Source organism: Salvelinus fontinalis, chromosome 38, assembly GCF_029448725.1.
Source record: "Salvelinus fontinalis isolate EN_2023a chromosome 38, ASM2944872v1, whole genome shotgun sequence".
Lineage (NCBI taxonomy): Eukaryota > Metazoa > Chordata > Actinopteri > Salmoniformes > Salmonidae > Salvelinus > Salvelinus fontinalis.
Window position 1 is genome coordinate 30741558 of NC_074702.1, and position 144179 is coordinate 30885736.

At 42.6% G+C, this 144179-nt stretch overlaps 3 protein-coding genes across 3 annotated transcripts in view; 1 reads left to right on the forward strand and 2 right to left on the reverse strand.

Moving 5' to 3' along the window:
• LOC129837204 (eukaryotic translation initiation factor 3 subunit E) overlaps nucleotides 1–22962 on the reverse strand; it is a 42917-nt gene extending 19955 nt beyond the window's left edge. The window contains exons 1-8 of the mRNA XM_055903180.1: nucleotides 22844–22962; nucleotides 17306–17423; nucleotides 16899–17016; nucleotides 12062–12104; nucleotides 10438–10542; nucleotides 3318–3443; nucleotides 2603–2727; nucleotides 39–165 (exon numbers count right to left, since the gene is read on the reverse strand). Coding sequence (XP_055759155.1) covers nucleotides 39–165; nucleotides 2603–2727; nucleotides 3318–3443; nucleotides 10438–10542; nucleotides 12062–12104; nucleotides 16899–17016; nucleotides 17306–17423; nucleotides 22844–22933 — 852 coding nt within the window. The 5' untranslated portion in view covers nucleotides 22934–22962. The remainder of the gene's footprint in view (nucleotides 1–38; nucleotides 166–2602; nucleotides 2728–3317; nucleotides 3444–10437; nucleotides 10543–12061; nucleotides 12105–16898; nucleotides 17017–17305; nucleotides 17424–22843) is intronic.
• An 11682-nt stretch (nucleotides 22963–34644) lies between these two features.
• On the forward strand, nucleotides 34645–93696 carry LOC129837205 (ER membrane protein complex subunit 2). The gene is made up of 11 exons (XM_055903181.1): nucleotides 34645–34753; nucleotides 38582–38695; nucleotides 54805–54869; nucleotides 58348–58433; nucleotides 65939–65996; nucleotides 75232–75317; nucleotides 75683–75742; nucleotides 78726–78807; nucleotides 79081–79191; nucleotides 82273–82377; nucleotides 93143–93696. Exons 1-11 carry the CDS (start codon nucleotides 34714–34716, stop codon nucleotides 93227–93229), a joined length of 894 nt encoding a protein of 297 aa, XP_055759156.1. The 5' UTR covers nucleotides 34645–34713; the 3' UTR covers nucleotides 93230–93696.
• A 50410-nt stretch (nucleotides 93697–144106) lies between these two features.
• The window catches only part of LOC129837725 (transmembrane protein 74-like), a 3191-nt gene continuing 3118 nt past the window's right edge, over nucleotides 144107–144179 (reverse strand). The window contains exon 2 of the mRNA XM_055904115.1: nucleotides 144107–144179. This exon is cut by the window's right edge and continues 2265 nt beyond it. The gene's annotated coding sequence lies outside the window, so the exon portion shown is untranslated.

Below are 144179 nucleotides of genomic sequence, written 5' to 3' on the forward strand. Positions count from 1 at the left end.
GAGAAATTGGGGTAAGGAATGTGTTCAGATTCTTTTACCTGCTGTATGACCTTGACCAGATCTTTCAGGACCTGCCGCCGCTTGCGAACGTCTTTGTTTGTGATGACAGCTGTGGTCAGGTAACGCAGAATGTGTGGGCACATGGTCTGAATGGCGTTGAGGTACCTGAAATGACAAAAACAAAGGTCACGACAAGAACAAATTATCAGGGGTCTTAAAAGTACTGGAGGAACTACATGACAAAAAAGCAATGGCCCATGATGCGAGTTAATATTTATGGAGGTGAAGGCTATACAAAGTTGATAAACCTAAGCATACACCAACACACAGTTTAAGGGCATAAAGGTCTATTTATGTACGCAAGTAACTTAGCAATTAGGCTCATGGCATTTAGGACGTCTGACCTTATCGACCAAACAGATATGTCCGTAATAGTGCATTCTCCGCATGACATAGGTTTAAGCACTCCCTTTCATTACCCCTGTATAATCGGACTGAAGGAAAAGAAACCCTGGCCTCTGCAGTAGACACAGATCACTGAGCAGGGGATCTGCCCAGTAGCTGAAACCCTATCCTTCAGGGCCTTGTTTTTCAGCCACAGGTCAACTTGCTAAGGGCTGAGCACGAGAGCGGGCCTTGTTAGAAGCCGATTAGAACCCTAGACAACATTCTTACTCTGCAGACAGTGTTTCAAGTCCTTTCCCAACAAGCATCAGTGAAAGAAAAAAAAAACTTCCCCCCCCCCATTCCTTGTCAAAAGAAGTGTTAACTGTATAACTTCTCTTCATCCTTATCTGAACAGCTATCATTGACCCCCCCCCACCCCCACAATCGTCCTCCGCCGACCAAATTACATTTCAAAAGAGGAAGTGGGGTTTCCCTGCCACTTCCGACCCCTTCAGCTCTCAGATTTAGACGGAGGTACACATGTTGTTCAGAGCGAGGAGGGAGCGCCGCAGACAACGGTTTAATTAGTTGTAACAATTAAAGGGACAAGGGGGCCTTTGGCACTTGTGATGTTGCCGTCTGAAATCAGCAGCGAGCAGGCGGGCTAGTCAGTGAGCGATCATCAACCTTTCCTCTCCCTTTGCAGTTGTCGGACTCAGTGGCAGACCACAACAAGCCATGCTCTGTTCCTGATTAACTTACACCTACTCTCTCTCCAGGGGGTCTCCAATAGCAAGCAACCCTGCGTGAGAGTCATGCAGTCATATCTGGGAATAGCTGTGAGGAAAAAAAGATAATGTAACCTTCACCCTACCCCACTTACGGGACCTAATCATTTTGGCATTTGAGGGAACAACAACGTCGCTATACTGGTTGCAGAGGACGCTTCACAAGAATTGAACCAAGAATGACTTTCAAAATCAAAACGATTTAGACCCTGTGTGTGTGTGTGTGTGTGTGTGTGCGCGCGCGTGAGTGAGTAAAGAGGAGAGGATGGAGATGAGGGGTAGAGGGAGAGAAGTTACAATTTCATTGTCCTTCTGAGACTGATTGAATAATGTAAAGCAAGTGAAACTCTGAACCAGCTGCGAGGGCTTGGATAGCATTACTAAAGTATTCATTCCCCCCTTTGCACCTACATCGTAGATCATTGCATGACAATATTCTCACCACGAGCGCCCTTGAACTCAGATGTTTTCAATAACACAAACTAGGAAGGCCTGGTGCAACCTTTGCTGACTGTGGGGTTAACAGAGGTCAAACATTAAACTAAGGCCTAGCCACTGGTCACCAACATTGGCCAAAGGACGTAATGGTCAAGGGGTGAGGGAATGAGGCCAAGCCTCACTGTGGAATAAGTGGTTTCTTGACTGGGTAACTGCGACGCACATACAACTCCCTCAGGTTTGTCCAAAACAGATGCTGTCTGTGAGCTTTTCATGCATAATTATTGGGCAGCCTTTCCTTCATCATCTGAATTAGTTTCTAATTTAAGTAAAACTCAAGAGAACCAGACAACCCTATCTGCTATGGTGGCATGTCATACTTTCAGATGACTACAAAAATTGGTTCAATTACTCCAACCGGCAATCAGAATGGGGGGTGTATTATGTGTACATTTTATGCAGTGCATAGTTTTGGATCTGCACTACACATGGATTAACTTGCTGCTTCGAGAGTAAATAGACCACACAAAAACAAAACGGACTGAAACCACTTTAAAAAATACCCAGAGTAGGTTTTTGAAGATGCCCCCTTCCCAAAGTTATTAAGAGTAAATGGCTTATTTTTCTAAATCAAGTAAGTCTAATAAAAACAAGTCTACTTTCACACATCAAGCAGGGCCTGACCCAGGCGGCTGCCAGCGGAACCACTTTTGGTCTCTCCTGGGCCAGCAGCAAACCCTGGGGCCCAAGGTTCAGCCCTCTACTGAGCCTCTTCTGTAGGGATCATTTCCTTCCACCCCCCACGCCACATTTTAACAATCACCTCTTGGGTCACTCAAGGGTTTAGTGTGGATCAGTGAAGACACTGTGCCTTGGACTGTAGCGATGGCAGCTTCTACAGGCCAATATGTTGAGGGTTAGTCATCAGGTCTAAATACGCCAACAGTGATTTAATAAAGAACTCCAGTGTGTCAGAAGAAAATACTTACTGCGGTTGATACAGGAAGAGCTCAATGATGTTGTCTCTGCCTTTGGGGTGGTTAAAGAAGACAAAAAGGGACCAGTGGATCAGCCAGGTCCTCTGCTGAAGAGACTGGAGGGGGGAGCTCACCGACTGGACAGGAGAGAGATGTCATTATTTACTATTTCTGATTGAGGTGACAACACAGTATACTGTAAGACAATTAAAAAGTACTTTAAGGGGCGGCAGGTTGCCTAGTGGTTAGAGCGTTGGGCCAGTAACTGAAATGTTGCTAGATCGAATCCTCGAGTTGACAAGGTAAAAATCTGTCGTTCTGCCCCTGAACAAGGCAGTCAGTTAAGAACAAATTCTTATTTACAATGACTGCCTAGGAACAGTGTAAGAATTTGTTCTTAACATTTTATTTAACTAGGCAAGTCAGTTAAGTTAAAAAAAAATATATATAAAAAAAATAAGAACTTAAGGTCTCTGTTCCTTTCCAAAGTTCTCCTTCCAAGCCAGAGCCCGCACCCCTGCGCCCTTCCCAGCTATCCATCCAATCAAAAAATTACAAATCTAACTAGATCCACATAACTGCTCCTCTGGAGTCAAGACTGAAGGGGGGGGGGGGTGCATCAAGCCGCAACAGCGCTTTGCTCAAACCCAAAGCGGTCAATAAGGGAGTCGAATCTATGTAAGGGAATCCAAGTGCAGTGTCAAATTCTGAGAAGTGGGGCATTTACGTTGTTATCGATTGTCTCCCTCAGGCGGGTGAGGTCTTCCATCGCAGCCTCCCAGTTCTGCATCAGGATCTCAGAGGCCAGCTTCCCCCACAGGGAGTTCAGGGCGTTCCTGTCTGTGGCCGGGACCTGGGAAAAAACATGTCATACTTGTTAGAACCTGAAGCACACAGCATCACCTCACACTGCAGCATAACTCAACCCACCTGCAAAATGACCAGGCACTGGCAGATCTAATCCTGATAAATGCCTCCGCCTACAAACAGTGTGCTCGCACACAGGCATAGTCAGTGAAGGAGTGGCTGTTGCCACCGCCGCTTGGCTTTGGCAGGCAAAACTGTTCGGTGGAGTTACTTTTATTTATACTGGATAAACTGATTAAATTATGTCATCTTGAGGGAATGGGGCTTGACAGAAAGAGAAATGGATCATGAAAGAATGTTTAGCTTTTTATAAAACCTAATTTGCTGCACTTCGTGATACGGCAACCGCTGCATTGCAGATGTTCCGCGATCCTTTCAGACTACCACCGTAACTAGGAGCACATTTGAAGCACATGTGAGCTTCTCTGTACAATGTGCTAGAGCTAAAACGTTTGGTTACTGTTATTTACTTAATGCTGCAACTCTTAGAAATTATTGCAGGGTGGCACACGGCCTTGGGAAGACAAAACACACATTACTAAGGATGCATTTCAGCTTCGGTCTTCCTTTCTAGAGTTAACGGAATGGGTCACTTAATTTAGCTATGCCTAGTTCAAGCTACGACCTTGATGTTGTTATGTTTCTGGGGCAGGGTCAGCAGGTCAAAGTTCAGCTTGTCTGACATCGCCATACCACAATTCTATCTAAAAAATAAATGGTTGAAGGTACCTTGAGTTCACAACTCCGGTTCCAGAATACACTCCTTTGAAATAACTTTTAGTCCTCATTTGGATAATTAACTTAGCAGTAAAATAGTTGCAATTGGAAAGAACACTGAAGATATACCCGCATATGAGAGTAGATGGAGGGAAGGAGGGTAGGGCACATCTAGCATCGTTGAGGGAAACAACCATCGCTGTTCCTCTGACTCTACATTGACCTTCGGTCACTCCCCTCTTGCTGAAAAGTGTCTGGTCTTCTGCCCCTCTCTGAAGGGATTTAACGAAGTGCGCATGCAGCTACTACTTCTGGTGGTGGTTTTGCACAACGTCAGAGCATTGATCAACAAGGCTACAAGGAGAGGAGGCATGCAGTAGAGGCAGTGTTCTCAAAATGCCTGTCACTTAGAGTTCACCAACAACGGATGTCCTGCTCCAGCCACAGAAACCTAGATGCACTATGACCAGCAACAGCCTGGGTTTCTCAACACCATCTGGGAGGTGTTCATAATTTTCTCTGAGCCAGGGTAATCCGTCTAGTCTAGATTAATGACTGTTTGGATGCTTGATTTGATTGAAAAAGGGGCATCAAAGACAAAATCTGTTAATGCCCTTAGGAAATGTCCCTGATTGGCTTTCAAGCTTTTCAAAACCAGGTAAATTGCTTTTCCGAAGTCTATGCCTGATACATTGCCAGTAGGACACTTAATTTCGGGTTTGCTGTACAAACTGCATGTCTTTGAGAGGAATGTTTCAATAACTTCTACAGCTTTTCAGGCATGTTAAAATATAATTGTGATAATCTACCATTAACACAGAAGGAAAACATCCTGTTGAATCATGCTAGCTATAAAGTCTTAGTACAACTCTTCCATTATCGCAAGCTAAATGCATTGATATGAAATTATGCTAACAAGAAACAGTTGATGGGACAGACATCAAAAGGTCAGGAGATAAGGAGGTAACTAGGCAAGCAAGTTTAGAACAATGACGGCCTACACCGGCCAAACCTGGAACAATTGCGCACCTCCCTATGGCTGCTTAATCAAAGCTTGGCCTCCACCCTATGGCTCATGGGAACCTCTGGCCCACAGTAGCTTATGATAACACCAAATGCAGTCAGTGACAAGAGCAAACCTGGAAGTGAGGGCGGTTGTCTGCTGTAAGGCCAAGGAAACCTAGACGCAATCCACCACACCCCTTCTTTCGGGCAGCCAGAGGAGTGGACTGAGACAAATGATCCATGGGTGGAGAAGGAAACCACAGAAATAAAAATATCAAATTTCAGCTGGGATCTCTTAGCGATTGAGAAAAGCAGATTCAACCTATAGATCTATCTCATATACAATGGATAGGTGCAGTGAGTGTTGTTTTACAAGGTCAGCCATAGCAGTACGGCACCCCTGGAGCAAACTATGGTGCCTTGCTCAATGGTACAGCTTTTCACCTTGTCAGCTCGCGTATTTGAACGAGCGACCTTCCGGTTACTGGCCCATCGCTCTAACCGCTAGGTTACCTGCTAGGCTACATGAAGAATATTAGGCTACACATTAACTTTTAACTTCTGGCTGGGGGGGCAGTATTGAGTAGCTTGGATGAATAAGGTGCCCAGAGTAAACTGCCTGCTACTCGGGCCCAGAAGCTAAGATATGCATATTATTAGTAGATTTGGATAGAAAACACTGACGTTTCTAAAACTGTTTGAGTGATGTCTGAGTATAACAGAACTCATATGGCAGGCAAAAACCTGACAAAGAAATCCAACAAGTGGATAATCTGAGGTTTGTAGTTTTTCAACTCTTTGCCTATCCAAGATAGTGTAAATTTGGTCCGATTGCACTTCCTAAAGCTTCCACTAGATGTCAACAGTCTTTAGGACCTTGTTTGAGGCTTCTGTGAAGGGGGAGAGAATGAGAGCCGTTTCAACCAGAGTGCCATGTGCTCACTCAGGCGCGCCCCCGTGAGAGGTAGCTGCGTTCCTTTTAGTTTCTAAAGACAAAGGAATTCTCCGGTTGAAACATTGAAGACTTATGTTAAAAACATCCTAAAGATTGATTCTATACATCGTTTGACATGTTTCTACGAACTGTAATGGAACTTTTTGACTTTGTCTGGACCTAGTGCTCACGTCGCATGAATTTGGATTTGTGAACTAAACGCGAACAAAAAGGAGGTATTTGGACATAAATGGACTATATCGAACAAAACAAACATTTATTGTGGAACTGGGATTCCTGGGAGTGCATTCTGATGGAGATCAAAGGTAAGTGAATATTTATAATGCTATTTCTGACTTCTGTTGACTCCACAACATGGCGGGTATCTGAATGGCTTGTTTTTGTGTCTGAGCGCCGTACTCAGATTATTGCACGGTGTGCTTTTTCCCTAAAGTTTTTTTGAAATCTGACAGCGGTTGCATTATGGAGAAGTGGATCTATAATAATTCCATGCATAACACTTGTATCTTTTATTAATGTTTATTATGAGTATTTCTGTAAATTGATGTGGCTCTCTGCAAAATCCCCAGATGTTTTGGAACTTCTGAACATAACGTGCCAATGCAAACAGATTTTCGGATATAAATATGAACTTTATCAAACAAAACATACATGTATTGTGTAACATGAAGTCCTATGAGTGTCATCTGATGAAGATCAAAGGTTAGTGATTCATTTTATCCATTTCTGCTTTTTGTGACTCCTCTCTTTGGCTGGAAAAAAGGCTGTGTTTTTCTGTGACTAGGTGCTGACCTAACATAATCGTTTGGTGTGCTTTCGTCATAAATCCTTTTTTAAATCGGACACTGTGGTGGGATAAACAACTTTATCTTTAAAATGGTGTAAAAAGCCGTAATAAGTTAAATGAACTGCTACATAAAGATAACTGGTGGAAAATATTTATGGTAGAAAAAATTAAGTGGTAATGTCAGCGGCAAGATAGTCTTCTAGAGTAAAACACACAAAGGCGGCCATGCATCCACTCACAACAGTGGAGTTCTTTGATCATAAAAACAACAACTTGGGATTGCTTTAAATATTAAAAAAAAAAATAATAATTAAGAGACCTCATAAGAAAGATTAGCATTATAACTTAGAAAAGCCAACCACGCTGCCAATTTAAAGGTCGTAGTTTCATCTCTAAAGAGGTGCGTTTGTTGTTTTTTCTGTGTTGGAAGTCCCTGTCTGCTAGGTTTAGCAGACCTCCATGTCATTATGGCAGCTTTCTACACACTGCCTGGCATTCACTAGTAGCCACGCAACAATAGTTTCACTACATGGGTTTTTCCAGCAGTTACTGAGTTTCCATTGGTTGGCGAAACGGGGCACATTCACTGACTGACCAGCAACAATAAATTTACTGTGCTGGAGAGCCGTCGGGACACTCAATCTTTATTCGCAACATCCAATACCTGCATTAACTGATGATATGAATAAGTTGCTCTTTTCGCGCTACGCCACACTGTAACAGAACCCGAGGCCTGGATTTTACAAGCCTCGCTTCCTCTGTTTAATTGACTGGCTTTCCCACGTTCGATGACTTATGGAGCCTCACCTCTACCTTACGGGGGCAGTATGAGAAAATGGGAGGTCCACAACAATAGGGGGGGGGGAGAAATACGGGGGCTGGTATTAAGTATAAAGACCGACATTTAGGCATTTGTAAAAAAAAAAAAAAAAAAAAAGGAATGTGAGCTTTGGATTGTCAAGAGTAGGCAGCAGCTATCTGGTAAAACTGCCTGCCCTGGCTGGAGGAGGGGGGGAACATAACTGAGCAATTTGGGTTTATTTAGACTGAGCTAAAAACCATAAACAACTGTGCGGAGAGGGAGCGCATCAATTGCATGCTTTTGATGTGGGTTTTGCTCATGTTCGATCAAGAGCCACCGTCATCTGGTCTTCAATGTCTCTCGCTAGCATACTTAAATGGGAGTGCATCACATAGAATCAATCAAATGAAGAGCCCAACTGCTTTGGGTTAAGAGGCTGTTTACAGAGAATAGGGCTCGTTGCTAAGTCTCTGCAAAGCCTGTTTTTCAGGAGAGGCCACCAGCATCACCAATGTGCATGACTAGTCACAGACATCTTCACAACAGAGGGAGCGTATCAAATGTCAATTCAAATGGGATCAAATTGGCTGTAATGCTTGTCATTCTGATGAACATGTAAAACTTTGATTTTATTATTTCGAGACTGGCTTTGGCACAAGTCTGCTATACCGCAGAGCTCAAAAGAGGACAGATGCTAACAAAACTAAAACAATTGAATAAGACTTGGAAAACACTGGTTGTGCTTGTTTGGTGGGAGGAATTACAGGACACTGATAGTGGAGAGGAAATAGTAAACAGTGGCTTTTGAGTAACAATGGCGAAATCTACCACCAAAAACATAGGCGCGTTTGTTAATCACATTTGCAAACAACTTTCCCAAAAAGAAACAGACTTCTGAAAGGAGGCACACAATAGTAGAGGTGGTGCATGGTCAGTGTGACCATAGAAAAATAAACACACCTCAAACCAAAACCACTTACACTGAGTCTGGTGCTACAGTAGAAATTAACCTCATTGGCCAACAGATTATTTTTGTTTGGAAATTAGGTTTGACGCCGAGGCTCTCTGAAGACTGAACTCTTTAAAGTCAACGATAGCACAAAAAGGTCAGCCAAGCATTCAGACCCACCTTACAAGCCACTGGTCCTGGAGAGTGACTTACAAAAAGGCAGCATTGAAGATCTGGTGGCACCCTCCACTGAGGTCACAGGCTGTCCATTCCCAGGACTTATCTAGTGTTACACCACTCTATTGTGACACAAAACACTTTTCTAGCCTCCCCTCTCAGTCAGGTTACCACCCCTCTAGGCCTAAGAGGTTTCCAACTCTATACACAGCAGTGCACACAGTCCAACTGCACCTTGGCCATTCTCTGTGTAGTTCATCTTTCACTGATTTCTGAGGGCAGCGGGAGAGAAGCCACAAACACAAGAGCAATGATCCCTTTGTTTATAGAGGAAATAAGAAGTACGCATGTGTAACGAGAATACTGCCAGTACTTTCAGTGAACTGTAATTACCCCCCCGCCCCAACCCTCTTTGGTATTATCTGATTTCCAAAGTATTTCACTGCTGCTGAAAATGATTTAATCCAAGCCCTCCTCCATGACTCTCGAATGTTAGCCGTACAGGCCGAGAAACAGAATGGAATAATTTGCAACATTCAAAACTAGGGATGTTAAATGGTTAACCGAAAATATATGTGACCGGTCAAGCTCAGTCTGTGAAATTGCATAATTTAGTGGAATTAAAATGGCAACAAAATTTAAAACGTACATCCCTAATTTGATTAATTCAAACAAGATAGGACTAAATGAACGGACTTTGCAAATGTATAGCCTAAGTGGTTGGCTAGTTCTTTGTTTAGTAAACCTGTTCTCTCAGTGACAGTTGATTCTTTATTTGAGTGCGTATGACTTTCTCAAAGACCACCAGAACATGTTACGTAACTCATAAGCACTCTGATGCCTGACAAGGAGCTATCTGGCTTCAAATCAATAAGTCGTCCACCGCAGCACCCCCCCCACGAGATGACTAAAGACAGATTATGAAGTCTGCTTGGCACAGTAAAAAAAAACATTTTTATTTAATCCTACCCTTGTCCTTCAATATCAGCTCATCCTAATACTGAAGATGTGTGGAGAATTGAATGGAGAGAATGACGGCAGCTTTTCACATGCAATTACTGAGGGTGTTCCTTCCTCTTGTGCTAGCCCTTTGAAAAATTAAAGAACCCTGGCCAAACAACCGAGCAGTGAAGTAGGAAAATCCATTTTTCATAACAAAACGCATTGAGCCAAAAAAGTATACATCAACGAAAAGTGTCTAATTCTAAAAGAAATTATGTTAAGTGGATGTATACTGCTCATAATTGATGGTGTTTGGCACTGTGCACTGCTGGAAAAATCACATAACGACAGAGATTAATGCACAAAATGGGAGTCGTTCCGGAGAAACTAATACTTCTTAAAGAAGCTTCAATCATTGTCTGTTTGCCCTTAAAGAGCTTGCTAATATAAAGCACTGCCCAATAGTGTCAACTTTTGAGTGGTCCAGTTTTCATTCTGAAAACTACTGATGAAGTTGCAAGGGTACAAATCCATAATAATCTAAAAAAGTATCTAGATCTATTAACTTGCTGTGAACATCTAGTATCCAAGGTTGCCAGTTTGATATTTGATAAGAGTACACTGAAATGAGGGCTACTTGACTTACCAGGACACGGAAGAAGTAGAGGTACTCGGCTGCCCCTGAGTAGTTTCCACACTCGTACTGGAACTTGGCATATCTGTACAGAGTGTCCAGGTACTCCTGACGGAACTGGAAGAGAAAAAGGCTGATCAATGGTTTCGCTCGATAACTATTCAGAGCATCGACACAAGCAATTATTTATTTGATGACAATATTGTCAGCTTTCTCACAAGCCTCATGTAAGATTATGGTCCTAGATGAGAGCCATGGTGTTATATCCAGTCAATGCCAGACCACGCCAGAGTGGCTGGAGTAAGGAGGGCAATTCTAGAATAATCTTCGATTTCAGAGCCCATTCTGTTTGATTACCATCACTGATCAATGGGGTCAGCAGTTTGTATTTATTATGGATCCCCATTAGCTTCTGCCTAGACCAGTTACAGAAGTGGGAGTTGCCGGTCCGAATCCCTGCTCAGATGGGAAAATATGGTGAGGAGTGCGCGGTCAACCAGAGGTTTGCTGGTATGATCCTAGATACCGTTGCCTGCTGTAGTGCCCTTGAGCAATTTAAGTATGGAATTGTATGAACAAGTAGCTCCATGTCAACATCCCATACGGAATGCAACATTACCACATGTAGGTCAACTTACTTTGACATGTACGTTGTCACCTGTGGCTATTCGGGAAAAGCCTTCAACAACCGACCTGAGCCCTATACTACGAACAAGGTATGAGGAGTCAACTTTGGTCTGACTTCAACTTGGGATAACTGGCGTGTTCCAATTCAAGACAATATCCAGCAACTTCGCACAGCCATTGAATTAGAGTGGGACAACACTCCCCTACCCAAGGTATCTGTGACCAACAGATGCATATCTGTATTCCCAGTCAATGAAATCCATAGATTAGGACCTTTTTTATTCAATGTACTTATTTCCTTATATGAACTAACTCAGTAAAATATTTTAAAATGTTGCATTTATTTATGTTCAGTACACACAACTGTAGTAATGATAAATGACCGTTGGGTGGTGGGGGCAGGGGAACAGTATGTTGGGAAATGTCCATAGGGGGCGCAGAAGGGGGGGAAATTAGTGAATGAAACAGTAAAAACAATAACTGTCCGTTTTGGGGGTGGAATCTCTCTGAATGGAGCCCTAAACTGTACACTCCTGCTAAATCACAGCACGCTGACGTCAGTTTGGGAACCGAGTCCAGTCTCACAGATGCAGTGTGGCTTTGACAGGCAGTGGTTGCTAGCCACTGCGATGCGGAGGGAGACCGCCCTTTCCCACAGCCGAGTGGCCTACGGGCTGTGGAGGTGCACTGAGGACAGGGTGCAGGTCAGCGGGATGCCAGGGGAGGGGGGTGTATAAAGTGTCACGCCAAATATAGACTCCCAGGGATTCTTGCGGCCAGACCCATGTGTCCCGAGCTGTTCCATCTATTCTTAACAATTCACCACAGACTGTAAAATGTCCACAGAATTTTCTGCAAGCCGTAAAACCCCCAAAAATGAGTTACGGTTTTGGGAAGTCATTACATGTCTCCCTTCTTAGGCCCCCCGTTCCCTAAACAGCGGGTTCACACAGGAGTCATGGGAAATGGAGCTTAGAAGTGAGACGTCAGCAAAGCGGTCCAAACTTACGCTGTGTTTCTCCGCCAGATAGTTAAAAAGGGCCTGTCCATCCCTGAAAGAGAGAAAGAGAGTCACAGTTAGTGGCCTTGTTTCGTTAAAGTAACTAGTTGGTGGATGCAGGTTAAGTGTTGAGCCCCACTCGGGTGTAATTTTTCAATTTCTCGAACTCTAGAGCTGCTACAGTCCTGGCAAATCAAGGGACTTTACATTTTCAAAACAGTTTGAGCTGCTCCCTTGTACTTCAAGAGTCTGACAGGCAGCAAAAGCACTTTTATTGTGTGTGAACATTCACAGGCTGTTTACAACATTCATCTTCAACACTTACGCCATTAAACTGTCAAGATACAACATTTAGAGGGGGGGGAATCAATCTCACTTTACAATTGCAGCTTTGGAATTGCAGCCTTAGATTAGTCGCTTGCCAAATAAATATTTTTTATGTCATAAAATGAAAACGGCATCCATGTCAACAGAGGCATAAAAAAAAAATACTCTACATGACCATAAGTATGTGGACGCCTGCTCGACGAACATCTCAATCCAAAGTCAAGAGCATATATGGAGTTTGTCCCCCCTTTGCTGCAATAACAGCCTCGACTCTTCTGGGAAGGCTTTCCACTAGACGTTGGAACATTGCTGCGGGGACTTGCTTCCATTCAGCCACGAGCATTAGTGAGGTCGGGCACTGATGTTGGGCGAATAGGCCAAGTTCGCAGTTGGCTTTCCAATTCATCCGAAAGGTTTGTGTAGGCTAGTCAAATTCTTCACACCAATCGACAAGTCCAACTGACTTGTTGGAAAGGTGGCATCCTATGATGGTGCCACGTTGAAAGTCAGAGCTCTTTAGTAAGGCCATTCTACTGCCAATGTTTGTCTATGGAGATTGCATGGGTGTGTGTGTTCAATATTATACACCTGTAAGCAACAGGTATGGCTGAACTAACCAAATCGTCATTTGAAGGGGTGCACAACATAGGTTTAGACATTTTTGCAAATATGTAAACAAGGTATTTGTTTTAATTTGAATACATTTGCAAACATGTCTAAACCTGTTTTCGCTGCGTCATTATGAGGCATCTTAGAATTAGGCTGTAATGAAACAAAACGTGGAAAAAGTCATGGGGTCTGAATACTTATGTAAATAAGATATTTTTGTTTTAATTTGAATACAAGTATTCAGAACCTTTACTATGAAACTCAGAATTGAGCTCAGGTGTATTCTGTTTCCATTGATCATCCTTGAGCTGTTTCTACAACTTGATTGAAGTCCACATGTGGTAAAAATCAATTGATTATACATGATTTGAAAAAGCACACACCTGTCTATACAAAGGTCAAACAGTTGACAGTGCAAGTCAGAGCATAAACCATGCCATGAGGTTGTAGGAATTGTCCGTAATGCTCAGACAGGATTAAAACAAGGTTAAAAAAGAAAAAGAAAAAAAAAGGTCTGCTACATTGAAGATCCCCAAGAAGAATGGCCTCCATTCATGAAAGAAAGGACTCTTCCTAGAGCTGGCTGCCCAGTCAAACTGAGCAATCGGGGTAGAAGGGCCTTGGTCAGGGAGGTGACCAAGATCCCAATGGTCACTGACAGAGCGCCAGAGTTCCTCTGTGGAGATGGGAGAATCTTCCAGGACAACCATCTCTGCAGCACTCCACCAATCACGCCTTTATGGTAGAGTGCCCAGATGGAAGCCACTCCTGAGTAAAAAGGCACATGACAGCTCGCTTGGAGTTTGCCAAAAGGCACCTAAAGACTGACCGAGAAACAAGATTCTCTGGTCTGATGAAACCAAGATTGAACTCTTTGGCCTGAATGACAAGCATCATGTCTGGAGGAAACTTGGCACCATCCCTACGGTAAGGCACGGTGGTGGAAGCATCATGCTGTGGGGATGTTTTTCAGCGGCAGGGACTGGGAGACTAGTCAGGATCGAGACAAAGATGAATAGACTGGGGTGAAGGTTCACCTTCCAACAGGACAACAACCCTTAGCCAAGGCAACACAGGAGTTGCTTCGGGATAAGTCGAGAGAGACCTGAAAATAGCTGTGGGGCGACACTTCCTACCCAACCTGACAGAGCTTGAGAGGATCTGCAGAGAAGAATGGGGGAAACCCCCAAAAAGTTGTGTCAAGCTTGTAACGTCATACCCAAGAAGACCTGAGGCTGTAAATCACTGCCCAAGGTGATTCAACAAAGTAAAGGGTGTGAATACATATGTAAATGGGATGTGTTTTTTTGCAAAAAATTCTAAATACCTGTTTTTGCTTTGTCATTATGGGGGTAGTGTGGATTCAGGTAAAAAATACAATGAATTTTAGAATAAGGCTGCAACGTAACAAAATGTGGAATAAGTCAAGTGGTCTGAATACTTTCCGATTGCACTGTATAGTGCATGTTTTACTGAAAGTGTTGGTGCTTGCGGTTTAATGGCGTGTAAAGCTAAATAACAGCCTCCAATTGGTCAGTCCATTCTGAATTTGTGACAAATCCTTGCCTCTTCTATTCTGTGCTAAAAATAAATATTCCTAACATAGTCTGGGACAGTTGTGGGATGCGATGGATCCCAAATGAATACAACCACTAGCACCCCAAAAACCTTTTTATTTTTACGCAAGGCTGACACAAAAGATGAGAATGTTTAGCCTAGAATGCTAATACTAGAATGCTAATAAAGGATTAGGCCATGTTGTCACATTAAAAAGCGCAGCAATGCGCACACGGCAGTAGGCGATAAGCGCTAATGTTCCATTAACAACATTACCAAGTGACCGTAACTGCGATTACGCATGTAATGCTTTTATTTATTTTTGAAGTTAATTTTTAAAATGGTGAAAATGATCTTCCTCAACCTTGAAACTCACTTGCTGCATATGTATGCCAGTTAGGCTCTAAACCTGTTGTAAAGCATATTAATGTGCTTAATTTTAAGTTATTTGGCCACTTTAGTAATGATAAAAACCTCAACAAAACATAGGCCTACATGAGGCTACATGAGGTGTGCGACTAGGATTTGAACAAAGTCCAACAAAAGAAAGCATGCATTGTTTCATGCCTTACCCAGGGCATCATTCGCAAGTGATTGGTGAAAATATTAACCCATGATACTATTCTTGATTTAATGGTGTATTTACATATAAATTACGTGCCCAGTTAAATAAAGGTTCATTAAAAAATAAGGTGTGAAATTTGTTTTGACTTAGAATGGATGATAATCACGCACCTGTCTCGAAACAGGCAGGATAAAAATGTTCAAAAATATCTCATCTATGCCATTAAATAGCGAATGGAGGACGCCTTTCCCGTGGTTCACTTTCATCCCAGCCAGGCAGGCTATACTCCGGTTGTAAATCGAATAAATGTGCTTAATAATAGGAAAGTTGTGTAGCCTATAGAAAGCTGATGGGAATCTTCTTTATTTTAATTGAGCCCATCACCGTCCTCACGCAATTCCATAGCCTAAAGAAATGTTGCCCAACATGAGCTCTCATTTAGTGTTTGATTAGATTTGCATTGATGTGAGAGTGATTAGAGGGGCAATAGAATGCTGAGTGCCAGGCAATTAGCAAGTTTGGTAGGCTACTAATGACCATCAGCAGAATCAGCACTTGGAGAAGCGTAACTACCTTGACTAAGCAGTCAGGTGGAAATTGACTGCCTTCATGACCACCGGTGTGGTGGTTATATGGTCACCGTAACAGCCAGTCTTCACCAAGACCTGCCCCAGGTTCTCCCATCCACAACTGCCTTTCAAGCCACAGTCTCCACAGGAACAACGGCAAGATAATCCACATATCCAAATGTAAAGGTCGACATTGCGCCTTGAATACCCCTCCAAAAAGGTAGACAGCATTGCATTACTACCACCACCACCTTCTGCACCAAAAATTGCAAAGAAGCTATGGAAGTTGACAAACTCAAGATCCATAGAATTGTTTAAATTTACTCATCCTATGAACATGGATCAGAAACACTGCAAAAATAATCCAGAAAGTGAACGACAATTTTAAGCATTTATTGGCTAGGCCTAGGCTATATTGAATTTGATATTTGCGCAGTATGGTAAAATTGACGTGGCTTGTCCTTTTGGTTTTGTGAAGAGTTTTTTGGTGACCCGGGACATGTCTTGTACTGTTTTACAAATCCAATTGGTATCAAAACGAATCCCCGCATAAGATAAACATGATCCTGCCCATGAAGAGAGATTAATCAAACAGAAATCTGAATAGAAAATAGCAGCACAACAGACTGCACTCCAAAAAGTTAAGTCACATTCACAAGGCTTCAAAACTCCCATTACAATGGCATAATGGTCAGTATAAAATGCCTGCTTTGATAAACGTGTTTTAAACCCAAACCTTTAACAAAGAATTCTAGATTGGCAAGTGGATGTGTCCTTTGATGAACTGAACTCAATCTTGCCAAGAAGCCAAGTAAAGAATGAGGACTTGAGTTTAACCAAACTATTTTAAAATCACGGCAAAGTCAGCACAGACCAAATGTCCTTAACGTTCACCGCAGCATTGTGCATCGGTCTCCTCGTGTGCGTTTGCTGAGTCTTAGTCTGCAAGATGTAACCCTAAAGCCACTCTAGGGAAATAATTGTATCCAAAATGTAGGCATAGCAATTTATTTTATTACCATCTCAATTAAATGCCACTTGAACTTCATTCCTGAAGCCTGCATAGTTAGAGAATCTTAAGACAGAAAAAAACCTACTCTGGTACGTCAAGAATTGCAAAACAAAAATATGGCACTGTTAATGACGGACTATCTATAAAATGCAAATGACAACTCCTAAACCATCCATCAGTCAAGTGGTGGAGGAGGTTCTAACTCACCTGGTTGACTGCATCTGTTTGGTGGTCTCTGGGTCCTCAAACATCTTCACAATAGGCTCTGTCTCACCCTGCAGCTGCTTCAGCTGAGCCACCACAGTGATCCTCTTCTCCTTTAGGGCTTCACATGGACATAGAGAAACCATTAGAGGCTTTGACCAAGGCAATACCCAGGAAAATACCATTACATGAAACATTAAAGAAGACAGTTGATACTAGATTTTGGGACAGTTAGTATTGTATTAGTCATGACTGTAAAATGTGAGGGGAATGGTGTGCAATCAGTTCTGCCGCCATCTTGTGATTGTTCCATCAATAAGTGTAAACAATACTGAACCACCCATTTCACTGTACAGGTTTCTTTAACAAACATTTTAGGAGGTAGACCAAGCAGTGTGCAGTCTACTTACTGGCGGGTATCTCTTTCTCAGGGAAGAGATTTTTGTGAACATCCATGGCGAAGTCCACCATGTTGGTCTCGCTAAGGAGATCCAATTTTCCATGAAGCAGTTCTTTCTCATTGTAGATCTGAAAGTGTAAATGGTTAAAAGGGTGGGAAATTGGGTTATTTTGGAATATACAGTTTCAAATCCTTAACTTTGACGACCCAGTTTAAGAGAACTACGGACAACGAGATAGGTATGAAGTTCAGCTTCTAACCTGACTAATGAAGTTAGAAAACATGTTTAGCTGTAATAGAGGCCTGGTTGTTAACGTCGCCCAGCAGAGGGTAATGCCGCCCTCATTTTGACAATTCCTGCCCTAGAGCGTAAATGCTTGTTATGGTTACACCGCCGAAGAATGATGCAAGCTACGTGTACATATTCACGAATTGGAGCTGGAAAAGAACACGTGGTGATTTCCATGTGGAATGGAAAAACATTAACAAATACAGAACTGACAACTGCTAGTGTAGCTAGCTAGCATGCTAACCTTAGCTAGACATCTTGCTAATCTTATCAGGCTAGCTAACGTTCTGTTGCTAGTCTAATTTTTTTTATTTAAAAAAATAAATATTGTATTCAAAAGAATAGCCAGCTGGCTACGCTGAAAACCTCATCACAGATGGAAACCAGTATCTTCGACTTCACCATCAATTGTTATTCTCTTCGCATCTTCCACAAGACACTTATTTTATTTTTTCTTTACATTACACCGCACATGGTGCGACTTTGGGTAGGTTGGTTGCGGTACAGCAATGCAAAGTCATCACATGGTTCTCACAGGGAAAGTGAAATGAAAGGCAACAATGACTTCGCAAATGACACTAAACACCAAAACAAATGTAACAGCACAACAAAACAGATACAAGTTCCTTGAATTATATTTTGCAGGTGCCTGTTCATTATAGGATAGACACTTGTAGTTTAGCTGCACCAATCAAAGTGGTGAAGCAATACTTTAGTGGTAAAAACCATTCATCTTGGGAGCAGGGTTGTAAAATTCAATCATATCACACATTTATAAAATTGTCATATACATTTTGGGGGAATACAAACCAGCATAAATTACCCAACAAGTTTGCACCCCTTATTTTAATTTGCTCCATCTCTTATGCAGCCAAGTGTATGCTACTTCAAAAAGCATTTTGCTCAGTTGCAACTTGCAAAGAGTAAGAACTTTGCAGGTGTTTCTGATTAATAAAAACAATGCCATGCTGGTGGGTGGTAACATTCAAATAAATCCAAGGACCCGAAAAGAAAAAGGACTGAATTTTTAGCACGTCATATCATAGGGGTAACACAGAAAAAAAATCCTAAATCACCCCACTTCGGATTTCCCACTTCAAGCTCAAATACACCATCATACTTTGACTAAAAACGATAACTTAAGAGCCGTCCACACCAAGGACCAGATTTATATAATTCTTTGTTATGTTTCAAATTAACAGGAGAGTTTACACAATAACGACAAAAAGAGCAGAGAATGATAACGAGAGCTATCGTTTGGATCACTTTCAGAGCGATTTTTTCACTGTCCCTCCAACGATAAAACAATGACAACCAATCAAAAAAGTGTTCTATTGAAGTGTTCTTGGTTCTAGCTGTGCGAGGCTGCCCGGAGAGGAGATATAACTGAGCATGTGCCAGCATATTTTTCTGGCCACATTAATTGCAGTAAAACTTGGGAGAACGATGAGCCACGGCAAACAGAAGGCCATATTTGCCGATGGCAATCCCATCTTAACGCCGATACATCCTGACAAAATACACATTTTGACTGTCCTGCTAGTATGCCTTTCTGGACCTTGTAAACGCAAGCCCCCCCCCCCCAAGAATTTCACTGTACCCTGCAATTACATGTGCAAGCCTGTGCACGTGACTAATAAACTCATCTAATAGTAGGCAAATGAATGAGGAGTTGCATTCGTTTCTATCTTAAGCTACACATCTCGTCTGTCTTCACGGTCCTCTTTGCACAACTACGCACCTGGCCTCTCAGCTACAGCTAATCCCTTAGCTCTTGGAGTCCCAGGAAAAGCTAGACAACAAGCTATTGTAGTATACTTAATTTGATCATTTTATTTACTACTAGCTTATCTAGGAGTGATTCCAGCTTGCACTTGCTTGCTGAATGTAGAATAGGGGAGTTTGAAAGGAGAAAGAGAGAGTGTGAGTGATGGCCTGCTGATGTACCTTTCTGGACCTTTAAATTCCAACTTTGGGATTTTGGCTGGTGAAAACTATTGTTGTCTGTGTCCAGTATGAAGGAACCATGCTAGATACCCATAGACTTCAAGTCATTGCACTAACGCTAGTTTGCAATTGCGCTAGCAACTTCCTCCAATCAAAAAATGATATCCACGAGTTTATCTGACTCTGGGGAAGTAGGTAAAGGACAGGTAAAGGACAAAATCCTGAAGTATTCCTTTAAACCGCAGAGAACAAACCCATAAATGATCCAAAAGGTTGCATAATCAGGCCTAGGCTGTACGCAGTTATTTTGTCATGAAGTATTCAAAACAGTATGTTTGAGTGGTTATTCAAATTAGCCTACATCATTGCAGTTTACAGCCCTAGACAATTGTGAATTCACTTGATAATAATACATCCCACTGTGTTGTAGCCTAGGTAGAATAATTGTATTTTCTTTAAAAAAAAAATCTTTTTTTTTTTTAAAGTAGGCCTAAGCCTGGTTGAATGCACAGATCTGCCATTTCCTAGTCGGGTTAACTTTATTTCCCTTGCACTTTGACAGGTAAATATTTATACAGCTATTTACTTAGCTAATTGGTGGAACAAACTCCCTCACGACGCCAGGACAGCGGAGTCAATCACCACCTTCCGGAGACACCTGAAACCCCACCTCTTCAAGGAATACCTAGGATAGGATAAAGTAATCCTTCTAACCCCCCCCCCCCCTTAAAAGATTTAGATGCACTATTGTAAAGTGGCTGTTCCACTGGATGTCATAAGGTGAATGCACCAATTTGTAAGTCGCTCTGGATAAGAGCGTCTGCTAAATGACTTAAATGTAATGTAAATGTCTAAAGAGTGGACTAATATCTAGCTTCTTACTTCAGCTATACATCTCTCCCAGCTGTTTCCATGCGCAGTAGGCTATTCAAGCCTCGCCACCATTCCCCTTCACATGAAATCCCAGGAAAAGCTATTTCATATATTCTTTTTTAAATTTTTATTATTGTTTATACTAGGCTAATAGCCTTTTCCTTGAGTGAAGGAGGCTTGCTATTGCTAAATGTAAAACAGTCCTAGGCCAAATGAACTGTCTGACATGTCAGACATGAGCACAGCAAAAAAGATTGAGATAAACAAATTGATAATCATTAGAAAAAGGGAATTCACTTGCAAACCACAAGTGGCTAAACAGCATTTGTTTTTGAATTACTAAATTTATAATATGAATTTCTTTATTACACGTACATTTAAGTATTATGTGCAGTTGTCACTACGGACAATGAACACACCCTGAAGCACTGGATGGTCTTGTGTTAACACCTTATTAAAAGGCCTACAGCATGCAGTAGGATCTGTTGAATTAGTGGCAGGTGTCCTGCAGAATGATAAACAATCTGCTGGTAGGCTGGATGACATTTTTAACAATGCATTTTTCTGAGAAAAACTAGTTCACTGCATCCGCTGTGGAGCTCCGTTTCATAAAATTACCAAACATCATAGCTGCTAGCCGTAGTTTTGAAGTAATCATGGGGAAAAAACAGGCCTTATTTTAGGGTATTTTTCACCCTACCAGCTACTATTAGTTCTATTAAGCACCGTGGCACCAACTCGCCTTCCGAACGTTCTATTCCCAGCCTATTGTTCTACGTCACAATGCCTGCTTTGCTATTGTTGGCAATGAGACCTGCACACGTCCCTGTAGTTTAAATGTAAACATAAAAAAATTGCTCATGGAACTCTGAGGTCGTCCCATTGTTTCCTGAAGGGAAATAGGTATGTCTGTTTATTTAGCCAAATATCTCGCAACGTGTATATTTTGATTTTACAAATTGTACACCATTTTAAACATGAGAATCTCTCCTTTCTAATTATGTAAGGCTGGGCATTGTACTCTGCCATCATCGATCGCTAGAACAGAAATAGCCATTTCTTTCTTACTTCCTCGTTATGTGTTGTGATTGTTTTCTCTACCTTCTTGCCCTTTGTGCTGTTGTCTGTGCCCAATAATGTTTGTACCATGTTGTGTTGTCATGTGTTGCTATGTCGTCATCTCAGGTCTCTCTATGGTGGTGTTGTCTCTTGTCGTGATGTGTTTAGTCCTATAATTATATATTTTTTATTTTGAATCGCAGACCCTGCAGGAAGCATTTTGCCTTTGGTAGGCCATCATTGTAAATAAGATTGTTCTTAACGGACTTGCCTAATTAAATAAAAGGTTAAATAAAATAGAAAATGCAGACATAAGCACACTTGGCACCATCCAGGTGCTGATGTTTACTTTCTACACAAGTTCTTTTTCAGTTTAGTCTTAAGAACAGACTGTAGTAGTAAAATAAAAAGGGATACAGTTTTTGGTGACATTTAGGCAAAGGCAAAATGGAATTCTAAGCGTCACTCGAGTCAAAAACGTTCGATTCCATTTATTTGCTATTTGCTATGGACTCACGCTGGTGTTCCAGTTTAGCCAACGTTATTTTGCCTTTTTTCAGCCTTGGGTGAATTTTGACTCGTTCTATTTTCCAGCCTACCGCTGGTGTGGATGCTCGCCAAGGTTTTGAGTTGTGCATAATTTTTTAGTTATGGTCCTTGGTGTAGATGGCCCTTGATTAACTTCAATCGTTGTGCAACGTCACGGGTAAGCGCTGGGCATCGTGAATTTATGTTATTGCCTTGTGGTAACGTTACTTGAAATGAATATCTAGTGTTTATAGTTAACTAGTCATCAACCTTTCTAGGTAGCTAACTAACAACAATAACATTTAACGTTACCTAGTTGACAAGGACACACTATTGTTAAATACACCGAGACGAGGATCTCGCTAGCATATAGGAGTCATGCTACCAATATCTGCAGATAGCAATGTTCAAAAATAAAAGCTCAACGCACGTAGCAAATGTTTGTTCACTAGGCTAGCCTGATAAGTAACGTTAGCATAATTAAATTAGCAGCAGCCGCCAGTGCCGGTAAACGTTAGTTAGCTAACTACTGTTACCCTAGGTTTAAAAAATAAAGTTAGCTAACGTTAGCAAGTGTGCTGAAGTTAAGGTTATACAATACGTTAATATACATCAAACTGACACCAACATATCGTTTACTAAATAACCAATATAACTAGCTAACAGACGAAGCATGTGCTAGCTAGCAAGCTAGTTCAGCTGTCTGTGCTGTTGGCCCTGAAACAGCGCGAGGCCCAAAATTCATGCGCGACTCTTTCACGCACGTGGCGTTTGCATTATTTACATGGGTTATTTACACAATTCTACCGAAAAAAGATTGTAGGTACAACTTAACATAACACACGCATTTACCTCTTTGACAGAAAGGAATTCCAGCAAAGGAAAGACGAGATGTCGGTCCAAAAAATGGGCAATTTTGGTGGTAAGGTCGTACTCCGCCATTTTCACCGCGAGAGAGGAGGAAGTAGACGCGAGAACGTGTTACGTAATTTGACCAATCAACGTCACTTTCAGCATCAGTACCTGCACGGATTGGCCATATTGATTATAAACTATTATTACTATTATTTTAATGAGCATAACGACGATAATGACCATGTATAATTATACTGTACATTATTTTAACTGGCTGTTCCAAAAAAGCGAATTGGAGGCACATTGTAGCATTCAAGATTAATTGTAGCGTTCAAGATTCATATTCAAGACGTTCTTTTTTTCTCAGACAGTTTTGTAGACAAGATACAACAAATGAGTGGATTGAGTAGCCTTCAACTAATAAACCAAATGTACAACACTGATAAAGTACCTTGCGGGTAAGTGCAAATACTGTCTAACAATTTTCCAGTCCTAATTTATTTTATTTATTTTTAATTGTTCTTGATAATGGCATGTGCATGAAGACATTTTCTTCTAATTAGACTTTGCAATTAGAATATTATTAAGTTATCCCCTTGGCAACCAATTAGTTAATATTGTTGAACTTGTGTTGTGAGTGTACAACTCCTTCTCTTGTGACTTGCAGGCCTGTCTGATGAAGATATTTTATAATGTGGTGTGCTCAAATGGAAATGTGTATTCAGCTTTTCTCCTGCATAGGCCCACTCAAAAGGAAGCATGACTATGTAGTAAACCTTTCAAGACTACCATCATGTCACTGTAGTGTTGATACAATGAAACATGTCATTTATGAAGAGGGAGGTCTTTGCCAAGTGAACTTGTTGAAATTGAAAACATTGAGCCTCCCCAGAACCCACCAATATGTCTCCAACAGAGAAGTGTCTAATAGAGTTCACCAAGCTCAAAGACTGACTCTTCACAATGAAATAAAGCACATGTGAAAACACAGAGATTTAAATAAACGTAGACATGATTAAATAATAATAAGGCTGATTAAATAATAATAATAAGGCTAATTAAACATTTTGGTTTTCTGCCTGTCTACACAGTTATTAGGGTCTTGACTACCCAGCAAAAGCAAACCCTTTTTTCCTCACTTCAGCAGATGCCTCATAAAAATGCCCATGTGTTGGCCATACCCAGCAGTGAAGAGCCAATATCAGATACTAAATGGTCCGTCTCTAATAGGTTCCACTACTACCTTGTTTGCTTGACAACCACATGGCACTGTCCTATAGCCCCAAACAATTGCCCCCTTGTTACTAGGAAGCTCTCTCTCTCTCTCTCTCTCTCTCTCTCTCTCTCTCTCTCTCTCTCTGCCCTCCGACTGCAGCTAGAAATTAGTCATAAACAGACACCACTCACCATGGCCGATGCTGTTTTACTGGGTGCTTCAGACACAGTCAGCCCTGACTTAAAATCAGTGATCTTTAAAACTTGAAGAAGAAGAAAAAGGTCAGTAAAACACCAGCACTGCTCCTTTGTGTCCTCTGCCCAAGAGTTTTGAGTAAGGTCTTTTTGAGTAAAATATATTTCAGATCTTTTAATTGTATTGTTAATTTGATTGTTTTTGCACAAATGTAACAAATGTCCCTGTAACTTGATCTCTAGATGCTCGCTAGTTTGTTATTTTGTTCAGGGAGCGATTTAAACCTTTCATTTCCTCACAATCATCAATAACTGACACACTGATCATTTTGCATTATTTTGGCCAATGGTAAACTATATTTACCCAGCCAGTTCTGAAGTGGATAAAATATTTGCCAAAGAATAGACCCATCTTTCAAAAAGACAAACATGCCTCCATTTGGAATTCACACTTCCATTTGGCTCACATACTTGTAGGCCTAGCAGTGACTTCACTCTAAAAATAGTTTTTTTTGTTTTATGATATAGCCTAATCTTTTTTATCATTTGGATCACCACTGACTGAACATCACTCCTTTTGTGAAAATGGTGCCAAATATGCTTAGTGCTTTGACAAATTCTGCATATTGTCACGCCCTGACCGTAGAGAGCTGTTTCTATTTTCTGTCTCTATTTTGGTTTGGTCAGGGTGTGATTTGGGTGGGCATTCAATGTTCATTTTCTATGTTTTGTATTTCTTTGTGTTTGGCCGGGTGTGGTTCTCAATCAGAGGCAGTTGTCTATCGTTGTCTCTGATTGAGAACCATACTTAGGTAGCTTTTTCCCACCTGGTTTTTGTGGGTAGTTATTTTCTGTTTAGTACCTGACAGGACTGTTTCGGTTATGCTCGTTGTTATTTTGTTGTTAGTGTTCAGTTTCAATAAAAAGCATGAACACTTACCACGCTGCGCTTTGGTCCACACCTTCAACAGACGACCGTTACACATATTCACTTATTTGCCAGTTTTACTACTTGGGATGGGTTAGGGTTAGGGTTAGGGTCCATGAAATGCCTGTGAAACAATTATTCATGGTTTATTATGAAGAAATTACCAGCTATTACTAAGTGGTTTGGTTTTACTCAGAAGAAGTGCACCGTTTAGTCTTTTATATTTTTTATGTTAAGGTTTGTTTTCCTCAGTCTTTTTAATCGTAAGATATAGGGATATATTTTTGCAAAGTGAAAGTGTCAATGTTATGACAACCAAGCCTGATACGACTGGTACTTCTCTTCCAACTTTGATTGCAGATTTTGTATTTGACTTATTTTATTGAACATACCCAACAAAACACACCATGGTACAGAAATGTACAAATTCATCTGGAGAAGGCAAAACCTAACATTTGCAAACAACAGCCAATAAATATGTTTCAACCACAGGTTAAATAGCGCAAGCTACATTATAATTGACAAAGAATCTTGTGTTTTTGAAAGAGTGATTCAAACACTAAAGAGTTTTGTTTTCTCTTATTTCAACCAGCCAGTGTTTTTAATGAAGGTGCCATGGGGAGTATGTTGGGAAAAGTCAGGCAAGGGAATACTCTCTTAAGATTGAATCAGTTTTCTGTCGAAGGTTAACATTTTTCATTTCAGAAGCTATTCACATTTCCCCCTAGTAGAACACTAAGGGGATACTGTGCTGGATTTGAATAATGTGGCATGCACATTTCATTTGATAAAAGTCATCACACAAACTACACAATTTCCCCCAAATTAACATCCATCAGGTTTCAGAGTCACTCAAAAAGCTGTGATCACCTTCCCTTGCTGGATCCTTTCAGCGGGTTATTTCCTTACTCTGAAAAGCAGAATTAGGCCTATGTTTTACAGTGAATCATACCCAATTGTGGCTTGGTGGACGTTTTAGGAAACTGTGAGAGCTAAGGTGATTAACACATCGAGGTTCCAACTAGAGGGAAACACTTACACAGCAAAAGGGGACCTGCCCGCGTTAGTCATTTGAGGCTACTGAACCTGAGCCTTTCTTGGACCTGAACACTGCTCTGAGGTCTATAGACTTCAGGGCAGACCACATTTTGAATGTTATTCTTTTATGGGGCTACTGTACTTTACTAATGCGCTGAGTGAGCTCATAGCTCACAGCCCATGCTCATGTGTGCACAGTTGACATCCAAAGATATATGCCCTCACTGGCGGGCCGGCTGCGACAAAGGTTTAAAGTGCTGTACTACCCAAAACTAAGGTGGTCTAGCCTATCATATTGGAATCTTCTTGAATGTTGTGTTTACTCACTGTGTATGGAAATGGGTGGCAACGTAACTGCGGAAGGCAGAACTATTTTCAATAGTAGCCCTAGTAGTACCGGATGTTGGTATTTGTTTTTACTACTTCTGTGTGGAAACTTTGTGATGCAGACTCCTCAGAATGTACTTGTGAATGCAGAATGCACGCCTACGCACCCTGACCCTTTTTTGACACTGAGAGGTGTTACCATAGATTCTTAAAAAAAATTAAAACCTTTTATTTCACCTTTATTTAGGTAGGCCAGTTGAGAACAAGTTCTCATTTACAACTGCGACCTGGTCAAGATAAAGCAGAGCAGTGCGACAAAAACAACAACACAACGTTACACATAAACAAACTTACAATCAATAACACAATAAACAAATCTATGTACAGTGTGTGCAGATGTAGAAGAGTAGGAAGGTAAGGCTATAACTAGGCCCTAGAGGTGAAAATAATTACAATATAGCATTAATAGTGGAGTGATAGATGTGTAGATGATGATGTGCAAGTAGAGATACTGGGGTGCAAAAGAGCAAGAGGGTAAGTAATAATATGGGGGTGAGGTAGTTGGGTGGGCTATTTACAGATTGGCTGTGTACAGGTACAGTGATCAGTAAGACTCCAGTTTCAGAGATTTTTGCAATTTGTTCCAGTCATTGGCAGCAGAGAACTGGAAGGAAAGGCGGACAAAGGAAGTGTTGGCTTTGGGGATGACCAGTGCAATATACCTGCTGGAGCGCTTCCTACGGGTGTGTGTTGCTATGGTGACCAGTGAGCTGAGATAAGGCAGGGCTTTACCTAGCAAAGACTTATAGATGACCTGGAGCCAGTGGGTTTGGGGACGGATATGTAGTGAGGGCCAGCCAACGGGAGCATACAGGTCGCAGTGGTGGGTAGTATATTCGGCTTTGGTGATAAAACGGATGGCACTGTAATAGACTACATCCAGTTTGCTCAGTAGAGTGCTGGGGGCTATTTTGTAAATGACATCGCCAAAGTCAAAGATCGGTAGGATAGTCAGTTTTTCAAGGGTAAATTTGGCGGCATGAGTGAAGGAGGCTTTGATGCGAAATAGGAAGCCGATTCTAGATTAATTTTGGATTGGAGATGCTTAATGTGAGTCTGGAAGGAGAGTTTACAGTCTCACCAGACACCTAGGTATTTGTAATTATCCACATATTCTAGGTCAGAACCGTCCAGAGTAGGTATGCTAGTCAGGCGGGAGGGTGTGGGCAGCAATCGGTTAAAGAGCATGCACTTCGTTTTCCTAGCGTTTAAAATAAACGTGCACACACAATTATTTACCCCTCATTTATTTTGTTCTCTCATTAGATGGGTTCCAGTCTTGACCGTCCAGAACTGGAGGGCCTAGTCCAAGACTGGGATAGAAACTGGAACCTTGGAGCCAGACTCTGGAGACAGCACCAGGACATTGGGGTCAACCCAAAGCAGACCTTTCCAGCTGGAGGGCCTGAGACCACACTCGCTCTCTGTGTATTGCAAGGCCCCACTGCATGCGCCTCAGTTCAGCATGTAGCTGTGGGGAGTTATTGTTTAAGCAGTTATTGTTGAACCTGAGTTATTGTTGAACCTCCCCTTCCCCCATTGTTCTGCATCACACTCAATCTCTGTGGCGGAGGCAGGGTGGTCTCCAAATTAGCTATATAGACTGGGTTATATTTCTGACTGTATCTTAGTCTCGTCGACCACTGCCAAGGTGGTTCTCTGTCAACCAAACCATGTAGGACAGGCAAAAACACATAACTAATGAGGAGATCCCAGCAAGACACGGAAATATCACACAGCCATTCTAATGAAGAAAGTGATCCAGAGTGGAGCCTTGTAAAACACTAAACCGATAACTGCCGTAAATACACAGATCCACATGCTCATTTCTGTTTCCTTGAATTAAAATGTAAATGTTGTGAATGCTATAGGCGGAGGCCTTTGGAGACTGTGTGGGTTTGTGGCCACACACGATCCATCTGTCAGTATATCTCAGTCCAATAAAAGGACCAATAGTGATAAGCCAGGGATTCCATGAAAAACCTCAGCTCTGTAGTTCTCTGAAAACCTCCTCGGTCAACGATTCCAAGAGAGGGATGAAGGCAGACAGTGCCAAAGACCTCCACCACCAGCCTCTCTTCTCTCTAATATCTGTCAAAAAAATAAATAAAAACGATCTGAAGACAAATGTCTCTGTGCTGGATGTTGCAAAGCCAAGCGTCTCCTCTCAATCTGAATGCCAGTATCTCATATGAATTTCAATTATTCTTTTAGATATGCATCACCTCGCGCGTGGTCTGTGTCAGGTTATAAATCAGCAGCCCACACTCCTGATCCAGAGCCCAATGCTGACATCAGCAGCGTCCGATTCGATGGCAGTGGGATCGGGGTTATCGACCGAGCCAGGGGGCTAGAAAACAATACAAACTCTCAGGCAAGGCACCCAGTTGCACCAAGCATGGCAGAGCATCTGCACAGCACATGTCAACTTTTTACACCAAGAGTAACATGTAAATACTTTTCTAACCCCGGAGAATCCTCACGTGGCCACGTGTCATATTTTGTCTTCGGAAAGAGAGAGGAGAAGTTGTGTGTGTGTTTGGGTGTGTGTGTTGGAAGTATGTATGTTCATTTGATGCTGGAATCCTGTAGTTGGTACACTTCAGTAATATTATCCACTCAGAAAAAGAGAGAGAATATTTGACTCGCTCGGGCCCCAACTCTACAGTACCTCACCAAACTCTGTTCCCATGCTCGCTCCTCATGACATGCATAGCTTGATTTCCCCTCTGCAATTTTCTCTGAAAACATGACATTACAGGGAATGCCTTGTTATCTCCAAATGTGTGGTCATGGACACTCTTACTGGAAAAGACATGTGAAATCCAATAACTCCATGAGCATGCTATTTAGCGATGGCTTCTGTCGAAGATGGGATGGGATTCATTTATACTTCTTCGTCTGGATTCTGAATTTCTGGAATGATTGCAGTTGCATATATTTAGGTAACTTAGTTGAAGGCTCAGAAGAAAACCAGTCTCAAAACAATTGGAGGAAAGTAATTATGAGAGTGAAAAGGGCCATAACTCCTCTAAATGGTAAACCTCAACTCTGAACCCCAGGAGGATGTAGAAGTGTTCCATGTTTCAAGCTGTAGCAATAGCTTTGGGCTAAAGGTCAGACCACTACTGCTCAGGATACCGTTACTGAGAAGGGCCACCATCTGTGAGGGTAGCTCTTAAAGGACACTCAAATTTAGGCTCTACTCAGAGTAAACTTTTCTTCCCTGATCTTAATCAGTGCCAGTATAAAGTTATATGAGGAAATCAACATCCAAACATGAAAGAGGCTCTCTACAGTAGATGACAGATTGGTCACTGTATGGCGTATCATATGTGCGTGAGAAGTCACAATTCAAAGTCTGAATCTGTATCCTTTCGTTAAGATTACAGTAACTGATAAAGAAGAAATAATGTTCCATGGTGCAGCATAATACCTTTTTAAAAATTTCAAATAAAGGTTGGCATTGAAAGATAAAACATTTCTCTCACTATTGCTGAATAGACTGCTCAACTACTAGGATAAAGTCAAGGAAATCTGAATTCAGCTTCAAGCCTCTTAATTAGGGATTTAGTTGATTTTGTACCTCTAATATCAACCCATATCTTGATGGGACATTTCATACATGCCTAAATTGCAGTGGGTTTCTTGTGGGTGAACACATCTGAACACACATGGAGAATGAGTCTTTTAAGATTCTTCTCTTGCCTGGTGATGTTAAACTTGTTTAAAATGAATTTAATGAGAAAGAACGGTGGACATTAATCCAATCCAGCAACACATCATGTACTGCATGTGGTAATACACTACTCCACTATGAGCAATCGCACTACTACAGTAGGTGTCAGGGGAGCCATACATCCTGAGCTTCTAACTGTGTGAGTAATGTCAATTACTTGTGCGGGGGCTGACATTGAGCTGAATATTGTTCTTGGCATTGAAACCTAGGGAGAGTGAGTGAGTGAGTGAGGTAGCTAAATTGTGATGGCCCACGGTTTTCCCGCTCTGGGCCTCTCACGCAGGCTAAGGGTAAGGTGAAAGGGTGCTACGGAGAGGAGATCATCAGAGGCAATGTGGGCTGAAGTCATCTGTAGAGAGTGATTCGCGGTGAGCTGAAAGCAACTTGGTCAGACAGGGGTTGTAGTCAGCTTTCAAAGCAGACACAGCACAGCTGGCTCCAGAGGGTTCAGCCCAAACATTGTTGCTAATTGCATCTGTCTTCATTTTCCGCAACTGTATGACACCGGTGAAAAAGAAAGAAAAGGCTGGAAACTAACAGGAACTGTTTCAAAACCGCAGAGCACCTAAACTCCACATCAATTTTCAGGCCGTAACTGTTCATTTTAGTGATTGCCAACTCTGATTGCTTCTGTCAGAAATCAAAATATAATGCCTGTGCAGTGTTTCTACTGTAAGCCTGTCTTTTTGAAGACAAGGAAAGGAGACTGAAAGGAAAAAATATATACAGTGGACAAAACATTATGAACAATTGCTCTTTCCATGACATAGACTGACCAGGTGAATCCAGGTGAAAGCTACGATCCCTTTTTAATGTCACTTGTTACATCCACTTCAACCAGTGCAGACTAAGGGGAGGAGACAGGTTAAATAAGGATTTTTAGCCTTGAGACAATTGAGACATGGATGGTGTATGTGTGCCATTCAGAGGGTGAACGGGGTATGGTAGTAGGTGCCAGGCACACCGGTTTGAGTCAAGAACTGCAACGCTGCTGGGTTTTTCACACTCAACAGTTTCCCGTGTTTATTAGTCGCATGCGCCGAATACAACAGGTGTAGTAGACCTTACGGGAAAATTCTTACAAGTCCCAACCAAAAATGCAGTTAAAAAAAATACAATTAAGAATAAGAAATAAAAGTAACAAGTATTTAAAGACCAGCAGTAAAATAACAATAGCGAGACTATATACTTGGGGGTACAGAACTGCTACGCTGCTGGGCTTTTCACGCTCAACAGTTTCCTGTGTGTATCAAGAATGGTCCACCACCCAAAGGACATCCAGCCAACTTGACACAACTGTGTTAAGCATTGGAGTCAACATGGGCCAGCATCCCCGTGGAACACTTTCAACACAGCGTAGAGTCCATGCCCCGACAAATTGAGGCTGTTCTGAGGGCAAAAGTGGATGGGGTGAGGTGCAGCTCAATATTAGGAAGTTGTTCTTATGTTTTGTACACTCAGTGTATTGCCTGTCTCATGTGCCGTATGTGGGGGTCTCGCAGCACGAAAACCTACATAAGCAGCAGTCAAGGAGTACAATTTGGGTTTTCAGGATGGTTGCTATTGATCTCTCCTCATCGTGACATTCTAGCTGAGGTAAACAGCAGCCTGTATGTTCAGATGTTTTTTTTCTTCTTTCACTACCTCCAGATACGGCTGCATCTCATGCTGACAACGTTAAAGACAGCTTGTTAAACCTGTACATGGTACAGAGGGCCTTTACCATCATGGCCTCGTCCTCTGAGTCAGGCCCCACTGTCTTTTCTGGTCGTTGGTGCGGGTCGGGAAGAGAGCAGGGCCCTGGCCTTTAACAGCACCCTGGCAGAGAAGGGAAAGCCCTTTACCCTGAAGGACAGTGTTTGCTTGTTTTAATGTGGTCGCCTCAGTATTTTGGTTTCCAGCAAAACCCCGACCACATATCAACTGACTGCCATGTGCAGACTTGAAAATTACAAGTCCACGGATCGTTTGAGCTGAACGTAAGTTCAACCGCACATAATGTTATTTTTTGTATCCCTGACAGAGATGATGACATTTTATAGTCCTCTTGTACACTTGTACTTGCCCAATAATGACCATGCTCTGCCTTTTTACAATGGCAGTGTCCTGTAAAAAAAACAGTCCTGTTGACCTCAGACAATAGAACATTAACAAAGTATCTACAGTGCAGTGAGCGGTACAAGGGATGACATCAGGATTCTGAAATGTTTCTGTAAGTGAGTTTGTGCTGAGTCCACCTCAACAAGTGTGTAATGTGGTAGTGGAGTGTGGCGTGTAACTTACAAAGTCAGAGACATGGGACAGTCAGAGGCCCCTTGAGAGGGAAATCAAGAAAAGAAAGGGACAACAAAGCATCTCAAACGTGCGTTCAACACACAAGTATTCTTCTGCTGACAGTCTGCTTAACCTACCTCAGAAGAAAATACATTACAAAACTAAGCATGAGACTATACAGCATCTCTGACCCCTTTCCAGCCTTCCCTGGTAACAACCACACATCTAACCATGCCTCATGAATGCTAGGTGTATGATTAATATACATTTAGTGTGAGCAGCATCGCAGAGCCCGGAGACCTAAACCTCTGGAGAGGGCTAGCGTTACGGTTCAAGCCCTGTTTTGTGGTTGGTTGAAACAGGGTAATTTTAGGCCCAGTTACATGAATAATAGCTGGAGGCGATGTGTAAATCAGCATTGTCAGATTTAATACCTGGGTATGATGGGGGAAAGGGTCCGAGCAAGTGCATGTGTAACAGTATAACTTTAAACCGTCCCCTCGCCCCGACACGGGCGCGAACCAGGGACCCTCTGCACACATCAACAACAGTCACCCACGAAGCAGCGTTACCCATCGCTCCACAAAAGCCGCAGCCCTTGCAGAGCAAGGGGCAACCCTACTTAAAGTCTCAGAGCAAGTGACGTAACTGATTGAAATGCTACTAGCGCGTACCCGCTAACTAGCTAGCCATTTCACATCCGTTACACTCACCCCCCTTTCAACCTCCTCCTTTTCCGCAGCAACCAGTGATCCGGGTCAACAGCATCAATGTAACAGTATAACTTTACGGCGTCCCCTCGCCCCGACACGGGCGCGAACCTGGGACCCTCTGCACACATCAACAACGGTCGCCCACGAAGCACAGTCGTTACCCATCGCTCCACAAAGGCCACGGCGGCCCTTGCAGAGCAAGGGGCAACCCTACTTAAAGTCTCAGAGCAAGTGACGTAACTGATTGAAATGCTACTAGCGCGTACCCGCTAACTAGCTAGCCATTTCACATCCGTTACACATGCATTGCTTTTGTTTACATCTAGTCCAACATCCAGCGCTGTCATAACTCTTATGCTAACCAGTCTGTTATGATCCTCTCCGCAGGGATTAAAGTGACATTTTGCAGGTGTTGAAACTGTGGTCTGCTCTGAGTGTCAATTGTTAAATTAAGTAGACAGGTACCTGATGCAATCAATGCATAAGATAGTAAGATTCAATTACCCCAGTGATTGAACAGCTGCCTCAAAGTGAACATCCATGATAGCTTTGCCTGCTCAATTAAAACACAGCCTTTGAGCAAGCCATGCTTAAAGTAACATGTTGTCCTTACCTCTCTTACCATTCCCGTTAATCATAAATTATTTGACTTCCATGAATATTTTCATGTCAATAAAAATGGACAGTTTGCGCCCCACCACTCAATCATAATAAATCTAATTGTATTAGTCACATGCACGGAATACAACAGGTGGAGATCTTACAGTGAAATTCTTACTTACGAGTCCCAACCAACAATGCAGTTAAAAAAAATACAGATAAGAATAAGAAATAAAAGTAACAAGTAATTAAAGACCAGCAGTAAAATAGTCAATAGCGAGACTATGTACAGGGGGGTACAGAGTCAATGTGCGGGGGCACCGGTTAGTTGAGGTAATATGTACATGTAGGTAGAGTTATTAATGTGACTATGCATAGATGATAACAACAGAGAGTAGCAGTAAAAGAAGGGGGGGGGGGGCAATGAAAATAGTCTGGGTAGCCATTTGTTTAGGTGTTCAGGAGTCTTATGGCTTGGGGGTAGAAGCTGTTTAGAAGCCTCTTGGACCTAGACTTGATGCTCCGGTACCGCTGGAGTCTTTGACAATTTTTATTACACTCATATTAATAGCAGGAAAAAACTACGGAAGCAGCAGAAATATTTAAGTCCATAGAAATGAACAAAATACATTGAACATGTCTCAAAAATATGACTATTTGACTATTCTCGAGCTTGTAGACTGATGGTCACTTGTGGTCACACTACTCAGAGATCAAAGGGTCAGCAGAAACAAGCCACACCCAGTTCAATGACGAGCAACCTGTGCTGCCAAGAACGATGGCGTCGGTGTCAGAAATGTACGATGTAACCTGGGAAGGTAAACACAGACGATTAAACGTTATAATGTACTGTATGACTGAAGGTGTGTTGCTAAATCCTTGTATAATTCGACGTAGTGCAGTTTAGCTGTCGTTCGGCGAATGTCGCTGCGTATGTCCATCTCATCACGCCAGCTGCTGACTTGTTAGCTAGCTATTTCAGCTTGCTAACACGAGATAGCCACTTAGCTAGCACATTATTTCTGCCTAGATTTCTTATTTCTGAATTATCGAAGTTAGCTAGCTAACGTTAAGAATTGCTTAATCTGTTATTGTTGTCGTAGCTAACAGTCCACAGCATGTGTGAGTTTGCAAGGATACACAGCAGGCTAAACTAGCTAGCCAGTTTAAGTACTTTACGCCTGTCATCTGATTATAACTACGTTAGCTAGCTGCCTGCTGTCGTTGTTCTGCCTCTTTAGCTGGCTTGCTAAAATACACGGTCTTGCAATGGACACTACTAATAGGCAGGGAAAACCCGTTTTGATGATTTCTTGTCTACCATCAAAATAAATCACAGCACGTTTTTGGACTCAACAGTTAACTGATTAGTTTTGTACAATACCATTGGACGTTAATGTTGTAAATGTAATTGAATTCCTAAAACTGGCATTTAAAATTATGCTGTTACTGTTTTCTGTTGACAAGACATATTGATAAATAGGACAATGCCAAAATACCGTTTTAAAGTGTCCAAATCGGGAAGTATTCAGACCCCTTGACCTTTTCCACATTTTGTTACAATACAGCTTTGTTCTGAAATTGATTAAATAAAACAAATTCCTCAGCAATCTACACTCAATACCCCATAATGACAAAGTGAAAACACGTTTAGAAATGTTAGTTCATTTAAAAAATAACAGAAATACCTTATTTACATAAGTATTCAGACCCTAAGCTATGAGACTTGAAATTGAGCTCAGGTGCATCCTGTTTCCATTGATAATCCTCAATGTTTCTACAACTTGATTGGAGTCCACTTGTGGACCTGTCAATATAAGGTTGACAGTGCATGTCAGAAAAAAACATTCCAATTGTCCATAGAGCTCTGAGACAGGATTGTGTCGAGGTACAGATCTGGGTAAGGGTACCGAAAAAATGCCAGGGAGGTGATCCAGAACCCAATGGTCACTTTGACAGAGCTCTAGAGTTCCTCTGTGGAGATGGGAGAATCTTCCAGAAGGACAACCATCTCTGCAGCACTACACCAATCAGGCCTTTGTGGTAGAGTGCCCAGATAGATGGAAGCTTGGAGTTTGCCAAAAGGCACCTAAAGACTCTCAGACCATGAGAAACAAGATTCTCTGGTCTGATGAAACAAATATTGAACTCTTTGGCCTGAATGCCAAGTGTCATGTCTGTAGGAAAGCTGGCACCATCTCTATGGTGAAGCATGGTGTTGGCAGCATCATCCTTTGGGGATTTTTTCAGCGGCAAGAACTGGGAGACTAGTCAGGATCTAGGCAAAGATAAACGTAGCAAAGTACAGAGAGATCCTTGATGAAAATCTGCTCCAGAACACTCAGGACCTCAGACTGGGGCGACGGTTCACCTTCCAACAGAACAACGACCCTAAGCACACAGCCATGCAACACTTTTTTTGTTAATCACATCCATCGATAACGCTCTCAAATAAATAGAATAGGGGGCAAACGTTTGGGGTAACTGCATTCTAAGTCCTGCGAACCCCAGCGCTTATGACAAAATCAATAGTACAAACCCAAAGATTTTGATCTGTTTTAAGCAATTGATCTTGTGTCATCGTGTTGGGTATAGACATTCTGAGGTAAAAATGGATGACATCCTGATGACTACCTCATCTCTGTACCCCACATATACAATTATCTTACAGATTCAACCACAAAGTCCAGGGAGGTTTCCCAATGCCTCGCAAAGAACGGGACCTATTGATTGATGGGTAAAAAGAGAACAAAGCAGAAATTGAATATCCTTTGAGCATAGTGAAGTTATTAATTACACTTCTGAATCGTGTATCAGTACACTCAGTCACTACAAAGACTGTGGCATACTTCCTAACTCAGTTCCTGGAGAGAAAGGAAACCGCTCACCATGAGGCAAGTGGTGACTTTTTAAAACAGTTTAATGGCTGTGATAGAACACTGAGGATGGATCAATAACATTGCAATTACTCCACAATACTAAGCTAATTGACAGAGTGAAAAGAAGGAAGCCTGTACAGAATAAAATTATTCCAAAACATACATCCTGTTTTCAACAAGGCACTAAAGTAATACTGCAAAAAATGTGGCAAAGCAATTCACTTTTTGTCCTGAATACAAAGTGTTATGTTTGAGGCAAATCCAATACAACAGATTACTGAGTACCACTCCCCATACTTTCAAGCATAGTGGTGGCTGCATCATGTTATGGGTGTAATCGTTAAGGATAAAAAAGAAACGGAATGGAGCTTAAGCACAGGCAAAATCTAAGGCCAAATATGTGACCGACCGCCTCGATTCAGTCTTATTTAGCAAAATTTGAGAATGTTTTTTTTTTTACATTGACTAAAAGTAGAGACTCAGAGCTAGACAATGCTATATCATACACTGCGTTGAGGAACAATGGGAAAGTAATTCTGCTTTGAAAGTTGATAAACTTGTAGCCCCACTTTTGAGGAAATGGTCCTTGAATGTTTTGGTACACCTTCTGGCGAGCTCTTCTTTATCTACACCCATTCAGCATCGTTCACACTCTCTGAAGCCTTAGCCCCACCCATCTCTTTAAGGATGTACATGTGAGGCCATGTGGTAAACACATGCTATATCAAATAAAATCTATGTTTATTTGTCACATGCACAGGATACAGAAGGCGTAAATGGTACATTGAAGTGGTTACTTGCATAGTAGTAATATCAAAAACAGAATGTTTCCAGATAAAAAAACTGAATTAATATGTTATCATTATTAGGTTACACTTTCCTGACACACTTGTCTAAATTGATGGGTCATGTGAAGGAAATGATATAACCACCTCCCCCAGCCACATCCACATCCAAGTTTACTTACTCCGGCAATATTCAACGGGTGTTGAGCGTTCGTAAATTCATCAGTTATTCTGTCGGAGCACATAGCCAGAGTGAATTTACGAGCACACCCCTTGTTTGGCCAGCGTTGTGTCAAGTCACTCCGGTTCACACTGACCGTGGTGTGTGCAGAAAGTAGCCCATCACTTTTTCCAACTGATCTGTCGATAGCGCCCGCTAAATTCAGGGCATCGATGTTGTTGAGAAAAGTAGCAAAACGTTTGTAGTTCTCGATGGCTAAGGTTATATCTTTCAAAAACGGCGCGGTAGAAAGGACTGCCATCACATACTGAACAGCTCACGTTATAGACAGACGCATGCTACATGGCAGACCAATCCAAACTCCTCTCCTGGCATGTCCAGCCCATCCATTATCTCAGCCAAACTAATTGTACAATCCAGGTGTGTAAAGCTCTAGAGACTTACCCAGAAAAACTCACAGCTGTAATTGCTGCCAAATGTAATTCTAACATGTATTGACTCAGGGGGTTGAATACTTATGTAATCAAGATATATTAGTGTTAGACAAAAAATGACAAATCCATTTTAATTCCACACAACAAAATGTGGAAAAAGGGGTGTGAATACTTTCTGAAGGCACTGTATGTCAGGAATCAGTAGGTAGCCCAGGTTTTAGAGAGTTGGACCAGTAACCAGAAAAAGTGTGCACTGAACTGCCTACTCGAGTAGAGGGCTGCTGCTTCAGGATCATTACCATCCACTACCGTTGTGCTATTTAGCAGGTTTTGATAATTGTAATGTTTTTGATAATTGTGTTCACAGAAATGAGAGACAAGCTGCGGAAGTGGAGGGAGGATAACCACAGAAACAGTGAGCAAATCGTGGATGTTGGTGAAGAATTGATAAATGAGCACGCGTCCAAACTTGGAGATGACAGTAAGTACATATGTATGAAATCAAGATTCACATCAGACCAATTTCTAGTGCTGCTGTAGTAGGCATAATCTGTTTGTACACAATGTTCCACAACACAATGATCCACAACACTAGCCATCCATCACAAGATGCTTGGGAGCCAAGGACTTGATTTGTCAATTTGGTTCCATTCTTGATTTATTTTATTCATTGAAGAAAAAGTAGCATTATAATATGAAGGATGTGAACTTTGATGTAGGCTAGACATATAGGTGATGGAGGTGTATAGTGTTTTCTGGCATCAAAGATATACACAAAGCCAACATTTACAGTTGGGCAGCATGTTCCATTTTGACTACATTTAGTGGCAGAAGGGGAAATTAATTAATATACTGTATTCTCAGTCTGGCAGAAAACATGCAAATACTACAATCTAGATTTTATATTGACTGCTATGGTTTGTAGTTTCTCTGCAACATGATTGCTAGAACAGGTTGTACAGTAGGCCTATGACTGATTTGGTTTTGTCCCAGTTCTCTGCTCATGAAAGCAAGGAAGGGCATCAATCTCTTAGAAAATGATGAATGGTGAATTAGTTCAGTGTGGAATCAAGGAGTACCGACTTCCTTTGTACAGGCACAGAATAACAGGGAACCAACCTGCGCTCATAAGGATACTGCTGGAGATATGATTAGGCCTGTGTTATGCTGCGAAGACATTGAATACATGTAGTCCTGTTACTTAGAAAGAGAGCGACCATACACTTGTTAGCACCTTCCCGTTCAGTTTACACCTTTTTCACTGGTAGTCCAATGGGAGACTGTCCACTCAAGCAGTCATATAATGTATGCATCGTTTTTGATTGGTCAAAATAGTCACAACATTTAACAAGGCACACCTGTTAATTGAAATGCTTTCCAGGTGAAGCTGGTTGAGAGAATGCCAAGAGTGTGCAAAGCTGTCAAGGCAAAGGGTGGCTACTTTGAAGAATCTAAAATATATAATACCCTTTTTTGGTTACTACAAGATTCCATATGTGTTATTTCATAGTTTTGATGTCTTCACTATTATTCTACAATGTAGAAAATACAAAAAATAAAGAAAAACCTTAAATGAGTAGGTGTGTCAACTTTTGACTGGTACTATACATACATACATACATACATACATACATACATACATACATACACACATACACACATACATGCATACATACAGTGCCTTTGGAAAGTGTTCAGAACCCTTGACTATTTCCACATTTTTTTACCTCATCAATCTACATACAATACCGCATAATGACAAAGGAAAAACTGTTTTTTCAATTTTTTTGCTGATTTTATTAAAAACTGAAATACCACATTTACATTAGTATTCAGAGCCTTCACTCAGTACTTTGTTGAAGCACCTTTGGCAGCGATTACAGCATCAAGACTTTTTAGTTATGACGCTACAAGCTTGCCACACCTGTATTTGTGGAGTTTCTCCCATTCTTCTCTGCAGATCCTCTCAAGCTCTGTCAGGTCTCTCCAGAGATGCTTGATCGTGTTCAAGTCTGGGCTCTGGCTGGGCCACTCAAGGACTTTCAGAGACTTGTCCCGAAGCCACTCCTGCATTGTCTTGGCTGTGTTCTTAGGGTCGTTGTCCCAGTCTGAGGTCCTGAGCGCTCTGGAGCAGGTTTTCATAAAGGATCTCTCAGTACTTTGCTCCTTTCATCTTTCTCTCAATCCTGACTAGTCCCTGCCAGGTTTCCTCCAGACGTGATGCTTGGCATTCAGGCCAAAGACTTCGATCTTGGTTTCATCAGACCAGAGAATCTTGTTTCTCATGGTCTGAGAGTCTTTAGGTGCCTTTTGGCAAACTCCAAGCGAGCTGTCGTGCCTTTTACTGAGGACTGGCTTCCTCCTGGCCACTCTACCATAAAGGTCTGATTGGTGGAATGCTGCAGAGATGGTTGACCTTTTGCAAAGTTCTCCCATCTCCACAGAGGTACTCTGGAGCTCTGTCAGAGAGACCGGCCATGGGTGGGCCTTGGCGGGCGTAGGCCCACCCACTTGGCAGCCAGGCCCACCCACATGGGAGCCAGGCCCAGCCAATCAGCATGAGTTTTTCCCCATAAAAGGGCTTTATTACAGACAGAAATACTCCTCAGCAACCCCACCCCTCCCTCAGACGATCCTACAGGTAAATATGTTGGATGTTGAGGTCATGTGCTGGCGTGGTTACACGTGGTGTGCGGTTGTGAGGCCGGTTGGACGAACTGCCAAATTCTCTAAAACAACTTTGGAGGCAGTTTATGGTAGAGAAATGAACATTCAATACTGTGGCAACAGCTCATATGGAAATTCTTGCAGTGAGCATACCAATTTCACGCTCAGACATCTGTGGCGTTGTGACAAAACTGCACATTTTAGTGACCTTTTGTTTTCCCCAAGCACAAGGTGCACCTGTGTAATGATCTTGCTGTTTAATCAGCTTCTTGATATGCCACATCTGTCAGGTGGATGGATTGTCTTGGCAAAGGAGAAATGTTTACTAATAGGGATATAAACACATTTGAAGAAATAAGCTTTTGTGTGTATGGAACATTTCTGGGATCTTTTATTTCAGCTCATGAAACAACTTTACATGTTTTGTGTATATTTTTGTTCAGTATATTTATCAGTCTTATGGCTTAGGGGTAGCAGCTGTTCAGGGTCCTGTTGGTTCCAGACTTGGTGCATCAGTACTGCTTGCCGTGCGGTAACATAGAATCTCTGGAATCTTGGACAATTTTTAGAGCCTTCCACTAACACCACCTGGTATAGAGGTCCTGGATGGCAGTGAGCTCGGTCCCAGTGATGTACTGGGTCATACCCACTACCCTCTGTATTGCCTTGCGATCGGATGACAAGCAGTTGCCATACCAAGCTGTGATGCAGCCAGTCAAGATGCTCTCAATGGTGCAGCTGTAGAACTTTGAATATCTTTTCAGCCTCCTGAGGGGGAAGAGGCGTAGTCCTGCCCTCTTCACGACGGTGTTGGTTTGTGTGGACCATGATAGATCCTTAGTGATGTGGACACTGAGGAACTTTAAGCTCTCGACCCGCTCCGCTACAGCACCATCGATGTGAATGGTGGTGTGCTCAGCCCTCCATTTCCTGTAGTCCATGATCAGCTCCTTTGTCTTGCGGACGTTGAGGGAGAGGTTTTTCTCCTGGCACCACACTGCCAGGTGTCTGACCTCCTCCCTATAGGCTGTCTTGTCGTCGGTGATCAGGCCTGCCACTGTTTTCATCAGCAAACTTAACGACGGTGTTGGAGTCGTGCACTTCTTGTAACTCTTTTTGGAGCAGGGGTAACGTGTCGTGATCTGGCACTTTGGGTGCCTAGTACTCGCCTCGGAAACCTTACACTCCCCCAAAACACCACAATATTGATATATTCCTCATGTAATTTCATAGATTTGTTTGTCAAAATCAATTTGTGGGCTAGAAAACGGGCAGTTAGGGCCTCAAAATTCAGTGCCTTCAGAAAGTATTCACACCCCTTGACTTTTTCCACATTTTGTTGTTTTACAGTCTGAATTTAAAATAGATTAAATTGAGATTTTTGGTCACTGGCCTACACACAATAACCCATAATGTCAAAATGGAATTATGTTTTTCAAAATGTTTACAAGTACAAATGTGAAGGTTGAAATGTCTTGAGTCTATAAGTATTCAACCCCTTTGTTATGGCAAGCCTAAATAAATTCAGGAATACATGTTTCCAAGATGGCGTGGCAGTTCAGTTTCTTTGTCTTGTCGTGTCCCGTGCATATATATCTTTTTTTACCCTTCGTATATTTTTAACCTCCGTTTCAACATAATCTCCTTCAACCCGCATCACCCAATGTGGTATGGATCTGCTATTTTCTGTACTTTAGAACCAGAAACCCCAACAGCAGCTAGCCAGCTAACTAACTAGTAGTCAGTTAGCCACTGCTACAGGCTCCTCCGTTGCGACATCCCCTGAAGGCCCATCCGCTAGCCTGCTAGCTGCGGTCCGCTAGCTGTCTAGAGCATATCGGACTGTTAGCTGAAGCCATTTTCTTGGGCTACAATACCTATTTTGCCAATTGACCTGGACCCTTTTACTGCCTACACGGAGCCCTGCCGATCCAACATGTCTGGTCTGCCGACGTAACCGTCCAAGGGGGCTACAACAGACTTCTTCCGTCACAACGTCCCCCTAAGGCCCTTCTTGCTATCCCCAGCCTGCTAGCTGTCTGAATCGCCATGTCTCCAGCTCTCCTAGCTTCCCACTGGTCCCTATGATCAATCAATTTTCAATCAATCAATCAATTTTATTTTATATAGCCCTTCGTACATCAGCTAATATCTCGAAGTGCTGTACAGAAACCCAGCCTAAAACCCCAAACAGCTAGTAATGCAGGTGTAGAAGCACGGTGGCTAGGAAAAACTCCCTAGAAAGGCCAAAACCTAGGAAGAAACCTAGAGAGGAACCAGGCTATGAGGGGTGGCCAGTCCTCTTCTGGCTGTGCCGGGTGGAGATTATAACAGAACTATGCCAAGATGTTCATAAGTGACAAGCATGGTCAAATAATAATCATGAATAATTTTCAGTTGGCTTTTCATAGCTGATCATTAAGAGTTGAAAACAGCAGGTCTGGGACAGGTAGGGGTTCCATAACCGCAGGCAGAAGAGTTGAAACTGGAATAGCAGCAAGGCCAGGCGGACTGGGGGCAGCAAGGAGTCACCACGGCCGGTAGTCCCGACGTATGGTCCTAGGGCCCAGGTCCTCCGAGAGAAGGAGAAAATTAGAGAGAGCCAAGATTTTCAAAATGTTCATAAATGACAAGCATGGTCAAATAATAATCAGGAATAAATCTCAGTTGGCTTTTCATAGCCGATCATTAAGAGTTGAAAACAGCAGGTCTGGGACAGGTAGGGGTTTCGTAACCGCAGGCAGAACAGTTGAAACTGGAATAGCAGCAAGGCCGGGCGGACTGGGGACAGCAAGGTGTCAGCATGCCCGGTAGTCCTGACGTATGGTCCTAGGGCTCAGGTTCTCAGAGAGAAAGAGAGAACGAGAGAATTAGAGAGAGCATACTTAAATTCACACAGGACACTGGATAAGACAGGAGAAGTACTCCAGGTATAACCAACTGACCCTAGCCCCCCGACACATAAACTACTGCAGCATAAATACTGGAGGCTGAGACAGGAGCGGTCAGGAGACACTGTGGCCCCATCCGAAGAAACCCCCGGACAGGGCCAAACAGGAAGGATATAACCCCACCCACTCTGCCAAAGCACAGCCCCCACACCACTAGAGGGATATCCTCAACCACCAACTTACAATCCTGAGACAAGGCCGAGTATAGCCCACAAAGGTCTCCACCACAGCACAACCAAGGGGGGGGCGCCAACCCAGACAGGAAGTTCACGTCAGTAACTCAACCCACTCAAGTGACGCACCCCTCCTTGGGACGGCATGAAAGAGCACCAGCAAGCCAGTGACTCAGCCCCAGTAACAGGGTTAGAGGCAGAGAATCCCAGTGGAGAGAGGGGAACCGGCCCGGCAGAGACAGCAAGGGCGGTTCGTTGCTCCAGAGCCTTTCCGTTCACCTTCACACTCTTGGGCCAGACTACACTCAATCATATGACCTACTGAAGAGATAAGTCTTCAGTAGAGACTTAAAGGTTGAGACCGAGTCTGCGTCTCTCACATGGGTAGGCAGACTGTTCCATAAAAATGGAGATCTATAGGAGAAAGCCCTGCCTCCCGCTGTTTGCTTAGAAATTTTAGGGACAATTAGGAGGCCTGCGTCTTGTGACCGTAGCGTACGTATTGGTATGTACGGCAGGACCAACTCGGAAAGATAGGTAGGAGCAAGCCCATGTAACGCTTTATAGGTTAACAGTAAAACCTTGAAATCAGCCCTTGCCTTAACAGGAAGCCAGTGTAGGGAAGCTAGCACTGGAGTAATATGATCAAATTTCTTGGTTCTAGTCAGGATTCTAGCAGCCGTATTTAGCACTAACTGAAGTTTATTTAGTGCTTTATCCGGGTAGCCGGAAAGTAGAGCATTGCAGTAGTCTAACCTAGAAGTAACAAATGCATGGATAAATTTTTCTGCATCATTTTTGGACAGAACATTTCTGATTTTTGCAATGTTACGTAGATGGAAAAAAAGCTGTCCTTGAAACAGTCTTGATATGTTCGTCAAAAGAGAGATCAGGGTCAAGAGTAACGCCGAGGTCCTTCACAGTTTTATTTGAGACGACTTTACAACCATCAAGATGAATTGTCAGATTTAACAGAAGATCTCTTTGTTTCTTGGGACCTAGAACAAGCATCTCTGTTTTGTCCGAGTTTAAAAGTAGAAAGTTTTCAGCCATCCACTTCCTTATGTCTGAAACACAGGCTTCTAGCGAGGGCAATTTTGGGGCTTCACCATGTTTCATTGAAATGTACAGCTGTGTGTCATCCGCATAGCAGTGAAAGATGATCACTCGGCTACACATGCCTGTCTCGTCCATTGCTGTTTTGGTTAGTGATTATTGTCTTATTTCACTGTAGAGTCTTCAGCCCTGCTCAATATGCTTTAGCTAGCCCTTTTGTTTCACCTCCCACACATGTGGTGACCTCACCTGATCTAAATAGCCTTTACCTGGTCTAAATAACCTCACCTGGTCTAAATAGCCTGGTCTTATAGCCTTTAGCCGTACCCTTATCCTACTTCTCCTCTGTTTCTCTGGTGATGTAGAGGTTAATCCAGGGTCCGCAGTGCCTAGCTCCACTCCTACTCCCCAGGCGCTCTCATTTGTTGACTTCTGTAACTGTAAAAGCATTGGTTTCATGCATGTTAACATTAGAAGCCTCCTCCCTAAGTTTGTTTTACTCACTGCTTTAGCACACTCTGCCAACCCGGATGTCCTAGCCGTGTCTGAATCCTGGCTTAGGAAGGCCACCAAAAATCCTGAAATTTCCATCCCTAACTATAACATTTTCCGACAAGATAGAACTGCCAAAGGGGGCGGAGTTGCATTCTACTGCAGAGAGAGCCTGCAGAGTTCTGTCATACTATCCAGGTCTGTGCCCAAACAATTCGAGCTTCTGCTTCTAAAATTCCATCTTTCCAGAAATGAGTCTCTCACCGTTGCCGCTTGTTATAGACTACCTTCTGCCCCCAGCTGTGCCCTGGGCACCATATGTGAATTGATTGCCCCCATCTATCTTCAGAGCTCATACTGTTAGGTGACCTAAACTGGGACATGCTTAACACCCTGGCCGTTATACTATCTAAGCTAGATGCCCTCAATCTCACACAAATTATTAATGAACCTACCAGGTACAACCCCAAATCTGTAAACACGGGCAGCCTCATAGATATCATCCTGACCAACCTGCCATCTAAATGCACCTCTGCTGTTTTCAACCAGGATCTCAGCGATCACTGCCTCATTGCCTGCGTCCGTAATGGGTCTGTGGTCAAACGACCACCACTCATCACTCTCAAGCGCTCCCTAAAACACTTCAGCGAGCAGGCCTTTCTAGTCAACCTGGCCTGGATATCCTGGAAGGATATTGACCTCATTCCGTCAGTAGAGGATGACTGGTTATTCTTTAAAAGTGCTTTCCTCACCATCTTAAATAAGCATGCCCCATTCAAAAAATGTAGAACCAGGACCAAATATAGCCCTTGGTTCACTCCAGACCTGACTGCCCTTGACCAGCACAAAAACATCCTGTGGCGTACTGCATTAGCATTGAATAGCCCCCGCGATATGCAACTTTTCAGGGAAGTTAGGAACCAATATACACAGGCAGGAAAGCAAAGGCTAGCTTTTTCAAACAGAAATTTGCATCCTGTAGCACAAACTCCAAAAAGTTCTGGGACACTGTAAAGTCCATGGTGAATAAGATAACCTCCTCCCAGCTGCCCACTGCACTGAGGCTAGGAAACACTGTCACCACCGATAAATCCACGATAATTGAGAATTTAAATAACAATTTTTCCAAGGCTGGCCATGCTTTCCACCTGGCTACCCATACCCCGGTCAACAGCCCTGCACCCCCCACAGCAACTTGCCCAAACCTCCCCCATTTCTCCTTCACCCAAATCCAGATAGCTGATGTTCTGAAAGAGTTGCAAAATCTGGCCCCCTACAAATCAGCTGGAATAGACAATCTGGACCCTCTCTTTCTAAAGTTATCCTCTGCAATTGTTGAAACCCCTATGACTAGCCTGTTTAATCTCTCTTTCGTATCGTCTGAGATTGGAAAGCTGCCGCGGTCATCCCCTTCTTCAAATGGGGAGACACTCTAGACCCAAACTGTTACAGACCTATATCTATTTTACCCTGCCTTTCTAAGGTCTTTGAAAGCGAAGTTAACCTGTTTGGGCTAGGGGGCAGCATTTTCACGTTCGGATGAAAAGCGTGCCCAGAGTAAACATCCTGCTACTCAGGCTCAGATGCTAATATATGCATATTATTAGTAGTATTGGATAGAAAACACTCTGAAGTTTCTAAAACTGTTTGAATGATGTCTGTGAGTATAACATAACTCATGACAAGTGAACACCTGAAAAAAATCCAACCAGGAAGTGGGAAATCTGAGGTTTGGAGTTTTTCAACTCATTGCCTAGCGAATATACAGTGTCTATGGGGTAAATAATACACTTCCTAAGGCTTCCACTAGATGTCAACTATCTTTAGAACCTTGTTTGAGGCTTCTACTGTGAAGTGGGGGCGAATGAGAGCTGATTGAGTAACAGGCCAGAGTGCCATGAGCTGATCACGCGTGCACACGTGAGAGCGACCTGAGTTTCATTGCAATTCTAAAGAGAAAGGAATTCTCCGGTTGGAACATTATTGAAGATTTATGTTAAAAACATCCTAAAGATTGATTCTATACATCGTTTGACATGTTTCTACGGACTGTAACGGAAATTTTTGACTTTTCGTCTGGACCTAGTGATCGCGCATCATGAATTTGGATTTGTGAACTCAAGGCACGAACAACAACGAGGTATTTGGACATAAATTATGGACTTTCTCGAACTAAACAAACATTTATTGTTGAACTGGGATTCCTTGGAGTGCATTCTGATGACGATCATCAAAGGTAAGTGAATATTTATAATGCTATTTCTGACTTCTGTTGACTCCACAACATGGCGGGTATCTGTTTGGCTTGTTTTGGCCTCTGAGCGCCGTACTCAGATTATTGCATGGTTTGCTTTTTCCGTAAAGCTTTTTTGAAATCTGACAAAGCGGTTGTATTAAGGAGAAGTATATCTATAATTCTGTGCATAGCACTTGTATCTTTTATTAATGTTTATTATGAGTATTTCTGTAAATTGATGTGCCTCTATGCAAATTCACGAGATGTTTTGGAGGCAAAGCCAAATGTAAATTGAGGTTTTTGGATATAAATATGAACTTGATTGAACAAAACATACATGTATTGTGTAACATGTTGTCCCGGGAGTGTCATCTGATGAAGAATATCAAAGGTTAGTGATTAATTTTATCTCTTTCTGCTTTTTGTGACTCTATTTGGTTGGAAAATGGCTGTATGCTTTCTGTGACTAGGTGCTGACCTAACATAATGATATGTTGTGCTTTTGCCGAAAAGCCTTTTTGAAATCAGACAATGTGGTTGGATTAATGAGAAGTTTATCTTTAAAATGGTGTCTAATACTTGTATGTTTGAGAAATTTGAATTATGAGATTGCTGCTGTTTGAATTTCGCGCCCTGCAATTTCACTGGCTGTTGGCGAGGGGTTCCCCGTTCCCTGACAGGTTAACAAACAGATGACCGACCATTTCGATCACACCGTACCTTCTCCGCTCTGCAATCTGGTTTCCGAGCTGGTAATGGGTGCACCTCAGCCACGCTCAAGGTCCTAAATTCTATCATAACCGCCATCGATAAAAGACAATACTGTGCAGCCGTATTCATCGACCTGGCCAAGGCTTTCGACTCTGTCAGTCACCACATTCTTATCGGCAGACTGAATAGCCTTGGTTTCTCAAATGACTGCCTCGCCTGGTTCACCAACTACTTCTCTGACAGAGTTCAGTGTGTCAAATCGGAGGGCCTGTTGCCTTGACCTCTGGCAGTCTCTATGGGGGTGCCACAGGGTTCAACTCTCGGTCCGACTCTTTTCTCTGTATACATCAATGATGTCGCTCTTGCTGCTGGAGATTCTCTGATCCACCTCTACGCAAACAACACCATTCTGTTTACTTCTGGCCCTTCTTTGGACACTGTTAACTAACCTACAGGCGAGCTTCGCTCTTAAATGCAAGTAAAACTAAATGCATGCTCTTCAACCGATCGCTGCCCGACCTGCACGCCCGTCCAGCATCACTACTCTGGATAGTTCTGACTTAGAACATGTGGACAACTACAAATACCTAGGTGTCTGGTTATACTGTAAACTCTCCTTCCAGGCTCACATTAAGCATCTCGAATCCAAAATTAAATCTAGAATCGACTTCCTATTTCGCAACAAAGCATCCTTCACTCATGCTGCCAAACATACCCTCGTAAAACTGACTATCCTCCTGATCCTTGACTTCGGCGATATCATTTACAAATAGCCTCCAACACTCTACTCAGCAAATTGGATGCGGTCTATCACAGTGCCATCCGTTTTGTCACCAAAGCCCCATATACTACCACCACTGCGACCTGTATGCTCTCGTTGGCTGGCCCTCGCTTCATACTCGTTGCCAAACCCACTGGCTCCAGGTCATCTACAAGTCTCTGCTAGGTAAAGCCCTGACATATCTCAGCTCACTGGTCACCATAGCAGCACCCACCCGTAGCACGCGCTCCAGCAGGTATATTTCACTGGTTACCACCAAAGCCTATTCCTCCTTTGGCCGCCTTTCCTTCCAGTTCTCTGTTGCCAATGACTGGAACGAATTGCAAAAATCACTAAAGCTGGAGACTCATCTCCCTCACTAACTTTAAACATCAGCTGTCAGAGCAGCTCACAGATCATTGCACTTGTACGTAGCCCATCTGTAAATAGCCCATCCAACTACCTCATCCCCATTATTATTATTTTTTTCTCCTTTGCACCCCAGTATCTCTACTTGCACATTCATCTCCTACACATCTTTCACTCCAGTGTTTAATTGCTAAATTGTAATTGCTTCGCCACTACGGCCTATTTATTGCCTTACCTCCCTAATCTTACCTCATTTGCACACACTGTATATAGATTTTTTTCTATTGTGTTATTAACTGTACGTTTGTTTATTCGATGTGTAACTCTGTGTTGTTGTTTGTGTCGCACTGCTTTGCTTTATCTTGGCCAGGATGCAGTTGTAAATGAGAACTTGTTCTCACCTGGCCTACCTGGTTAAATTTAACCTGTCTAGGATGAGGGTGCCGCTAGCGGCACTCCCCCCCCACCCCCACTGAAAAGGCAGAGCCGCGAAATTCAAAAAAAAATTTTTTTTTTAAATATTTAACTTTCACACATTAAAGTCCAATAAAGCTAATGAAAGACACAGATCTTGTGAATCCAGCCAACATGTCCGATTTTTTAAATGTTTTACAGGGAAGACACAATATGTAAAGATGTAAATCTATTACCTAAAAACACATTAGCATAATCCACCATCTTTTATTTGTCCACCAACACCAGTAGCTATCACCAATTCGGCTAAACTAAGATATTTATAGCCCCTAACCAAGAAAAAAACTCATCAGATGACAGTCTGATAACATATTTATGGTATGGGATAGGTTTTGTTAGAAAAATGTGCATTTTTCAGGTAGATGGCATAGGTTACAATTGCACCCACCGTCACAAATGGACTAGAATAACTACATAGAGCAACGTGTTTACCTACTTACTAATCATCAAACATTTCGTAAAAATACACAGCATACACTAATCGAAAGACACAGATCCTGTGAAAACAGACAATATTTCAGATTTTCTAAGTGTCTTACAGCGAAAACACAATAAATCGTTATATTAGCATAGCACATGTGCAAACATTACCCCAGCATTAATTCTAGCCAAAGTGAGCGATAACGTAAACATCGCCAAAATATATTATTTTTTTCACTAACCTTCTCAGAATTCTTCAGATGACACCCCTGTAACATCACATTACAACATGCATATACAGTTTGTTCGAAAATGTGCATATTTAGCCACCAAAATCATGGTTAGACAATGGGGAAAGTAGCCCAGCTGGTGAGAAAATGTCCGTGCGCCATATTAGACAGTGATCTACTCGTATACATAAATACTCATAAACGTGACTAAAAAATATAGGGTGGACAGGGATTGATAGACAATTTAATTCTTAATACAATCGCGGAATTACATTTTTTAAATTATCCTTACTTTTCAATACAGTTTGCGCCAAGCGAAGCTACGTCAAAAAACATGGCGTCCTAAGCCACTAACATTTTTCGACAAACACGGTTTATCATAATAAAAATGTCCTACTTTGAGCTGTTCTTCCATCAGTATCTTGGGCAAAGGATCCTTTCTTGGGTCTAATCGTCTTTTGGTGGAAAGCTGTCCTCTTGCCATGTGGAAATGCCAACTGCGTTCAGCATGAACTGGAAGCGTGCCCAGCGATTCACAGCGTTTCAGAAATAAATGTCCCAAAATCGCACTAAACGGATATAAATTGCTATAAAACGCTTTAAATTAACTACCTTATGATGTTTTTAACTCCTATAACGAGTCTTAACATGACCGGAGAAAGATTACTCCCAACACTAATGCTTGGAACAGGTGCGGGTCGGTGTCCTCCACGCGCATGACGCAGCTGCAAAAGACTTACTAGCTACAGGGTTTTTTAATTTATAGTGCCTGTGAACGCGCAATCGACCCCATTCAAATCGTCATCACGTAAAGGCATCCAGGGGAAGACGTAAGCAGTGTCCGTATACTCATAGGAATAACATTGGCTTTAAAACTGACTCCAGAACAGTGGCCAAAATTTCTGAAATCTGACTCCATGTCAGGGAAATTGCTGTAGAATGGGTTCTGTTCCACTTAGAGACAAAATTTCAACTCCTATAGAAACTATAGACTGTTTTCTATCCAATAATAATAATAATATGCATATTGTACGATCAAGAATTTTGTAGGAAGCCGTTTCAAAAATTACACGATTACCATAAATAGTGACAACAGCGCCCCCAGCCTCAACAGGTTAAGGTGAAATAAAAAAATATATATTTTTTTTAAGTCACATACAGTTGCAAGGAAAAATATGTGAATCCTTTGGATTGTCCTGAATTTCTGAATAAATTGTTCATAAAATTTGATCGTATCTTCATTTAAGTCACAACAATAGACAGTCTGCTAAAACTAATAACACACAAACAATTATACGTTTTCATGTCTTTATTGAACACACTGTGTAAACATTCACAGTGCAGGGTGGAAAAAGTATGTGAACCCTTAGATTTAATAACAGGTTGACCCTCCTTTGTCAGCAGTAACCTCAACTAAACATTTTCTGTAGTTACAGATCAGACTTGCACAACGGTCTGGAGGAATTTTGGACCATTCCTCTTTACACAATTGTTTCAGTTCAGCAATATTCTTGGGATGTCTGGTGTGAACCGCTCTCTTGAGGTCATGCCACAATATCTCAAACGGGTTGAGGTCAGGACTCTGACTGGGCCACTCCAGAAGGCATATTTTCTTCTTTTGAAGCCATTCTGTTGTTTTACTTCTGTGTTTTGTGGTGTTGTACTGTTGCATCACCCAACTTCTGTTGAGTGTTAATAGGCGGACAGATAGCCTTTCATTCTCTTGCAAAATGTCTTGTTAAACTTCGGAATATTTTTTTTTGTCGATGATAACTAGCTGTCCAGGCCCTGAGGCAGCAAATCAGCCCCAAACTATGATGCTCCCTCCACCATACTTTACAGTTAGGATGAGGTTTTGATGTTGCTGTGCCTTTTTTTCTTCATACATAGTGTTGTGTTCCTTCCAAACAATTCTACTTTAGTTTCATCTGTCCACAGAATATTTCATCCATTTTGAATTTAGGCAGTAACACAACAAAATGTGGAATAATTCAAGGGTTATGATTAATTTGTCAAGGCACTAGTGTACCTTGAAGACGTTCTTTTTCATCCAAAATAATACATTCCCACCTCAAAAGGCAAGCCGTATAGGCTAGTATCTTTAAAGCTGGAATCGGTTTGGTGAAACTGCCACGTTCGTTTGGGTTATAACACCAAATAGTCACTTCAGACAATGTTGGAACAGAGGGTATACTACTAAGCAGGATCAATAAGTTAGCCAGCTATCTTTGATAGGCAACCAGAAATACCGAATTTCTCGTTCATTAAAAAAGCTAAACTTACATGCGTTTTATGTCCGTTGAATCAATTAGACCATGCCCATTTTAACTTTACATTTTTTGAAAGAAACTTATCAGAATATTTAATCTCGTTAGCTGGCTAACTTCTTGATCCTACGTTGTAGTATACCCCTCAGCAGAATATGTACTGCGACGTGTGTATATATATATATTTTTTGCAACGATGCTGGACGTTCCTCTTCTCCGTTTCATCAACAAAACAAAAACAATAGCAGTGGTGTTTCATCTTGTGCGAATTCCAGCTTTAATGTATCACAAGTTCTCAGAAGCCCAGGCCTATTCAGTATTTTTAGTAGGCTTACCAATGTGACTCAACTTTTGAATTGAATGATGCAGAGGCTTGGGTAAGCCTTTTCTTGATTAAAAAAGAACCCATATGTGATGGTTGGTAGCGGTACACTCAGTTTTGCCTTTAGGCTATATAATAGTCTGCGCCTTTCTCACTAGGTAGTCTTGATGAACGACTCTGTGGAAGTCTCTTTTCCTCGTAGTCATTATGATTCATAGTCTTTAAAGAGCAGGGTAAACACTTAACACGCCCCGGTTTTTATTGAAACCAGTTCTTAAATTGGCTGTGAAACAACATGGCAATTATCAAAACACGAGTTGGAATCATAAAAAGGAGAGAGAAACTCCAGGCGTTTTGTTTGTTTTGGCATATCAGTTTTCTTGTCGAGTTGGGTTTTTATTGTTCTTTCTCAATTAACAGTTAGACAGCGTTTGGCAGAGGACGTCTGGCGTGCTTGTCAAAACAGACTGGTCTGACATTTAGCATTAATTCCATTAATTGGATCCATTGGCCAAGCCTATTACTAATCACTGTCTTTTACTGTTACAGTTGAATGATTGAATAAACACTTCAATAAACATTTCATCTTTATTTCTAAGCCACTGGATGAAATGTATCTGGCTATGTCGATAAGCCTTGTGAATAAGGCGTCACACCGTAACTGGTTAGAGTATCACAGCGAAATGAGGGGAAATGACATACTATTCTGCTGCCCTGGATAACAGCTGTGTAAGCTTGCGTTCTTTGTGCTGTGGGAAAAGCGTTGTCTTTTGTACGGAGTTGCCCAATATCTTATGAAGTTTAGAACATTTTCCATGAAGAACGACATCTTAGAATACCAGCAGAATTTGGTCTATGTAGCCTTAACTTGGTCAATGGTCATTCGTCATGATTGATCCTCTAAGTTAAGTAGGTCTAATAGAGCGTTTTTTGTTGTTGTATTGAACTGTCCATCCAGTCCTTTAAATACATGGTTTTATTTCTCTCCAGCATATATTGATGATTATTAATAATATAAGTGTGAGGATTGAGGATAGCAATTATACTTGAAAGCAATTCCCCAGGATTCAAGGGCTAATGGAGCAGACATTATTTTAGAACGGAATGGCGTTACGACTTTCTGGGTTGATAGGAATCCATGCCAAGATAGCAGGCAGACATTATTTTCCCTGTTCAAGGTATTCTCATATGCAAATGCAGGTGAAAAGTTTGAAGTGAATGCCCACAGTTGAAAAGAAGCATGCTAGGAGAGCAGATGAGGCCTATTCCTGTTGAGGCATCACTTAGGGCCATCTCCTGTCCTTCCTATGATCCAGTAGAACAAGAAGAAAGCACCTCGTGTTACAGTCAGAACTAATACTGTAATACCAGTCTATATGTCAATTGGTCATGTTTTAATGTTCACTTGACACTGTACTGGAATATTAAAACAGTGCCTTTTCTCTTTCTCTCCTGTGCCCAGTATGGATAATTTATGAGCAGGTGATGATAGCTGCGCTGGACTGCAGTCGGGATGATTTGGCTTGGGTAAGTGAACTACCGACAGCTGCCACACACGCCCAACGACCTCCAAAATCCATCTCTCACAGTCATTGCTACTTTGTCACCCCCGCTGCCAAATGTGAAAATATTTTTATTTGGCCAAAAATATTACCCCATCTGTCTGTACTTTGGAAAAACCATTTGCTGAACAGTGTTGGAATAAGGGAGTGTAGAAACCTGACTATAGATGAACACAGTGTTAGTGTTAGCTGTAAACCTTTATGGAGTTTAACTCCCCCTTTCCTTGTTAATTCATCTGCCATCCCAGAGTTAATATGTTACAGATTGTGTTACTTAAAGTGCCTTCAGAAAGTATTCACACCCTTTGACTTTTTACACATTTTGTTGTTACAAGGTGGGATTCAAATGTATTTAATTGTCATGTTTTTTCAATGATCTGTAATCTGTAAAGTCAGTGGAAGAAAAATTACACAATTTGTAAAAGAATATATCTTGATTATATCCACCTAAGTCAATACATGTTTGAATCACCTTTGACAGTGATTAAAGCTGTGAGTCTTTTTTTATGTAACCTTTATTTAACTAGGCAAGTCAGTTAAGAACACATTCTTATTTACACGAGCTTGACGAGCTAGGAACAGTGGGTTAACTGCCTTGTTCAGAAGCAGAACAACAGATTTTTACCTTGTCAGCTCGGGGATTCGATCTAGCAACCTTTCGGTTACTGGCCCAATGCTCTAACCACTAGGCTACCTGCCGCCCGTCTTTCTGGTTAAGTCTCTAAGAGCTTTGCACAGCTGGATTGTACAATATTTGCACATTATTATAAAAACACAAGAAAAACAAATCTCTGTCAAGTTGGTTGTTGATCATTGCTAGACTAGGCTACTCAGGAACATTCAGTGTCATCTTGGTAAGCAACTCCAGTGTATATTTGGCCTTGTCTTTTAGGTTATTGTCCTGCCGAGAGGTGAATTTGTGTCCCTGTGTCTTTTGGAAAGCAGAATGAACCAGGGTTTCCTCTAGGATAAGGCCTGTGCTTAGCTCTATTCCCTTTATTTTTATCCCCCCCAAAATTCCCTAGTCCTTGCCTAGGACAAGCATACCCATAACATGACTTTATTTAGGCTTGCCATAACAAAGGGATTGAATACTTGACTCAAGACAATTTAGCATTTCATTTTTTATTAATTTGTAAAAATTTCCCAAAACATGATTCCATTTTGACCTTATGGAGTATTGTGTGTAGGCCAGTGACAAAAAATCAAAATTTTATCCATTTTAAATTCAGTCTGTATCACAACAAGATGGGGGGGGGATAAAGGAGTGTGAATACTTTCTGAAGGCACTATGATTTTTCCTCCCACGTATTTTTTGATTGAACAACATAAAGCATACAGGAGAGAGATTGATACAAAAGCATGATCATTTTATATATATTTTTTAATGTCCCTTGTACATCAAATACATGGTTTTTATTTCTATGCCGCACATATTGATTATTCTTAATAATACAAGTGTGAGGCTTGAGGAGAGAAATTATACTCTAAGGATTTAAGGGCTTTATGAAAATGTATTACATTTAATATGACGAGAGCAAAAAGTTAAGACCACCCCACTTTTCTAATATAACATTGGGAATTTAAAACCACAGTTATTTCTAATTTTGTTTTTTATCCAGTTTATTTTTAAGATCTGATTTTGCAAATCCAGCACGTGATAGAATGAGATTATTCTGTTTTACTCATTTTAGGACAGAATCGTAATTTAGTGAGTTCTGGGTGGATGACAAACCATGCCTAGATAGCAAACAGACATTGTTTTAGGACCGAATGGTGACTGAGCGGGTTATGAGTTTCTGGGTTGATAAGAAACCATGCCTAGATAGCAGAAAATCATCATTTTCCTGTTCAAGGTATTCTCATATGCAAATGCAGGTGAAAAGTTTGAAGTGAATGCCCACAGTTGAAAGAAGCATGCTAGGAGAGTAGATGAGGCCTATTCCTGTTGAGGCATCACTTAGGGCCATTTCCTGTCCTTCCTATGATCCAGTAGAACAAGAAGAAAGCACCTCGTGTTAGTCAGAACTAATACTGTATTAACAGTCAATGTATCATGTTTTGATGTTCCAATACGTTTTGGATTGGAATTCAATCAAATCTGCATTGTGGATTATAACATTGTTCCTGCTTATTTTGATTTGAATCAAAAGGTGCATTTTCACTGCAAAGAGCAGGAACCAATGGCATTACCCTGTGCGTTTGGATTGGAATTCAATCAAATTTGCGTTGTGGAAATATAACATTGTTCTTGCTTAGTTTGATTTAAATCAAAATGTGCATTTTCACTGCAAAGAACAGGAACCTATGGCATTTTCCCACTGTTCTGGACTGATTTGAACAGGCTAAATGTACTATTGAAGCCTAGTTAATGTCCTGTCAGTTTTGCTCATACCTGCTTAAAATTGAGTGGTACATAAATAAAAAAAGTATTTTATGGGTGATGGTGAAATAGTATATGAGGATGTTTTGCAAGGATTCCCTATGCATTGCAAAGAATATTGGAGAAGACAAAACGACATTACGTAAAGTTGTCCAATCACCTGCTCCCAGTGAGAAAGACCACGACTGTAGCTGGATAGGTCAAATGATCCGGGCTGCAGAACAGGTTTTCCATCTCATCCAGGATATCGTTGGACGTGGCGATAACCATTCCTCACCTCTGCCATGAGTGTGTGAAAAAACAAACTCCAGTTCCCTCATAGGAACGGGAGGGGAAAAAACTCACCGTAAAGAGCATCCTGCCTCTCCTTTTTATAGTAGCAAGTGGTGAATTGTGGGTAGCCACAAGCCAACATGATCTTCAACCACGTCAACTGCTGATTTTCACATAATTTCTTCAGGACTGTGTTGTTGATCTTTTATCATGGATCCCTTGAATGGAAACCAACTATCTCAATTGTCTGGGCGGACTGGATTGCATCATAAAAAAAACCACACAAAAAACCCCACTGCATATGACATTTCAAAACCATTAATGTTTTACATGGATACAGTATATTTGTTTGTGTTTAAAGGGGCAGTGCGGTCAAAAAGTTGATTTTCTTTTTTTGTATGATATTTCCACACTGAGGTTGAAAAAACACTCAAATTGTGAATTTATGATAATGCCCTTTTAGTGTAAGAGCTTTTGGAAGAAAAAAAAACTCCTGGAATGTCAGCCTTTTCAGTATGGAGTTTTTCCCCACAGCATGACAAAATCTGATCTGATTATTCTGAACAATGACCAGTTGCTGGTGTTGAACTTTTGTGACATTGTTTGAACAAAAAAAAGTGATCACAGAGTGATAATTTGCGGTGATTTAAAAATACAATTACAAAGACTGCATGGGGGGCCTTAAGTAGTTGAAAGTGTACGTGCCCTGTACGCATGTTGCAGCATTGTAACATGTTGCAGCCAGCCAACTCTAATTGCACCTCCCTTCTGCCCACTTCCCTTGCAGACTTGTCTACAGGAACTGAAGAGGCAGTTTCCAGGTAGCCAACGAGTGAAGCGATTAGCAGGCATGCGGCTGGAGGCTTTGGAAAAGTAAGCTTCAGAGTCTCTCACTGTAACATGACTGAAAGACTAAAGGGTAAATCCATTTGAGTTCAATCACTTTTTGACAGCATCCCTTTTGATTTGAACGAAACCTTCCATACATGCAGTTGAAGTCGGAAGTTTACATATACTTAGGTTGGAGTCATTAAACTAGTTTTTCAACCACTCAACAAATTTCTTGTTAACAAACTATAGCTTTGGCAAGTCGGTTAGGACATCTACTTTGTGCATGACACAAGTGCATTTTCCAACAATTGATTACATAAGTTAAATAATCTGTCTAACTCACTGTATCATAATTCCAGTGGGTCAGAAGTCTACATACACTAAGTTGACTGTGCCTTTAAACAGCTTGAAAAATTCCAGAAAATGATGTCATGGCTTTAGAAGCTTCTGATAGGCTAATTGACATAATTTGAGTCAATTGGAGGTGTATCTGTGGATGTATTTCAAGGCCTACCTTCAAACTCTTTGCTTGACATCATGGGAAAATCAAAATAAATCAGCCAAGACCTCAGAAAAAGTCTGGTTCATCCTTGGGAGCAATTTCCAAACACCTGAAGGTACCATGTTCATCTGTACAAACAATGGTACGCAAGTATAAACACCATGGGACCACGTAGCCGTTATACCGCTCAGGAGGAGACGCGTTCTGTCTCCTAGAGATGAACGTACTTTGGTGTGAAAAGTGCAAATCAATCCCAGAACAACAGCGAAGGACCATGTGAGAATGCTGGAGGAAACAGGTGCAAAATGATTTATATCCACAGTAAAACGAGTCCTATATCGACATAACCTGAAAGGCCGCTCAGCAAGGAAGAAGCCACTGCTCCAAAACCGCCATTAAAAAAAACAGGCTACGGTTTGCAACTGCACATGGGGACAAAGATCGTACAGTTTGGAGAAATGTCCTCTGGTCTGATGAAACAAAAATAGAACTGTTTGGCCATAATGACCATTGTTATGTTTGGAGGAAAAAGGGGGAGACTTGCAAGCTGAAGAACACCATCCCAACCGTGAAGCACGGGGGTGGCAGCATCATGTTGTGGGGGTGCTTTGCTGCAGGAGGGACTGGTGCACTTCACAAAATAGATCGCATCATGAGGAAGAACAATTATGTGGATATATTGAAGCAACATCTCAAGACATCAGTCAGGAAGTTAAACCTTGGTTGCAAGTGGGTCTTCCAAATGGACATTGACTCCAAGCATACATCCAAAGTTGTGGTAAAATGGCTTTAGGACAACAAAGTCAAGGTATTGGAGTGGCCATCACAAAGCCCTGACTTCAGTCCTATAGAAAATTTGTGGGCAGAACTGAAAAAGCGTGTGCGAGCAAGGAGGCCTACAAACCTGATTCAGTTACACCAGCTCTGTCAGAAGGAATGGGCCAAAATTCACCCAACTTATTGTGGGAAGCTTGTGGAAGGCTACCCGAAAAGTTTGACCCAAGTTAAACAATTTAAAGGCAATGCTACCAAATACTAATTGAGTGTATGTAAACTTCTGACCCACTGGGAATGTGATGAAATAAATAAAAGCTGAAATAAATAATTCTCTTTTTACTATTATTCTGACATTTCACATTCTTAAAATAAAGTGGTGATCCTAACTGACCTAAAACAGGGAATATTTACTAGGATTAAATGTCAGGATTTGTGAAAAACTGAGTTTATATGTATATGGCTAAGGTGTATGTAAACCTCCGACTTCAACTGTGTTTGCCCATTGCAGAAGTGCTCAGAAAGTGACTTTGGACATGAATGCCAAAACATTCAAGAGATAAAGGTGCTCGGTTGACTGCATTCAGTTGTGCAACTGACTAGGTGTCCCCTTTCCCTTTCATTTCCCTTTCAAAGTTGACCCATTGAGACATCCATGTCTTCATCACTGGAAAAGAAAAACAGTTGAGATTTATAGAATTTAAAAGCTTACAAACAGGGTTGTCAAACTATTTTATAATGATTTTTTAAAAATCTTTTAAAAAACGCATCTCAATGCTAGAGGCGTCACTACAGACACCCTGGTTCAAATCCAGGCTGTATCTCAACCGGCCATGATTGGGAGTCCCATAGGGCGACGCACAATTGGCCCAGCGTCGTCCGTGTTTTGCCGGTGTAGGCCGTCATTGTAAATAAATATTTGTTCTGAACTGACTTGCCTAGTGAAATAAAGGTTAAATAAAACCCCTATTTTACATAATCTAAGGTTTTTGTGTTGTCACGCCATCAGTTGAGAGACAACATTCTCTTGAACACAGGTTGGTTGTCATGTTTTGGCTGATAAATGTACTAAAATGGGAATAACATTTCAACTTTCAAATGGTACCACAAAGATGGTTGGAGTTCCACACATCAGAGAATGTTGAGTTGAATTGGAATATGTTATTTTAAATTATACTGTCATTCCTTCATAAGTAACCTATTGGAATCATAGAAGTGTAGATACTGTAATAGAAAAGGCATGAGATTCGCTGGTGGGTGGACCCGTGGTCATATTTGTGGCAGTAATTAGAAATAAAAATGTCAATTCATTTGACATTTCGATGATGTACTGGCTAAATTGCAGTAGTCTGAAGGGATTTGTCCATTATATGAATTATATTGCTATGCTTGAAATAACACTAGGGCTGTCCCCTACAAAAAAAAACACGTTTTATATATATATAAAAAAAATGTTAACGTGTATTTTTCCATATAGACACCCCCTATAATAAAATCAACTATATGTACTGTGCTTGTCTGATGCTTTAACCCTTCACACTCGTACCCGTATACGGGTTTAAAATGGAAGATTTGGGCACTAATAAGCGCCTAAATTGGAATGTAGTGGCTGTACAGTAACATGCTCGAGCTCTGACTGACAGCCGTTCTGAATTTGAGCACCGCGCACGACAAGAAGTTGCCCCTTCCCTCCCGGTAATTGGGCAACTTTTGCAAAAGAATGTGTTGTGTGAGGGAGAGAAATGCTATAAATTAAGATGAGACATTGAAGATTATAATAAATTACAAGATGATATGGCTTGTTCTGAACAGAATGAGCCTATGTTTGTTGTGAAGAAAATTTTCACCGGCTCACGGTATACCGTTTTACGTTTATACCGTATACCGTTTTACGGTATACCGAAACCTCTGTAATTTTTCGATACTATAACATGAAAAACGGTTAGGTACTAGAATTGTTGTTACTTTCGGTGCTTCTGGCCTTCGCAGATTCTAACATTTACGCTCTGGAAGTTGCCGGTAATGGGCGACACGATAAGTCTTGTTTTAACTATATTTGAGAAGGCCAAGTGAAAATGAAGAGTTATGTTGTTTAACATGCAAACCGGGATTGCGCCAATTCAACAGCGCACCGAAGATGGTTTCAGAACGGCAGAGAGTGACCCGCTGTCCAATGCGGAAGAAAGCGCTCAGTGAAGATTCAGTTCATCACCTTGGAGAGCTCCACTGCAGCGGCCACTGACAAGCATATACAATCTGTCAACTAGAATCTGCAACTAGAAAAACAAAGTAGGCTAATTTACTGTTTTCAAGTGTTATGTCTTGTTCGTTGTCCAACTATGGTAAGCTGTTTGCAGGTTTTGCATTCCTCTTTTTTGGCGTCATCCTTAACTACAATGAAATGCTGCCGTACTGCATTCTTTTAAAATATATTTTGTCTTAAGTAGGCCTAATAGAGCCCCACAATGGAGGTGTCATAATACCCATAAAACCTAGTGGTCAAATGGGGAAATGGTTTCCACCATTCATTTTTTCCATAGGAATTTTTTTTAACACTTAAAATAGGGGCTGTGTTTAGTGTAGGCTTTACTCTGGCGTGACGTTTTGATAACTATGCAAATCTCTCTCGGACAAGTTGACTTTTATCAATATATTCGGCTCTATTTCCACAAATAGAATTTATTGAACGCTTGAATTAATGTGTTTTTGATGTTTTTTTTTTGTTTTACATATAGCCTACAGTAACATCAACTAATGAAAATTATTATTATAATAAAATAAAAAATCTGTTACCTATTCTGTTACCATTTGTTTTTCAACAGGACAATGACCCAACCCACCTCCGGGCTGTTTAAGGGCTATTTAACCAAAAAAGGAGAGTGATGGAGTGCTGCGTCAGATGACCTGGCCTCCACAATCCTCCGACCTCAACCCAATTGAGATGTTTTGGGATGAGTTGGACCGCAGAATGAAGGAAAAGCAGCCAACAAGTGCTCAGCATATGTGGGAACTCCTTCAAGACTTTTGGAAAATAATTCCAGGTGAAGCTGGTTGAGAGAATGCCAAGAGTGTGCAAAGCTGTCATGAAGGCAAAGGGTGGCTACTTTGAAGAATCAAAAATATAAAATATATTTAGGTTCGTTTAACAATAGGACAACAGTCTCGATAGCACTTCACTAATCTGGACTTTATGGGTAGAGTGGCCAGACGTAAGCCACTCCAGAGGAAAAAGCATAAGACTGCATGCCTGGAATTTGCAAAAAGGCACATGAGAGAGGATAAGGCAGCATCATGCTATGGGGATTCTTTTCAGTGGCAGGGACTGGGAGACTGGTAAGGGTAGAGGGAACAATTTAGGGAGCCAAATACAGGCAAACCCTTGATGAGAACCTGCTTTAGAGTGCAAACGACCTTAGACTGTGGCAAAGATTTATATTCCAACAGGACAATGGCCCTAAGCATACAGCCAAAGCAACGCTGGAATGGCTTCAGAACAAGAATGTGAAAGTCCTTATGTGTCCCAGCCAAAGCCCAAACTTGAATCCCATTTGAAAATCTGTGGAAATACTTGAAGATTGCTGTTCACTGCCACTCCCCATCTAACTTAACAGATTTTGAGAGAATCTGCAAGAAAGAATGGTAAAAAAAAATCCAGATGTGCAAAGCTGATAGACATACCCAAGACGACTTAAAGCTGTAATCTCCGCTCAAAGGTGCTTCTACAAAGTATTGACTGTGATATTTCTGTATTTCATTTTCAGTCAATTTGCAAAAAGGTCTAAAAACACGTTTTCACTTTGTCATTATGTGTTATTGTGTGTAGATGGGTGAGAAATCGATTTAATCCATGTTGAATTCAGGCTGTAACACAACAAAATGTGGAATAAGTCAATGAGTATGAATACTTTCTGAAGGCACTGGATGTCTTCGAGCAATGGTTCCCAACCTTTTTCACTTACTGAACCAACAATTGCTTGTTTCTCTGCCCGCAGTACCCCTGAATTACACCCCCCCCCCCCATGGTAATTTTATCAGTAACCCTATGATCTCATGGTTCTTCTCAAGTACCCCCTGTGGATAGGCCAATTACCCCCAGGGGTCCTGTTCTCAGTCAACTTACCTGGTAAAATAACGGAAAAATAAAAAATAAATAAATGTGTCTCGTGTGCCTTCAAAAAATGTAAACAATTTGCGACCGCATGACTAAAAATATCTCTGTCGACCAACAGCCTATAGACCAAACAATTGACCTGTCGACTAAATGGGGTCAGCCCTAAATGGCACCCACCCTGTATTCAAGAGCATGTTGTGTCTCAACCGATGGCGGGCACAACACAGAAACCTCAGATGTGAAATAGGGTCTAAGCTACAACATATGCGAATATGCAAGGAAATCTGAAGTTTGTGTTTTTAGACAATTGACGTTAAAGGTTTTATTTATTTTTATTATAAAACCTTTTTTTCAATAAATAATTAAAGTTTGACCACTTTTTGTAAGCTTTTAAATTCTCAAACTCAACCGTTGATCTTTTCCAGTGAAGAAGACATGGATGTTGCATGGTATGGAAAATGGTTGCACTTTGAGCACCTTTATCTTCTGAATGTTTTGGCATTCAGGTCCAAAAAGTCACTTTCTGACCACTTTTTCCAAGGGCAAATGTATGGAAAGTTTTAATCAAAAGGGATGCTGTCAAAAAGTGATTGAATTAAACAGAATTTACCCTATAGGCCCATGGTAAAGGGGGGTGGGGTGTACTGTAGATCCTAAGTGGTACGATGGTCTGTGTGTGTGTGTGGTGGGCTCTCTGTTTGTGTTGGAAACAACCATTCCACTGGCAAAAAGGGGGAGAAAAAATAAGTGAATGTTTCAGTGCCTGAGCGAGGGATTCCCCAGGAAGGAAGTGGTTTGCTCCCACTGCTATTCTGGGGGTCCCTCAATCTTCAGTTTTTTCAAAAAATTTCATTCTCTTGTGCTTTTTGTCTCCAAGCCGAGAGGCGAGGCCTTGCCTGCCGGTAAACATTGACACGCCACCACAGTTTCAGCTTTGTTTCTTCTAAGCACGGTTTATTTTTAAATCTGCAAATGTGATTCATAAAAACAGAAAGGGTACAAGATAAACACAGTATTTTGGACTAGAACTGGAGTAAGGGTAATTCCATCTGTTTACCACCCCTGATCACCATGACTCGTTTATCGGTTATGTCAAAGTTGATGTGATAATTGAGAATGATTGCTCCTGCACTGTCAGATTAAATAAATGGCACACTGGCCTCTAATTGGCTTCAGGCGGAAGTACACTGGAATGAAACGGCTTCAAACAACTAACTATCCCCCCCGACACACACACACACACACACACACACACACACACACACACACACACACTGTGTCTCGTTGAGCCCACCCCCCAGTAAATAAAGCATATCAAAGTGGCTCAGGAGTGGTTGCCTGGTGCCATCTGAAATCTCCCAGAGTGCAGTTGAGTAGTAAAGTGGATGTGAGGGAAGGAGTGGCACTGGAAGTGGGGCTGCTCACTGCTAATGGGAAACAGAGTTGCTTCTGTTGTAGGTTGTGGTGGGCAGAACAGGTTTTGATCACGGAGCCCCGGCTTTTTGGCCGCTAAACCGTTAGCATTGCAGTTCGCCTCTAATAAAAAAAACAAGTTCAAAATCATCCCTGCGGACCCATGATTTGACATGACAAGTGAAGTGAACACGCCTCCCCACCTCCCTGTTGCCAGGAAATTTCTGCAAGGTTTGATATTTACAGTTCATAACTCACTCATTTTAAACAGAATCGTATGGATTCCCCCTTTTGCCTCGTAACTTTAAAACGCACATTGTGTTGAATATAACTCTGATCAGACTTGTATTTAATGGAAGGTAGCCTATTATTCTACACGGCTCAAAAGAAAGGCCTTTAAAAACGAAACTGAACAGATTGAGTCGATTCACCTTGAAACAAATCAAAGGCTATAATTGTGTGTACACTCTTCAAATCAGTGTGCTTCCCTGCTCTAATGTACTGGTTTCTTAACGCATTGTTAAGTGGCGTAAGCCTCTCACAACGCAGGCTATTTGAGCAGCAACAGTAATGACTGTTCCTCTTTTAGATCACTGCTGATTTTGGCAAAGGGTTCACGGTGTAACCATAGAGACCGGCTGCATTGTGTACAGAAACTTGATTGCCTTGAACTCTGTTTGATTTCCCCACCGCCTAATTTGTCTTGACTGGTGAGTCCTTTTTTTTCTTCTCTTCTGCCTTTTGAAGGTACGAGGATGCCAGCAAGCAGTATGATTCAATACTGCAAGAGGATCCCACCAATACGGTAAGTGAGGAAAAACACACACTTATTCTTATTTTGTTACAGTTGTTGTCCAAACTTTTTGGACAGCTTTTGAATCTGCTGTAAAGTTTTGGTATTAGTGGTGCGAGTTTGCTTAGTTAAACTCCCCTTGGCCTTATTTGACCTCAACCACATTGCTGATCAGGCTCTCACCCACACAAATGACAAGTGTTTGAGGGGGGGGGGGGGGTTCATGGTCTAAGGCAGAGTTGGACATGTTGGGTGGAACTAAGGCTAAACTAAATGCCTGCTCTTTGAAGACGGTGATATACAGGTAGTTCTTAGACCCCTTCTGGGGTGAGCAGGACTGTGCTTCTGTATTTCGTCCTCCATTACCGTCGTGAAAATGCTTATCAGTCCGAGTACGTTTTCATAATTTAATGGTATTAAATTGGCGCCTGTGTGTTTTCGTTAGTTATCATGTACATTATTTATCACACGCGCACAGCATACATAACCTTGTTTGAGGAGCGGAATAGCCAATCACCTGTAAAACGAGAGTAGCTCCTCAGAAAGCTGGTACTGGAGTGAAACCAGAGAGATCGTTCAAGTTTGACTTCTAAATTGGACGTCTATCCATGTCTTTGGGGCAACAGTGAGCGCTATTACCATGTTGTTTTGGTTTTGCTAGGGTGTTGTGGACGGGGATGGGGGATGTGCTAATCCCAAGACTCTGGATTAGAAGGTTCTATGTTCTATCCCAGTGGTGGACACAAAAAAAATAAAAAATGTATTTTTTATGGTTTCGTTTTAGCCCTTTCCCAAACTTTAACCCTTACCTATTCCATTCGGGAATGAGTGCCTAAACATAATCCTTCTAAATGTGACATTTGAAGAAATGGAACAATACAGAACAGCAGGATCAACCCAAGGTGTCAAAAGCACTTTGAAATGTAACGTCTTGAGCAACTTCGAAATTTGGTGTTTGGAGAAACGTGGATAAACGTTTAATTCTGCACTGAGACTGCGAGAGCTTGAGTGAAACATGCTTTTGTAAGCCCACGGCTACGATTTTAATGGCTATGATTAAAAAGAGCTAATATTTTTGTTTATCTCAACTCATAATTAAAACGCGCCTCCCTTTCGTCATTTGAGTGCATAGGCTCTAGTCACCGGTAGACAGGTTATCAGCGCGTCACCCACCATTTTGCAATGTAAGCATGAGGCAGTATAATTGTTTGAAACCTGAACGGTTTACTTCACTTCAAATAATGAGGCAAAGTAGCCTAGTAGCCAAAATCCATCCATAGAAACGTGGAAGCAATTATTTTGACTTCCTCATGCCATTAAACAGCATTTCTCTCCTGTTCTATTGGTTTTCATAACTTTCTTTTGTTGTCCAGAAGCCAGACACCATCCTAGTTGTTCCTATTAGAGTCCCCCTCGTTCTATCTTTCTAACTGAGATTTGCATCGGTCACATGTGGAACCGCTTGCGTTAGGTGTGCTGTTTAGAACGGGGTTTCCCCGCAAATTGAATTTAGAAAATGCCGTTTTATTAGCTGCTTCATTACTGGAGTTCCATGTTTAATAATAGGCCTATAGCCTTTTGACTGAAAGATGATAGGCTTGCTATTGTTGCATGGTTCTCTTAATGAAAAAGTTCAATGTCTTGTATGCATGCCATAGTATTTTCTGTTAGTCACAATTTTACTGTTGGGGTCGGTTAGTCGACAGCAGAATTGATCGAAATGTGCATCTCTCCTTCTTCAGGTGCAAAGCCCAGCGTTCATTTCTAAACAGTAGAAACAGATATAGGGAGCCGATTGACTTTTACTCAAGTTCTTGTTATATCTTAGGCCCATGCACAGTGCACTGTGAGATTTGTAGAGCATCTGGGCTCTGACAAGGCTGTTACTTTCCCACTATCTTGATCGCCACTTGCTGTATCAGTTCTATCCATATGTTGTCTTTTGTGTGTCATATGTGTATAACTGTCCATCTGCCAATTAGTCTGCATTATCATAGTGATGTAGCAAAACTGTTTTTCCCACAAAAACAATTCCAACAAATGCAACGCTCTGGTTTACACAGCAGTTAACCATTTGAATCCGTCAGATTCTAAATGGGTATAGGCTTTAGATATACACAATTGTTGCCTTAAGTTCCATACAGTCTTCTCTCAATTTATATTGAATTTCAGCTGAATGACTTGCAAGACCATGTCTATCCAGTGTTCTGCCAATCCCTGACCACCAACCCAAAACACATTGTACCTGCTGTTAATTGTTTCCATAAGGACATGTGGCCACGCAAGAAAATACATGTTTTAAAGGGTTTTCAAAAGAAACCATGACCTTATTTGTTTTGGCAGTCCTCCTGTAGACGTTCAACAAGCTTCTGCGTTGCCCCCGACACATGGACTTGCTTAGATATATTAAACATTTTCTCTTGGCTGGCAAAGTGTGAGAGACGAAGCATCAACATTTGTTCTTTGGACACCATGTGAGGATTCTGCACCTCAGCGACTGTCTGTTTCAAACAAACGGAGGCCTTGCTGACAAAATCAATAAACTTGGGTATGCTCTGATGCAGTCACCTCCCCTTCTTTCTGGTGTGGAAGAATTGCCCCCTCATCTCTATCGGTTCCCTGGAGTGTAACTGTCTGCTCCCCCTCGTTCAGACCCCTTTACACCTTCTTCACTTTGTCATTTACCGTCATTCTTTATTTTACTCTGTTTCTGTTGGACAAAACCAGTCACACTGTTCGTTCTTCTATTAAAATGAGAGATCTATTTGTTTTACACAGGTTAGATCCACCATGTCCTATTTCAATTATAAGCACATTGAATACTCTGTCATGGAAGACAAGGCAGGTGGTGGGAAGGGGGAGCGCAAGTTAGTTTGTATGGGCCGTGATGCCTCCAGAGCAACTGATTTTGGTCGTGAAGTTGCCAGTGTAGGCACTTCCACAACCTCAGCAATAAATATACTGAACAAAAATATAAACGCGACATGTAAATTGTTGGTTTCACGAGCTGAAATAAAAGGTCCCAGAAATGTTCCATACGCACAAAAAGCTTATTTCTTTCCAATGTGTTGACATCCCTGTTAGTGAGCATTTCTCCTTTGCCTAGATAATACATCAACCTGACAGGTATGGCATATCAAGAATCTGATTAAACAGCATGATCATTACAATAAAAGGCCACTCTACAATGTGCAGTTTTGTCACACAACACAATGCCACATATGTCTCAAAATGTGACACAGTGTGTCAATGGTAGCACATTTGTGTAGGAAATGAAGAAAATTATTAAAATTAGGTTTGGGATGTATCCAAATTGTCATACCTTTTTATACCGACCTTGTGCCTTACAATCCGAAGGTTAGCCGTGCTAATAACTACATGTATAATCTCATAGAGAATAGTAACTAAATGCTAACGAGCAGATTGCAAACATTTTATACAGTCTCTGACCTAAAATATACAAGTAAAGTATAGAAGTAACAAAAAAATGCTACTCACAGTTTGCTGCACGCACAAAACAAATATTACAAAGCAAGGCTCTTGATCCAGGAAGGGATTCTCTGCTGTTAACAGGCGAAGCTTGATTTTGGAAGAAGCTAACCACTTAGCTAGATACAGTGCCTTGCAAAAGTATTCATCCCCCTTGGTGTTTTTCCTATTTTGTTGCATTACAATCTGTAATTTAAAAGGATTTTTATTTGGATTTCATGTAATGGACATACACAAAATGGTGAAGTAAAATGGAAAAAAGAAAGTTAAAAAAATTATTTTTATTATTTTTTTTTTAAACGGAAAAGTGGTGCGTGCATATGCATTCACCCCCTTTGCTATGAAGCACCTAAATGAGATCTGGTGCAGCCAATTACCTTCAGAAGTCACATAATTAGATTGCACACAGGTGGACTTTTATTTAAGTGTCACATGATCTCAGTATATATGCACCTGTTCTGAAAGGCCCCAGAGTCTGCAACACCACTAAGCAAGGGGCATCACCAAGCAAGCGGCACCATGAAGACCAAGGAACTCTCCAAACAGGTCAGGGACAAAGTTGTGGAGAAGTACAGATCAGGGTTGGGTTCTAAAAAAATATCAGGAACTTTGAATATCCCACGGAGCACCATTTAAATCAATTTTTTTTAAATGGAAAGAATATGGCACCACAACAAACCTGCCAAGAGAGGGCCGTCCACCAAAACTCATGGACCAGGTAAGGAGGGCATTAATCAGAGAGGCAACAAAGAGACCAAAGATAACCCTGAAGGAGCTACAAAGCTCCACAGCGGAGATGGGAGTATCTGTTCATAGGACCACTTTAAACCGTACACTCCACAGAGCTAGGCTTTACGGAAGAGTAGCCAGGAAAAAAAACATTGCTTAAAGGAAAAAATAAGCAAACACGTTTGGTGTTCGCCAAAAGGCATGTGGGAGACTCCTCAAATATATGGAAGACGGTACTCTGGTAAAATTGAGCTTTTTGGCCATCAAGGAAAACGCTATGTCTGGCGCAAACCCAACACCTCTCATTACCCCGAGAACAACATGATGCTGCCACCATGCTTCACTGTGGGGATGTTTTTCATCGGCAGGGACTGGGAAAATGGTCAGAATGGAAAAAATGATGGATGGCGCTAAATACAGGGAAATTCTTGAGTGAAACCTGTTTGTATTCCAAAGATTTGAGACTGGGTTGGAGGTTCACCTTCCAGCAGGACAATGACCCTAAGCATACTGCTAAAGCAACACTCGACTGGTTTAAGGGGAAACATTTAAATGTCTTGGAATGGTCTAGTCAAAGCCCAGACCTCAATCCAATTGAGAATCTGTGGTATGACTTATAGATTGCTGTACACCAGCGGAACCCATCCAACTTGAAGGAGCTGGAGCAGTTTTGCCTTGAAGATTGGGCAAAAATCCCAGTGGCTAGATGTGCCAAGCTTATAGAGACATACCCCAAGAGACTTGCAGCTGTAATTGCTACAAAAGGTGGCTCTACAAAGTATTGACTTTGGGGAGTGCATAGTAATGCACGCTCAATTTTCCGTTTTTTTGTCTTCTTGTTTGTTTCACCCCAAAAAATATTTTGCATCTTCAAAGTGGTAGTAGGCATGTTGTGTAAATCAAATGATACAAACCCCTCCCCAAAATACAGGTTGTAAGCAACAAAATAGGAAAAATGCCAAGGGTGTGAATGCTTTCGCAAGCCACTGTAGCTAGCTAGCTACTAAATTAGAAAACCACATGCACAACTGCAGAGCATCTAGCACATTCTAGGCAGTTAACTTAATAATTATAAGATATCTAGCAGGCAAACATTTAGTTGTGAATTCCTGTAACTAGATCACCTGGTGCGTGCTGCACAACGGTGAGTGACTCACAAGGCTCCGGTCTCTCGTTGTCTGCTTGTAAACAAGCACCACGTGACTGGGGACTACCGGTAAGCTCCGTAATGAAAAATGATGTTGCAGGTGAAATGAAGAACGCGATCTTTTTTTCTTTTTCTAACATATTACACAAGTTGACTGCAGGTATTTACTTAAAAAGTACCTGCAAATATTCAAATGTAAAAATAAATGTAAAAAAAAAAAAAAGGTCAAATAAATGGTTTTGCCGGTATTGAAAAAACATCCCGTGGCCATTTCCAAATACCCTGGTATACCGTCAAAAATGTTTCCCTAAACTGAACTTGGAAAGGCAGAGTGTAAAATCAGCCTTCGCAAAGGATAATGTTTTAGGTAGACTTCGCTGAAAGTCTACCGGGTTCTGAATTATCAAAGGATTTCTAGAAGCTTTACTTATGACACATAATAGTTTACTTAATGGGTAAACTGGTTCAAATATCCATTGCCCTAATCATTCTTTGGGTTGTGAGATCTTCTCCAATGGGAAATGGGAGGTGCCTCTTGGGAATAGTACCCTTGTGGGAATGGTGGGTACTAGTACTCGCTAGCCAATCAGAGCACCACCCAGGCGATGTCCTGGGGATGTGATCGGTCCGTTTCCTGATCTCCAAAGGCTGGGTGGTTGTCATCCGTAACACCAGCGCCCTTTCGGTTAAACCTGAGGGCGGGAATGGAAACAGGTCCTCCACTGAACCCTGGTGTCTTCCAGACCAGCTTTTTCCCACCAACCCTTCCTGGCTGGTGAGGGTGTGGTGTGGACGGGGGCTGACATCATTTAGGTCACCTGTCTTTGAATGAATGATCTCCACTGCTCCCAGTCCAGCATGTTCTCTAACATGTTCTGTATGATGAGGGAGGGGATGGAGCTCAAAGAAATGGCGGAAAATTGGCGACCACAGCAAGGACTTGTGAGGCATCCCAGCATGCCGAGCTGGAGATTGGAAACTGAGCTGTTGTAATTACAGGCTGTGGAATAGATGTGGTACCCATTAACCAAAATTGTTGAATCAACAGAAATTGCTCAAGGTTTCTCTGCCATGGCGGTGTCCAAAGAATGTGTCGAACTCTTAGCCCTTCCATAGTTTTATTGTGTTCCAATACCTACAGCAATGATCTGGAGAATTTCTCGTCTGCTTGCGTAAATGCATTTTTGTGCTTCTCTCATCTTTTTTTCTTTAAGAACTTTGGCTAAAAAGCTAGAGCCTCGCCTAGTGTCTGTCTACCACATTTTCATACAAAAGGTAACTTCATGAATTATTCATTCAGAGTCCAAATGACACTGGATGATTCATCTGTTAAATGGAATTCCGACCCTCATTTTATCGTTATTGTTGTGTAGGAACACAGCTCGTATTTATTGAGAAAGTAATTGAGGTCACCGAGAATCCCTTACTGAGGCTGAACGGGAATTGTATGCAATTAGAGTGTAGGACAAGATCATTTTTACAGAGGTCAAGATGCACTCAGATGTCTACTGAGCTGAAACCAGATCCTGTTGAAATTGAAAATATTGGCTCTTTGCAACCAAATGATTTAGGCACTATTTAGACAATGCTTCTGTATTTGATTTCTGGATGCCTTGGTATACTTTGATTCCAAGTAATACAAGTAAAACTCTTAGGCATTTGAAACATCTGTGTAACAGTTTTTTATTATTTTTATTACTGTAAACAAATGTTTGACTGAATGTTTTAGTGTTGCTTTTAATGCATTAATACCTTTGTCTACTAGCTATTTCACAACAGCGGCACATAACGTCGTTCATGCCCCCCCCCCCCCTTATTTATTTTTCTCTGTATTCTTGTCTCCATCTCTTTTCCCTCCATTCTCGACCCCTCCATCTCTCCCTCCATGTATGTTATTTAACATTATTATAACAGGCTATCTAAGGTGTCCAGCGTTGTCCTCGCAGTCAGAGCCTGGGTTGTGGTGAGTCCTTCTCAGTTTAGAGCCAGGGGTGATTTAAAAAAAATAAAAATAAAAATCCAGTGCTCTGAGTGCTCCTCGAGAACCGTAATTAAAAAAGAATCATGACAACGGTGGGATTATCCCTGCTGCCAGGTTCGTCTGGATCATTAGTTTGGAGAGGGGGAGAGAGCGAGAGGAGGTGCGGTTTGGAAGAGCTCCGCATTTAATAAAGTTCTGTGTGACTCCTTCGCGGCTACCAACTTCCATATGTTCTGAGTGAGCCCCAAGTGGTTCTTTATCAGGAAAGAAGGACTGGGAGAGAAGAGAGGAAGGGGGAAAGGGAGGAGTGTGGGGTAGGCCTACAATTGCAAGAATCACACTGGAAGTTGGTGTTCTGACCGATTTTTGGTATCGGGACGGGGCGAAATACACATGTTAGCAATTTGGTTGGAAGTGAGTAAAAGTTCCTTAATCTCACATAGCATCAAGCCCCAGTAGAATATGGTCCATGTAGAATAGTTTGATATTTTGAGGAGATATGTGTTTTATGGGTAGAGGGGGGAGAGAGGAGGAAGCTCACTCCGATTGCTCTATAAATGCATCCTTTTGAATAATATTTACTTGATGATGCTTGTGTTTAATTGTGTGAGGACCACTCTCAAACATCAATTCACATGGTATGTGTTTATTTTAGAACAAATGCAAACAGTAATACAGGTCAACAATAATCTAGATATTTATTTTAAAAAATTGCTTACTTTACATTAGTGTGTGGGTGTGTTGTGTAAGTAAGCACCATAGCCAGGCTGTAGTGCAGGTCCCTGTTTCAGGGTGATGGATAAGTGGATTTATTGTGACGGCGGTGTCAGTGGATTCCCAGATTTATGGCGGCTCAAACGTGACTCATGCACAGCCCTCAATGGCTTTGGTTATGAGTGTGGGAGAAAGGAAGCCCCACTCAATCAAATGCCAGTCCATAAATAAAATGGGCCGTGGCAGGCAGGGCAGCACCATTCTAATGGCAACAGCAGCGCGCATACACCCTCCAAAACGCCGCCTGGAAAAGTCCGAGGAGCGGGCGTAATACTTTCTGATTCAGATTGATGAGAATCTAATCCACTTTAAGGTCACTTCAACATCAAAATGAAAGAGAAGGCAATTGGAGGCTGATGTAAGTTAGCGTGGCTTCACAAGCTCATTCTGAATGCGCTGGCCGTTGGGTTTTGGGGTAAAGGCGCTGTTTTCCCCACTTAGACGGGGATGACTCACCACTTTATCTCAGACACTACGCTCGCACACGCCGACTCAAACATCGACTCATGATTTGTGTTCTTCTTTCCACAGATATGGCCTAGCTAACCATTACCTCTTATGAGATGCTGGCACATCAATTTAAAGTTGCCCCGTAACAATGTCAATAATAGTAGGGACATCAGCATTTTAAGTAGCGAGCCTTCTCACCGCTGTGGAAGAACTGTAACAGAAAAGTGCTCAGTAAGGCTGGTTCATGCAGTCAATATCTCTCTCCTAAATGAAGATATCTCTTAACTGAAATGATTTGGTACTGAACATCACCACTTCACGTCAACGCTGTTGGCTGATGATTCCGTCGAGAAAATGTAAAATCCCGATTCCCACCACTCCAGTCCTCCCCTCCATAGACTTGGCGTTCTGTGAACTGATGGTCCCTATTCCCAAGGGGTTCGTCCAGGAGCAGAGAGGGGGGTAGCTTTGACCAACATCTCATACCCCACCCCCCCCACCAACTTCCACCTGAGCACAGTTCCAAGACTACCAAACTCATTTAACACATACCCTCCTCCCTACTCTCTCTCCTCTCCCTTTTATTTGTGTGAGCTCTGAGGAGACCCCCCTCTCCTCGGTCAAACACTTGAGGAACTCAGACCTTACTAATCCTCTGTTGACGCCGATCTCCACAGGCGGCGAGGAAGAGGAAGATCTCGATTCTGAAGGCCCAGGGGAAGAGCGCCGAGGCCATCCGCGAGCTCAACGAGTATCTGGAGCAGTGAGTAGTGTTTTACAAGGGGATTTGGACGATCTCCTCACACGCACCTCCCCTGGCCTTTTTAATTAAAAGGGGGTTTGCATTCGATTTGATCCGGGCTGGGCCACAACCTGTCCACGAGACCCCCTCAACTCGACTCCATCTTGGGAGCTCTGCCTCTCTGTCCTGTCCGTCTGTTAGCCTTATTATATAATGCCACGATTTCTGATTTGATTTGAAACGTGGAGATTTCAGCTATCGTACTATATATTAGAGAGGTTATTGCTGATGATCCTCTCGCTAATAAGGGTTCTAAACAGCATGGTGTGATGGTGCTGAACTGCATCCTCAACGGGAGACTTCCTAAATGTCTCACTGTTTTACAGGTTCGTCGGGGACCAGGAAGCGTGGCACGAGCTGTCGGAACTCTACATCAACGAGCACGAGTAATCATCGCATTTCTTTATCACGTTAGTTTACCTCGTCATCGACATCATCACTTGTGATGTTTTCGACTGACTTATTATTCCAGTGGTGAGAAAGAAACGGTGTGACCGTTCCAGGTTTGAGTGTTGTGGGTTATTCTCGACTCTAGTGCTTTGCCAGCACTCCCTGGTGTCAAGACCTGGAGACAGCACCTTATCATACCTGTCAGCTTCTAACAGGCTCGGGGGGGCGGGACGGACTGGGGAGTGTCTGTAAGCAGTAACTCCTCTCTCCCAGTCTGACGGCTTGATCCCAGAGGGGGATGTATTAGGATGGGCACAATGGAGAGGGGCGTTGAAATGCCGAACTCAGCCAGGGGTCCGCATTGAGCCCCTGTCTATGTTTGTCACATGGAGAGGAGGGTAATAGGATTTTGACCCTAAGCCCCCCGCTCATACATATGGGGGTAAGACAACCCCCTACTGATATCTCTGTTGCCAGGGGTAATTGTCAGCCTCCCAAGACAAGAGCATTGTAAGAAATGTTTTTGTTTGGTTTTGTCACTTTTTATCCCTCCTTAATTGTCTTGGGGGCTTAGGAGTCAGGGAAGCAGACGTCTTTCACGGAGGTGTGTTTGTGTGTGTAAGCGCTCTGCTGTACGTGTGTGTGTGTGTGTGTGTGTGTGTGCGTGAGCAGCACACTGGCTCTGCGGTCACCCTGGCAAGAGGGCAGTGTCTGCAGGAATGTTTAGCGCAGTGAGAGGGCTGCTTATTGGATATTTCATGTTTTTGTCCCGAGGGGCTTTATTGCTGTAGTAGAGGAAATCCAGGGGTGAGCGGATTATCTCCCAGCTTAGCCAAACTTTTGTAATATCACCCCATTCACTCCCCGAGCCCCTTATCTACAGGCGTGTCCATTTCTATTCTCTCTTTTCTTTATTTTGGGTTACAAACTCCCTTTTTTCCCCCTCCCCTCTTCCGGACAGCATGGCATTATCGCCTCTCTTTTCCACAGAGCGAGAGGGAGGGAGAGTGGCTGCAGAGAGATTCCCAGGAGAAGTTGGTGGCACTTTGTTTCCACAGCCAGAAAAAAACAGGCTGATGAGGAAGAGAAATGAACTGCTCCGCCCTCACTGTGTAGCGCCCCGCAAGCTAAAAATATACAAATCACCCACGGCCTGCCATTGTTACATGTCTACAGGCGTCAGTGTTCAAACATTACGACAGTAATTAATAGCCTAACACAGTGGAAACTTTAAAAAAAAATATATATATACAAAAAAAAAAAATCCTCATACCGCTGAGTGATATTCGGACGTTATTGAGATTGCGCCCTTTTTGTTATTGTGGCGTTGAACCGTTGAGATGCTTCAACTCATTGGGAATCATCTGAGCTTGTAGTGCTGTTGAATTAGGCTTTATTTCACGACTGTCTATCGGTTCAGATTGGCCTGGTCATCCGATGGAGCATGATGACTTTCTGTGGTCAGCTTGCGCAGTCTAATGGGGGAATCTTGATCTGTTTGCCCAGTCTAGTTGGGGGGGAAAAAAGCTTTGGGGTGGAACTCAGTCAAACTGTGGTTTCACAATTGGTAGCACCAAAAACCAACCATTGTCTGGTTTGGTGTTCAAAGCAAATGTGTGAGTCATCCTAACAGTGCCACCACCACGAGGTAGCAGCGTGGTCTCTGAACCCAGGTTTAGGGAGTTGGAGCTGAGTGGAGGTGGTGATGGTTGGAGATTGGAGGGTGCGGTACTGCAGTCAGCCAGGCCTCTGCCTGGTGATGGAGGCTGCCTCTCCTCTCCGCTGCAGGCCCGGGGCCACTGCAGGAGCACATCTGAAAGTCTTTATGGGGAGGAAGTGGTAATTGTAAGCAGCCCCCCCCAACCTTCCGAATACCCCGATCTCTCTCTCTCTCTCTCTCTTCTCTCTCCCCCCCATTCTCTCTCATTCGAACTCGCCCCTCGCTCTCCCCCACCACTCTAATGCTGCTGCTCTCTTTCTTTTGAAGTCCTTTAAACAGACTCTAAATGGGCCGATCGTCTCTTCATGTCGTGCGAGGCAGCATTTGGACCTGTCTGTTCCCGCCAAAACACTCAGCTTGCGTCAGAGCGTCCCCCCCACCCGACCCTTTCTCCCTCTGTGGCAGTGAAATGGCTACAGATTAGCATCCTTATCTTGTGTCATTTATGATCCCCCCCAGCCACCACAAGCACCATTTTTGTTTTTTCTGCACATTTCCAAGCGCTGGTACAGCATATGCTGGATCACGTACAGTCTCTCTACACTAGAAGTGAATGCTGGGTTTTGTGTTTTGTCCAATTTTAGTTAAATGGCCCTGTTTCAGTCTTTTGAGTTCATGCAGTCTTTCAAGGCGTGGGAATTGAGTGTGTGTGGACTGTGTAATTCTGACTGTGTGTGTTGGAGAGATAAACTTGCCTTCCCTTGGACGGGTCCCCTGAAGGGGAAACTGTGTGTTCGATGTGGAATGGCTGCAGATTAGCGTGAGGTCAACAGCTCAGCAGTCTGCTGAGAAGTGATCTCATCTGAAGTAGGGCACAGTGTGCCAGTTCCTACTGTAACGCTGACCTCAGGAAGGTATTTAACTACACATTACCAGAGTGAAAAAACACATCGCTCGACAGACAGATTGATCCTGTGTGTCTGGAGAGCCCCGCTCCTCTCCTTTTCAATGTTCCACTTTCCAAAACTGAAGAGTTTCGCCAATATAGACATAACCACGTAGGCCACCAGATCCCCTTAGTCTGCAAATAAACTTAGTTTGTTGGATGCATCTTCCTAGATCCAAACTTGCCAAAATGTACAGTAAACCAATCGGCAATAGAACTTTCTGCAGGACAAATGTACACTCTCGGATTGGAATGGGTAGACTACGTCACAGATGAACTGGAGCACATTTCCCCTTTGCTATTTTCAAGCTGGAAGATGAAATGTCCATCGCTCTTAGTCATCAATCTATTCATTGTTCCCTTGTTTCCACAGCTATGGAAAAGCAGCTTTCTGTCTGGAGGAGCTGATGATGACCAACCCTCACAATCACTTGTACTGTGAGCAGTACGCTGAGGTAGGTATGACTTCTGCATGTCCATCATCAAGCGGCCTAACTATGGAATAATGTTTCCCCCAGCCCTCTATGTGAAAGCTCTCTCTCACATGGAGGAGCCGGCCGCTGGCACTTAACGTCAACGGGAATACACGCTCATGAATGTCGAGATGTTTACACGGCTTGTCATGTCGTGCTTATTCAGATGCCATATAGGCATTGCGTAAGCCCCCCCCCCCCCCCCCCCCCCGGTTGACACGCCTCATGCCCATATTTGAATGCCTTGTCTCACAGGTGAAGTACACCCAAGGGGGGCTGGAAAACCTGGAGCTGTCCAGAAAGTATTTTGCCCAGGCTCTGAAGCTGAACAACAGGAACATGAGGGCCTTGTTCGGTCTGTATATGGTGAGTTCGCACATCTAACCGTCGCATGATGAGAGGAGCGAGGGAGGGGGTGAAAGAGCAACAACTCAACAATCCCTTTTTCTCCTGTGGTTTGTCAAAATGTGCAGGCCTCCTACTGCCTTTGTGTAGCGACCACAGAGTCTCGCTTTCAGATAGGTCAGGTCAATCCTGACTCAGTGGGTAAACCCATCGGCTTGGTAAAGTCTGCCCCTTCAAGCGCTCTATTTTGGTCATTTTACCCCTCTAGGCTTTCGTACGGGACCTTTTTCGTGTTGAGGACCAAAATGACAAAAATAAATAAAGAGCAGTGGCAGTACGAAAAGGGGAAAGAGAGGGCCACTGCCTCCTCCTCGCGTTCTGTCAGTCGCAGGCAGCCCCGGCCCAGGTTAACGTTTTTATTTAGCCTGCGCCAAATGCCCCCCTTTCATCTGCATATTTATTTCAACAGAAAGTTGTCCGTTAGCACCAATGCGTCATATGTAAGTGAGTCCTGACATAAGAACACAAACGAAGAGTGCAGGAATAAGGGTGGGTGGATGGCCAGAGCAGAGAGAAGCAGCGACACAGGCCTTCCAGTGTTTTCTCCCTACTGCCACAGGGGTTCAAGCAGTCAAAACATCTCACACCCGGAAAGCGGCACAACCACTGGAGATCCGTTCATGGTATTTTGAAGAGATATCTTCTCTTTTATAGACTAACTGTTACGTTTCTAAAAGTAGTCAATGGGGTTAAAATTAGCTCATGTTATTTCAACAAATTCAAACCGTCAATGACTCTCTCTCCTGGCCCGTAGACTACTTTCAGGGTAAATGGAAAACGAGGTAAGTCTAAGGTCATCAAGGTGCTAGCTAGCTGCAGAACATGCATAAAAAGCAGCATCAATTCAAGAATTTCAGATCCCTTAACCTCCAAAGTTACTGTTGTTAAGAGCACGTAAACGGAACGTAATTGTCTTTGTATGCGCTTTTCTCTCGACACATTGATAAGAGCGATTGGTAAGCGCTAGGTAAATGAGTAGGCCATTTGGATGAGGGGATTGTAGATATAAATGACAATTGTTCTAGATCTATTTCACCATGCCACTGTCAGTTATACCCACATACATTTATGACGGTCACTTTAGTGTTCCTCTCCTTACATGTTGCATCGTTCCATTACATAGTTAGTTCCTCGGTCACGTTCGTGTGGTTGTTCCTGAGGATCGCTAGCAATAGTGGATCATATCGGGGCTAACGTATTACAAGTTGCGCAATCATTTGGGACATGTAGCCTATTGGAACCATTATGAGCTGTAGACCATACATACAGTACATGTAGCGGGTTAAACCTGGAGACTTGCACACTGTTCACGACAGCTGGACTGTTCTCATCCCAGTTCCATGATTAGTGTGGATTATTAGGGTGGACTTATTGACTACTGTTCAGCCACTACTGTACACTTTTCTCACCTTCCAATATTTTATGGATTGAACAATTTGAATATGTCAGCCTTCGGGATGAATCGAACCACTGTATTTTTGATTCACCAATATAGTTTGTGCGTATAGGCTCTCCAAACCTCTTTTTTTTAATTCATAAATACTTTCCTAATCGTAAATAATATAGAAATATTTTTTTTTATCTAGCAATTGGTGTTCAAAAGGAGACAAATAGGCGTGTATTTAGGTCTACAAGGCTTTCTTTCATTGATCCCTAATATTCTGAACCGTTCTTTCCATATATTTTAGTGAGTCTGTCGAGAAAATTCAGATTAAAGGCACGCCAAATTAAAAGGGATGGCTTTAGTTAAATGCACTGAAACCCCTATTGAATGAAAACTCCATGAGAAAATCTGTTGGCCAGCAAGTGGGAGGGTTTTCACTGGTTTGAATTAAATGTATTCAGCTCGTTACGCACCTGCATAAGGTAAGTCTGAATATCAACTACTGAGAAGTGCATAGGAAAGGCGTACATAGTTTTACATAGAGGACTTTATGTTCCTCTGTCAAATCATCCACTGCCACTTGTATTTTGGCCTAACGCTGGTTTCGGGTTTAAATTTGATCGTAAAAAAGTTAGTGTGCACGAGGTCCAAAGCTGAAATCGTTGACAAGTGCAAGTTCGTTCCTGACATTGGATTGTGCCAAGGCAATGACTTTCTGACCATTTCATCTGATTCTGGGAGACTGTGAAGCTTCACGAACACCACCGTAGGGCAGCGAAGAGCTATTTGATTGGTTCAGCTTAGTCGTTCAGAGCACCTGGTACAGCTGAGTCGTTGGTAGCCGTGATCACTGTGAGGTTCAATCAATCAATCAATCAAATGTATTTATAAAGCCCTTCTTACATCAGACGATGTCACAAAGTGCTGTACAGAAACCCAGTCTAAAACCCCAAACAGCAAGCAACGCAGAAGCACTAACACTAGCTAGTGTTGGTCAGTGCTCTGTCACCGCACTAGAGGGGATCCTCACGGAGGACGACATAATTCTGGGGTAGAGCTGACATCATAAGCTGGAGGTTATGAAGAAGAAATCCAGAAGCAAAATCGTTTTAAATCTATTAAAAAAAATAGGGGGGGGCAAAGTTGATTGGGGTGCAGTTAAAGTTTCAGCATGTCCATGGGGACGCCTTTGAAGTGCTGCCCGTTTAAGCCTAGTGGGGGTTGCACTTCGGAGACGATGGCAGTAGCATGGGAAAGACATGGGTTTTGTGGTTCTGAGGGGAGCTGGGGCGGGCAGAGAGCCTGATTCACATCGCGCTTCGCTCGCCACAGCACCGCGGGTTCTGAAGACACACTGAAGACATGCCGGGGGCCCTGTCATCACCGGCTATCTATGGTGTTGGAGAAATTAGGGCCCATTAAGTGACACTGCACTCGGGGAGCTGGGGCATTAAATAAAGTACTCACTTTTTCCTCTCCCGTAAAAGTTTTCTTTGTGTCGTCGGGCCAATTTTTTTCTCGTCCTGCCCACGGTGGAGTTGGTTGCACATTCATCTCATTTATGCTTTTATTGCTGTTTTGATATGACGACACCTTTCTTTCCTCTCCTCTTTCCGCTCTCCCCTTGCTTTCCACTCCCTTCTTCTTCCCCTGTGTAGTCGGCAAGCCACATCGCTGCCTGCCCCAAAGTGAACGCCACGGTGAAAAAGGCAAATGTGAAGTATGCTGCTTGGGCCACCAATCAAATCAACCGAGCCTATCAGGTGAGTCACGCCAGGTGTCTACTTTCAATTCTGAAAGCTACACTATTTACAATTCAGTTATTTAGCAGATGCTCTTATTCAGAGCGATTTACAGTAGAGTGCAGATATTTTCCTACTTTCTTTCGTACTGGTTCCCCGTGGTAATCAAACCCACATCCCTGGTGTTGCGAGCGTCATGCAATAGCGACTGAGCCACATGGGACCTTTCCCACTTGCCTTTTCCACTTAACTATTCCTATACTGTTCCTATACAACAAGGGTAGTCATTCCTGGTTCAACAACAGGTTGAAACTGAGAGACAAACATGGTCGTTGTGGATGTTGTTTCAAAGCCAAAACGCAACGAAATGGACAGCGCTTTCTAAGGTGATTGATTATTTCGAAGCATTAAGAGGTTGTGTGTAGAACACCCATACATATATTACAGCTTATGCGTAAACATTTGCCGACGTATGAGCCCAAGCCCAAAAAAGAAACCTGAATTAAAATAATGATTGTGCCGATTGTTCCGTTATACAATACATAGCCTAATAGCCTACCGCATATTACGCAAGGCAGAATAAAAAAGCATAGGATTGAATGTCTTTTGTACATCATTTTTCTAGCCGATATTCCCAAATTAAACAAATTCTAGTAATGGCCTTTGAGTGTGGACTGTATTATTATGCATACTGGATGGACTGGTAACTTTTTTTTTTAAGGGGTGCTACGCTCCAAACGTTCTATCCATGAGTCTGGGAGAGAATGTATAGGCCTAGGCGATGCTGTTGGTTCATTGAATGTGCAGGGCGGCTTACAGAGTTAGCCTACAATTATAGTGAATTTGTATTTGATTTTGAATAGCCTAGTAATGTTTTTTTTTTTTTTTTTTTGTTGATAATCAATAGGATGGTACATTACCTTTAGCTACAGAATATCCCACCACTGTGCATTTCCATTTCCTCCTATCTCCTTCATTCCTTTCTCGAGTGAGCAGAGATGGGAGCTGTCAACAGTTTAATTAAATATGTTTAGTTGTGAAAACATGTTACTATCGATGTTACCGAACAGATTTCACTTGGTTTCCCAAATGAAACACTTGGTAGCTGCAGGAACACGGGTTGGAGAGCCCATGGCATACAGGGTTTGGGCGGAGTATTACCTGTCGCGCAGCGAGAGCCTGCGTGCTCCTCAAACAGTGTTTGATGCGTGAAGTGAAACATGTTCTTATAAGTCCAGACATTTCTATATGAATCCTGTGTGAAAGCAGAGTTTTGATGGTTCTCACTGAAATGTGGATGATCCCAGCTGCTCCAATATTTAGGCCTATTTCTCAGCTGCTCCACGATTTAAACTGGAGTAGCCTACCCGGCAGGATTTAACTGCGGGACATCGGCCTCCATTCGCCATCCAAGTGCATTCGGATGACATGTCTCCCCCCCCCACCCCCTCTTGCGTCTACCCATTTGATAATGGACCATTCTAAGTCAAAACCAATTTGACATATTAGTAAAGACAAGATGAAATTGAGAGTAGTCTGATGGGTGAAATATGATCGCTTGATGAGAGAATAGGGTGTGCGGCCTGAGGCAAGGAACAGAGCGCAAGCAAGCTTTTTAAGCACCTTTTTCAATTTGTCAATAGCCTATAGTTGCATCATGCAGCCCATTTATGTTTTAATTTCTAAGACATTCTAAGGTTTGGATCATTCACAACTAAATTCGCCAAGTAACTCTAAATCTAGAGTATAGGACCTGTTTTAAAAGGATCACTTTTACGCCCAACATAGCCACTTCATATGCGTACTGTCCTTTCTATTTTAGTTCAATTATATTATACTTACAATAAAATCAGAACATCATACAGCCAGATAACATATATTAGGCCGACTCCTATTCGGTTCTTCTGAAATAAATTTTCTTCATATCATGTTTCTTTAGACCTGCCAACAAATACATAATGGATATATTGTGTTAGTGTATATTAAATGGATTTCTTCAACTTTTTTTTGGATGCTTTTTGTAGATGTTCTGAAGGCAATAACCAGCTGCCAAAATGTCATGACCACCATAGCCCTAGTGGTACATAACTGTTTGGGACGAAATCCTGCAGTGGCACTTCAGGACCAGGTTTACCTTCCCCTGCTATGCAAGAACCTAATCCCTTGCAATACTCTACAACCACCCTACTTACCCTCTGAGGCCACGGCTGTACTGAGAATGGGTTTGACCAGCAGGGGGGTTCCAGACTGTCCACCTAAAGGTCCTATACCCAGGGCTTCAATTGAGTGTCTTACTGTTTGGGTAGATTTCAGCTGATGTGTTGACTTAAGACCACAAGGCCCGCTATGCTATGTGTTGACTTAAGACCTCAAGCCCCCCCCCCCCCCCCCCCCCCCCCCCCCCACACACACACACAGTTGAATCATGTAAGATTTGAGTGGAACAAAGATGACTAGTGGTGGCATGGGGAGGTATGATGGGTCTACCTTTCTGAGAAAAAGGGCAGGAAAGAGTGAGGGGGATACGTGGGGAAAGAGCGGAAAAAGTGAAAAGCTGCTCAGATGGCATCACTAAACCGGTTTACGCTGTCGCCATGGCACCTTGAGCATAAATGTGTATTTAATATAACTCTTTGCTGCCATAAGGGGTGATATGCATTGCTTATTTAGGCATTGACAGTTAAACATGCAATAAGCAGTTCCTTGCTCGGCATGTGCGTGCTCTATCGGGAGAGTGGAACCACGCTGAGCCACTAAGGCCCACGTCTTGACACACTCAGCGCTGTCTTTCCCTCCTGGAGTGCTGGGAGGGTTTCCACCACAGAGGCACGGAATGACTCTGTTAGTAGTAGTAGTAGTAGTAGTAGGGGTGTTGGGTATCTAACGCTGTGGGTGTTGATTAATCAAGAACACTTAACTGTGTTAGTCAATCAATCAGGCACACTTTACAATGTTAAGCTCAACAGCGTGGCTGTGGAAAGAGTATTAACATTTGAAGTATTTCTATTTGGTGTTTGAGCAAATGCACAAGTGACAATATCATGTGTGTTTTTGGTCTCCACTCTGCCAGTGCCACACCCTCATCCAGGGAACAGGAAGAGGCTCCCGGCGGTCCCGGCCAGCAACCTGTTGGGCTGTGTTTGTTTTAAGTTGCCTGGTAATGGCAGGGGCAGCAGAGCAGCGGGGACCCCACCCTGCGTGTGAGAGGAAAAATGACAGGGCGCAAGGTTGACTTGACTCTTAACTCCGACTTTTTTTTTCTTTCCCTCCGACTTTTTAAATGGGTGCTGGGCTATTTGAAAGGGAGCCGCTGTGGAACGTTGTGGGCCTCCGCAGGGCTGGCCTGGCTGCTTGTGCTGACTGATTGATGGGGGCTTTAAAGGGCCACTCGTGTCAGCCGTCCCGCTTTTATGACCCGCTGTACCTGGTGATTGTCATACCTCAGTGTGAGAAAAGGCGACAGGTGAGTGGTGTTGTGGGAGCAGACGTCACAATGGGGTCAAAGCGACTGGGGCAAGGCCGTTAAAAATGTTATTACTGAAAACTGAAAGCAAGGTCCCGGCTTTGACATGTTAATGACCCAGAGAGAAGTTTTGATAGCGTAATATTGACTCAAAACAAATGAACTTTTTGAATTACTCTGTCGTTGTTAGAATCTTAATATCGCAAACAGAATTTGTGTTATAGGCAGTTTTAAGAGGACATGTCCATTTTTTTTTTTCCCTGCCCATCATTCACCGCCAGTCATTCACTGGCAGTCAGCCTGCACAGCTGATGGCCCATCGAAACTACACCTAAACTATACTGAACAAAAATAGAAACGCAACGTAAAATGTTGGTTTCATAAGCTGAAATAAAAGATCCCTGAAAGCTTATTTTGGGTACAAATTTGTTTACATCCCTGTTAATGAGCATTTCTCCTTTACCAAGATAATCCTGACAGGTGTTGCATATCAAGAAGCTGATTAAACAGTACAATCATTACACAAGTGCACCTTGTGGTGGGGAGAATAAAAGGCCACTAAAATGTGCAGTTTTGTCACACAACACAATGCCACAGATGTCTGAAGTTTTGAGGGAGCGTGTAGTTGCCAATGCTGACTGCAGGAATGTCCACTAGAGCTGTTGCCAGAGATTTGAATGTTATTTTCTCTACCATAAGCCATCTCCAACATCGTTCAAGAGAATTAGGCAGTACGTCAAACCAGCATCACAATTGAAAACCACTTGTAACCATGCCAGCCCAGGACCTCCACATCTGGTTTCTTCACCTGCAGGATCGTCTAAGATCACCCACCCACCCATACAGCTGATGAAACTGAAAAACTCATTCTGATTGGCTGGGCCTTGCTCCCAAGTGAGTGGGCCCACCCATGGCTGCGCTCCTGCCCCAGTCATGTGAAATCCTTAGATTAGGGCCTAATACATTTATTTCAATTGACTGATTTCCTTATATGAACTGTAAGATCATTGTATGTTGCCAGGAAGCATAGGAACTGAGAAGTGGTCTGTGGTCACCACCTGCAGAACCACTCCTTTATTGGGGGTGTCTTGCTAATTGCCTATAATTTCCACAATTTGTCTATTCCATTTGCACAACAGCATGTGAAATTTATTGTCAATCAGTGTTGCTTCCTAAGTGGACAGTTTGATTTCACAGAAGTGTGATTGACTTGGAGTTACATTGTGTTGTTTAAGTGTTCCCTTTATTTTTTTGAGCAGTGTATATTACAGGAGTTTCCCCTTGAAATGTCCGTGGGAAGGACAACTTGGTTGCTGATTTGTCTTTTCAAGGATGGGCAGTCAATACGTTTTGGGTTTAGCCCGTGTGTAGCCCTGCCTCACAATTTATTTTGGCTGCACATTTTGCCGTTTTGGAGACAAGTTTTGTTTTGGTTGCGCTCGTTCGAAAGGGATGAGAGTTATAGAAGCATACGTGAGTTTATGAAAAAAGATTAAGATTTTGTTTGAGGCGGCTGTTTTGTCTTGTATTTAATTGTTGACAGCCAGTAGACGCCATGTTTATATTGGAGAAGGCGACTCATTTAAGTAGCGATGCATTTAAGTTGGTTATGTTGTGAAATGGAAGTTGTTTTCTGTTGGTGGTGAGCAACTATAGGATATATTTGATGTCTGAAGGGGGGAAGTGTCACAGGTTTTGTTTTTTCCATTTATATTATGAGTTTGGACGTATCGCTCGTTTGCACGCAGGGCGCATCGATTGGTGTCACCTCATTAGTCAATATGTGTTACACCTGTACTGGTTGCCATCTCGTTAGTTGGATGGTGTTTCACCTGTGCTGGCCCAGATGCTATTTAAGAGTGGCTGACCTAGTGCTCCAGTTGTCTTGATAGATGCGGACGGTTGGCACCTTTAGTTGGCTCTCCCTATTTTGATTTCTATGCAAACAATCCTTGATCTGATTTCCCTGATTTTGTTATGCTCCACCTTTTTGGTTTGCTTCCTGTCTTTAAGTTTGGTGTGGGTTTTTCTTTTGTTTGCCTCTTAGCGGGCAAATTTAGTGGGGCGCTCATGGTGGGTGTCTTTTAGGTCCCAGTTGTTGTTGCTATGCAACTTAAAGTGGACACCCCCATGAGTCTTTTAGACCCCCTCCTAAAACTCCACCTGTTTCGTTTTAGTTGTTGTCAGTGACTCTTTGTTAGTTCCCCCTTCTGTTTGAGTAACATTTTCGGTCTTCTTGCTGGGGAACATAACAAATAGAGTCCCAGGATATTAACCAAGATATGGTCACTATGCCAGGGTTCTCCCCAAACGAGGGTCACTGCGCCACTTTGTTGGGTTGGCTGCGCCATTATGTAAAGATTTCTGCGAAAATGAAAATCATAATTAGTAATGATAGAGTAGCTGTCTTTGATCGGCAATGACATGTGAATTGCGAAACAGGTCGTTCGTAAATTCTGAGCGTTATCATGTTCCTCAATTAATTCAGCACATTTTAGCAGTAGGCTACCTCGACACAGAGCGCGCTCAGGATGCACAGAGGGCATCCTGAGAATAGCTTTGTTGAATCATAGCTCTCGTATGACCAGCAGGTACGAAACAGCGCACATTATTTTATAGCCTATACTGTAGGGTTTATTAACTGCATTTGGGCCGCGTGTGCAGTCCGGCGGTGTCAATTATGCGTGTGCTTTGAATTTGTGGCATCTTTGTGTGAAGTTAATATGCTAGGTTAAAAGCTTCCATGCGAGGACCTGTTTGGATAATGTGCTATTACATTTTTTGTTAATCTACTGCTGCACATGTGTATTTTGTAGTGTTAACATTGGGGGAAAATGTTGTAATGTCCCAGGTCTTGTCGTTAATTTTTTGGGGGAAGTGTGTAGTGTTCCCGGGACAGTCCCAGTATCCCGCTTACCCATGTTAATCCCTAGCATGCATTCTCAACAATCAAAGCACAGTAATATATTTAAACTCAAAATATGCAATTCTGTTCTTTTGAAATGCATTTTCTTACATTCCTATTCCTTAAGATCTGTCCTTAACGAATTAATAATGAATGATCTTTGGTGGTGGTGTTTATTTAATGGGTTTTAACACTTGAATTGTGGCGTTTTTAGTGGTTTTTCGTTTGTACATTTACTCTACAGTTACATAAACTAATGAAATATAGACATTGGAGCCATATTTTTTCGGTCATTGATTAGTCTTTCTCGAGTCGGATTGTTCGGTTTTTGGGCTGGAGTTAATACAGTCCCCTCACCTTGGGCAGGCGAGATAATTGGCTGCCTGGCTCTGTGGTTTGGGATAATGGGACATTAGGGAAGCACACATCGAAACGCGCTGACCATCAACTCCCCCTCAGCCACACCACACCACCGCTTTAATACGTCTGCATGAGTCACGCTCGGAAATTACTTCTTTGCCAAAGGTACATTTTCACCAAATGCCCTCTCTGACACTCTGAAAACAGTTTCCCCCCCCATATGGGAACATTATATTGGCTATGCATGTGTGTGTATACTGTGGTGAACAGGTTCATAAATGGTTGACAGCAAGCCCTGCGTCACTATTCCCGATAATAATGGAATATATTTATAACGCTTTTCCAGGTTCTCCAAGCAGCAGCGCTTTACATTTGTATGTTGGTAAACTCACCTTGTAATATGTGGATTTGTGTTGGAATATACACATTTACTGTAAAGCCTTCTGCTATTTAGCAAGCTGGTAGAAGCCAGATGAAGAGGGTTAGTTTGGGATTGAATGTTGGTCTATAATGAGGAGTCAGAGCATCTCCGGAGACCTATCGCTCATTCCTGAGGACAGGCCGAATATGCTCCTCTCTGTGTCCAGCCAGAAATGGTACATCAGCCATGTGGGAGACAGGGGTGTGGTATATGGCCAATATATACCACGTCAATATACCATGGCATCGAGGAGTGCTAGGGCACAGCCCTTAGCCGTGGTATATTGGCTATATATCACAAACACGTGCCTTATTGCTATTATAAACTGGTTACCAACATAATTAGAGCAGTAAAAATAAATGTTTTGTCATACCCGTGGTATACCGTTTGATATACCACGGCTTTCAGCCAATCAGCATTCAGGGCTCGAACCACCCAGTTTATAGTGTGGTTTTCATAATGATTTTGTTGAGAAAAGGCCAAAGATGTCCTCCGCTGCGTTGCTCTGACTTGTCTGTGTGCTCTCCGCCCAGCAGCAGATGTGGCCTTACACACACACACACCAACCCTGCTCTCAAGTCTTAGGAAGCTTGCCCCGACGCTGCTGTCCCTGTGCCCAAATAGCAGTTATTATAATGAGAACGGAGGAGTAGTCTACCGCACAACTCACTAATGCCAAGTGCCTGTGGGTGTTGTTGCAGGGGGCACATGTCCTAGCTCCTAGCGTGGCTAAATTAGGTTATCTGTTAGTCTCTGTAGTTTGGGGACAGGGCCGAGAGGAGAGGACCCCCTCCTGAGTTCAGATAATAGCAGGGCTGATTGTGGTTTAATTGGGAGATAGAGAGGTCTGAAGGGCTGTGTGTGTGAGTCACAGAGGAAGTCCAGTCTTGCCCGTGTACACAGACACACAGGGAGAGAGTGGGGCAGAGAGAGAGGGAGGCAGAGATTAGGAGCAGTGGTTTATGGTAGTGATGCACCGATATGACATTTTTGGTCGATACCGATATCCAATATTTTCCTTGCCAAAAAAGCCTGATACCGATATTAAAAATGTTAGCGGCCTTTTAAGCATTCTAGTAGAGTTAAATAGTTAACACACACATGGACGCAGCGGTCAAAGGCAATGCATCTCAGTGCAAGTGGCGTAACAACAGTCCCTGGTTCGAATCCAGGCTGTATCACATCCAGCCATGATTGGGAGTCCCATAGGGCGGTGCACAATTGGCCCAGCGTCGTCCGGGCCGTCATTATAAATAAGAATTTGTTCTTAACTGACTTGCCTAGTAAAATAAAGGTTACATACACACACCACACTGACCAAAAAGTTTGTTGGCATTTACGTATGTCCCCATTACGAGTAAAACATAATCAAACCAATTTCTTTCACTTCATTCTCAACCAGGATTTCTATGGAACGCCGTTTGGGTCTTTGCGTGTCAAATAAGATACACGTCAAATAACAGTATTTGACTTGTCAAATAAGCTTGTTGACCAATCAGGACCTGAATATGACATGTCACATAATAATTTAACTCGTTCATTCATTTTTTATGTAGTTATTACACATTGATTACACTCACTCGTATTTCATGTGTCACAACAATTCATCGATACGTATGCTATGATGCTGGTAAAGTTGTCTCGCGCACCTACAGTGCTGGTCATAAAAAAAGCTAGCTAGCTCATGGATGCAAACGATGTTCTTCCCCAAAAACATAGCAAAACGACAATCAGTTTCAGTAGCTATAGTTAGCTAGCTAGGTGTCATCATCTAAAATAACCCTCATTTCAAAGACATTTCTTATTTGATTAATGGTGGTCGTGCCCATCTTTGTGAAGCTAGCCACAATAAGGATTAGCTACAATAGTGGATTTTGCGGTTATCCTTCAAAAGAAAAGTATGGCATAATTCTACTATTTGTAATCATTTGCATCACTCTCAATGACAAACTTTTATTTTGAAGGCAAACCGCAAATTCCACTATTGTGCTAAATCCTTATTGTGGCTAGCTTCACAACCCATAACCCGGTCCGGTCGAGCGTCACTATCCAGATGACGCTAGCATGCTGCTTATAACGTTAGCTTTGGGCAACAGGGTTAAGTAGCTGGCTAGTTATTTATTTTCATGAACTGAAGTTCAATTTCAATTGACGAACAACAAGTGACTACCTATCTAATACTTACAAGGATTCCTAAATAATGAAAATGACTGCAGTTTCTACTGGTCATTGTTTTCAGGCTGGTTGTATTGGTGCTAGCTAGGTACCAAGCTAAAGCTAGCTACCCCAGAAGTTGCAGTCGAACAAATGATGCTTTATTACCAACGCGGTATTGTAAATACATCGTTCGTGGCCGGTGTTTGCTTGTTTGCAGATGTTTTTGTACAGCTTTCACAGTGCCACTGTATCTTTTTTGACACGCAAACACCCGAACGCCGTTCCATAGTATGTATGTCGTGAAGCTAATAGCAGTGACGCTATTACTGTGTAACTCCGGTAGGGAAACATTGGAAAAATGGCGCACTTGGTAGTGTGTACTGGTGCTCAACCAGTCGGCGAAAGCCAACATCACCCACGACGGAGAACGATTGATTGTCAAGGGCAATTAATTATATTATCTTGGCATTAATGTATTTCGCCTTTGAGTTGTCTCGCTGAAATTTTCTTACTCTTTCAAATGACTGCTCGATCCACAAAGCAGACATTATGTGTGCTAGGTTAGGAATGCTGTGTTGCACGTGTAGCACAACATTTTACGTGGTGTTATTACGTCATGTACCTACGTCATATAGGTATGCATGGTAGCTTTGACATCGGCTTCTAACGTCGCCGTTAAACTAGACCTCTGGCCGATACCGATGTTGGCATTTTTAGCTAATATCGTACGATTCCGATATGTTCACGGATATATTGTTCATCCCTAGTTTATGGGTTAGTTTGGGGCTGTCCAGGCGAGGGGCCTTGAGACAATGAGTCATCAGGACATCCTGGCCCTCCCTCTCTCTCACCTCTCCCCCTCCTCACACACAGACACACAGCTTTTTTTGCAACAGGCCAGGAACATCACTGACTCCAGGTGGTGCTTCTCTTTTCTTGGCCCCGTTAGTCCACAGCTTGTGGATGTGTGTCATTCAGAGGGCAAATGTGCAAGACACGATTTAAGTGCCTATGAACGGTGTATGGTAGTAGGTGCCAGGCGCACCGGTCTGTGTCGGGAACTGCTACGCTGCTGGGTTTTTCACGCTCATCAGTTTCCCGTGTGTATCAAGAATGGTCCACCACCCAAAGGACATCAAGCCAATTTGACACAACTGTGGTAAGCATTGGAGTCAACATGGGTCAGCATCCTTGTGGAACGCTTTCAACACCTTGTAGAGTCCACGCCCGGATGAATTGAGGCTGTTCTGAGGGCAACTCAATATTAGGAATGTGTTCCTAAGGTTTGGTATACTCTGTAGTTTAGTCTGTTTCGACTTGATGTGGTGTGAGCGTGAGACGGGGCTATGCGGTTATCGTGACATTCTGAGTGCGATAGAGTGTTTTGGCTTGGCTGGCTCTCCCTCAGCCAGCCCTGTGCTTTGGCCTCTTTAAAGATGTTATGAGCTGATGTTTTCTCTCTCCTCTCTCTGTCATGCAGCTGGCCGGTCGCGGGACAAAGGAGAACAAATGCTCCGTGAAGGCCGTGGAGGAGATGCTGGAGTCCATGCAGATCACCATGTCCTAGGCCACACCCCCAACTCTTACCACCCCTGTTCTACATGGCTCAACAAGGCAGCTCTGTTGGCTCAATGCTGTGCACTATCCCCTCCCCCCTCCAGACTCGACCACCACCTCCCCTCCCCCTCTTTTTAGATTATTTAGAGCCGGTCTGTCCTTTATAGTGCAGTACATTTAACCCAAGCCCTATCTAAGCAAATATAATGCACTATATGAGATATAGGGTGACATTTGAGACGTAGGCCAGGTAGCGGATGCTCCCGCATTGAGGTCAGGGACTGAGATGTGAGTAGAGGAGAGGCTGTAGTAAATGCTAATATAAAGAGTGGGCTTAGACGGGTCCGTCTGGAGGCAGCTAGGCCCTCCCAACATTTCCTTATGTCTGTAAATGAAATTAAAAAAGGTTTTTATCATAACTATATTTTTTTCCCTCTGTCAGTCCATCCAGATGTCTTAATAAAGGTTTGAATTGTTTGCGGTCTGGAGCAAATTTTCTCATTTCAGTGGGTTGGTGTTCTGGGTTTTTCCTGGGTTCTATTAGGTTTTTGTGTATAGGACCAATTTTTCTTATCAGTACATTGACACAGCTGTTAATGATAATGGTGGATTCATTACTTTTATGATAATGATGATAAAATCTTCTCTGAATTTATGGTAATTGCGTCCCAGCCACTCTAACCACTCAACCCCACCAGTAGCAACAGCAGAGCAGTCTGCTTAAACCATTTTCCAGTGAGCGGGAGAGAAGCGTCCTCATTAAACGGGCAGCAGCGAGGCTAAAGGCCTTTGCTTCTCACACTGGATCCAGCTGGGAATCCCGCCCTTCAATTACCCAGACACCGTAAGGGCTCTGTAACTGCAACGTGCGGCGGCCGGGAGAACACCTCTGTCATTTAAGTTTAGGGAGACCCAGAGTACACGGACTGGCTGCCAGTAATTAAAACACTGACAAAAATCTAATTCATGAAACTGGGAACGTTCAGTGGTGGATAAAGTACCCAATTTTCATACTTGAGTAAAAGTAAAGATACCTTAAAAGAAAATGACTCCAGTAAAAGTCACCCAGTAAAATACTACTTGAGTTAAAGTCTAAAAGTAATTGGTTTTAAATGTACTTAAGTATAAAAAGTAAAAATATAAATCATTTAAAATGTCTTATATTAAGCAAACCAGACGACACAATTAAAACATTTATTTACGGATATCCAGGGTCACAGTTCAACACTCAGACATAATTTACAAACGAAGCATTTGTGTTTAGTGAGTCTGCCAGATCAGAGGAAGTAGGGATGACCAGGGATGTTGTCGCGATAAGTGTGTGAATTACACAATTTTCCTGTCCTGCTAAGCATAAAACATGTAATGAGTACTTTTGGGTGTCAGGGGAAATGTAAGGATTAAAAGTACACTATTTTCTTTAGGAATGTAGTGGAGTAAATGTAAAAGTTGTCAAATATAAATAGTAAAGTACAGATACCCCAAAAAACTACATAAGTGAAAGTATTTTTACTTAAGTACTTTACACCACTTGGAACGTTTATAACGGAGGGGGAAAAAATTGAAATTAATGCCGTGAAAAGGAGGTCTGGTTTCCAATACCACACTCATTTGTGATTGTCGGATCCGGGCTGGTTCAAATTAATGTCTTGTTTCTCGCTCACCCGTGCAGGGTCAGCTGGTACTTCGATCGCTTTTTGTTTATTAAGTCGCAGCAATTGTCTCATAATTTCACTCGCAGACTGATGGAAAAGTTGAGCGTTGAGTTTGTGGCCTTTTTTGGACAGCTTTGGGATTTAAAGAGGTCGCGGAGCTCTCAGCTGACTTGGAGAAAGCCACCCCCCCCCAGTTTTTAATACCCTGGTCAGTGTATGATGTGTATGCCTTTGATTTTGCACACCAATCTGTCAGAACCAATGAATGCCAAGGGACTATTTCTGAGCATAAACTGATAGTGGTCACTTTTACAGGATTCGCTGAAGGTAAATGACACCTTTGAAGAGCTATAAGGGATGTTTAATTTGAGAGAGGATGTAATTTACTTGCCGACCCAGGCAACTAGGCCTGTTCTTGTGGTGAGGGTAATTAAATGACTGTAAATGGTCTATAAAGGCTCATTGTCAATCATAGTGATGTGTGAATGATCAGTTCAAGGCATTGACATGTAGACACTGTCCAATAGTGACTGATGCAATAGTGCCATCTGTAGTCTGAAGGTAGAACTTAGAGAACTTCTGGGAGTTCAAGGAAGAAGAGAATATTAAGTTATGAGTATATGAGAATGCAAGGTTACACTCTTTCATCAGAAGTTCTTTCCTACACGTTATAATACAAGTGATAGCCTATCTTGGTAAACAACTTATATATAAGGATCATGATCAATTACAGACCCAAGGATATGGAAAGGGTCTAATTAATGTCTGTCAAAAGATAGAAATGACATGACACAAAAAGAAAATACCTAATCATGTATAAATTCACTTCCACCAGGTCCGTTGCCACGTTCACGTGCTAGTTGGGAACTAGGAAACTGACATTTCCGACTTGCTAACTGGTTGAACGTGTATAACTACAACCAGGTAGCAAGTCGGAAATGTACGAGTTTCCTAGTTCCTACTAGCACGTGCACGTGGCAAGTATTTTATATGCAACTGTCTTAGGCTGCGTTTCCATTTGCAGCCCAATTCTGATCTTTTGCAAAAGAGCTGTTCTGATTGGTCAAAAGACTAGGAAAAGATCGGAATTGGTCTGCCTGTGTAAACTCAGCCTTATAGTCCTGTTCTGTTTTTTGCTTTTTTGTACTCTACATGTAGTCAGCTTCAGTCCACTGCTGTGCACCACATACACACAGCAGTGTGAAGATTCCCAGACAGACCAGCAGCAGGAAGGGAAACCCAGTCTGCCCTAAACTGTTGGCTCGGCTCAGCGGGTTACAAAGTGCAGTGGATTAGCCATTAGTGTTGCCTGTAATCCCTTATTCCCAAAGAGATTAGCCTGAAGAGAGCTTGCTAGTGGCTAGAGGCCCTGTTGGATCCAGGCTCCACGGTGGTCAGGTCAGCTGAAGTGGATAAGGCTCTGTGATGAGCTTACACTGTGACTTAGCCGTCCTCGGCCAGAACATCAGTCAAGATCGCGATGATATGTGAACTCCGCTAGTCACGGATTGGAAGTCTTGATCGGGAGCTAGAGACACGATTGGAAGACCTCCAGGAAAAAAAATCCTGAACCATGCTATGCATTTTTTATTAAAACATTTTTAACCAAAGAAATCCATACAGTAAGTTATATTTCTGCCAGGCTTGGAGAGAAGAAAAAAATGAATGTCATCATTAATGTGAACTATGAGTATGAGTGGATGTTCTCGAGTAGCTTTGTGTGAACCATCTGCCATGCGGAGCAGTGAAAGGTATTGACACTAGGGCGAGGGTGTGGAGGATGATCAGGCCCGACACCAACCATGGTACGGACTGGAGAGAAGTTTCCCAAGATGAGGGAGTGGAGTGGGTGGACAGGGGGATGGGGAGCCCATTCCTCTCTTTCTGTTTTGGGGGTGGGGGAGGTGATGAAAGTGTTTGGTTAGGAACCGAGACCCCCGGGACCAACGATTACGGATTGCTCAAATAACACCTGACACAAAGTAGAGATGTCAGGGGCTCGTCTGCCAGAAACACACGTGCCCACAGATGCAGATAATGTCTAAATAAGAAGTGTCATTGGTGTTACTCAATTTAAATGTGAGGAAAATTATTAATCATATCACTTTAGTAAATGATTTTTAAAGTGTTAATGATCTTAGATTTGAGCATCTATGGGCTACGAAAATCCTCAATTACCTAAAATGTGTCATTGGTGTTACTGTCTTTAGTGTTACTACTCCTACTGGTGGCACAATGTTATTGTAATGGTACATTTTATGTAAAGTCATTAAGGTATTAGTTTAGAATGAGATGGAAGACGTACCCAAATACATTTATATAAATACAAAGCATGCCCAAATGCCACCGCAATTCAAGAATGACTTTTTCCCTGTAAAGCTATTCAATGATTCATCAGTACGGACCAAGATTCCACAGGCTTGAGTGTCTAAATCAAGCCCATCACGAGGATCAAAAACAGTATTTGATCTTGAGGTCCTGGTCTACTGATGTGGTCAGATTCCTGTTACCTGCACAAAAGGGCTTGAACCCCCTTTGAAAAGAACATAGAAGATCAGCATGTTGCTCCTGAAAAACTCAACAAAAAGGACCGCTTGCAATCTGTTGTTCTGAGCCATGAATCTATGAATAATAGCTCCACCGCAATAAATTCACCTCCATTTAAGCTCATCTGTTTACACACAGATACACTTGAAAAGTCACCAGTAACTTATTGTGATTTCAAGTAACTTTGTTTTTCAGGGTGAAATATATTTGACGGAAAATCCGTTTTGACAACCAGTGCCCCTCCAGTTTCATGCCATGAAAAACAGAGAGTTGGGTTTAGAATTTAGTAAATTTCTCATTCAACTAGTTGAGACGGAATCTCTGCCACACCGCAGCGTTTTGACATTAGTAACGAATATGGTCATTTTCGGTATTAAAGATAGGTATCACATAACTTTCCACATTGGAAAAGAAGAGATCGCTATTGCATAAGAAAATGGCAACATTGCAAAAATGAAACTGTGAGGTCAATTGGCAAATTCCAAAATGCTAACCTGTCTCTGTTGCTGCACAATGTCTCCTTTCAGAACCCAGCCAATTCACAGATTCTGAACAAACTGAGTTTACTCTCAAAGGGCAATGATGCTGGGAAATAGTTTTCTCTCAAAGCGAAAGGACAACTCACAGCCAGTGTGTGTGCGTGCGCGTGTATATCTCTGTGTGCGTGGGTGTGGTCATTTCTGGGATACTGTGAGCTTTGCATTGGAAAATGAGACTGGCTCTAAATGCAGCTCATCTCCCAGGCCACTTGACCATGAGGCTCCAGACTGCTGCCATCTCGTTCCAGCCAGGAGATCTTCTGTGGCCTCTAGAGGCCTGTCTCTGCTCTGGTCTGGTCGCTGGGCCCTGCGTCGGGCTCCACATGGCCGTGGTGATGGGTTGGCCATCAACATGCCGTCCCCGAGCAGCATCCTGTCTGCACACTCCGTCACAGCACATGGCATGTGTCGAATTAGAGATAGAGAAAGAGAGAGAGGGGCAGGCTGCTGGCTTCAGTAGACAGTTGTTCTTTCCAGCCCAGGCTTCTCAGACCACAAATCCCCTCTCAGAGCGTCTTCTCGGCCAGAAGGCATGCGGCTTACCCCACAAAAGGCCAAAGACCTAATTACAAAAAAGAAGGAAAAAGCAGGATCGGCTACTGATTGTGCTTCCTGGGTGGATGTTGCTGGCAACCACAGGGATATTTTGTACTCGGAGCTGGATATAAGAGACAGACTGGGAGGATGGCAAAGTCAAGATAGTTGGGGATGGAGAGAGAGGTTTCTGCAACCTGCAACGCTTTTATGAGTGGCGCCCTCAAGCCGTTACGTTTGCTCGCCAACATGGTGGGTGTTTTGTGTTTCAGACACCTTGTCAGTGTTTAAACTCACAACAGAACACAACACAACATAACCAGGTAGGTAGGTATGGGTAACACATCTTTAACTGCTTTCAACAACGCTTGAGTCAAAGGAGTTCCAAGGCCGTGTGCCAAACCTCATTCATTACGGCAACAATGGGACATGACAGGTATTTTTCTCCATATTTCCCAAATTTCTCCTTTGATGTGAACACTTCCTCCCCGGGGCTTTGATTTCACTGTGGCAGATGTAATCAGGACCCACACGTCGCAGGCCTCTCTTGCCTGCATCCATCATGACTCAGTCTTTTCCTGCTTTTCTTCATCTTTTTGACCTCTTTTTTTGGCACCAATAGCACACTGAAGTAACCTCCAACCCCCCCATCCCTGGAAATGTGAGTATTGTTATATCCATTACAATAACATGTTTCTTCTTTTTTCGAATCTCTAAAACCAACAGCGTTATTGATGGCGTCCACATGGGCTCGTAAGGATCTCTGTGGACACGCATGGCTTGACTTATCAGTAGTCTGGTTAGACCTCGCCTCACGGAAAAGATTCAAACTCCTCCACAGTCTACACAGGGGTAATTCCCAACGATAACTGCTAATTCCCAACGATAATAATTGGGAAACATGGAAGAGTTTAAGACAAACCCCAAAGATCTCATCTGAGCAGACGGACTCGCTCCTCTTCTGTGTGATTTGTTTATCGGTTGAAATTGAAGATGCAGATTGACGATCCACTGTGCTAACTGTACATCTGCAGGACAAACTGCGGAGGGCTTAAGATGACAGAGCGGTTGGTCGCTTCGACTGTGATGAATTCACCCACTCAGTCAGTGATAGTGTGCAATTGATTCATTCTGTTACTGTTTGGCACGCTGAGGTTGCCAGACATATTCTGTTGGATACATATTTGGCAGGGAATATATAAAAAGTAGCAACTAACATTCCTTTCTCGCTCTCTGCTCTCTCTGATATCTGCTTCTGAGAGAGGATGAGCTACTCTGATTGAGGTGACATAGAATCATATTTAGTTTTGGGCTGACAAGATGAATAGCCGAGCGGCGAGTGTTGAGATTGGAGATTATTTTAAATGTGTTGTTAGTGCTGTGTGTACACGCATGGGTGTGCATACACATGCCTACACGCACACGCTTACGCGCACACACACAAACACACACACACATCCTCCTCCCAAGAAACTTGGCAAGCGGTAAATGCTACCATCTGTTTGTGGGGAGAGTCAAGGTGATAGTGATGGGTTCCACTCAGTCTCTATCTCCGAGACAGTAGCAGGGACTCTTCTCTTCATTCCTTGACCAGAAGTATGCACTGGGGCAGGCTGATGCCTCTTTTACTAATGAAAGCAAGGGCCCTAATTATTAGGCTGCACATGGAAACTTCACAGCTTGTTGTTGTCTACTGTTTTATGACTGGAAATAAGATTTATTTAGTTTAGGATGTGCTAGTTGTCACATTGGCTCTTAACTTACGATATGTTGACTGATGGTATATTATTTAAGAAGTTTGTTCTTATCATAAACACACTCATACTACTCTAAAACTTCAATCATACTATTGTTGCCCAGCTGCCCAGATACACAAGCCTACCAGACAGGCTAAATTCCTTTTATGCTCACTTCGAGGCAAGCAACACTGAAGCATGCATGAGAGCACCAGCTGTTCCGGCCGACTGTGTGATCTCGCTCACCGTAGCCAATGTGAGCAAGACCTTTAAACAGGTCAACATTCACAAGGCCGCGGGGCTAGACGGATTACCAGGACGTGTATTCAGAGCATGCGCAGACCAACTGTCAAGTGTCTTCACTGACATTTCCAACCTCTCCTTGACCGAGTCTGTAAGACCTACAAGTTTCAAGCAGACCACCATAGTCCCTGTGCCCAAGAAAGTGAAGGTGACCTGCCTAAATCAGTACCGCCCCGTAGCACTCACGTCGGTAGCCATGAAGTACTTTGAAAGGCTGGTCAGGGCTCACACCTTCCTCAACACCTTCTACCCCTGCATATAGCCTCATTGTTGTTATGTATTTTCTTGTGTTACTTTTTGATAATTTTTTTACTTTAATTTATTTAGTAAATATTTTCTTAACTCTATTTCTTGAACTGCATTGTTGGTTAAGGGCTTGTAAGTAATCATTTCACGGTAGGTCCTGTTGTGTTCTACGCATGTGACAAATACAATTTTATTTGATATAGTCTCATTGTATTTTATTGTGTAACTTAAAAAAAAAAAGTACTTTAGTTTATTTAGTAAATATTTTCTGAACTCTATTTCTTGAACTGCATTTTTGGTTAAGGGCTTGTAAGTAAGCATTTCATGGTAAGGTCTACACCTGTTGTATTCGGCGCATGTGAAAAATACAATTCGATTTGATTTGATTTGTTGTCTGTGGGTGTGCCGACTGGGTGTGCAAAATCTTTTATGCATATGTTGTCTGCACAAAATAATTTTCCCTTTTCCCTCCTATTTCCAATTACTTTTTATGAACTGCTGATCCAGAATGTTCTGTCTGGAAAGGATATTTTGGTCATGGGAAATATAAAGGGGAGAAAAATAACATATTTATAGAGAGAAAAATGATATAGCCGATCCAAAGAGAAAGGTTAGCCATATGCTGAGCCAATGATAGAAAGGCATTAGAAAAATTAAATGAAAGAACTTATTTTATGAGTTGGGTCCTCAACCAAATGAACACTTTAAATCATTGGCCAGAAAATGAATATAAAAAGCATTCAAAGTCATTATCAATGGCACCCTTTTATAGACACAATTGTGTTCAACCAGACTCTGTAGACTCACATTACGAATACTAATCATACACAGACACTACAAAATATCTATCCAGGGATATTCTTAGTGGCACTAATGATACTTGTTAAATGGAGTTCAAATGAACAGAAATAACATTTTTTTTAAAACAAGTGGACGCTATGCAAGTATGCAGCTGAGTTATTAGAATATAATTCTTGAGGTGGCCTTCAATACTTGTTTGCGAGAAGTTTGAGGGGACTATGTTTTTCAGAATATGTTATCATATCACAGGATTCTCATCAGCTTGAATTGATGTATGTGTTCTGTATTGTTCTCACAAGGGGTATGTATCTATGGGCGAAACATGGAACATTGAAATGAACTTAGCAAAATCGAAGCATTGATGTATAATGCCTCACATTTACTGTGGCGGCAGTTCCATCCCTTTAAGCGATCATTAACGATGATTCAAAACATAAGTGGCGATGAGTCATAGAAACATTTGTTATTCAATGTCGTATTTTTAAGCGATATCATCACGCGGCCTTGGGATAATATTACACGACTGAAACCTCTCTGGTTGGGGAAGCTGTGCATTCAGCACATCCAGTGGAGCTTGAATGTCACCACAATGAATCTGACGAGGAGATTGAGTTCTCCTTAAAGGTATCAAATTCTGCATGGTCCAGTCATTTTCCCTCTCACCCACGGGCTATTGAGCTCAATTCGGGGGGGGGGGGGCACATTTTGCTACCGGTGTTTAATGCTAATTTCTAGTGACTTTAGAGAAAAGGATACAGACAAAAATCTGCAAATTTACAAGGCTAAGGGGGACATGGCAGAGGGGCACTTTCTCTGGTACAGTCCAATTATTCTTAGGGCCATGGCTATTCATACTGTCCTGAATACCAGTGTGACTGTTAAGGTGTATATTTTCAATTCAACCATTTTGTCCTTTCTCTGCTACTGATAGTATTTTTTTAAACATCCACTACGTCAGGTTGTTACTACTGCTGCTGTACATACTGTATGGTTTGAAACGTAACTTAATATTGGCAACTTATAATACAGTTATTACACATACAAAAAAAATGCATGAGGTCAAGGTCAAACTGAAAATGAATCAATCTCCACTACACAATAATCAAAAATCAAATATCTTGGCTGCCTTTCTCCTGCATGACGTTAACACGTGCAATACACCCTCTAGACATGTGCTGATAACATTTCATCAGAGACCATATATTATGACAGATCATCAGTCTATGAACTCTGAGCTTGGAGAGGCACTTCTCCCTCGCTCCCCGTTCATGGTTGTCACTCTCCTGCCATGATCATGATAGCACAAACAAAGTCTTAACACATGGCACACACTGTCATGACCCATCATCACTGTGATGAAATGAAAGACATCTAAACTGAAAGCACAAGCATTTGCCATCTAGTTTGCCAGGTGTGGTGTGCGGGCAGTTGCGAAGTACCTTACTTACAGTTCTTTGTACTCATTTGAAAAAACTATTACGACCTCTTTTTGTTCTCTTCTTGACTGCTGGCACATTCACTATCAGTTTTCGCACGGCCAGAACTACCCACCCAGCATTAGCGAGAGATAAAACCTGACATAGCTAAAAATTACTAAACTGTAAATGTAAAGCTAACTAGCTACTAGCCAGGAGAAAGCATCGAGTTGCTCAAGTACTTTCTAACATATCAAAGTTTATTCACGTTCATACACTTTGTACTTAAACTTACTTTATTGTTGCCAACACCAATTACTTTTCCCAGTGCAGTGAGTAATGATGGTGGTGCTGTACAGTGCATTTTCTCTCACTCACACACTGCCACAATCGAGCGTTCGATTGAAGCAGTCAGTAGGGGCAGGGAAAAGTACCTCAGTGAATCTGGCAACTTGTTTTTCAAAATAAAAGTCGAACAAAGGATTATTATTTGGGAGGGACATGTCCCCCTGTCTCCTAAGCTCTTGCACACGAGGAAGCACTGTTGTGTCACTCTTAAAGAGAGACTGGGAGATTCTGGAATTTAAAAGGATCAGACCGTTTATTTCAATTTCTGCCTAAAATGACAGAGCCAAATCGAACTGCCTGTAGCTCAGGACCTAAAGCAAGGATATGCATGTTCTTGATACGATTTGAAAGGAAACACTTTGATGTTGGTATAAATGTGAAATTAATGTAGGAGAATATAACACATTAGATCTGGTAAAAGATGTTCCATTACATTTACATTTACATTTAAGTCATTTAGCAGACGCTCTTATCCAGAGCGACTTACAAATTGGTGCATTCACCTTATGATATCCAGTGGAACAACCACTTTACAATAGTGCATCTAACTCTTTTAAGGGGGGGGGGGTTAGAAGAATTACTTTATCCTATCCTAGGTATTCCTTAAAGAGGTGGGGTTTCAGGTGTCTCCGGAAGGTGGTGATTGACTCCGCTGACCTGGCGTCGTGAGGGAGTTTGTTCCACCATTGGGGTGCCAGAGCAGCGAACAGTTTTGACTGGGCTGAGCGGGAACTGTACTTCCTCAGAGGTAGGGAGGCGAGCAGGCCAGAGGTGGATGAACGCAGTGCCCTTGTTTGGGTGTAGGGCCTGATCAGAGCCTGAAGGTACGGAGGTGCCGTTCCCCTCACAGCTCCGTAGGCAAGCACCATGGTCTTGTAGCGGATGCGAGCTTCAACTGGAAGCCAGTGTAGAGAGCGGAGGAGCGGGGTGACGTGAGAGAACTTGGGAAAGTTGAACACCAGACGGGCTGCGGCGTTCTGGATGAGTTGTAGGGGTTTAATGGCACAGGCAGGGAGCCCAGCCAACAGCGAGTTGCAGTAATCCAGACGGGAGATGACAGGTGCCTGGATTAGGACCTGCGCCGCTTCCATCATCTTTTAAATGGAAAAGAAAGGCCATACATTCAGATTGGAGTCTAGGTGTAATTTAGATTTTGTCCACTAGATGACAAACTGCAGAATCCAGTTCCTACAATATATAAATAGATTTTATCAAACAAAAATATGCTATATTTCATCTCTGGGACCCTCAGGATGACAAATCAGAGCAAGGTTACTGAATGTAAGTACATTATTTACCTTCAGAGATGAATGTGTCAAACCAGTTGCCGTGCTAAAGGAAATGACCGAACCAAGGTGCAGCGTTGTAAGAGTACATTCTTTTATTTTGAACCTCTCTAGGGTATGTGGGACGCCGTCCCACCTCTTCAACAGCCAGTGAAACTGCAGGGTGACAAATTCAAAACAACAGAAATCCCATAATTAAAATTCCTCAAACATACATGTATTTTACACCATTTTAAAGATACACTTGTTGTAAATCCAGCCACAGTGTCCGATTTCAAAAAGGCTTTACGACGAAAGCAAACCAAACGATTATGTTAGGTGAGTGCCTATTCACAGAATAACACATTTTTCCACAAAAAGGAAAAAAGGATTCACAAAAAGCAGAAATATAGATAAAATGAATCACTAACCTTTGATGATCTTCATCAGATGACACTCATAGGACTTCATGTTTCACAATACATGTATGTTTTGTTCGGTAAAGTTCATATTTATATCCAAATATCTGAGTTTACATTGGCACGTTACGTTCAGAAGTTCCAAAACATCCGGTGATTTTGCAGAGAGCCACATCAATTTACAGAAATACTCATAATAAAGTGTTATGCATGGAATTTTAGATGCACTTCTCCTTAATGCAATCGCTGTGTCAGATTTCAAAAAAGCTTTACGGAAAAAGCAAACCATGCAATAATCTGAGGTCGGCGCTCAGAGCCCAATCAAGACACAAATATATCCGCCATATTGTGCTGTCAACAGAAGTCAGAAATAACATTATGAACATTCACTTACCTTTGATGATCTTCATCAGAATGCACTCCCAGGAATCCCAGTTCCACAATAAATGTTTGTTTTGTTCGATAATGTCCATCATTTATGTCCAAATTCCTCCTTGTTGTTCTAGCGTTCAGTACACTTTCCAAACTCACGACGCGCGGGCAAGTCCAGCGGAAAGTACGGATGAAAGTTTAAAAAGTTATATTACAGTCTGTAAAAACATGACAAACGAAGTATTGAATCAATCTTTAGGATGTTTTTAACATAATTCTTCAATAATGTTCCAACCGGAGAATTCCTTTGTCTTCAGAAGTGCGATGGAACAGAGCTCGCTCTCACATGAACGCGCATGGTCAGCGCATGTTCACCTCATGGTAGACCTTACTCAATCCCCTCTCATTCGGCCCCACTTCACAGTAGAAGCATCAGACAAGGTTCTAAAGACTGTTGACATCTAGTGGAAGCCTTTGCCTGCCATATGAGTTATGTTATACTCACAGACATCATTCAAACAGTTTTAGAAACTAAAGAGTGTTTTCTATCCAAATACACTAAGAATATGCATATTCTAGCTTTTATGGCTTTGTAGCAGGCAGTTTACTCTGGGCATGCTTTTCATCCAGAAGTAAAAATACTGCCCCCTACCCCAAAGAAGTTAATGTGGCCAACAAAAATAATAAACAACAAAACGAATGTGAAGCTCTGTAAGGCTATACATGCCACTAACAAAGATAACAACCCACAAATGAGAAAAGGAAAAAAGGCTGCCTAAGTCTGATTCCCAATCAGAGACAACGATAGACGGCTGTCCCTGATTGAGAATCATACCAGGCCAAAAACAAAGAACCAGAAAGCATAGACTTTCCCACCCGAGTCACACCCTGACCAAACAAACATAGAGAATAAAAGGATCTCTATGGTCAGGGCGTGACAGTAACGATGGTGACAGGTGTGCATAATGATGAGCAGCCTGGCGACCTCGAGTGCCAGAGAGGGGGAGCGGGAGCAGATGTGACAACGCTAATGTTAGGTAGAAATGGCTCGCGAAACTACCGCTAACTTACTTCATACTGCAAGCAGAAAAAAAATGTTTTAATGCCAGAAACTCGCAGTATCCCTTTAACTGTTAAAGTCAAATGGGGAAACGTGGCCGACTTTTCTCACAAGAGTTTGACACTTTATTGGAGCTTTAGTTTTTTGTCAACTTGGTGTTTGTCAATTTTTCCTTTGACAAGTGATGCTGAATGCTAATTCAAAATGTTATGGAGCAGGCTGAATGGACCCAGTTTCCTCAAACCCCAATTTAGAGCAATTTTTCTGGGGGCGGATGAGGGGCAGAGGAGGGAGATTAAAACCAAAACGATTAAGTACTCTGAGACCATTACTGCTTGCTTTTCCCTTGTGCGTCACCACAGTTGAGGTTCTTAGTATTTAGTTTTGCTCCTCTCATGGAGTATTATCAAGCACTTATCATGCTGAACCCAGGAGTTTATATGTTACCTTTACGTATAATCCACATAGTTTTGACCCAAAGAAGTCAAAATGCTTTGACCTCTCACATTCGAATCACAGTTCAAACTCGAGAAAACAGATGGAGAACTAGTGTGTTCAAATCTGCATCTCAAGTGAGCCCCGTATGGTCCCTTCTTTTTTTATTTCAAGGGAGTATGTGGATGCCAAAGTATTTTTGGTGGGGGTTAGTTGGTGAGAGAGGTAGAGAGGCAGAAATGGAGAGTGGGAGCACAGTAAAGGCAAGTCTCAACTTCCCCTTCTCCCCTATCCTTTCTCTCCTTCCCCTTCTCCCCTTTCTCCTTCTCCCTTCTCATTTCTCCTTCTCCCCTCTCCCCTGGAAGAGCCCAGCCCTGGTACATGTGTGTTGGGTTTGAGTATAAGAGCGGTGCACAGCCTGATCTCTGACGGCTGACTGCCTGGGAATCAGTCACAGGAGATTAATGAGACGGCCTCCATAAATCACACCGTCCCGCAGACAGGTCGGCCATTTTTCACACTGACAGATCGAGGCTTGGCATTTTTGGCATATTTTATGTTAACACTTAACTCTCCCCGGTGACGCATCCCCTCCAGCGTCTAAGAGACCAAGGCTATTCGGTGTCGTCCAGAACAGACATTAACGTCATAGCCACCACCAACTCCCCTGTCCATGTCAACGACCCTGTGACCTGACCTTAGCGCTACAATGGAAGCCCTGCGTGTTCATGCAGCAAGACACTACAGGGTTAGAATTACTGGGCCTCTTGAATCTTTTATCTGTTTTCCCTCTCTCTCTGTTTTCCCTTTCTCTTTTTCTCTCTCTCGCCACAGTGCGAACAACAGAATAAGGTGAGGATGAGGAGAGATAGTGTACCCGATAAGCGGTGGAGGAGAGGAGATGGTGGGATATGTCCCTGCCAGTTTCCAACCTTCATACTATCCTTCATGGCATGCTCCCTGCAGCTCTTCCTGACGTCTTAGCCCGCACTCTCTGTATCCTTGCCTGCTTTGAAGTCCTGGGGGCGGGGGAGGCACTGTCACTCACATGTCAGCCAGTGAAGTGGAGAGCCAAGGCTTTCTGATGGATGAATGCTTGGTGGGTATTTATTTAGATATCTGTGGAGCGGGGCCCAGTGGAGCGCCTACTAGAGGAGCTCATCTGTGGAGCCCAGTCAGGTCGAAAATGTGCTAGAGTCACGTCCTGAAACACATCGTGAAATCGTGATTAACACGAGTCCTCTGTCTCCAAATAAGCCCCTCTCATGGTTTTCCAATAAATGTGATGGCTCAATAACGGGAGAGCAGAGGTTCTGGGTTGAGAACGTCCAAAACAGAGCATGATTGACAGGATTCCACTTTTGGGATGAGTTGTTCACACATTTCGACAAACCCGATCACATGGCAAAGGCTGTTCACGAGAACACTAAACCCATGCTCTTAGCACCATATACTTTAAAATATTATTATGTTTTTTGGTATGTTCTTTCTGGCCTTTAGATTCTATGGGGTTTTATCTTGCTTATGGAAAAATGTTGTGACTGTTCCAATGCAGTGGTCAGCTCCCATACTGATCCCAGCAGGTCATAGATCCCACTGAATATCCATCTCAAAATTAACACATTTCTGAAATCTCCTTATGACTGTCGATGTTTCTGGGCGTGGGGAAAGGAGGTTTTGAGCAATGGGGGTGGCGCCTATTAACGGCCCTCGGGTTAAGGAATCTGTGGAAATGTGTATATGGTTTCTGTGTCCGATTTGTCTCCTGGAGAGCGCTTGGCTTGACGTGAAAGGTGCCGGGTTACTAAAGAGGCTCATTAGGGCCGAGAAGACCAGCGGACAGGTCTCAGGACAGCAGTGAGCAATGGGGGTCCAGGGGGGGTCGGAAGGGGGTCATTAGGGGTTGGCGGGAGTCTGTGAGAGAGTGAAACTCAGGACACATGGCCGTCCGCACTCCGCACGATAACATGCAGGAGAAAGAATGGCAAGGCTGGGATAACGTGCGTGTTCCAGATACATCACATACTGTACCTGTGTTTCTGTCTCTGTCTTGAATATCTCTGACCTTTTCAACTGAATTTGTCTAGGCTGACTCTTTCTCTAAATTCTCTCTCTTTAGGCCTCTCTTTTGATCTCTCTCCTTCTCACTTTTTTCCCCCTCGCGGTCTCTCTCCCCCTGCACTGTAACAGCTATACAACTGAGACAATGTCTTATGAGAGCAATAAATATATATGTGTGTTTCCAGATGTACAGGAGAGAAACAGAGAAAGAGAACGTAGGTATGCAATTGCACGGTTTTGTCTTTCGACAGGAAATGAGCAAAGCAAATCGTCCCATCAGTCCATAGGAGCGGGTGAATTTCATGTGTTTGATCCAGTCACTGGGTCTAATCATTACAGTGGAGGAAACACAGAGGACAACATCCAGTACATCTTCAGTCTGCCGCACATGGCATTGTTATTACATGGACTTGAACCGTGGACATGATTGGATTTCATTGGAAAAACAACACATACATAGACAACTTAGTAGGGCTACTGTGGTTGATGTTTGAGTAGCTTGAGACTACCTCAGATAAGTACCGTATAAATAAGTATTGAGGAGCGGCACTTCATTTTACAGACAAAAATAAATACCTCTTTAAATTATTTCTCCTGTGAACTCCTGGACTAACAGATTCCAGGCACTCTGCAGGTATTTTTTTTCTAACCCAGCGCCGTATTGGCCTAATGGATATCACTTCAAACACATACCACATGCTCTTTATATCCAGGACGGTTATGCTTCCAAAAAACAAAATGCATGCAAACCTGCTCCGCGTAAAAAAAGCCAATGGTTAATTTGTTTACTTTCAACAGCTCCACGTCTCTTTCATGTGATCTCTGTTGGGGAGCTACTGGCACCTGCCAGGGACTTTTGGGAGGCACGGGGTCAGCACCACTCACAGGTCTGGAACTGAACAGAGCTTCAGGTCCAGCAATCACTCCCATGTGGGCCAACCGAGCCCACGAAGGGCTGGACTGCTATGAAATAACACAAAGGGCTGAGTCAGTCGGGTATTGTGATTCTGAATATCCACAAGGATAAGTGCTATCCCTGAAACCCATTCTATTGGGGGCAGTGACTTGTCCACTTCACATATAGATGAATCAACAACATGTAGAGTATACGACCTCTGTTAGCATCGATCCCTGCACGTCAACAGACATTAATCCTCAAGTAATACAGTACATGCTTTGTATACGATATGTGTATCTGACTCATGACACACCCAACCATGTACAGGAAAAACACACTCAAATGGATGCATTCTTTCAGCTCCTCTTGGCTCTGCAGTCAACACAGTGCATTTTGGGTATGCTGTCTCCTTAGTCGTTCCCCTGTGTGTATTTGACTTACGACACCCTCAACCATATATACTGAACAAAAATATAATTGCAACATGTAAAGCGTTGGTCCCATGTTTCATAAACTGAAATAAAAGATCCCAGAAATGTTCCAGATGAACAAACATCCCTGTTAGTGTGCATTTCTCATTTGCCAAGATAATCCATCCACCTGACAGGTGTGGTATATCTTCTTTACCTGCGCGATCATCTGAGACCAGCCACCCGGACAGTTGATGAAACTGTGGGTTTGCACAACCGAAGAACTTCTGCACAAACTGTCAGAAACCATCTTAAGGGAAGCTCATCTGCTCGTCATCCTCACCATGGACTTAACCTGACTGCAATGCGGCGGCGTAACTGACTTCAATGGCCGCTGGCACGCTGGAGAAGTGTGCTCGTCGTAGATGAATCCCGGGTTTCAACAGTACTGGGCAGATGGCAGACATCGTGTATTGCAATGTGTGAGAGAGCGGTTTGCTGGTGTCAACGTTGTAACAGAGTGCCTCGTGGTGGCGGTGGGGTTATGGTATGGGCAGTCATAAGCTACAGGCAACGAACCCAATTGCATTTTATCGATGGCAATTTGAATGCACAGAGAAACCGTGACGAGATCCTGAGGCCCATTGTCGTGCCATTCATCCGCCGCCATCACCTAATTTTTCTGCATGATAATGCACGGCCCAACGTCACAAGGATTTGTACACAATAACAGGAAGCTGAAAATGTCTAAATTCTTCCATGGCCTGCATACTCACCAGAGATCTCACCCTTTGAGTATGTTTAGGATGCTCTTGATCGATGTGTACGATAACGTGTTCCAGTTCCTGCCAATATCCAACAACTTCGCACAGTCATTGAAGAGGAGTGGGACAACATTCCACAGACCACAATCAACAGCCTGATCAACTCTATTTGAAGGAGACGTGTTACACTGCATGAGGCCAGTTGCGTGTATTCATGGATGCCAAGGAAAACTAGGCCAAGAAAAAAAGAAAAAATATATTTTGTCTCTCTGTGTTTCATAAATGTCCTTTCATTCGCAAGGCTGAGGGTATCTCACCGGAGAAAGCTTCCTAGCGAACGAAACCCTGCCGCTCTGTGTCAGTATGTGTAGTATATCTATCTGATGCGGTCTGGTCAGAAAGAGTATGGTATTGTTGCTTCCCGTAGCATTGAATGCAAGGGAAGCCAGCGAGCATTTGGCCTACGTTGATAAAAAATATAAAAAATAATTGCCAATCTGCGTAGAGTTAAACTGAGTGAGCTCAGGTGTGAATGGTCCTGGCGCACCAAAAAAAAGTGTCAAGCAAAGCCAGTTTGGATTTGGCTTCAGACCAATCACATCACAAGCCAAATGTCATTAAATTTACTTGAATTGTTGCATCTCGTTGTGTTGTTGTCTTCCGGTGGTTAGCTAGCTAGCTAAAATTGTCCCTTTCTTAAATTAGCCATGGATGGACATGAGGATTTGGACTTGTGGTTTTACTTACAGTAATTCTCCGTACTGGCCAATGATTATAACGGCGATTCTGATCCAACCATAAATTCATACATTGTGTCCCTGGCTTGAGAGGATGTAAGTTCAACATGTAGCTAGATGTAGTATGCTAATGTTAACCAGCTGGCCTGGCACATCATTGCCAGTGAAAGGAAGTTAGGCTAGCGAGCAAGTATTCTAGCCAGGTATTCAAGGACAACAAATATTAAAGCGTGTACTGTATGACAGAGTCATAGACCGTTTTGGCAACATGAAAGAGAGGAAGATGGCATTTGCGTTTCTCTCACACACACACATACACACAGAAATCAGTACCATGGACAGCCACATCATATTTAGCTTACGTTGATCGGAGTAAATCATTTTTGGTATCTTTTAGTTGTCACTGTATTAGTCTAAGCAGAGGTGATTAGTTGATGTTTTCAATTTTTTATTATAATTTTTTTTTTATACCTCGTTTTCTCCCCAATTGGTAGTTACAGTCTTGTCTCATCGTTGCAACTCCCATATGGACTCGGGAGAGTCGAAGGTCGAGAGCCGTGCGTCCTTTAAAACACAACCAAACCTGCTTCTTGACACAATGCCCACTTAACCCAGAAGCCAGCCGCAGTCAGAGGAAACACTGTGCACCTGGCAACCATGTGCGCGATGGGACAAGGACATCCCTGCCTGCCAAACCCTTCCCTAACCCGGACAACGCTGGGCCAATTGTGCGCCGCCCCATGGGTCTCCCGGCTGCGACAGAGCCTGAACTCAAACCTAGAATCTCTAGTGGCATAGCTATTACTGCAATGCAGTGCCTTAGACCACTGCGCCACTCGGGAGGCCTGGCAGCTCATGTTTTCTTTGTGCCTTGCAGTAACTCTGTGGTTCTAAATCAATAGTTATCTAGTAGTCCGAAAATGTCAGAAACATTACCTTGCTTGTTACATGCAATATGTTTTGTGGACTTGCGGACAGATGTTGCTATGCGGTTTTGTAATGAAAAAAATGCGTGGTTGAATTTCTTCTGCCACTGTGTCTTCTTATTTTCTCGGCCTTAGGCCTGTATATCACATTGTCCAGCCATATGAACTAGCAGGTTATAGAGCAAACAACGCAATTATAACAACACATAGGTTTTAATAATGCATTTTTTTTCTGGATTGGCTTCCCCGGTGGTTTTACCCACGCACCGCTACTGCATGGGGGAAAAATTGTGGTCACACCAGATACTGGCTGGTTTTCTGATCCACGCCCCTACCTTTTTTAAAGGTATCTGTAACCAACAGATGCATATCTGTATTCCCAGTCTATTAGGGTCTAAGGAATGTATTTCAATTGACTGATTTTTATATGAACTTTATATGAAAAAATGTTCCATGTTGCTTTTATATTTTTGTTCAGTATTCATAAAAACACACTCACATACAGATGCATGCACACACATACATGAACCATTTATACCCGATGATTCGTTGCGGTATTGTATTTATTATAATGTTTTACCAGTGTCTTCCAGCAAACCCAAACAGATCCGAGAGGGCCAGTAGTTCAGAAGAACATGAAACCGGGACATCCGGGTTGGTGATTGATGCTCCTCGTCTCCCCATCCCTGGCGAGTGGAACATCTGAACTCGATCAGAGAGGGTGTGCGCTTGCGCCTCGCACGGAGGCCCGTCTGAACCAGCCGCACAGAGGGGACACCAGATCCTCCGGGTCCAGAGCAGGATGACTCACGCCGGGTTATATATTGGTTCCGGCGGGGCCTCCCATTTTGGTTCACAAGTCCTGAGAGGATGGGCTCAAATAACCACTATGAGGCTAGATTTCACATGTGCGTGTTAACTTCTGTTACTTCTACCTAGAGGGAAGGAGGGAGGAAGAGAGATTAGCAGGTGTTACATAAAAAAAAGAGGGCGGAGAGCCCCCTCACAACATGAGACAGTGACAATGAACTAGGTCAAACCGAATGCCCTGATTTCTTTAAAGGGAATAAAAGGAAAAAGAGTGGAAATGGCTGTGTATCCATCCAGAATACTGCATTGAGTCATATTTCATAAATATGACAAAAAAATGATCTCTGAACATCTACTTTGAACTGTAACTTAGACGGTTCATTGAGAGTGTATTGGGTTTTCCATAATATTGTCCTTCGTGAGAGACCACTGGTCCAAATCAAATCAAGTGATGCATGGAACGATGAATCCATTCCAACAGCCAGTATAACGATACTGTGATACTTTATCCATCCTAATACTGCCATATAGCCTGGTTAACAGTGTTGATGTAACATCAAATGAGTCATTACCATGTAATGCAACACCAATCAAACAATCAAATTCACACCGGCCCGGGCATACTTGTAAACTGACACTGGCTGTCTCCATAGACACATTTGTTCTAAGTGATGATCGCTTAGCACTCATGGTTCCCACCGTCATCTTAAGATCACATAACAAACTGTGAACTGTTCTGGCTGAGAGTGGAGAGTTCAGCTTCTCCATACGTTCTCTGTTTTCCTTTAGCTTCGGCTTTACTGCCTCGCCTTTAACACTTTAGGATTTATGGAGGGGCCATTCTTACATCCACCAGGGGTTTATGAACCCAGTAAACTGTTATTGTATGCAGTCTTCTAAACGGTCAGGCCACAGAACATCCAATCATGGGCTTTTAACAGTCGGTATTGACCTGTTTTTCTGCCTAGGCCTTCTCTCGTGGCCTCCAGTCAAAAAACCTGAAGAGAGAGGCCCAAACCCTTGATTTGGACGTACCGAGCAGAGCGAGCAGAAGCAATTCTATTCAGTGCTTCTCCGGAGATCTTGGATGTCTACCGTGGTTCTTTAATTGATTCAAGTCTGCTTGAACCGGTGAGGTGATCAAAGCATCAACTCCTCAGTCGCCGGGATGTTTTCACATATCCCGACATGAACCGAAGAACACCCAGAGTCAAAAAGTTTTCACGTGGTATTCAGCGAGAAACACAATCACTTCTGATTTCACAGTGTATGATGGAGATGTATTATGAAGGCAACGTAAATATGGATATACTGTACAGCTTGCAATATTATATTGATATACTGCATGGCTAGCAATAGGATATTGCTAAACAGGCTTGAGTTCTTTCGCCACTGAATTGAATGACTGCCATGAATCCAATTATCTGTCTGTCTACTGTCTACAGCATAATAGCAGTGCAATAACAATGTCATAATGATAACCATGTAGGTTTTATCTCAATTATGTTGCTAAGTCAGGATGTCAGTATTAAAACTCAGGTTACATAAGTTTAAGAGGAGACGTAAAAAGAGATGGAGAGTAGAAATGTGTATTTATTCAGGGTAAAATTCTAACATTAGAAAGAAGCTTATTTCTGTGTGCAAATCTCCCATTGATATAAATGCATGATTTATGCTACAGTGCGCGTTAACGTGCATGTCTCTGTACTTGCTGTAACTCCACTGGCCTGTCTCCTTTGTTTGTGTTCATTGTTGTCAAAGAGAATTGTCGGGCAAATCCACTTTGAGTGATGATTCAGACCAACGACTCTAACTTTGAGGCTATTCCTCATAAATGACGTAGAACTGAGACGGGGCACAATATTGGTTAGTTACTTGGCTTGATGACAGAAACGTTTAGCTTCTGAACACTGACACATCTATGCGACGGTTCACCATAATCCATCTGTGAACAGCCTTTCAGTGAAAACAAATGACAACATGAAGTCAACCTTGAATATTGTCTTCTCAGGGGAAATCTCTGGGTTATTTCCATCACTTGGAATGGCATCTTGTGCGTCATCTGACACTGGGTGCCCTTCCCCATTTAGCTGTGTATCCTGTCGGCCATCTATGTTGGCCATCAGGCTGATGGTCATCCTTCCGCCCGTTAAACAATTCCACTCTGAGGGTTCAATGCACGCTACACACCACTCCACGCCATCTCCACTGCATCTCTCTCTCTCTGTCGCTCCCATGGAGGTATGAATGGACTGAGCGCACAGAGACTCCATGCTTACTGGAGGGGCCGTCTGAGTTTTCATCTAATCAGAAGGATATTGGCCAAGTCACTCATCAGATAAGGCTCTCCAGGCCCAGGATAGAAAATAGAAAAAGTATGTCTGGCTGGGGTGGTTAAGAATGGATTAATAGATTTTGTAAGGGTTTCTTCGTCACATTGGCTGTTGTTAGTGGTGAGGATTTATTACGTGTTGGCTTCGTGTTTAAATCCAAACACTTGGCCTTTTCATTGAGCCGTGCCCTCATATCCATACAGTCCCGTGAAGTTGCCAAAGACAGGTTGGGGATGAACTGATCGCTGAGTGATTATTTTGAGAACCTCTCTGATCCTGGGCTTTGTCCATCTTTAGCCTCAGTCGTTTAATTAACAGGATCAATATTATTTTGGCAAATAGTCATGGAAATGATCATGTGATGGGTTTAATAGACATTAAAGACAGAGAAAGACTAATGTTCAAAATAATGTAAAACACTCTAATTGACTAATATAAGAGAGACAGGATTTTAGATAAAGTGAAATATATTGTGTCTTCCTAAAGTCCATATTGTGTTACTTTTAACGTAACCTCGGTTCCAGGTTTACTCACATCTCAGTTTGGTACATTTGGAGAACCAAATTCTCAAAAAAGGGGAGAAAAGTTGACACTTATAACCAATCAAATATTTTGTATAGGTGGCGCTCCAAAGAAGAGTTGGAATTTTGAAACTACTGCTATACACTAAACACTAGGAACACCTGCTCTTTCCATTCCCTAGACTGACCAGGTGAATCCAGGTGAAAGATATGATCCCATATTGATGTCACTTATTAAATCCACTTCAACCCTTGTAGATTAAGGGGAGGCGACAGGTTAAAGAATGATTTTTATGGATTGTGCATGTGTGCCATTCAGAGAGTGAATGGACAAGACAAAATATTTAAGTTCCTTAGAAGGGGTATGGTAGTAAGTGCCAGGCGCACTGGTTTGAAAGTGTCAAGAACTGCATCGCTGCTGGATTTTTCATTCAACAGTTTCCCGTGTGTATCAAGAAATGTTCACCACCCAAAGTACATCCTGCCAACTTGACACAACTGTGGGAAGCATTGGAGTCAACATGGGCCAGCATCCCTGTGGAAGGCTTTCGACACCTTGTAGAGTTCATGCCCCAACAAATTAAGGCTGTTCTAAGGGGAAAAAGGGGTGCAACTCAATATTAGGTAGGTGTTCCTAATGTTTTGTACAGTCAATGTATATTCGTTGGTGGCAATAAAGTCACAATAAAGTATTTATAAAACCTTTCTAACAATCCAGTTAAATTGCTAGCTAGCTATAGCTACCATATGGTTGGACCCAGTTTCAGTGGATTCAGAAAGTATTCATACCCCTTGACTTATTCCACATTTTGTTGTGTTACATCCTGAATTTAATATATTTTTTTGTCACTGGCCTACCCACAATACCCCATAAAGTCAAAGTGAAATCATGTTTTTTTTTTTTTATGAATTAGAAATGAAAGGCTGAAATGTCTTGAGTCAATAAATATTCAACCCCTTTGTTATGGCAAGCCTAAATAAGTTCAGGAGTAAAACTTTGCTTAACAAGTCACATAATACGTTGCATGGCCTCACTTTGTGTTCAATAATAGAGTTTAACATGATTTTTTTCATGACTACCTCATTTCTCTACCCTACACATACAATTATCTGTAAGGTCCCTCAGTCGAGCTGTGCATTTCACACACAGATTCTCACAGAAGGGCACATGTTGGTAGAAAAAAGCAGACATTGAATATCTCTTTGAGCACGGTGAAGTTATTAATTACACTTTGGATGGCGTATCAGAACACCCAGTCACTACAAAGATACAGGCGTCCTTCCTAACTCAGTTGCCGGAAAGGAAGGAAACCGCTCAGGGATTTCACCATGAGGCCAATGGTGACTTTAAAAACAAGACTAAATACTATAGGACGGCTTGGTATTCTGAAGAGTAGACCCCTTCATCAGTAATATGGCTAACTGTCTCACCTCCTATGGTTCTCATCCCAGATACATGGACACAGACAGACATTGCATGGCTGTTCATGGTCCCTGGAAACAGTGCTGCCAGGGTCACGAAACACTCTGACAAATATATTCCCATGTGCTCCTTCCAAGGCAATGAATCAATCAAGCTTACATGCAATAAAAGCAAAAAGGGGGTATGATTATTATTGCAATAAATACCACGTTGTAACAGAGCCAAGTTTTTTGTTGTTTTTTTCTCTGCTGCTGTTTTTATTGCTGGTTACAGATGAGCGTTTTATGGTCCCATGGGCCCCTAGCGCACGGGATGGAGCAGTAATGGGGCCCCAGCATTCCCGTAAGGCTGCGTTTTGAAACAGGCGGACATTGTAATTACGGCTGTCAGAGTGCGATGACACATCGTTGGCGATGGGTATATCTTCATGTGGCCTGAGAGTTAGAGCCTCTCCAGGAAGCCGGAGGCCTGCCAGACAGATGACCGTAAGAGGGTCGGCGTGGTGTGGATGCCTCTGGAGACAAGCTCACACGACCCTTGCCCAGTGGCCAGAGAAAACCATCCTTCATGGGTTTTTAAATTCTAAAATAACAAAGAGGGAACAATGCAGGCGCCGGCGGCCGCGGCATAAACTAATCTGGACACACCTAGAATAGCATTTTTCAGACAACTGAGCACCCTGTACTGAAAATATTGCAACTGTAACTATGTGCTGTTTGGATTGTAAAAGAGTGGGGCAGAAAAATTAACATTGTTTGAGAGTTATGGGGTGAATTTTTGGGCCCTGACCGAGGAGAACCCTTGTGTATCCTGTAAGGTGTGAGGTCATTCAGTCAGTCAGAGGCTGGGAGCTGTAAGGCTGCTCATGGCCGTCTCTCTGTGGGTGGTGCAGGCAGAGTGAAGGGGAGTGCGGGGGCCAAGTTATTAACTGTCATAGTCGTGCCCACATATTGGATTTCGCTGCAATAATATTTTACTTTCCTGGTGACTCCTCCTGCCCGAACCAAGATTCTGTACAGATGGTTCATTGGGCCCAGAAGCCCAGAGAAACAGCATGTGAAAATGGAGAATAGGACGCAACCGTCTCAGCAGTGTTTAAGAAAGTATGACAATCCCCTTTGGGCATTACTCCTGCTCCCCCTCTACGTCTACCATCTCTCATTAGGCTAAGAGGTCTGACGTACAGCACAGCTAACAGTGTGCCAGTTGGAATATATCCTCACGTAACCCATACTGTGAGTTCACAAAGACTCGTATTTGGATACAGCCTAGGAAATCTACTTTAGTTGATATTGAGGGAAGTTACTGAAGACTAATCTACATACGTTGTCTTTATAATGTCTCATTTATTCAATTGAATATGGTTTTTCAAAGAAATAGGGATGTGTAGGCCAACTCTTGGGTACAGTCTCTCAAATAAACTTTGCTGAAGTGAATGTCCTCCTTTTCTGCTTGTCTAAAAGACGTGCATGAGGAGAATCCAGTGGAGGTAGGCAGGATGACCCCAAAGTGTTATCGATGGATCCACTTATACAGTAGCAAAGTCGGGAACTTGGCGGAAGGGGGGTTTACCATAAGCCTCTTATACAGTAGATGTGATCAGCCAGTCTTAGGTATTCACGTCTCGTCCTACAGCTTTTTAACACTGATTGAATTGGACGTGGCGTCTGGGGGGCGAGCGTGCTCAACCGCCTGTCAATCAGACTCATACAGGAAACTGCACAGCCGATCCCAGACTCACCCTTCCTGTGTCATTTCTCAACAGGTCAGTGTTAAGGGCTTTTCACACTACCGAGCCAGAACCAAGTCAAGCCAAACCAAGCTGTACTGAGCAGTTCTGGTTATTCATCCACCATATTTGCTGGAACTGTGCTTTTAACGACAACGTACAAAATAAATGATCCAATACTAATTGGCATGGTATGGTGTGAAAAGGCTATTGTACACTAGCGAAGGCTCTGCTGTGTAAAAAACGTTGAAGGAGTGTTTTTCGCACCGATATACAATATATACTGTATATCAGTCTGGTGTCTGACACAGTGCCAGAGTACAGGAGAAAGAACACAGCAAGCCCCCACCCGGACAGAATAGAAGGGGAATAACCATGACTGACCATGACTATAGCCATAGTTAGCAGTCATAGCATAGCGTTAGCGAGACCCCACGGTAATATTCCTGCAGAGGAGCTGTCCATTTAAACTGAGTCCAGAAGCCAAATAAACACAAAACACCATCAAGGTCAGGGTGCCACAATCCACTTAAGCACATTGCTGTTTGGGAAGTGCGAGATGTTGAAACAGATGTTTTTCATATTGGCGTTTGCGGCCGTCGAACTGATGAGCGTTCTGTTACGTCAAGCACAGCGAGCTCTGCCGCTGAATTTATTTCTCCCTAATTACACACAGCCTCTCTCCCGGCGTCCACTTACACGGACGTCTCAGAGGATCCACTCCAGAGCATGGGTGATCAACTCGTCTCCATCCTTTTCAAAGGTGATTAGTATGTTTCCATGCCCTCGAAAGGTCCATTTAAAATGTAAAAAAACAGCACAACATCATTAGGACGATTTGCATTCAAGTGTTAAGTCGAGAGCAGTTTGTGTTTTTCGAGAGTGAACCTTTCCCACGTGAAACAGACACGTAATCCAAACACAGGAAGCCCAAAATAAATAGCCTTTTATGATGAACTTTATTGACCTGAATGAGGTGGGAATATTTTGGAGTTTCCAACCTGCACATCGTCAAAACCCTCAGCGGTTTATTACCAGGTTATTGAATATTATTGTACTGGTACGCCCATACACACCCTACCACCTGGCTCTACAAATAATAATACATCATTTTGGAATTGTTTGAGAAGTTATAAGACAGGATATTGTAATGAAAAGATAATAGTTAAGTACCCAACGTTCATTTCGGCCTATACTGTATATGCAGTCTAGCAGGAGACATGAAACTGACGTTGCTTTACTCTGAAAAATGGCAGCCAAATTTGTCTTCTCCTGTCCTCTCCTCTGTCACTCTCCCCCTCTCTCTTCCTTGCCCTCCTCCTTGCCTGGGATGGAAATGGACAAGCAGTTAACGATATTAAAGATAGTCCGACGTCGACCGTTTGCATTAGCCCTGGCTGCCTCCATTTCTCTCCATCACATCCTTGTCGTTCGGGAAAGAGGTAGGGTCTATGGTTGATAAAGTCTGTCGTTACTGTCTCACCAGATGGGCCCGAGGGCAACGTGGAGCAGCCTTCTTCTGAAACACCAGGTTCAAATATTACTATCACTCGCCTCAATCAACTTGGAAGGGCAAAGGGTCACGGTGAAAACACACATACACAGACACGCACGCACGCACGTGCGCACGCACCCACACACGTGCTGAATTGTAGAAAGAGTGCCTTTATATCATTCTCAATATTTCTGTATTGACAATTTTACCACTGATGCACATGAAACCAATGGAGAAGAAAAACTGACAAAACCAAGGCTTCCAAATATTACACTACTGTTAAAATAAACCAGACTATTGCTGCAACCAATCACCCTATCAGCAATCTGGTATTTGATGTTGTTAGACATTGTTTTTGTCACGTACGTTCAAGTCTAAGTGACTCATAACTTTCGTGAAGAGCATCCTTAGCATATGGCAGAACTCCTCTCCCTTCCCTCCCCCTCGCCCTTTCACCTCCAGAAAAGGGTTTTACATTCCAGCGAAACGCCAATAGCCCCTAAGCCCACAAGTGCTTCTTATTTTCACTGCAACCTCTGTATGTCTCTTTTATGAGGCTTTAGCCAGAGCAGGCCGACTCCTCGAGTTTAGGAATAGAAAAGGGCTGGTGGCTGCCAAAAACTCTCTGTGGTTGGGAAACAATGGCACGCCCTGTGAGGTTCTCACTGCTCCTCAAACCCCAGACGTCCTCCGAGCAGTAATCCTCTGTTCCTTTTGTTTGTCAAATCACAGTTTCCTCCGCAAATTGTTTGTGTCAGCTTTGGCCCAGGAACACCGAGACGACTTGACCAACATGGTTGCCTCTGATGCCAAAGGGACAGAGAAGAAAGGAGCGGGGAATGAGAGAAATGCTTTAATTGCTGCAGGAATCTAGACAATCTAGTTTGGGGAAATTGGTTTGAGAAATGTGCGGGTAATAAGACAGAGGCGAGCGGTGCGATCCAGCGGGCTCGGTCCTTGCTGCACTTCCAACGGCAACTTGTGTGGCAGTCCCGACTGACCCCTGGCCATGTACAGACAGCCCTGGAGAATTATGAGCAATTATATACGCGTGTGTGTATGTGTTTGTGTGTATCGGGGAGGGGAGGAAGTCGTTGTGCAGAGGCAGGGTTAATCCCGGGGTAATTGATGTTGACAGATGTGGAACGGGCATGCTCGTCCAAGATGCTAAGAAAAACGATTAAAGAGCGGAGCAAGCAGAGTTCCCATAGACATGAACCCAGTGCACTTTTCCTTAATTAAAATGGGAAGCGTTTTTTGTTCTATACAGTAAATATATAGGAACGAGTGAGATCACACTCTGAGATGACGTAGTCTGCAAGAAGTGGAGTATTGGGTCAATCTTGAAATGTCATTTGACAGAATGTCAAGGATTCACTTTTTCAATCTCACCGATTCTGGATGAATTATGTGTAAGTTAGAGCTAGAGCACTAGTCTAGGCTGAGTAGGGCTGTGTTATATAGCTTGGGGTTACATTGCAAACTGTGAAAGTGATTACTGTCATGGTTTTGTCCATGTTTCAAATGTCCGCTAGAGTTTTATTCACTGCTCAATATTGGCAGTATACATTTGAATAGAACACAAACTTCTGTCATCAAAAAATACCTTTTCATTCCCTCCTCAGAAATGCATAGCACAGAGACGTTTCTGCCCATTTCATTGAGTTTCTTTGAAGGAATGAGTGAGGAGTGGGGGGAAAAAAATGAATAGCTCAAGCTTTATCTTGGCAAATCAGATTCCAATAAAGCTTAGAGAGAAATTAAAATCTGGCCGGTGTGAGAACTAAGCTTTGCACTTGATTGATATAAGGAGGGAGAGGAGTTCCAGAAGACTTCAGGTGATTCTTTTACAGCCTGATATCTAATGCGAGCTGGAGTTTTTTATGAACATTAGACTGTTGACACAGGACGGCTCATTTCCTAAACGAGAGACTGGCTTACCTGGAGACATCTGACAGAGAGTGTGATTTATAATGCTCTGTTCATATAAGGTTTCAGTGTATAAACTACAGGACATTTAACGTGAACACTTCATCCAAGTGTAAAATAGTTGAATGTATTAGAAAAATAGATGTGCTCCAACTAACATCGGGGAGGCTAGTTGCTCGGTTGCACTCTGCTGCCACATTTAGTCATTATTAGCTATTTGGTGTCAAACTTGATATAATGCCTATAGCAGAAAGATGGACATGACATGCTTCCAGAGGTGACTGATGGAGAGTATTGAGGTGGAGCGCGAAATTAGAAACCAAAATGGAGAACAAGTGCTTCTTGGGAAATGGAACACTTAGAACAGTGTCTGTGGTATAAAACAATTGTTTTACCATGACTCAAATAAGGGGGTTCTTAGATGCCCCACCCTACCTAGACAACAGACAACAGACAGCGGTCCCACCTTTTGATAGACAGATGAGAATGTTATTTCACTGTAAGATTTGACCATTCTTTCTTTGGGTAAGATGACCGCAGTATTGAAAAGTGCCCTCTCATTGGATAGGACTTCTCAGTAAGTATTAGCACAATTGTATTATGTTCCCGATGGCCAGTACCTGATATTGTGCTTAAATAAAAATAGCCTTGTTTTTCATTCCTTTTAGCATAATTGATAACCCTACAAGTGAGAGCCCTCGCCAAATACAGATATAGTTTTCACTTCTGTTGCACAACAGACACAGGGTGGGCCAGAGGCCAGGGGGGGAGGGGCCTGATGGATGGAAACCATTAAGGGTGCAGGGCCCTTCCGGCCTGGGTTGGAGAAGGCCAGGCTGAGGCCTTACAGAGAACCCTACTAGATAAGTATGTTTAACCTGACAAGAGAGGGTGAGTGTAACCTCCCTCATCCTACCAGACCACGAGCATGTGAACCGAAACTCCCACGCCGATGGTAATACAAGTCAACCTGCTCACAGACACACACTCACAATTCGGTATAGGACACAAACTGACACCACATGCCTCACACAAGCACAATGCCGACCCCCCCCCCCCCCCCCCCCGTGTAAGGGTAGGAGACCATAGGGAATGGGGGTGAAGGAGTGGGTTTGGGTATGGTCTGTTGTCGGCAGTGCCAGTCAGGCCATCAGGCAGAAGAAGCCGATCCCTGAGAGGGAAGATATCACCATAGCCTGGTCGGCTGACAGCTCCATGGCTCCTTATTGAAAAATCAATGTCCATTTGTGCGTCCAGCTCACCTGGCCGCCTGCCAGCTCGCTTGAAGTCACCTAATGTAGCCTGATCCTGTTACCTGATTCCTGATTCGCTGAGCCAAAGTGACTTTGCAGCTGAAGTCATTGTTTTTCCTGGGAGCGACAGACACTAGCTGTGGCTAGCCACCACTCTGTGTTGTTGTGCACAGTCCACACTATAGCAACCTCCCTCCTGACATGTAGATCTGGTGATTAGGATTACCTTGTTGTTGTTGTTGTTGTTGTTGTTTTTGTTGTTGTTGTTGTTGTTGTTGTATCATCCTTCAGTAGAGCCCTCATTCCTACTGTAGCAGTCCTGTGTCGAAAAAGTATGTTCTATTTCCAATACTCTAGGCACACTTGATTTAACTCACCCGCCGTGCGGGTAGGCAGGACTTGCACTTTTGGGACTGTTCTATTGATTCCATTATGCCAGGAAAGCTACTGAAAATCAAGCACACCTAAAGTATTTCAAAGAAAACCAACGTTTGAGGTGTAGTCATTATTGGTAAATATTCCACGGTGAATGTTGCCTGAGGCAATGGGATAGTAAACTCATTATTCGTCATTGGATTACATTTGATGAAGTAGGCTATTATTATCTCATTGTAATAATATCATGTGGATGAACGGGTATAAGCTATGAGCTACAGGAGCACTGCGTGATGCAAGGCGGATGACACATCCAACAATAAAACCTATATCCAAATAAAAATCCAAATAACTCAGAATGGGTGATGCTATTCCAAGTAGCGATTACAATATCCAGAAATGCATTCCTCTCCGGTTTACAGTCAATTGTGTTCCTTTCCACTCAAATAAAATAGATTTTAATAAAAGAGTTTGGTAGAACTTTGCTGATTTACCTTTAATGCATGGTGAACTCATCGGGATAGGGGGGGGGGTTGGAGGAGGACGGTTTGTGATTGACTCATTGAGCAATGGCAGGGGGAGGGGAGAGGGGCGTAGGGGGTGATTGACGATAGGGTAGCATTATGAGGGACAGAGCTGGGACAGGGTAGGGGTATAGAACTGGTTGGAATGGCACACCTTAGACCAGCTCTAAGTCCCCCTCCATCCCCTTCACTGTACACTGTGCATTTGTCACGTCCTGACCATAGTGCTTCTGTGTTTTGCTTGTTTTAGTGTTGGTCAGGACGTGAGCTGGGTGGGCATTCTATGTTGTGTGTCTAGTTTGTCTGTTTCTGTGTTCAGCCTAATATGGTTCTCAATCAGAGGCAGCTGTCAATCGTTGTCCCTGATTGAGAATCATATATAGGTGGCTTGTATTGTGTTGGGATTTTGTGGGTGGTTGTTTCCTGTGTCAGTGTTTGTGCCACACGGGACTGTGACGGTTAGTACGTTTGTTGTTTTGTATTTTGTCTAGTTTTCTTGTTATTAAATCATGGAAACTTACCACGCTGTACATTGGTCCTCCGATCCTTCTCGCCTCGTCTCTTCTGAGGAGGAGGAAGAGCTAGACTGCCGTTACAGCATTGCTAACAATAAGAGCCACGAGCAGCTGCAGGAGGGTGTGTGTGCCCGTGTGTGTGTGTGTACATGCGCTCTGCACTGATCTTCTGGAGTTGACTTAGCATTCATAATCAAGATGACGTAGCCGCTGGTCTGTATGGTACAAGACTCGGAAATGACATACGTTCAAGATTTTTAAACGGCCCCCTCAGAGAGTCCGATTGGTCCCCTCTGCTCGGCACAGTCAGACTCTCCACTGCTGCTTTCCTGCCAGGATGCCTCGCGGCGGGAGGCGGCACTGGGTGTATAATGCAATTTGATTGATTAAAAGAAAACATTAAAGCACTACCTTATTGAATTTGACGGCACGTACGGCTCCGGATCTCACTGGCCACTCTCTTTTATTGGCTGGGATAAAGGAGATCACGTCATTCCCCCCCCCCCAGACAAACCTTGGCAGGAGGACGTCCTGCAGGACACAGATTTATTTAGACCCCTCCCCCCACCGAATGTCTCCCTCGCACCACTCTAACCTTGGGCACTGGAGAGAGAGAGAGAGAGAGCGAGAGAGCGAGAGAGAGAGAGATCCATTGTTTTAAAAGACTCCAGCGCTAGGTAAGAGAGAAGAGGCGGGAAGATGGAATGAGGGGACAGAGAGAAGGGGGGTGACTCCCTACTGGGTGAAAACTAGGTGTGCCGCAAAACTAGTGGTGCCGCAGAATTTTAGATCCCATCAAGGTGTACCATGGTTTAAGGCTAAAATGTCCCTATTAATGTATTTATTTCAACCTTTTTTTATTATTCAATAGGGTTTATTGAAATATTTTCTTTGTTTTTATAGTTCCTTACTCATGATGGTTAATTTGTGTGTACCCCTTTAAGAGCATTCCGCGAATCTAGCTGCTGTTGTAGTCTAAAGACACAACAAAGAACGTCTTAATCATCATCAATGGACAGCTCAATGGTTAAATGAAAAGAGAAACTCTAAACAGAGAGGAAGAGGAAGAGAGGCACAACTCGGCGGAAAATCCAGCTCCCTCCAGCAGGTGGCGATTTTTCATTGTTTTGCCAACAAGCAAGGAGTTTGTATGGAGGTCAATGTATGGCATATTTGCTATGTGAAGTTTATTTGATCGAATAGAATTCTCTAAATGCTTAAGTTCTTACGAGTGTACTGACATAAGCCCCGGCATCTTTGATAAAAAACACTTTATATCGGAGTCATCTCGAGATGGCTATGCATATTCCTGGCATGAGGCTAGTAGCATAGCATCTCTCATCCATTGAATACAGGCAGTTGACGTCAACAACCCTCATTGGATATATAAAAAAAATGATTACAATAATGAGAGGTATCCTCCAATCAAAATAAATGATAGGTGGGAGCTAGACAGCCCGCCATGCCACTTTGTGGACAACAACTCCCATTGTTAGGGTGGAGAGAGGTGTCTGTCTTGTCAATATATCCATAATCTTTGCTCTAAAGAAGAAGAGTGTGGTATTATGTATTCACAGTGAACCAGCAAAGGTCCACGTTGATCTGAAGTTTCATAAATCAATGTGCTGAGTCAGAATCTTAGTGATAACAATTGGTTATGAATTTCAACAAGAGAAGATAGTTTGATAGATAATTACTTCAAGTTGGACAAGTTATGGTAAGTACTGGGTTGGATGTAAACATTTGATAAACGGTGATGACGTACAGTGACATCATTGTTGAGTTTCGAACATTTATAGTAATTTTATAGGGATCATATTTGGCTGCTTCCCCAGAATCAGATTAACTCATGGATACCATTTTTATGTCTCTATCTCCAGTATGAAGGAAGTTAGAGGTCGTTTTGTGAGCCAACGCTAACTTGCATTAACGCAATGATTGGAGGTCGACAAATCATATCAAATCAAGTTTTATTAGTCACATGCGCAGAATACAACAGGTGAGACCTTACAGTGAAATGCTTACTTACGAACCCCTAACCAACAATGCAGTTTAAAAAATACAGATAAGAATAAGAAATAAAAGTAACAAGTAATTGAAGAGCAGCAGTAAAATAACAATAGCGAGGCTATATACAGGGGGGTACCCGTACAGAGTCAATGTGCGGGGGCACCGGTTAGTTGAGGTAATATGTACATGTAGGTAGAGTTATTAATGTGACTATGCATAGATGATAACAACAGAGAGGAGTGGTGGTGTAAAAGAGGGCGAGCGCAATGCAAACAGTCTGGGTAACCATTTGATTAGATGTTCAGGAGTCTTATGGCTTGGGGGTAGAAGCTGTTTAGAAGCCTCTTGGACCTAGACTTGGCGCTCCGATACTGCTTGCCGTGCGGTAGCAGAAAGAACAGTCCAGGACTAGGGTGGCTGGAGTCTTTGACAATTTTTAGGGCCTTCCTCTGACACCGCCTGGTATAGAGGTCCTGGGTGGCAGGGAGTTTGGCCCCAGTAATGTACTGGGCCGTTCGCACTAACCTCTGTAGTGCCTTGCGGTCAGAGGCCGAGCAGTTGCCATACCATGCAGTGATGCAACCAGTCAGGATGATCTCGATGGTGCAGCTGTAGAACCTTTTGACGATCTGAGGACTCATGCCAAATCTTTTCAGTCTCCTGCTTGGACCATGTTAGTTTGTTAGTGATGTGGACGCCAAGGAACTTGAAGCTCTCAATTTGCTCCACTACAGCCCCGTCAATGAGAATGGGGGTGTGCTCGGTCCTCTTTTTCCTGTAGTCCACAATCATCTCCTTTGTCTTGATCACATTGAGGGAGAGGTTGTTGTCCTGGCACCACACTGCCTGGCACCTCTGACCTCCTCCCTATAGGCTGTCTCGTCGTTGTCGGTGATCAGACCTAACACTGTTGTGTCATCGTCAAACTTAATGATGGCGCCTGGCTGTCAGGAGAGAACAGGGAGTACCCGAGGGGACTGAGCACACACCCCTGAGAGGCCCCTGTGTTGAGGATCAGCTTGGCAGATGTGTTTTTAACTACCCTTACCACCTGGGGGGGGGGGGGGGGGGGAGTCCGGGATCCAGTTGCAGAGGGAGGTGTTTAGTCCCTGGGTCCTTAGCTTATTGATGAGATTTGAGGGCACTCTGGTGTTGAACGCTGAGCTGTAGTCAATGAATATCATTCTCAGATAGGTGTTCCTTTTGTCCAGGTGGGAAAGGGCAGTGTATGTTGCACTAGAGATTGCATCATCTGTGGATCTGTTGGGGCGGTATGCAAATTTGAGTGGGTCTAGGGTTTCTGGGATAATGGTGTTGATGTGAGCCATGACCAGCCTTTCAAAGCACGTCATGGCTACAGATGCGAGTGCTATGGGTCGGTAGTCATTTAGGCAGGTTACCTTGGTGTTCTAGGGCACAGGGACCATGGTGGTCTGCTTAAAACATGTTGGTATTACAGACTCGGACAGGTAGAGATTGAAAATGTCAATGAAGACACTTATTTATTTGATTTTTTACCTTTATTTAACTAGGCAAGTCAGTAAAGAACAGATTCTTATTTTCAATGACGACCTAGGAAGAGTGGGTTAACTGCCTAAATGACTACCAACCCGTAGCACTCACATCTGTAGCCATGAAGTGCTTTAACTACAGAACAACAGATTTTTACCTTGTCAGCTCTGGGATTTGATCTTACAACCTTTCGGTGACTTGTCCAATGCTCTAACCGCTAGGCTACCTGCCACACTACTTGCCAGTTGGTCAGTTCATGCTCGCAGGACACTTCCTGGTAATCCGTCTGGCCCAGCAGCCTTGTGAATGTTGACCTGTTTAATGCTCTTACTCAACATGGGGACGGTGCCAGGTTTTCTACAGACATGGCACTTGGCATTCAGGCCAAAGAGTTCAATCTTGGTTTCATCAGACCAGAGAATCTTGTTTCTCATGGTGTGAGAGTCCTTTAGGTGCATTTTGGCAAACTCCAAGCGGGCTGTCAAGTGCCTTTTACTGAGGAGTGGCTTCCGTCTGGCCACTCTACCAAAAAGATCTGATTGGTGGAGCGCTACAGAGATGGTTGTCCTTCTGGAAGGTTCTCCCATCTCCACAGAGGAACTCTGAGCTCTGACAGTGGCCATCGGGTTCTTGGTCACCTCCCTGTCCAAGGCCCTTCTCCCTTGATTGCTCAGTTTGGCCGGTCGGCCAGCTCTAGGAAGAGTCTTGGTGGTTCCAAACTTCTTCCATTTAAGAATTATGGATGCCACTGTGTTCTTGGGGACCTTCAATGTTGCAGAAATGTTTTGGTACCCGTCCCCAGATAAGTACCTCGACACTATCCTGTCTCGGAGCTCTCCAGACAATTCCTTCGACCTCATGGCTTGATTTTTGCTCTGACATGCGTAGTCAACTGTGGGACTTTATGTCGACAGATGTGTGCGTTTCCAAATCATGTCCAATCATTTGAATTTAGCATAGGTAGACTCCAATCAAGTTGTAGAAACATTTCAAGGATGATCAATGGAAACAGGATGCACCTGAGCTCAATTTCGAGTCTCATAGCGAAGGGTCTAGCTAGCTATGTAAATTAGTTATTTCTGTTTAAAAAATATATACATTTTTTAAAATGTAAGCAAAAAAGTTTTTGCCTTGTCATTATGGGTAGATTGTGTGTAGATTGATGTGGAAGAAAATTTATTTAATACCTTTTATAATAAGGCTGCAACGTAACAAAATGTGGAAAGGGGAAGGGGTCTGAATACTTTCCAAATGTACTGTATGTGTATTAGGTGTAAAATTGTAAATAACGGCTACTTCTCAGAAAGTATGAAACTGTCAAGAGGAGTAAAACAAGGTTGTCCACTATCGGCATATTTATTTGTTATGGCCATCGAAATTGCAGCTATTAAAATCAGATCCAACAATAATATCAAGGGGCTAGAAATCCAGGGCTTAAAAACAAAGGTGTCATTGTATGCTGATGATTCATGTTTTCTATAAATCCACAATTCGGATCCCTCCACAGCCTCATAGAGGATCTAGATACTTGTTCTAACCTCTCTGGATTACAACCAAATTACATATTGGATCACAAAAAAATACAACTCTTACAATACCGTGTAGTTTACCAATAAAATGGTCTGACGGTGAAGTGGACATTCTCGGTATTCATATCCCGAATGAAAGAAATGATCTCACTACAAAACATTTTAATAGAAAGTTACTAATAATAGATAAGATCTTGCTACCATAGAAAGACAAATCGTTGAGTATTTGTGTAAAAATCTCCCTGATTAAAATCTCCTCTTTAGTCATATCCCAGTTTACCTATTTGCTTATGGCCCTAACTACACTTAATGACTTGTTTTTTAAATTATATGAGCAAAAAATATAAAATTTTATTTGGAAGGGCAAGCCAGACACAATTTAACAGGACTATTTTATTAATGAATATGCATTCGGGGGGCAGACATTATTACATATTAAAGCATTAGACCTCTCACTAAAGGCTTCAGCCATACAAAAGCTATACATAAATCCGAACTGGTTCTCTAGCATGTTAGTAAGAATGGCTCACCCCTTGTTCAAGAATGGCCTTTTTCCCGTTATTCAGATTACCACCTCTCTCTTTAGGTTATTTGAAAATGAAATCACCTCCAAATTTCGCTATTTTTAAAACAAGCCATAGAAAGTTGGTTGCAATTTCATTTTAATCCACCAGAAAAGACATGACAAGTATTACAACAAATAGTATGGTTAAACTCAAATATACAAATTGATAAAAAAGAAAATGGAAGACACAAGTGGAATGAGGAGAAAGTATGGAACTTGTCTGTTGGCCCTCCATTGAAGACCAATATTGGTTAAAGAAAATTGGCATAAATAAAAGAGTATACCAGTTTCATTTAAGGACCAAAACATGTACAGCTGTGACATACAGATTGCAAAGTAATTGGAAAGAGATTTTTGGTGGACCGATTCCATGGCACGTGGTTTATGAACTGATACACAAAACGACGCCGGATTCAAAACATTGTTTTTCAATTCAAATTATTATGCAAAATTCTTGCAACCAATAGAATGTTACAGTTGAAGTCGGAAGTTTACATACACCTTAGCCAAATACATTTAAACTCAGTTTTTAAAAATTCCTGACATTTAATCCAAGTAAAAATTCACTGTTTTGGGTCAGTTAGGATCACTACTTTATTTTAAGAATGTGAAATGTCAGAATAATAGTAGAGAGAATGATTTATTTCAGGTTTAATTTTTTTCATCACATTCCCAGTGGGTCAGAAGTTTACATACACTCAATTAGTATTTGGTAGCATTGCCTTTAAATTGTTTAACTTGGGTCAAACGTTTTGGGTAGCCTTCCACAAGCTTCCCACAATAAGTTGGATGAATTTTGGTCCATTCCTCCTGACAGAGATGGTGTAACTGAGTCAGGTTTGTAGCCCTCCTTGCTCGCACACGCTTTTTCAGTTCTGCCCACAAATTTTCTATAGAATTGAGGTCAGGGCTTTGTGATGGCCACTCCAATACCTGGACTTTGTTGTCCTTAAGCCATTTTGCCACAACTTTAGAAATATGCTTGGGGTCATTGTCAATTTGGAAGACCCATTTGCGACCAAGCTTTAACTTCCTGAATGATATCTTGAGATGTTGTTTCAATATATCCACATAATTGTTCTTCCTCATGATGCCATCTATTTTGTGAAGTGCACCAGTCCCTCCTGCAGCAAAGCACCCACACAACATGATGCTGCCACCCCCGTGCTTCATGGTTTTCCCATGATATCAAGCAAAGAGGCACTGTGTTTGAAGGCAGGCCTTGAAATGCATCCACAGGTACACCTCCAATTGACTCAAATTATGTACATTAGCCTATCAGAAGCTTCTAAAGCCATGACATAATTTTCTAGAATTTTCCAAGCTGTTTAAAGGCACCGTCAATTTACTGTATGTAAACGTCTGACCCACTGGAATTGTGATACAGTGAATTATAAGTGAAATAATCTGTCTGTAAACAATTGTTGGACAAATTACTTGTGTCATGCACAAAGTAGATGTCCTAACCGACTTGCCAAAACTATAGTTTGTTAACAAGAAATTTGTGGAGTGGTTACAAAATGAGTTTTAATAACTCCAACCTAAGTGTATGTAAACTTCTCACTTCAACTGTATATAGATGGGGGATACAACCATCCCAGCTCTGCAGCTTTTGCTGCGAAGAGACAGAATCATTAGATCATCAGACAGTGACATTCAATACCGCCTCGCACACTCTTGACTGCATCTACCTGATATAGGGTATAATCATTGGTCCAACAGTTGCAAACAAGAGTTTCTATTGGACAAATTCAAGTATGTTTATTCCCTTTTTGTTCCGCTTGCTTCCGTTTAAGAAACGTTTTTCAACCAAATTGGTGTAAGGAATACACCCCTGATCACACGTGAACACAATTCACTTTCATAGCAGCCACGTTGTATTCCTTCTCACATTTCTCCTCCTCTCACCTTTTCCCTTCACTTGTGGACTTCAATAAACAACACATCAGCTGATACACACAGCCTACATCGTTGTCACCATCATGCAATCATGCAGTAACGTTACAGTCAGTAAGCAGTTACACCGGTGGGCCCCGGTGGCAATATATTAGTAATATCAAAAGCTTAACTTGACAGAGTTCCAGTGTTGTGTTGGAAAGTCATAGCCAGCTAGCTAACATAGCATCCATCTGTCACGTTGAGCAGGGTGTTTCAGTAGGCTAAATTCGCTAGCTGCATTTGCTAGCTAAGTAAGTGAAACTGAAAGTGGAATTTTTTTGGGAAATTCTCTCTGTATTTCTCTCTTTTTTCTCCTTCATTTTGGAATAAATTAAATTGTTCAAAACTGTTTAACTATTGTCTTTCTCTCTCTTTGAGTCAACTACTCACCACATTTTATACACTGCAGTGCTAGCTGGCTGTAGCTTATGCTTTCAGTACTAGATTAATTCTGATCCTTTGATTGGGTGGACAACAAGTAATTTCATGCTGCAAGAACTCTGATAGGCTGGAGGACGTCCTTAGTGAGAAGTTGTCATAGTGAGAACCATGAGCCTCCTAGGTTTTATATTGTCCTCTGGCTACACCTTGGTGCTATCCTACAAAGTGCTGTTGAGGCTACTGTAGACCTTCTTTGAAAAATAGTGTGTTTTAATCAATTATTTGGTGATGCAATTATATTTAGTATAGTTTTATCTAAAAAGGATACATTTTTATGAAGTTCACTGAGGAGGATGGTCCTCCCCTTCCTCCTCTGAGTAGCCTCCACTAATCATTTGTTTTGGTACTGTCCATTTGTAGCTTGTTTTTGGTCACAGGTTCAGGAATGTCTGAAGAATTGCAACATTTACCTGGAGGTAACTCTCTGATCTGAAAAGTCATAATCCTATCGATACAATATTATAATAATACTCTTAGCAAAAAAAATGTATCTTTAATTTACAATCTGTAGGAACTACGAGAATAGAAAGGTTCAGAATGTTTGTGAAACACAGCACAGTTGGAAAAATAAATGGGGGATTGGAAATTATGCAGACAATTACATTGATATAAGCCACAATCTATTTGCAATATTTAAAACTGATCCACCCCCTATTTTAACAAACAAATAAGATACAACAAGTTGACAGAACAGGCAAAATATTTATTCCTCTCTCAGAACGTTTAAAAAACGTTCAGTTTTATCGGTCAGGAAACGTATTGCTTCGTTCCCAGAACCAATGGGAAACCAAAAATATACATTCCCACAACTTCCAAGCAACCAAATGTGCTAGCTGGGGCCCTCTCTAAAACCATTCTAATAGCCAGCCCCTTCACTTAATATGAATCTATTTTGAGTAGAATTAACTTTAGAACCTAGTCACAGTACACACCAACACTCTACTCATGAAACCTTGGCAGGCCAAAGTCTGGAAGAGCAGCTCCAGACTTTTTCTGTCCTAGTGTAACAGTAGTAACTTTACGTCGTCCCCTCGCCCCAACACGGGCGCGAACCAGGGACCCTCTGCACACATCGACAACAGTCACCCACGAAGCAGCGTTACCCATCGCTCCACAAAGGCCGCGGCTACTGCAGAGCAAGGGGAAACCCTACTTAAGTCTCAGAGCAAGTGACGTAACTGATTGAAATGCTACTAGCGCGCACCCGCTAACTAGCTAGCCATTTCACATCCGTTACACTAGCTCGCTCATTAACGTCTTCATTGAAGACGATCCACTTGTCGTCCCCTTATGCCATAGTTTGTACATCTCAATTGTCAGTAGAAACCACATTTGTTTAAGCAAGTCAGCCATATCAGTTATGTTTTTTAAAAATGCAGTAAATGAGGCTGAATGAACTGTTTCACTGCAAGACAAGGCTCCGCTGATAGCCAGGTGTAGCAGTGGTATAGTGAAATTCATGTATTGCTTAGTGTTGTGTTGTGTAGTGGCTTTGCTGGCATGCATCCCACCAAGATTTACATGCTAAAATTGCCACTGCTTGTACATATCCCGTTCCACTCCTCACGTCATCTCTCTATCACTCTCTCCCTCTTCCCACTCTCTCCTTCCCCCTCTCTATCTGTGTTATTGTGAAGTGCGGGCCGGAGAGCTGGCTGAAGGTTAGAGTGATGAGTATGCATCACGTCTCTGACTGTGCCACTAGAAACCTGAGATGGGAGCAGATACGATTGTATGATACTGTTTCCCGCAAAGAGGCTCTTTCCTCCAGTAGACCTCAGAGGAGGGCAGGGTGGAGGTTTTATTACGTTAAAGACATCAGATCACCGGTCTTATCTTATATCAGTGCAAAAACACTCCATGCCACAGCAGAAAGATAATAAGAAACTGTTAGAGAGAGAGAGAGAGAGAGAGAGATAGTAAGAAAGAGAGAGACAGAGAGAATGAGAATGAGAGCGAGAGAGAGAGAGAGCGAATGAGAGCGAGAGAGAGAGAGAGCGAATGAGAGCGAGAGAGAAAGAGCGAATGAGAGCGAGAGAGCGAGCGAGAGAGCGAGCGAGAGAGCGAGAGAGCGAGAGAGCGAGAGAGAGAGAGAGAGCGCGAGAGAGCGAGAGAGAGAGAGAGAGAGAGAGAGAGAGAGAGAAAAAGACAGAGAGACAGAGAGACGGAGAGTGAGAAAGACAGAGAGACAGAGAGACAGAGAGACGGAGAGTGAGAAAGACAGAAAGAAAGAAAGATGAAGAAAGTGAGATCCATGGAAAGGAGGTGCTTTCGTTTCTACGGTCAGCCCAGAATGCTGGTCCTCTGAGGGCCATTGACCAGACCTGGATGAATAATTCAGCTCCTGGTGAGTTGGTCTCTGGAGGGATCCTGGGTCGGCGAGGAGAGCTCAGCTCCACTTGATGGTAAATGTGCAGTAGTGGGACAATCAAGAGGTCTTTAAAAAGGCCCTGTGCACTTAACTCACAGGAGCCTCTCCATGTTGACCCCAGCCAAGATCAATACAGAGCCTGGGCCAGATGTTGTCCAATAACACGCTAGGGTCTAGGCGGAAGGCAAGGAGGGGGCTGTTATTTAGGAGGAGGACTCTAGAGAGCGTGGTCTGTGGGATTGCATTGATGCATGTACTCGAGGGTGAGTGGATCCATTGTGGAAGAAATACTGTAGAGCACGTGTTAAACTCATTCGACGTAAAGCCGAGTGTCTGTGGGTTTCCCCTCCTCCCTTGTACTTGATGAAGAAGTAAGGTAACTAATTAGTAAAGAACTCCCCTCGCCTGGTTGTCTAGGTCTTAATTGAATGGGGGAAAAAACTAAAAGACACTAGGCCCTACATGGAATGAGTATGACACCCCAGTTGTTGTCGCTGTTTGACCGGCTCAGAATCACGTTGGATTAAACCTTTTACTGAAAGTGTGACACATGAAAGCATACACTCATCCTGAGTGAGAAAGGTAGAGAACAAAAAAATGATTCAAACAATTGCAATTTATTGCTTTCAACTCGAGACATCGTGTATGTTTGAGCAAGTTTCCCGAAAGTGTGGTTGTGTTTTTGTTCAGGTCTAAGGCTGCCATCTTCTGGTTATATTTGGAACAATCACCATGCCAAGATAATGCATGATAGTACTTTACTGTATGTGTGATATAGATTGATCTGTTGAGTTGAGAAACATGACTAAATTGGAGATTATATGTAAGTAATCTATCTTGGGAAACAAGTCCAGACAAAGGTTTATATCGTATTTAGAGTGTGAGTGAGTGCCGGACCGTACTTTGCTGGCTCAGATATTTTATTTAGAAATGGTCCTTTCCAGCACCATTCCAACAACTATAGTGGATGTGAAACCAGGCCATCACAGTACAGATCAGCTCTGCTCGGCTCAGTAGTGTGTTAGAGTTCGACCCATTGGTATCTCTCTCTCCACATCACATACTGTTAATTGGCACTCTCCCACCAGACCCGTGTGTATCATCTTTCATCATCAGTCCACTTCTCTCCAGAAATACAGGGAGCAAATGAAGTGCAACGCAAACAATCAGCCCTGGACTGGACAAGCTGTTTCTCTCAATCTGGCCCTGGCTCTCAGGCCGACCGCTAACTCTGCAGGCATCCAGGGCCTATTGTCTAACAGCAGCAAGGCGTCTCCCAGTCTAAACAGAGCTGATTTGATCTCTGTCTCCTCTTCGTCAGCGAGCGATATTATAGAGCCCTGAACAATGCATCAGAGGTGCTGCTAACCGCAAACATGGAGATCAGTTGGGGCTTTCAGAGAGGGCTTCCAACTCCAAACACCAACTAAGTTATACTAATTATCTCCCTCTCTCTCGTGCTTGCTCGCTCGCACACACGCGCACTCGCACAGACACACAGACACAAACACACACACTTCGACATGCCAAATTGCTCAGGATGCTAGTTCATGTGTGTTGTATTGTTCTTCAGATGTTGCTCCAGGCACTGTGGGTTAAGATGAGGCACACCGTTCCTCTGGCACGCTGATAGCTTTCTAAAACCTACGCTTTCCACTCCACTAATTAAGTACACCAGACTTGGGAGCAATCATTCTCAGTCGTAATTAAAGGCAAATGTAACGACCTACTGGACACCAGTGGTGGCTGGTGGGAGGAGCTATAGGAGAATGTTCTCATTGTAATGGCTGGAACAGTATCAGACATATCAAACATATGGAAACCACATGTTTGACTCCGTTCCTTTAATTCCACTCCAGCCATTACAATGAGCCCGCCTTCCTATAGATCCTCCCACCAGCCTCCACAGACATCAGTTCAATGTCTAGTGTTGATTGACATTTCTTTGAGTTGTCAACTAACGTGAATTCAATGTGAAATCGACAGAAAAATGTCACTGTGTCATTGGATTTATGTTAAAAGTTGGGTGAAATCAACCAAACATAATGTGCATTGTTATTATGGCAAACTCTCTTGCAAGATGACGCCAAAAATCATTTAATAGCAACATATGCAATACGTTTCTGAATATGCCTCTGATGGTGCAGTAAGAACTTTGAAATAAAAATATATTTTTCACTGTGATAGAGTGCAGGTTAACATTTTAATGCCTAGATTACAATACTAGCTGTATAAAAAAAATATGAAATAGCGTTAGGTTGATGATCCAATCAGTCGCTCATGTTGATTCAACGTCATCACATGACATTTTTGGTTGAAATGATGTGGAAACAACATTGATTCAACCAGTTTTTGCCCAGTGGGAAGTGATACAAAGTAGAGGCTGATACACTCATATGAGAGGCCACAACTCACAATCGCATTAGTAATTTAACACAAACAGAGATCGAAGAGAAGAAAGGAAAGAAGTTCATCTCTCATTTGTACAAATCCAGCAAGGTGATTATTTCTGATATGGAGACAAATGCTGTTCATCTCATATGCTACATACAGTGCCTTCGGAAAGTATTCAGACCCCTTGAATTTCCCCACATTTTGTTACGTTACAGCTTTATTCTAAAACTAATGACTAAGCAAAAACGTTTTTTAAATTTTTTTATTTGTTAATTTATAAAAAATAAAAAGCTGACATTTACATATTTACATACAGTACCAGTCAAACGTTTGGACACACCTACTAATTCAAGGGTTTTTCTTTATTTTCACTATTTTCTGCATGGTAGAATAATAGTGAAGACGTCAGAAGAAGAAATAACACATGTGGAATCATGTCGTAACCAAAAAAGTGTTTAAACAAATCTAAATATATTTTGTATTCTTCAAAGTACCCACCCTTTGCCTTGATGACAGCTTTGCACACGCTTGGCATTCTCTCAACCAGCTTCACCTGGAATGCTTTTACAACATTCTTGAAAGAGTTCCCACATATGCTGAGCACTTTTTGGCTGCTTTTTCTTCTCTCTGCGATCCAACTCATCCCAAACCATCTCAATTTGGTTGAAGTCGGGTGATTGTGGAGGCCAGGTCATCTGATGCAGCACTCCATCATTCTCCTTCTTGGTCAAATAGCCCTTACACAGCCTGGAGGTTAATGGGTCATTGTCCTGTTGAAAAACAAATGATAGTCCCACTAAGCGCAAACCAGATGAGATGGCGTATCGCTGCAGAATGCTGTGGTAGCCATGCTGGTTAAGTGTGCCTTGAATTCTAAATAAATCACAGACAGTGTCACCAGCAAAGTACCCCCACACCATCCACCTCCTCCTCCATGCTTCACGGTGGGAACCACATATGCAGAGATCATCCGTTCACCGACTCTGTGTCTCACAAAGACACGGTGGTTGGAAACAAAAATCTCGAATTTGGACTCATCAGACCAAAGGACAGATTTCCAGCCTTGTAATGTCCATTGCTCGTGTTTCTTGGCCCAAGCAGGTCTCTTCTTCTTATTGGTGTCCTTTAGTAGTGGTTTCTTTGCAGCAATTCGACCATGAAGGCCTGATTCACACAGTCTCCTCTGAAAAGTAGATGTTGAGATGTGTCTGTTAATTGAACTCAGTGAAACATTTATTTGGGCTGCAATTTCTGAGGCTGGTAACTCTAATGAACTTATCATCTGCAGCAGAGGTAACTCTGGGTCTTCCTTTCCTGTGGCGGTCCTCTTGAGAGCCAGTTTCATCATAGCGCTTGATGGTTTTTGCGAATACACTTGAAGAAACGTTAAAAGTTATTGAAATTTTCCGAATTGACTGACCTCCATGTCTTAAAGTATTGATGGGTTGTCATTTCTCTTTGCTTATTTGAGCTGTTCTTGCCGTAATATGGATTCGGTCTTTTACCAAATAGGGCTATCTTCTGTATACCACCCCTACCTTGTCAAAACACAACTGATTGTCTCAAACGCATTAAGAAGGAAAGAAATTCCACAAATTAACTTTTAAAAAGGCACACCTGTGAATTGAAATGCATTCCAGGTGACTACCTCATGAAGCTGGTTAAGAGAGTGCCAAGAGTGTGCAAAGTTGTCATCAAAGCAAAGGGTGACAGCTTTGAAGAATCTCAAATATAACACCAATCTGTAAAGATCCTGTAGAGATCCAAACGTTTGACTGGTACTGTAAGTATTCTGACGGTTTACTCAGTACTTTGTTGAAGCACATTTGGCAGCGATTACAGCATTGATTCTTCTTGGGTATGAAGCTACAAGCTTGGCACACCTGTATTTGGGGAGTTTCTCCCATTCCTCTCCGCAGATGCTCTTATGCTCTGTCAGGTTGGATTCGGAGCATTGCTAAACAGCTATTTTCAGGTCTCTCCAGAGATGTTCGATCGGGTTCAAGTCCAGGTTTTGGCTGGGCCACTCAATGAAATTCAGAGACTTGTCTCGAAGCGACTCCTGCATTGTCTTGGTTGTGTGCTTAGGGTTGTTGTCCTGTTGGAGGGTGAACTGTCAGTCTTAGGACCTGAGCGCTCTGGAGCAGGTTTTCATCAAGGATCTGTCTGTACTTTGCTCCGTTCATCTTTCCCTCGACCCTGACTTGTCTCCCAGTCCCTGTCGCTGAAAAACATCCCCACAGCATGATGCTGCCACCACCATGTTTCACCGTAGGGATGGTGCCAGGTTTCCTCCAGACGTGATGCTTGGCATTCAGGACAAAGAGTTAAATCTTGGTTTCATCAGACCAGAGAATCTTGTTTCTCACGGTCGGAGAGTCCTTTAGGTGCCTGTTGGCAAACTCCAAGTGGGCTGTCATGTGCCTTTTACTGAGGAGTGGCTTCCGTCTGGCCACTCTACCATAAAGGCCTGATTGGTGGAGTGCTATAGAGATGGTTGTCCTTCTGGAAGGTACTCTCATCTCCACAGAGGAACTCCAGAGCTCTGTCAGAATGACCATTGGGATCTTGGTCACCTCCCTGACCAAGGCCCTTCTCCCCCGATTGCTCAGTTTTACTGGGCGGTCAGCTCTAGGAAGAGTCTTGGTGGTTCCAAACTTCTTTCATTTAAGAATTATGGAGGCCCCTGTGTCCTTGGGGACACTTCAATGCTGCAGACATTTGTTGGTACCCTTCCTCAGATCTGTGTCTCTGAGTTCTACGGATAATTACTACAACCTCATGGCTTGGTTTTTGCTCTGACATGCACTGTCAACTTTGGGACCTTATATAGACAGGTGTGTGCCTTTCCAAATCATCAATTGAATTTACCACAGATGGACTCTGAGCTCAATTTCGAATATCATAGCAAAGGGTCTGAATACTTATGTAAATAAGGTATTTCTGTTTTTTAATTTTTTATAAATTTGCAAAAATGTCTAAAGTCTGTTTTTGCTTTGTCATTATGGGGTATTATTTGTACAGTAGATTGCAGATTAAAAATAAAAACATTTTAGAATAAGTCTGTAATGTAACAAAACGTGGGAAAAAATCAAGGGGTCTGAATAGTTTCCCGAAGTCACTGTATGTGAAGTGACACAAATGGTACCAATATTGCATTTAGGCCTTTACCAGCAGGCTTTTTATATCCACATGAATTCCTAGGGTACTCTTTAACCACCACACTGGTATGACTATTATGGCCAGTGTCGTAGCAAACAGCCTATATTACACTACTGCTCATCCAATTTGAGAAGTAGCAATATTCAATTTGCCCACTTTTCAATTATACTCTCCTTCAGCATTTGAAATAAACACACATGTGCACCATGGTATCTCCTTCTTGCTTACATTGGTTAAGTGGTTTTAAGATTGACCAAAACAATGACCTAATTTCCTGTTGGACTAGATGCTACAGAGCAGGAATCACAGAGTAGGCAGAAGGAGGCAGGCGGACTAATAGTTTCAGGTGTAGAAGAAAGTGATTGCAAGTGCCAAGGGCAACACAGGAAAGGACTGTGCAGACTTGATTGTGGGGCTGAAGGATGACGCAGCTCAAAGGAGTTCAGAGCATTTGGCTACGGAGCGAGTGACGGAGTGCCGCTACCCTCGACCGCCTCAATGTCAATGACGCAGAACACGGACGACCAGAAGTCGTAGAAGTGTAAATCGTTTTGACATGGAGCTGCACGTGTTGCCTTTTGCTCCTAAGAATGTCTCTCTAAAACTCAAATATAATATAATATATATAATACATTGCTGAAGCACTGAGTATTCCCGGAATAGAAGGGCACAGAGGAGGGGGTATGATTCAAGATGAGGCGTGCTTTAAGAGGTCATGTCAATATAAACCTGGATTTCCAAAGAGCATTAGAACTAATTTCAAGCAATCATGAAAAATACGCAAGAGGGCCTACATGGGCTGAACAATGGAAATCGATGCATTCTAAATGATAAACTCGGCACGGCTTAGTAGTGTATTCTGAGCGAGAAGCTTACTGGACTAAATTCACAATACAACAAGATGCTCCAACTAATGTAAATAACAGCTTGTAAGCGTTCCAGAAAATGCATTATGCACTCTTGTTAAAAATAACCCCTCTGAGTAAGGCTGGTGAGAGTGGCCAAGAGTGAAGTCACGTCCCTGGAGTGTTCGCCTTTAGTGTGCCCCTCATGAGCAGTCAATAGAAATGGAAACTTTTCCTGAGTCGCTTACCGTACGCCTGAGATGAAGGGATGAGCTCACCTCACAAAAGCCATATAAATCAGTTGTATGGCAGAGGAAAGTAAACTCTGCCTGTCTCATCCTCACACAGATACACACACACATGCACACCCATATACTCATGCGCATGAACCCCCATGCATGCGTACACACATGCACACACACACTGGCCAATTAACATAAATGACAGCACGTTAGCATGTAGTACCCTTGGGAAATGAATGCTAATGGAAGCTCAGCCCCTCTCTCATCTCTGATCCTGTCTTACCTTGGTAGATCTTCCAACACAGGGATCTACAAAATATCAATCAGTGTGTCTTAGCTGTGAAGCGCTCTCTCACCCAGATAAAGAGCTTATGCATGAAACCTCTGGAAATAGACTTGAGCTTGACTTGTAAAATGCTGTCGAACTGAGCAAATCCCTGATCAAATCCCTTAGAGACATTTGGATGGGGGCACGGCGGGAGCTCTACAGCTCAACGTCAACAAGGAGAACGGGATCTCTCACGTCCTCCACCTCGCCTCCTTTTGAAAATGTATTGGAGAGTAAAGTCAGACGGGAGGGACCTTAGACCTTCTTCTCCTTTATTGTCGGGAGGAAGGCGAAGAGATGGAATGTGAGGAATCGAGGAGGCGAAGAGAAAGGATGTGAGGAATCGTGCAAATCGAAATAGAGATAGCATTCTCAATTATGTTTCCTTACATCTTTGTGGCCTCTCCCCTCTTCATCTCCTTGCCTCCAAACATAATATTCATGGATGTACAGAAATATATATATTTTTTAATATAACTTTCTGGAAAGCTCTCTGATTTGGCATTTTATTCTCCTTATTCTCCCGTTTCTCTGGTGCAGATACCTTTTTCCATTACTCCTCTGTAACCAGAGAATAAGAAGTATGTCCCAATAATCTTTCCTTCTTCCTGAAGTGTGCTCTCGGTCACTACTCCCCGAACATTTAAAAGCATCGGATTGGTGTAGGCATGGGCTGGAGGAGTTCCTTATGACAGTCATTTCCTGTCAAATCAATTAAGGGAAGTGCACACTTCAAAATAGTGCTTTCCACTGGAGGGATTTAGACTGATACAAACGTGCCATCCCGTGTAGCTCAGTTGGTAGCCCATTGCACTTGCAATGCCAGGGTTCTGGATTCAATCCCCACTGGGGACCAGTACAAACACATTTGAAAATGTATGCAGGCGCTACTGAAAATTGCTATGGATAAAACCGTCTGCTAAAAATCTAATCCAACTAGGCTAGGTTGTGTGATGTTAAAGGTACTTAGGACAGGTGTCAAGTAATGCATTGAGTTGAAGAGTTTATGTTTCACCATCAGTCTGCTACTGTACAGTTACACTACCAGTACATTTAATGCAGTATTACTGTATCATACATTAGCCATAACTGTGCAATTGTCACAAAAGAAGATGTTCTCGAGACTGTAGGGTCTCATTACAGTTATAGTAACAACAGTCTTACCATGTTGCTGTAATTCTTGGGGTGTATATTTTATTCCATTACCGTATATATGCATGATCGAACAGTAGAGTGGAAAACACA

Excerpts from the sequence above, each read along its gene's own strand:
- LOC129837205 (XM_055903181.1), top strand. The coding sequence starts at position 34,714 with ATGGCGTCGGTGTCAGAAATGTACGATGTAACCTGGGAAG. Across the intron at positions 65,997-75,231 it reads AAGAGGATCCCACCAATACG|GCGGCGAGGAAGAGGAAGAT; the intron begins GTAAGTGAGGAA and ends CGATCTCCACAG. Across the intron at positions 75,743-78,725 it reads CTCTACATCAACGAGCACGA|CTATGGAAAAGCAGCTTTCT; the intron begins GTAATCATCGCA and ends TTGTTTCCACAG.